Here is a 144,179-nt window from a genome sequence, read left to right as displayed (position 1 = left end):
TCTCCCAAGCCTACATACATTTATTCAACACTGTGACTTATTTAGAGGTAATTTCTATCTGGATTTCTCTTTACTGTATATTTGTAATCCTTTTCTGACCAGAATGGCTTCTTAAAATGCTAAGCACTTCATAAAAAACTAAGCGGCCACCTTGCTAGGGCAAACAAGGCCCTGCCTGCTTGCTCCACCCAGTCCAGCATGGCGGACCTGCTTGCTGCCTCTGAGAGCCATGCTCACAGTCCCATTTTTAGGCACACAACCAGTCTATATTGTCATTAAGCAAGTTGTAGTACTCTGTTCTCAAAACCCATTTAAATGCTCCTAGCCAGACCTCCCAAAAGAGCCAGAGCCATTCATGCTGGCAAACCAGGAAACCACCGTTTTGAAACTATGCATTTTTTTTCTGCTATCACTGAATCAGGAAGACCTCTCTTAAGGGAGCTGCAGCAAACCACCACCTGGAAAAAAATGTGGCTAAATTGTGTGTGTGTGTGTGTGTGTGTGTGTGTGTGTGTGTGTGTGTCTAGGGTTCCTTTCCAAGCTTTCTCAGGTTTAATGTGGATATAGTCAAACACATTGGAGCACCAATTTGTTGTAGGAAGGCTGTTGGTTGTTTCGACCACCTGGCAGCTCAGACCTAAAATAAAATAACCACACAGAAACTGTATTAATTAAATCACTGCTTGGCCTATTAGCTCTAGCTTCTTATTGGCTAGCTCTTACATTATTAATTTAACCCATTTATATTAATCTGTGTATTGTCATGTGACTGTGGTTTATCAGGTAAAATTCTGTCCCAGCATCTCTCTCCAGCAGGGCTATATGGCTTCTCTCTGACTCTGCCTTCTTCCTCCCAGCATTCAGTTTAATTTTTCCCATCTACCTCTATTCTGCTCTGTGCAGGCCCAAGACAGTTTCTTTATTAATCATTGGTATTCACAGCATACAGAGGGGACTCCCACATCAAGCCATCATTTCATTATAATACTATAAAGAAGATGAATAAATGTGGTCTATATTTACACTCATAAGGAAAGAAAAAAATCTGTAAATTCAAGCCAAGTTTCCTTAAATTTAAACAGACTAGATGGATGGGTAGTTGGAAGAAGAAAGAAAAAATTAGAGAAAGAAAGAATCCCAAAATAATTAACAATATTCTTGTATTAGATTTGAGAGTAGGAGACGCATAAGTCTACATAGATGGATATTTTGAAATGCTTTGACTTTTTACTCTTTTCTCAGAGGCTCTGTAATGTTGCCATAATGTACAGGACCAACTGGGAAACACTTAACCAAGCAACACTAATGAAAGCATGTCTAAGAGCATTTGGAACTGAGGTTGCAAAAACACAATTGGGCTATTAAAAAGTCATGACATTGACTGTTCACCCATCCTCTCTGTTCACATCAGTAGCATCCCATGTAGGTTTGACATTTGCCATTCTCTTGCTGGCGATGGAAATGAGACTAAAGACTATGAGCATAAGGTATGTTACAGCTGGGTTGTTTTCTACAGGTAAGCCCTTTCTCCTCTATGAACTCTCCCCACCCTCTCTCATGAATTGGAAACTGGACACACCCATGAACCAGCTCCAACCAGGCCCAGGACAAGTATCCAGAGAATGGGATAGGAAAGAAAACAGATGGAGGAGGCCCAGATGTCAGGATAACTGCATAAAGCAAACCATTCTCAAGGGTCTATGTCTTGGGGTCATTGACAGAGCAGCTCAATCTTCCCTGAAGCTTACCCAAAGTTGGGGTGTGCCCAATCTGCAAATGCCAGTTAAAGAGAGCTGCTAAAGGCAGCAACGATAATAAAAGTCTGCCTGAGAGAGATGGAGACAGCACACTGATGCTGCTGAGTTTTCAGTGCTAGGCCCCATTCCTTCCTGGTGCTCTGGAATTTCATAGATACCCTTTCAACAAATGTTTATTTTTGCTTAAGCCAGTTTGAATTTCTGTTGCTGATAGCTATGGGGACTTCTAGTTCAGGCTGTGGCGGCAGCAGCAGCAATACCTCACAACATGAGAAGGAGCCATGTCTGTGTGGCAGGCAGGTTTCCGTGCCACTCTATGGACTTCATGATCTTTTTAAATTTCACAAACATCCTTAATTTTAAAAAAACTTCTCGCCCCCCTGCTCCGTTCATCCTTTTGTCCCCGGATCATTGGGCTACCTGGAGGCCCTGTTTAGTTGCTGAGGAATCCCATCTGGACGGCTCTAGAAAAAAAAGAAGCAGAGACGCACAGAGGCGCAGCGGCGGTGGCGCCAGACGCACAGAGGCGCAGCGGCGGCGGCGCCAGAGGCACAGAGGCGCAGCAGCGGCGGCAGCACGGCGGCGGCGCCAGACGCGGCGGAGCGGCAGCCAGACCCAAGCGGCTGGGACAGGCGTGCAATAAGGAGAGCAGATCGCCCTACTACAATTGAATCAAAGAGGGAAACCTGATCCGGTTTCTAAAGGATCCATTGGATAGGATCAATAGGAGGAGATGGGCAGGCGCCAAGGCAAGAACTCACCCAATAATCCGAAAAACAACATGAAAACATCAGAACCCAATGATCTTACAACAGAAGTATTTGAACAACCTAACACAGAAGAAGTGGAAAAAATCGACTTTATGAAGATAATAGAGTCCCTTAAACAACATGTAAAAAATGCCCTTATAGAAATGGATGAGAAGTATAACAAAAAGTTTGAAGAAATGAGTAAATACGTACATGATACCCTGGGAAACCAAGAAAAAACCATCAAACAGGTAATGGAAACAGTTCAAGAATTGAAAACTGAAATGAAGGCAAAGAAGAAAATACAAACTGAGGACCAGCTGGATATGGAAAATCTAGGCCAACGAGCAGAGTCTACAGAAACAAGCATAATCAATAGAATACAAGAGCTAGAAGAAAGACTCTCAGATGCTGAGGACACCATAGAGAAAATAAACGAACAGATCAAAGAAAACAGCAAAGCCAACAAATTCTCAACACAAAACATTCAGGAACTATGGGACACAATAAAAAAACCAAACCTAAGAATAATAGGAATAGAAGAAGGAGAAGAGTCACAGCTCAAAGGCTCAGAAAATATTTTCAAAAAATTATGGAAGAAAACTTTCCCAACTTAAAGAAAGATATTCATTTAAATATTCAAGAAGCATACAGAACACCAAACAGACTGGATCAAAGAAAAACATCTCCTCGCCATATAATAATCAAAACACAAAATATACAGGTTAAAGAAAGAATATTAAGAGCTGCAAAAGAAAAAGGGCAAGTAACTTATAAAGGTAAACCGATCAGACTTACACCTGACTTCTCGATGGAAACTATGAAAGCCAGAAGGTCCTGGATAGAGGTTCTGCAGAAGCTAAGAGACCATGGATGCAAACCCAAACTACTATACCCAGCCAAGCTATCGTTCACTATCAACGGAGAAAACAAGACATTCCAGGATAAGAACAAATTTAAACAATACGTAGCCACAAATCCAGCCCTACAGAAAGTAATAGAAGGAAAATCGCAACCCAAGGAATCCAACACTGCCAACACTGCCTACAATAACCCAGGCATCTAATGACCCTTCACGAGCACATCTCAAAGAAAGGAGACACACAATCTCTACTACCAAAAGCAATAAGAGTAACCGGAGTAAACAACCACTGGTCATTAATATCACTTAATATTAATGGGCTCAATTCACCTATAAAAAGGCACAGGCTAAAAGATTGGATACGAAAACAGGATCCAACATTCTGCTGTTTGCAAGAAACGCATCTCAACCACAAAGACAGGCACCTACTCAGAGTAAAGGGTTGGGAAAAGGTGTTTCAAGCAAATGGTCCTAAGAAAAAAGCAGGTGTGGCCATACTAATTTCTAACAAAACTGACTTCAAACTAAAATCAATCAGAAGAGACCGAGACGGTCACTTTATACTCATAACAGGAACAATTCATCAGGAGGACGTCTCAATCCTGAATATATACGCCCCCAATATAAAAGCACCTACTTATGTAAAAGAAATATTACTAGAACTCAAGGCAGACATCAAACCACACACACTAGTAGTAGGAGACTTCAACACACCTCTCTCTCCAAGGGACAGGTCAATCAGACAGAAACCTAATAGAGAATTAAGAGAATTATTGGAGGTAATGAAGCAAATGGACTTAACAGACATCTATAGAACATTCCACCCAAATAGGAAAGAATATACCTTCTTCTCTGCAGCTCATGGAACCTTCTCAAAAATTGACCACATACTCGGAAACAAAGGAAACCTCCACAGATACAAAAAAATATCAGTGTCCACCTGTGTCTTATCAGATCATCACGGATTAAAGTTAGAAGGCAACAACCACGCTGCCCTCAAAAAACCGACAAACTCATGGAAACTGAACAGTCAACTACTGAACCACACCTGGGTCAAGGAAGAAATCAAGAAAGAAATTAAAGTCTTCCTTGAATTTAATGAAAATAAAGGGACAACATACTCAAACCTATGGGACACAATGAAAGCAGTGCTAAGAGGAAAGTTCATAGCACTAAGTGCCCACTTAAAGAAAACGGAGAATGCATACATTGGGGACTTAAAAACACACCTGAAAGCTCTAGAAAAAAAAGAAGCAGACGCGCCCAGGAGAAGTAGAAGACTGGAAATAATCAAACTGAGGGCTGAAATCAACAAAATAGAAACACAGAAAACAGTCCAAAGAATCAATGAAACAAAAAGCTGGTTCTTGGAGAAAATCAACAAGATCGACAAACCCCTATCCAAACTAATTAAACGACAGAGAGAGAACACGCAAATAAATAAGATCAGAAATGAAAAGGGGGACATAACCACAGACACAGAGGAAATTCAGAGAATCATTAGATCTTACTACAAAAACCTGTATGCCACAAAACTGGAAAATACAAAAGAAATGGACATTTTTTTAAATAAGTATCATATACCAAAGCTAAACCAAGACCAGGTGAATGATCTAAATAGACCGGTTTCTCGCGAAGAATTGGAAATGGTTTTCAAAAATCTCCCTTCGAAAAAAAGCCCAGGACCAGATGGTTTCAATGCAGAATTCTACCAGAACTTCCAAGAAGAATTAATACCTATACTCCTTAAGGTATTTCACAATATAGAATCAGAAGAGTCATTGCCAAATTCCTTTTATGAAGCTACAGTTACCTTGATACCAAAACCACAAAAAGACCCAACCAAGAAAGAGAATTACAGACCGATCTCACTCATGAACATCGACGCAAAAATCTTCAATAAAATACTGGCAAACCGAATCCAAGAACACATAAGAAAAATTATCCATTATGATCAAGTAGGCTTCATCCCAGAGATGCAGGGCTGGTTCAACATACGCAAATCTATCAATGTAATCCACCATATAAATAAACTGAAAGAAAAAAACCATATGATCATTTCACTAGATGCGGAAAAAGCATTCGACAAAATTCAACACCCCTTTATGATAAAGGTCTTGGAGAGAATAGGGATACAAGGGTCCTACCTAAATATAATAAAAGCTATTTACAGTAAGCCAACAGCTAACATTAAATTAAACGGAGAAAAACTCAAAGCCATCCCACTAAAATCAGGAACACGACAAGGATGTCCACTCTCGCCATACCTCTTCAATATAGTGCTTGAAATTCTAGCAATAGCAATAAGACAACATAAGGAGATCAAGGGGATTCGTATTGGAAAGGAAGAAGTTAAGCTTTCGTTATTTGCAGATGATATGATAGTGTACATAAGCGACCCCAAAAATTCTACCAAAGAACTCCTACAGCTGATAAACAGCTTTAGTAACGTGGCAGGATACAAGATCAACTCCAAAAAATCAGTTGCCTTCCTATACACCAAGGATAAGGAAGCAGAGAGGGAAATCAGAGAAGCATCACCTTTCACGATAGCCACAAATAGCATAAAATACCTTGGGGTAACCCTGACCAAGGAAGTGAAAGATCTACTTGACAAGAACTATAAGTCTTTGAAGAAAGAAATTGAAGAAGACACCAGAAAATGGAAAGACCTCCCTTGCTCTTGGATTGGGAGGACCAACATAGTAAAAATGGCAATTCTACCAAAAGCAATCTATAGATTCAATGCAATCCCCATCAAAATCCCATCAAAATTCTTCACAGATCTGGAGAAGACAATAATCAACTTTATATGGAAAAACAAAAAACCCAGGATAGCCAAAACAATCTTATACAATAAAGGTTTGTCTGGAGGCATTACCATCCCTGACTTCAAACTCTATTACAGAGCTACAGTATTGAAAACAGCTTGGTATTGGCATAAAAACAGAGAAGTCGACCAATGGAATCGAATAGAAGACCCTGACATTAACCCACAAACCTATGAACACCTGATCTTCGATAAAGGAGCTAAAAGTATACAATGGAAAAAAGAGAGCATCTTCAACAAATGGTGCTGGCAAAACTGGATGTCAATCTGTAGAAGAATGAAAATAGATCCATATCTATCACCATGCACAAAACTCAAATCCAAATGGATTAAAGACCTCAATATCAGTCCGAACACACTGAACCTGATAGAAGAGAAAGTGGGAAGTACTCTACAGCACATGGGCACAGGAGACCACTTCCTATGTATAACCCCAGCAGCACAGACACTAAGGGCATCATTGAATAAATGGGACTCCCTGAGGCTGAGAAGCTTCTGTAAAGCAAAGGACACTGTCACTAAGACAAAAAGACAAGTAGCCGGGCGGTGGTGGCGCACGCCTTTAATCCCAGCACTCGGGAGGCAGAGGCAGGTGGATCTCTGTGAGTTCGAGGCCAGCCTGGTCTACAAGAGCTAGTGCCAGGACAGGCTCCAAAGCTACAGAGAAACCCTGTCTCGAAAAACTAAAAAAAAAAAAAAAAAAGACAACCCACTGACTGGGAGAAGATCTTCACCAACCCTGCAACTGACAAAGGTTTGATCTCCAAAATATATAAAGAACTCAAGAAACTAGACCGTAAAAGGCTAATCAACCCAATTATAAAATGGGGCACTGATCTGAACAGAGAATTCTCAACAGAAGAACTTCAAATGGCCAAAAGACACTTAAGGTCATGCTCAACTTCCTTAGCGTACAGGGAAATGCAAATCAAGACAACTTTAAGATACCACCTTACACCTGTCAGAATGGCTAAAATAAAAAACACCAATGATAGCCTTTGCTGGAGAGGTTGTGGAGAAAGGGGTACACTCACCCATTGCTGGTGGGAATGCAAACTTGTGCAACCACTCTGGAAAGCAGTGTTTCAGTTTCTCAGGAAATTCGGGATCAACCTACCCCTGGATCCAGCAATACCACTCTTGGGAATATACCCAAGAGAGGCCCTATCATACAACAAAAGTATATGCTCAACTATGTTCATGGCAGCATTGTTTGTAATAGCCAGAACCTGGAAACAACCTAGATGCCCTTCAACGGAAGAATGGATGAAGAAAGTATGGAATATATACATATTAGAGTATTACTCAGCAGTAAAAAACAAGGACTTCTTGAATTTTGCATACAAATGGATGGAAATAGAAAACACTATCCTGAGTGAGGTAAGCCAGACCCAAAAAGAGGAACATGGGATGTACTCACTCATATTTGGTTTCTAGCCATAAATAAAGGACATTGAGCCTATAATTCATGTTCCTAGAGAAGCTAAATAAGGTGAATCCAAAGACAAACACATAGGCATCCTCAGGAATATTAACCTTCATCAGGCGATGAAAGGAGACAGAGACAGAGACCCACACGGGAGCACCGGAGAGAAATCTCAAGGTCCAAATCAGGAGCAGAAGGAGACGGAGCACGAGCAAGGAACTCAGGACCACGAGGGGTGCACCCACACACTAAGACAATGGGGATGTTCTATTGGGATCTCACCAAGGCCAGCTGGCCTAGGTCTGAAAAAGCATGGGATAAATCCGGACTAGCTGAACATAGCGGACAATGAGGAATACTGAGAATTCAAGAACAATTGCAGTGGGTTTTTGATCCTACTGCACGTACTGGCTTTGTGGGAGCCTAGGCAGTTTGAATGCTCACCTTACGAGACCTGGATAGAGGTGGGCAGTCCTTGGGCTTCCCACAGGTCAGGGAACCCTGATTGCTCTTCGAGCAGATGAGGGGGGGGGGACTTGATCGGGGGAGGGGGAGGGAAATGGGAAGCGGTTGTGGGGACGAGGCAGAAATCCTTAATAAATAAATAAATTTAAAAAAAAAACTTCTCTAATATGAGAAAGATTATACTGAAAACTTTCTAATGCATGAGGTTGTTCTTGGTTTTGGTTTGGTTTGGGGAGGTGTGTATTTGTTGTTTTTAACTCTTGAAATAGAATTCTTTGTCCCTATGATGTCCCTTTGTATGCTAGACATTAGATGGGAATAAAAGGACTCTCTCCAACACTAACCATGTGAGAGGCACTGGTGGACAATTTCTAATATGTTGTTTTACTTAACCCTTGAACCATACATATGAGTAAATAATATTACCTCCATTTTAGAGATAAGGAAATTGAGGTGCTAACAGATTAGATCTCAGGGACAAGGATCTAATGCCCTGTAGAGTTAGGATTCAGGGGGTGTCAGTGTTTGCTCAAGTCTCTCTTTTCTCTAAAGCCACGAATGCCATTGTGGGAGCCCTGCCCTCGGGATCTCATCCAGTCCTAGTGACTGCTCAGAGGCCTGTGACTTCTGCCAGTAATGATGTGGCCAACTCTAGAGATAAAACAGGTTCAGGCACCATGCTATTAAACTTCCCATCCTGCAGAACAATAAGCCAAATAGCTTAGTTCTTTAATAATTACCTGGAGCCAGGTACTCAGTTACTGCAACATAGTGAACTGAGACAAGGACTAAAGGTGTTTACTCCCTGTAATCCCCGCACTGGAGTAAAGAACCTGAAAATTGGGAAGCTCTCTCACTTATCGCCACAGCCCCAGGCCTATAAAGGCAGCTGTCCAAGAAGAATAAACGACTTCGGGAAATAATGTGATATTTTTCCACTCGCGAAGTTTAATTCTGTGGCTTGTAATTCGGGGACATGCAGATTTATTATTTATCAACCTAACTGTGGCAAGGAGAAAATTGAACGTCAACCTGAATAAACCCAAAGATAGGAAAATAAATGTTTTTTGAAGTAATTAATGAGAATTCTGTAATCTCTAAGGTCATTAAGGAAGAGGAACTCTGTCCTAATAAGTCTTGTGTTCTAAGAATCGTGAGCAGAAAGCAAGGAATTCCCGTCTTACTGGAACTGTTAGTCTTATGCCTAAAGGGGACTGTGAAGAAAGCCTGCAGACCTAATGTGGCCATCCCGAGACTTTCAGGAAATCTTGAGCCACTGTCAATTTCTTCAAAACTCTTCACTTGTGAAAAAGTGCAAGACAAAGAAGAAGCTGTATGATCGATCTAGCTAGAACAGCTATTGTTTTAGATTACTCGGTGCGTAATTTAATATTTTAGGTTATATGGAAAGGGGAACCACAGTCCCTGGCAGAATTAGGCTAAGGATAGGACAAAGCTTTGCTGCTCAGCTGACCTTGAAATGGGCAGCTGTTCCGTAGACACAACACAATCACAAGACTCCTCGGAATGAAAGGGAGAATTGAACAAGTAAGAGAATTGACAAAGCAAGCACCCTCTGAGTGAGGCACTAAAGACAGAAGAAAGGAGCCAGCCCTGCCCGTTCTCCAGTGAAGAGGGAAAGCAAGCAAGCAAACATTCTCCCTTCAAGCTTCTAGCAAGGAAAGCAGCCCTTTCAGCAACTTGAGTTTAGCACAGAGGCACTGGGGTGTCTGACCTCACCGGGACCTTGAGATAATCAAATTCTGTTATTTAAAACCACTGGGTGTGTGGTCATTTGTTGGACCTCACTAGAAAACAATGCCCTGCTGATGCTAACGTGAGAGAAATACTTGTGACCACAGGGAGCCGAGAATACGGAACAGAAAACAAGATGGGGTAAAAGGACATCTGTCCAGCTGAGTGACTGAAGCTGTCCTCTGGGGATCTGGCTAGAGAGAACTAGAGCTAGGAGTTCAAAGGACGGAGCTATGTGATATGTGCCGATGGCCCTGACGGATGCTCAGAAGTGTTAACAACCAGCTCTTTCAACACAGGGAAAGAAACTGGGCTCAGTGAGATAAAACTGCTTGTCCAGCCTAGTTAATGTCACAGCCAATACAGGAACACAGTCCTCCAAATCAAATCTGCTTTTAAAATGCCTGCTTTGCATGGTATGGTTATGTAGCTTGGCATTCTTGTGGGAATCCTACCAGTGGGTGTGGGGCAAAGGGTGTCTCTGACTTTTTTATCTGCTTTTGGGAAGGCTTTTCCTTCTGTTTGGTTACTTCATGCAGTCTTAATATGAGGTTTGTGTCTCGTCTTATTGTAACCTGATACACCGTGTTCAGTTGATATCCCTTGGAGGCCTGCTCTTTTCTAGAGGAAAATAGAGAGAAAGTGGATCTGGGGAGGAACAGAGGTGGGGGAAGGACTGGAAGGAGAGAAGGAAGGGGAACTGCTATTGGGCTGAAATATATGAGAGAAAAGTAAATTTAAAAGAAAAAGAAAAAATGTAAAACACATCCACTCTGGCTGCAACTTCATAGTTAGTACATTTCCTAGTAAACTCTAAAAGGGAACTGTAAGAACAAAATACTTGTCTCTGGATAGTAAGAAAGCACAAAGTAAACTTCCAGGGCTCAGCATTAAATAGCACTCATGTATCCCCCACAGGACCTGGGCTCAGTTCATAGCACCCACGCATGACTCAAAAGCTCATGTAGTTCCAATTCCATAGGCTCCAATGCCCTCTTCTGACTCCCATGGGCAATGCACACATAGTCCAGAGGCACCCTGCAAAGAAAACTCCATATACATTAAATAAAAACAAAATATTTTTTAAAAAAATAAGCCAGTCAAAAAGTGGAATTTTAATTTTGTCTAGGAAAGACATCTAAATCTAAGATGTGCTATGCCATTGGGTGGGAGGAACCGCTTCTGGGGTCCTAGGAGCTAAGCACCATGAAAACCCCAACTGATTGGTCCCAGTGAGCCACTTTAATCTGACCACATTTGAAGAACGTCAGAAAGACCCTCAGCATCCTTGGAATTAGTCTTGTTCCTTCAGTGGGTGTTAGAGCCATCAGTCTGAGCTGAGCCAAACTCAGCAGCAATGACAAGAGCAGATAGCATTACTGGGCATTTGGTAATGTCACCGCGTGTACGGTCATGGACCAGTCTGAATGCCTCCCACGGTTCCTCCATTAATCCTCACAGCTCTTCCAGGAAGCATCAGATGTTCACATTTCTCTTCGCACTGAAACCGAAGCTCAGAGAGGCTGAGCAAGTCACTAGACCGCTATTTCAGTGAGGACTTTGTGGGTCTGGGAAAATGTGCTGGCTAGCTCTAACTGTCAACTGAACTCAGTCTAGAATCACCTAAGAAGAGAATCTTGATGGAGCATGCCTGTGGTATTGTTCGGACTCCTAGCTGAGATGGGACATCCCATCCTGTGCCGTTGATGTTATGGCACGGGTGTGTGGGTTCACCCGGGTCTGTGAAATGAAAACTCAGAGACGCTTGAAAATAAACTTAGCCTTTGCAGCCGCAGGGGTCTCCAGACTCAATGAACTGAAGCACTTTCCCTTAGCCCAGGGCATTTTTATTTTTCCCATATTTACACGTTAACCAGTTGATTTCAATATGCTCAGAACAACCTGAATGAAGCTTCCAAAAAATGCAATGCCAAGTGCAAATACCTGATTCAGGGGGTACTGCAGTTTTCCTGGCTGCTCCCTAATCAAGGTTTGCATAGACTTTGCATCCATGGGAAACTCTCAGACAAGATTCCCATAGGGCAACAAAAGGTATCTGTAAACACAAAAAATGAATTAGCTCTAGGTGCTAATTTCCAGAGTTAGGCCAGGTGTGGCCCAGTGGGGATTGGTGCTGAGTGAAAACTGATGTTCTTCACATACACCATGGTCCTTCAGGGTACCACCCATCCCAAGAAGATAAGAGATGCAGCCATTCCTAATCACGCTTGTTGTAAATAGTAATGTCTCAACAAAAAAAAAAAAAAAAGTCTCCCAAATCACTAAGAGAAGCCTCATTCTGGAAACAGGCTGTTGATAGTTATGGAGTGACTCTTGTCTTCGACAATGGAGTACATAAAACAAGAATAAGGTCTTACCTATGCAGTCCCATGCCTGGCATCTGCTCACCATACAAAGAAATAACCCAAGGTCAGACACTGAGTTTGGAGACAGTCATCAGGTTTCAAAATGTAACTCCAGCACTCAGCAGTGTGACCTTGGGAAAGTTTTATTTAACTTCTCTGAATTTCATATGATTTACTTAAAAGTCAGGGAAGAGCATCATAAGGAACTGTGCCTTTATAAGGTTGTTGTAAAGGTGAACAACACAGCACATTCAAGGGGCTCAGCCTCGCGTGTGTACTTGATAAATAATAAACAACGCAGCTTTGCTTGGAGTGATTTTCATCTTTTCTCTGACTTCCAAAGTGTTTTTGAAAAGCCCCCTAAACTTCAACATTTCCTAAGTACTCTCCCAAGAGTCATAGAAAGTTTACTTAAAGGCACATTTTTAAATTAAAACACCATCAAAAAGAGGTAGGACTCCTTGTAGCTCAAAAGGCTATCATTTGAACCGTGACAATGGCAATGAGAAACAATGGGCAAGGGTGCACATATATTCAGGGCAGCATTAAGGTATATGATCCATGTATTCTCTCGTGGGACCAAAGTCAGTTCTCCTATCTACCCATAGGTAGTCCTTTATGCCCATCTCTTATTCTTTCAAGTATTGGTCATATGACTTGAGTTCCTACAAGCTACTTTATTCTGGTCATCTGGCGAAGAATTATTGGTGAGCATGTCCCCTGCTAAAGCATGACATAACAATCTCCACCCTTGAGGAATACATAGCATACTTGGACAAAGTGTCTCTTCCATAGTAAGCTACTAAAATGGGCACCATGGGTAAAATACAAATGGCTTTACTGGAAGATTCTATTGGGTTTCATCTTTAACTGCTGGTATAGGTTGAATGTTGGTAGCTTTCAGGATGAACTAACAGAAGTTTCTCAAGGGTTAATTGGAGAAGCAGCAGTTTTGTTGTTCTGGTGTCATGTTGGGGAAGTTGGGTGAGTGGGGGTGTGTTTATGTGTGTTTTATGTGTGTATGTGTATATAGATGGATGGATGGACGGACGGACGGACGGATGGATGGATATGCATATAAATACAATGTTGGTGGAGACCAGGGGTATACATCTTACATTTTCCTCAATCTTATTTAAAACATGTAAATCCAGATGCAGGAGAAAGAGTCATCAGGTCCCTCTGGAGCTGGAATTCTGGGTGGTTGTGAGCTCTCTGACATGAGTGCTGGGTATTGAGTTGAGGTCGTCTGTAAGAACACTGAACTCTTAAACACTGAGACCCATCCAGCCACACGACCTTAATCTCTAGAAACAAGGTCTCTCGGTGAATCTGTGCTTTCTCAATCCAGCCAGGCTGGCTGACCACAAAGTTTCAGGGATCTTCCTGTCTCTACTTCCCCAGTGCCAGGGTCACAGGTATGTGCTGGGGATCCAACCTTAGATTCTTAAGTTTGCCTGGCAAGCACTTTACCGATTAAGGGATCTTTCTAGCCCTTCAGAAACTACCCATTTAGCAAAAGACAGATCCGAGCTCAGGAAACCACATGAATCCTTCCTATCGTATTTTGGCTACGATCTTGTTCTGACAGCAGGTGATACAATTATGAGCAGCATCTCTGTCTCCCAGCTACCTTGATCATCAGTTAAGGGAAATGACCACATTTTGGCACCTCTCCCTATTACTTATAGAGGGGCTCAATTAACAGCGGTTGAATGGATGTGGTTCTACAGTTTATGAGCTATAACTGACATTATTGTGTGAAGTTAAAGATTTTTATCATATTTGACTTTCCATAATCATCCCCTTTAGTCTGATAAACCCAGGCCATAGACAGATTCAATTATTGGCTCACAGTGTGTTTTCCTAATTGAGCCACATAATTCTTAAACACAGGCCTCTCTGGGCTGGGGCGGGGGTGGGGTGGGGTAACAGCCTAATGGTAGATCACTGGATAGTGTATGCATAGTCCTGAGTTCCACCCCCAGACTACAAAAAAAAAGTAAGTAAATAAATAACTTTCTTTAATAAAAATAAAAACTGACTTATTTGGGGCTAATATTTTCAGACTATATAGTAAGATGTCAGCACTCAGTTGGAAAGAACGGTGCTGTCCACAGCCCCTCTACCCTTGCCCCCCCAACTTTCCATGTGGCACACACCATCACCTCTTCTCTTCCACCACAGCCAAGTCCATCTGTTTTCTTCACTAGGTCACCGCATCACTGTCCTTGGGTTTCCAGCTTCTACTGAAGCCCTCAGCAAAAGCTTCCCAGTTTGTGAACTGCCAGAACCGGTACCTTTCTTTCTTGCAGTGATTATCATTGACAAACTAACATCTCCTATAATTAGTCTTGAGATTATATCATACATGTCTGATTTCCAGACTGTAAAATGTTAACATGACATGTGCTTCTGCATATTTTGACCTGACATCTAACAGTTGTACATGTTGAGGGGGAGGAGTTAAAATGTGGTGTTTCAGTACATCCATACAGTACATAATAATCAGAATGACGTAATGGGTACCCTATACCTGTCAACTGTCTTCTGACTATATCCTCTGTTCCCAGCTTCTGATGACCGCTTTTCTATCCTCTACTCTATGACCTAAACATTTTTAGCTTCTTTGTATAAGAGAAAAGATAGGCTATTCATCTCTTTGTGTCTGATGAATCTCACTAAACTCAAGTCGTCTGTGTTTACCCAGGTTGTCACGAATAGCAAGGTTTCACTCTTTTCTGTAATCAAATAATAATTTCTCATGTGGGCATATGTGCCACAATGAATGCTTCTGTTAATGCCGTCTGTATATTTAGCTATTTTAAACAGTGCTGTGAAAAACCTAGGTGTGCAGACAGCTCTCAGTGTTCTCGTTTCTCTTCCTTTGGATATGTTCCCAGGAAAGGGGGCCACTGGATCAGACAATTTTATTGAATTTCTTCTCTTTTCTGAGGGAACTTGTTACTACTTTCTAGATTGTCAGAACATAGAAAGAGTTTGAAACACTCAATTTCAAATAATAATATTTAGGACAAACAAGTGAATGGCAAAAGAAAACAAATTACCAGCAAGTGTATGGAAATACCCTTAATATCAGTAGTTATGAAGAAAACTCAGATCAACATTTCAAGACACCATTCCATTACAGGTGGGAACGTAGCATCCAAAACACACAAAGGAGGTATTGACAATGATGTGGAGAAAGGAGAACTGTCTTCTTTTTGTTGCTCACCATTAAGCTTGTACCACAGAGCAATGACAAATACATACAATATATGTAATATATATTATATGTATGATATAATATCATGATACAATATATATATTATGATACACATATTCACATACATAAGACAGTTTTATCTGTGACCTAGATACATGAATGTATAATCAGTGTTCAATGAATCCTAGTACTAAAGGAAATTAGCAAACTTTATCCATGAATCATCAAGAAAAACACAACAGTATGACTGGTTCTTCCCTGGAAGGACACTACAGCTAAAAAGCAGAGGAACATTTTCAGCTGACCAAATGTGACTTTGCAACATCAGGACTTGAAATAGCACTTGGAAGTCCAGACTGCCAGTGAGCACTAAAAGAATCATGGAGTGCATTGTGCAGTTCATCTAGAAGGTAAAGCAAGGGCTTGGGCTTAACTCAGTGTGATAAAATGGTCTCTAGCACACTTGAGAGACTAGTTTTGACCCCAGAATCACAAAACAGGGGTGGGGATAAAAATTGGCCCACATTTTTGTGGTTCTTGCCATTTTTGATCAAATTAGTTCACCTGGAAGCTTCATGTTACCGCTCCCCTACTAGATATGGTCCTTCCTCACTGCCAGACCCAACATCCCCTCCCTACCTCTTCCTCAGTTTCTCTGTGTTTCTTTTTAATAATGCCCTCCTCTCCTAATGATTGCTAAACACATAGAAAGGGTTCTGAAAAGTGGGGAGGAACTGACCCTGTTCAAAATGTAAAGGCCAAACAAACTGTCTAGAGGTTTGTTTACTGCGTTTTCCCTTTTCCTTATACATCTCAAACTATAGATTCTAGTGAGCCATGAACTGAAACATCTCAAAGGTTAAATAAACAAACATGATTGGTCTGGAGAGATGTCTCAGTGGTTAAAAGTACCCACATTGGAAGGCTAGCACATGCCTTCAAATCTAATTCCAAGGGACCCTCCCATTTTGGCCTCTGTGCGAACAGGAGAAACAGCGAGCAGGCACTCCATTCTCAGAAGTAAGACAGGACCTTTTTCATTTCTGTGCCAGTGGAAGCTATGTGACGAATCTAACCTTCTACCCTCACCTGATGGTGCGAGGATGGGCTCCCCGTCCTTGCTGTAGGAGGAAAGTCAGAGGAAACTAATAAAATGAAAAGGCATGGGCTGGAGAGATGGCTCAGAAGTTAAGAGCATTGCCTGCTCTTCCAAAGGTCCTGAGTTCAATTCCCGGCAACCACATGGTGGCTCACAACCATCTGTAATGGGGTCTGGTGCCCTCTTCTGGCCTGCAGGCATACACACAGACAGAATATTGTATACATAATAAATAAATAAATATTTAAAAATATGAAAAGGCATCGAACCCCAGACTCACAAAAACGTAATCCTCAAAGTGAGCAAGTTTCTATCCATCCACTCATCATGTCAGGAGCCCGATAGTGCTCGTCTAGCATGAGAGAAGGCAATGTGAGTCCCTACATCAGTCCCAAAGAGGCTAGGATTATCTGACAAATATTTTAAAGATTCTATCCTTTAAAAGGCTTCAAGAAACAATCGCAAACACCTAAGACGAATGAAGAGTAGAAATTCCCAGCATGGGTATGAAAGACATAAAGAGAAGCCATGAAATTTTTAGAAGTGAAACAATTAAGAAGTAATTAAACAATTAAAAAGACAGCTAATTGGCTCGATAGAGCAAGTGAGACGGGTAAGGAATCAGTGAACCTGAGAGAAAGCAAGGGAAAGTGACCAGTACAAAGAGCGGAGAGAAAACAGACTGGGGGAGTAGGTGGGAAAAACACCCACAGAGACCCATGGAACCATAGCAGATGGCTTAACACCCCTGTACTTAAGTCCTAAAGGGAGACCGAAAAGCAAAGACAACTAACACAAATACACAATAGTGGACACTCCCAAACTGATAAAAGAAATTCAGCTTCTCGGGTGGTTAAGAATCGAGCAATAAATTAAAGTTTTATCCTTTGCTTCTCTAACTGACAAAGTTATTTAAGACCAATAACTTCCAAGCTGGTGAACAGATAAGAAGTAGGAACTCTGAGAAGGTCGGGGGCTCTTTCCATCAGTGGCACACTTAGGAAGGTTTTGTTTTGATGGCTATCGCCATCAAAGTTACAAATGTGCACACTCGCCGATGTTGAAATGCTACTTCCAGAAATGAATTTAGCCCCTGAAATGACCACATGTTATTCGGATAATGGATATTTCAGAAAGGCTATGTCTGACAATAGGTGGGATAAAGAAAGAGTATACATAAAGATGTCTGTGAGATCCAAATGGTTAATGATGCATGGTCAATTGGTACTACCCATATGATCCAGTTGTTTAAGATATATATGAAGCAGACTTATCCACCTTGATACGAAAAATGCTTGCAAAGGCACAATATGAATACGATAGTCCAGTCCCTGCAAACACAATGTGCAAAAAGTGGGCACAACGATTAGAAACCTTTAGCATAACACCCCATTCCAAACTGTGTCTACTTAGAAATCGACACAATTGAAAAACCAGAAAGTGGCACAACATTGGTTAAGGTTCATACACCTATGATAAAATAATTGGACAATAGCAGTTTAAGGGCGAAGGGACTTGTTACGATTCACAGCTTCAAAGGACAACAGTACGTCGTGGTGCAAAAGGCACGGCTGTGGGGGTGACTTCATTTGCAGTGATGGGAATATGCTGTAGAAGAAGGCTCTTCCCTGTCTAGCCCCGTCCTACTAGACTGAGTTCTCTCGACCCACCGGGTCCCTGCAGTCGCTTAGGAGGTGATTTGCTTCTGTCTTTGCAGATCAGGAAGTACAAAGAGTGATAGGAAAGACACAGGGATAAATATGTCCCCCCAAAGCCACCCCCCGTGAGCGACTTGTCACAGTTAGACCCTATCTTCTAAATGCTCTAAACCTCCAAACCAGTACCACCACTTAGGAACCAAGCATTCAAACACACGAGCCTGTAGGGCGTTTCGAACTTCAGTCCTAGCCAGCACTATACAGAATGATTTGTCTGAGCAGAGAGACACTAAGAAGGGACTAGATTTGATGGGGGTGGAGGACGAAAGTGCCATGTTTAGACTTTTTCTCCACTCTTCGCATCTTTGAGTTTTACCTGTTTTTAAGGGTGCATTGATTATTAAGTATATAACAAGAAGATTATGAAGAGATAACTATTTGTCCTTAAAAGGATACTAGAAAAGAACAACAGGAACAGTAAAAGTAACTCGCATTTATTGTCTGCAAAATCAGGTGCCAGACATTGAACCAAATGCTTGCCCCATATTTTTCTATTCAAGAAAATTTGTGAGATAGTATGTGATTGGGGGGGGTGTTGTTTTTTGTTTGCTTAGTTGGTTTTTGGTTTTGTTGTTGTTGTTGTTGTTCAAGACAGGTTTCCTCTGTGTAGCTTTGAAGCCTGTCCTGAAACTCACTCTGTAGACCAAGCTGGCCTCAAATCCACAGAGAGTTTGCCTGCCTCTGCCTCCCAAGTGCTGGGACTAAAAATGTGCACTATCACCACCTGGCGTATGTGCTATTTTAAGTACTGTAACAGTAACATGGGTTTTCTATTTAAAAAAAAAAACATGTTTTTATAGTATTATTTCTAGTTCCCATTTCACAGATAAAGTAGTTAAACCAAATCTTGATTCTTAGTAGCTGATCTAGTGCTCAACTAGGTTATCTGACCCCAATAATTCTATTCCTGCCTCCTCTACGACAGAATGAAGGAGCTCATACTACAGAAGTCACACTTATCACAGAAAAAGCAATTTGCCTCCGTGTACAAATTATTTGCTGTACAAACATGAGGACCTGAGGCAAGGTCCCCCACATACACATAAAAGTCACGGGTGGCGTCACTAGCCTATAACCCCAGCACCTGAGGGCAGTGACAAGTGGATCCCCAGGATACACTGACCAGTGATTCCCAGTGGTGATCACTAGGCTCAATGAGAAGCAATTGCTCAAAAACTGAGTAGGGAGCAACAGAGGAAGACATCTGAAGCCAACACACATGCACACGCACATACACACGCACACATATATGCACAAACACACATGGACACGCACATACATGCACACACACATGCACACACACACATGCACACGCACATGCACGCACACACACATATATGCACACATGTACACACACATGCATACAAACACACGCACAAAGAAAGAAAATATAATAAAACTATAAAATAAACTAAAGGCATTTAATAATCTTGCACCTCTAAAATAACAGGGCAATGTGGTGGTGTTATCTTTGATTACACTTGATATATAGCCATGATACTAAAAATAAAGGAGTGGATGTGGGGGTAGAAGGAAGGTGGGGGGGGGAGAATAAGGGGAGAAAAGGGAAGGAAAAATGTGGTCAGGATCTAAGATAAATAAAAATTAAATAAATTAAATTTGAAAATTAAGTTAATCCTGATGAAACAAGCCAGTTAATACTAGTGTACCTAATATTTCCCGGACTGAGATAGACAATTCTAAATGATGAACAATGATTAGCTAATGCAACATCTTAACCCCTTTAAAAAAAAAAAACTATACTTGACCAGAAAGAGAAGGAATAGCTAAGCATATATCTTCTTTGAACATCATTATTCAAAGCCAGTGTTTTCTGTACAGTTGGAGGCTGCTTCCCTGAAGCTTTGGCGAAGTTAATGAGTATGCTTCTTCCTAAAATTAAAAACAGCACTTGACACTGGATAGACCTCTTAGGTTTCGGCTTCTGCTTTTATTCTCTAAGCTGTGCAGCAGGAACCAGCATATCTACAAGGTCACGATGCCCCCACTACGAGGGTCTTAGAAAAGTCCGAGACAGAAACAGAAAACAGGAGCCAATTTTCCCCACAGTGGGAGCCACGAACCTCCACATGTGTGGCCTCTATCTGTGCAAAGAGGATCTGATCCGCTGTGTCAGCAACGTATCTGGATGGAAACTACACCGCAATAAAATCTGCCTGGCTCTCAAAAGAAAGAATTTATAACCCTCCTGGGGGTGAGGTGGAAACCCTGGTAGGGACATACACTACACTGTACCACACACACACACACACACACACACACACACACACGTATTACTCTATTTTGCTCAGCATTGTGCCAGGCTCAGGTGCCCACAGACACCCCTATAGGGGTGGGGGCTCAGTTCAGCATCCAGCACTCAGGATGCTTCACTTAGAAGGTTTGTCCTCCAGCTTCCAGGATGACACCCCACCCCTATTCCCAGTGCTTCCCCCATGTCTGCCGAAGGACGCTTCTGTCTAGCCTGTATCTGACACACTGCCAGGTACAACACGGTTAAAGAGCATGGAGAGAAAAAGGTAAAATCTGCTCATTAGGGGTTCATTTCACCTATTCAAAAATCAAAAACCTTTTAAAAAACAGAAGGCACTAGCAGACTGTAGGCAGAGTTTTTCTGTCCTGACGGCCTGCTCCCAAATAACCAACACAGAGATTTAAGATTACGTATAAATGCTCAGCCAATAGTTCAGGCTTGTTACTAACTAACTCTTACAACTTAATCCATTTGTATTCGTCTAGGTGCTGCCCCGTGGATCGTGACTTTTTCCATTTTCCCATTTTGTGTGTCCAATTTGTTCTCTGGCTGGTAACTCCTCTGCCTCTGCCCTTCTTCATCCCAGCATTCTCTCTGTCTCAGACTTTCTCGCCAAACCTCTGCCTCCCCAGTTATCAGCCAGTCAGCTTTTTATTAACAATGAGAGCAATACATATGTACGGTGTACAAAAGGGTTATTCCACAGCAGAGGATGTGGAACCAGTCCAGGCGGCACCACCCACATGGGCTGGGCCTTCCCCCATTGATCAGTAGTGGAGAAAACGCCTGCTGCGGATCTCATGACATCACGTCCTCAGCTGAGGCTCCTTCCTCTCTGATGACTCTAACTGTGTCAAGCTGACACACAAAACCAGCCATGACCCCTTGTCAATGTGTGTGACACACAAACCCATCACTATGAAGTCACAGTCCTTCCTTTCTTATTCATCCCCAAGGTCTCATACTAAAATCATAAAAATTTTTAGAAGTTTTAAAAACTTTACAAATTCAAACATATTAACTTTTCAGTCTCCTTTAAAAAGAGATTGGGTAGTTTAAAAGTTCAAGACTTTCATCTGTGAGCGCCTACAAAAACCAAAATTAAAATATCTTCTTCAAGAGGGAAGAACCAGGGCACAGTCACAGTCTGAACCAAGCAAAGCCAAACTCCAACAGTAGAAATAACTCAATGTCCAATTACCTAGGATCCACTCATGATCTTCTGGAATCCTCCAAAGGGCTTGGATCACTTCTCCAGCTCTGCCCTCTGCGACACACACAGCTTGTCTTCTAGGTTCTGGCTGGCTCCACCCACTGCCGCTGCTGTTCTTGGTGGTCTTCCCAGTGCACTGACATCTCCAAAGTGCGGGGTCTTCTGATGCCACTGGGCTGCACTTTCAACAACAGCCACTCACAGGCTCTCCTCATGGTGCCTCAACTCCTTTGCCTGACCCCTTCAGTCCTGGGCCTTCAACTGCCACTGAGACTGCACCTTCACTAATAGCCTTTTCTGACCTCTCACGGTGCCAAACTTCGGCTGCTCTCCATGACCCCTTCACCCCTTCTAAACCAGTACCACCTGGGTGACTCTGACGTATTTCCAAGTCCCTCTGCCAGCATGAGGTACAGTCTTGGCCACCTCTGAAACACAGGTTCTCTGCTCTCAGGAAACACTTTCCAGAAAGTTTTACCTCAGTGATGCTGGTCTCTTCTTAATCACTGCTAATTTCTCAGCTCCAGCTGAGCAACATCAATTGTCCCTGTAACACAAAGGCTTCACTTCAGTAGTTCGGGGATCTTCAGCCCCAACCAACCAGAACCACAGAAGCTTAAATTAAAAGAGCAAACAACCCCAACAGAGTCTTTAATCTTCCCTCTGAAACTCCACAAGCCAGGCCCCCATCTTCTGCACTGCTCTCAACCTTATCTTCCAAGCCCCTACAGAAGATCCTACTGAGGTTTTAACACACAATGGCTTAAAGAGCCCAAAGTTCCAAAAACTCTTCCAATAATCCACCCCCAAAACATGATCAGTCAGGTCTGTAACAGCAATACCCCACTCCGCTGGTACCAACTTGTCTTAGTTCAGTTTCCTATTGCTATAAAAAGAATTACTATGGCTTAAAAGCAAGTTAAGAATGAAAGGATTTATTTGGCTTACATTTATATACTACTATTCATCACCCAAGAAAGTCAGTATAGGACCCGAAACAGGGCAGACCTAGAAGCAGGAGCTGACACAGATGCATTAAGGGTGCTACTTACCGGCTTGCTTCCCATAGCTTGTTCAGCCTGATTTCTTAGAGAAGCCAGAGCCAACCACCATGGGCTGGGCCCTCCCACATTGGTCACAAAGTGAAAAATGCCTGCAGCAGGCTCTCATGGAGGCATTTCCTCAACTGAGGCTCCTTTCTCTGATGACTCTAGCTTGTGTCAAGTTGACACACAAAGCCAGCCCGTACCACCACGTTGCTCCACAACCAGCCTAGCTCTTGGGGTCAAGGCAAGCCACAGGGTAAACGCCTTTGCTAAGAGTAGGTGTTAGGATAAGAGCTCTCTTCAAAGTTTTATGTATAACAGAGACAAAAGGGAGGCAAAAATGAACCTCAAATTAAAACTAAATCCAGTTATTGTTTCCTTCCCCTCTCTGGGTGTTTGCTTTGTTTTGTTTTGTTTTGTTTGTTTTTTCTAAAAGTGAATTGTCCAGAGAAGAGAACATCAGACAGGAAACCCTGGCTGTTTTCAGACAAGCAGGAAATACTCCACATTGCCTTCCCTCAACAGGAAGGCTGATGCAGTCATAGCCGTTCCTCGCATACATTTCAGCCATCCTGTTTGTGCGGTGCAAAGGATGGGCAGCTAATTGCATTATTGCACTACAAAACAGGCAGCTGAATGCAGAGCGGAACTCAGAAATGGAAACCTTGTCAGTGAGTGTTAGAGACTCATCATACGAAACCAATTGTTCAGTTTCTGCTCAGTCCATTAGCTACCAGGATGAAAGAACTGCTCTCCCAACTCATAATATTCCAATTTCCAATTTCACTTAGCACTTCCCTTTCCTATTCGGCAAGTAAAACGCATTTGTATTCTGGGCTTTATCTGTTCTTTCTGACGAGGACTTTATTTTCGTCGGAGACAAGCGTGACTGCTGACTGAAACGAAGCCTCTGGGACACGGTACCTCTGACACAGAGGGGACAAGTTGGGCCTTCGATTTAGTAGACGGTCTGGTGACTGGAACACAACATCCAACAACCACTTAGTCTTCTATTTTCAGTTTTAAACAATTGTAAGATGGCTCTTTTCCAACTTGACACAAATTAAAAAAATTTATGTGTGCAAATTTAATACACATTTATATCCAACATAATGGCACTGCAGTCAATAAAATACAACAACGGCCAATGAAGATTATGATGGAATTAGAAATTTTCTCACACCTAAGGACAGAGCCACCATGATGCCACAGCACCATACATGACTTATGCCTTCATGGTAGCCCAGATGCAAGCAAGCCTACCACATAACTAACCATATAAAAATATAATACATACAATTATGTGCAGTGCATAGCATTTGATAACAGTAAGTGACTGGGCCTCCACTAAATTATGCTTTTTATCATTATTTTAGAAAACTAAGTTTTGTCTCTGTTCCTGTGACAGTTTGAATGAGAAATGGAGCTGTGGACCACATGGTGTGAGAGATGCCAGAATTGTGAGGCATCTGCCAAGGAGATCTGCACACAGAGAGTGGGACCCTCCCAAGAGAGAGAAGGACGTGTCAGGCAGAAAGGCTAGAGGGGTGGAGGCGCCTAAATCCTCTGACACCAGACATGGAAGCTATAAGATTTGGAGTTTGCCCTGTTGGATTTTAGTCTTGCTTTGATACAGTATTTTCTCACTATGCTCCCATTCCTCTCTGTTGAAATGGTAATGTGTGTTCTTCCCCATTCATTAAAGCAGGAACTCAACACCCCCAAAAACTAGGCTGACTGGACAGAGGGTTCCAAGGACCCTCCTTTCTCTGTAAGACTCACCTCTTATGTAAGCTCTAAGGATAGACCTTGGAGTCTCACGCTTAAGGAGAAAACACCTTACCAACTGGACCATCTCTGCAGCACTGGGGAAAAGCTTTTTGCTTTTTGTTTTTAAGACTGTCAATCATAAGGGGAAACTGCAGTAAAAAACTGCAACAATAAAAGATTTACCCTGTTATTAAGCTGTCCCTGTTTAAAAGTTGAGTTACTTCAGTATCTTCTTCCCATTGGACAGATCAACGGCCTACACACTGAATCACAAGTTGCCACCCACAGCCCAGTTAAACACTTCTGTTGAGCAGTTTGGCTGGCCATGTCTTACTGGAAGAAGTCTCATCGTTCTCAGAATTAGAGGAGGAGAAGCAGGCCAGACTGTCCATATTTTGATGGTACAGATCAAGCCAAAAGGACAATAGCACTTTTCAGGGAAGCTCCAATTCCCAGAACCAAGGAGGGAAAAGTGAAGAAAGACTTCTTGCCGCCCACAATGCCCCCATGTCTGTGCTCTGTGCGCTGGCACCCAGTTCACAAGCTTCGGGCATGGGGGCTGGAGGTTAAAATACACAGACATACAGACAGAGAGACAGCGACACGGGTCATCCTTGAATTCCCCAAGAATGTCCCCTTTATTGTATTCAGGGGCAGATTATATAGAGATAGCCACGCCCCAGCCAAACCCACCAGAAACCACTCTCCTGCCATCAGGAACTCCTGAAGGTCTCTGCTCAGAGCAGCTGTAGGCACTCAGATCAGGGGTACAAGAAATTCAGGATCTGGGGTCTCACTGCTCCCAACAAGATCTCAAATCATCTTCTTTGCCTCCCATGTGTTATCCTGTGTGTTAGTACTTCCAGTTGTCAGTAACAGGAGTGAGCAGGAAAAGGAGAGCAAGGGAGAAAGGATTCCCAGGCTTTTAAACTCAGAAAAACAGCCCAAGTCAGTCCATGAACTTGAAAGTATCATTAGAACATTTGTTAATGGCCATCCCCAAAAATGTACATACCAGTAACACTATACAAACCAAGTAAGTTATATTTAGCAACAAATATGTATATACATATGCCATACATGCACGTAATAACAATTATTAATGGCTGTGAATTTTAAAGAGAGCGAGGAGGCATGGATGGGAAAGTCTCTGGGAAGGAAAGAGAAAGGGGAATTTTATAATTATATTATAATCCTTCCCCATAAAAAAATAAAGAAAAAAGACATTCTGGCCTTTTGCTATTTTTTTAATATTTAATTATTTATTATGTATACAATATTCTGTCTGTGTGTATGTCTGCAGGCCAGAAGAGGGCACCAGATCTCATTACAGATGGTTGTGAGCCACCATGTGGTTGCTGGGAATTGAACTCAGGACCTTTGGAAGAGCAGGCAATGCTCTTAACCACTGAGCCATCTCTCCAGCCCCTGGCCTTTTGCTATTGATTCAACTTTCTGTATATAGGTATCATGCAAGATATAGACTTACTCTACCACCCCTTAAGTTACAGGAGAAAGCGTGTCTCTTTCTCAAGGGCTCTAGTTGGCTCAACTCAGGGAATGGCTACCCCTGAACCAGTGATTGTAAGCAGACAGAGCTCCTTAATCACACTCTGGTCAAAGCATAGACTTGAGTGATGACGTCAGCCCCACCTAGGGTGTTAACTGAGTCAGGGGTGGGAATCAGAAGAGGGAAAATACAGAGCCAGACAGACATGGTGACATCATATACCCAGATATGATGACATCATAAACCCAGACATGGTAACACAAACCCAGACATGGTGACATCATAAACCCAGACATGGTGACATCATAAACCCAGACATGGTGACGTAAACCTGCAGGCAGCAGGCTGAGGCAGGGGGTATGCTAGATAGATTTTTGTCAACTTGACACAAGAGAAAGTCACTTGGGAAGAAGGAACTTCAACTGGAGAAGCTGACTCCATCAGATTTTTGTCCGTCAGGTGTTTTCTTGATTACCAATTACATGAGAGGTCCCAGCTCACTGTGGCAAGTGCCACTCCCATGCAGTGCCACCATGGACAAGACTCCCTGGTTGCATAAGAAAGCAAGCTGAGCAAGCAAGCTATGGGAACCTGGCAGCAGTCAGCTCATCTCCATGGCTTCTGTTTCAGTTCCTGACTCCAGGTTCCTGCCTGGAGCTCCTGTCCTGGCTTCCCTGGATAATAGACTGTGTTGAGGGCGTGTAAGCCAAATAAACTCTTTCCTCCCCGAGCAGTCTTTGGTCACGGTGTTTACTGCAGCAACCGTAAGCAAATTAGGACAAGGCTATTGCTATGTGTTCTCAAAAAAAAAAAAAATGGGAAATAGTTATTGGACAAAGAAGGCAAGCAGCTAGATAAACTACAGCTGGGTGGTATAAGCAGAGGGACAACCACCCCAAAAGACGTATTTCCAGCATGGAAAAGGCCTCCGTGGAGGCTAGAAGTCTGCAGGAGTAACAGGAATTTTTTTTCTCTGTCTCCATAGCTCAAGAGGCAAACTCAGGCTGGCAATTAGCTGTCAGCTGATCACCAATTCAAATGTCCTGGCGTGGGCCGGCCTGATGATCTGTACTTGCAGTAATCATTTGGCTGGGTGAATCAAATTATACTTTCCAATGCCACTTCAAATCAGGATGGCTCTGTCTGCGTTCATTTTTGGCAGTGCGCATTACCGCTCAACAACTTATTTTCTTTGATATTGACTCTATGTGGGCAAGAGAGGAATTTAGGTTTCTTTTTACGGTCCTGCTCTACAGGAAAGACCAAAAAGTTTCCAAGATCTGTAAGGAGACTAATTAGGATCTATTCCATTTTAATGGCTAGGCTTTCACACTGAAATGGAGAGGGAAATGTGTTCTGCCCTTGCAAGGTAGAAATTTTTCTTCGGAGTAGCTATCTGATTTGGGAGCCTCGTTCTTTGATAATGCCACGTGCTGTGATCAATCAGATGTAATGATCAAAAGGGAGTTCACCTCAATCAATCCCGATAAACAAATAGCTGTGATAGTGGCAAACCTATTGGGTTCTTCACTTCGAATTCTGTTGCCAATAATTGGCCTCATTAACGTCTGTGAAGTTAGCTGCTCACTAAAGTTGGGCAAGCTGTACATTAGATGTGTTCAGTGGGTTGCAAACCTTTGGGAATAATAGACTCCTGAATCAGCATCTCGCTGGCTCTATGGAAGGGAACAAGCCAAGAAGTGAAGAGACCAAAGGGACACAGAAGTGAACGAGATCAGAATGTTCCCATAACCCATCACCTTTCCGTAAATTAAAATTTTCTTTCTCATGCTAAATAAGAGGGTTAGCTGTGTAGCTTTGCTTTTTTTTTTTTTTAGGCTTGATTTTGACAGAAAATGAACTTGATTTCTTTGTGCCATCTAGCTTTCAAATTACCCTGCCCACATCTGTCAGATGCCTTCGCTGTTCAATTATAAAAACTGTATCCAGGCTGCGTTATGAGAATGCTGTGTGCTGGCGCCACAGCCACAGATGCCCTTGGGTTGAACATCAGGTTCACGGCAGTCTTCCCAAAGAAGGAAATATACTTCCAGCTGTTACCGCAGACTCATCCTTCTTGGAGAGAGGGGGAGCGCAGCAAGCGAGCCCTCGGTAGAGTGTGTAAAATATGCATATGGGGAGACAGGAGGCAGCAGGAAGAGTGGAAATAGATTTGACAAAATCATGTGCACGCCTGTAGGAACAGCCAGGGTAGACGGACTGTGTGTAGCATGCACTTTGCCTGGAGATAAAGAACATTTTGGTCCTGAATTACCCTATATATCAGCAGCATCCATGTTCCTCGAAGATACCCATTTTCCAATTCGTTTTCCTGCCATTGGTGTCTTTGAATTGCACAGGGAACATATCTCTTTTCCTGGCTACCTTTTCTCCCTTAAGTGCTGTCCAGGGAACTTTCAGCACCACGTTGCTTAGTCAACATTTTAATTATTTTTGAGAAAGACAAAGGATCTCATTTGGTGAGTGGTTTTCTGACCAAATGAAAACCAACCCAGGTACCAGTTGTTCCAATTTCACCCACAATCTAAGTTGGGAGCTTAGATCCAGCAAGATACTGGCTTTGCAGAACCCAACACTGCAATGACCTCTTACTTGGTTTTTTTCTGTTTGGATTCTTATTCCCACACCAATTCAATTGCACACAGCAATGCTAGGAAGAAATAGGAAGTGCATCTTGTCACCGTCCTCCTTCCAGCCCTCCAGTGGTGACACTGTCTTAAGAATGTCCCTGACTGCTTGTGGGTCATTCTGCCTTAGCTCACCCTGGTTCCACCCGACCCATCATTTCACTCCAGTCCCCTGACCCCCTTGCTCCCTGTGTTATCTTCCGACATCACACTTCTTGGTCAATGTCATCTACAGGTAAACCCATCATACTTAATACCCCTCCCCATTACTCTTCTTCCCTTTATTTTTGAGATGATAATACAATTGCATCATTTCTCCCTTCCCTTTCCTCCCTTAAAAGCCTTCCATGTACCCCTCCTTGCTCTCTTTCAAATTCATGGCCTCCTTTCTTGTGATTGTTGTTGCACATATGTTGGCTTAGCAAAGTAGTGCTAAATACATATATATTCCCAAATATAACCTGTTCCATCTGTATAATGTTACTTGTATGTTTTCGGGACTGGCCATTCAGTATTGGATATCCAGTAAGCACGCTCTTTCCATTGGAAGACTATTTCTCCTACTCTCAATTATCCCTTGGTTGCCTATAGGTTTTTATAAAGGAATGAGGTCCTGCTGGCTTTCCCCTGTCAACTTTGGCAAGTCTATTGCTGTCATCCTGATTTAGATCCTACTTTGGCAACATATCAGTGAGACTTTATGGGTATGGGTATCTCATAGCAAACTCTCTGGCTCTTACACTCTTCCCCCACATTCCTCCACAATACTCCATAAGCTTTAGATACAGGAGTTGGTTTATCCACTGGGACTGGAATCCACAACTCTGCATTCTGATTGGTCATGATTTTCTGTAACAGCTATGCAAGCTTCCAAAGGAGGGAAGCAACCAACAATCCGACCCCACTATGACACCTATGGACCACAGCAACAACCAGCATGGCAGTCTACGTAGGAATCATTTTTCAAACTAAGGCACTGTCTTTGGAAATTGAAGAAGAAGAAGAAGAAAAAAAATTAGTTGAAGCTCACCAGGAAGCTCTAGGCTGCTTTTTTTTTTTCATTAGAAGTCAACCAAGGCTCAGGAGAGTTAGCCTCCGTGCTCGACTCTTAGAAGTTGAAAATGAGATCAATTGAATTGGAGGACAGCCGCATCTCGTGTTAATGTTTTCCTCCTCGAGTGAAGAAAATGAGATGATGTGAGCCATGACTCCATTTGAAAATGAAACTTTGTATTTCTATTTGCTTCTACATTAAAGCACACTTTTTTTTCCTTCCTTTTAGACTCCTCGTGTTGGGGAATGTTTCAATATTTTACATTTATTAGGATCAGGCTCATTACAATTGTGCGAGTAAGACAGGCACAGATATCGAGTCCCTCTGAAGCGTAATTTCTAAATTACACAGTAAACAAATGAGGCTGGGCTAGAACCCAACTCACCACCCTTCCACTAATGTGGTGAAAAATAATAAAATGCAGGTCAAGGTTTCTTGCTCTTAAGAGGTAAGTTTATAAATAGTCCACTGCATTTTTACTGGTTCAAGTAGACAGTTTACCCAGGAATTTACTAGATACCCTACCTGTCTCACAACATACAAAAATGTTCAAAATTAAGCCCTTCATAGGATTTTTTTGCCTATCTTTTGCAAACAGTCACGCGTAAGAAACTTGATTTTGCTCTGAAATATACGTTGATTTCTGATTAGCTGATTATAGAAGTCAGAAGAAATACCAAAATGAAGTGATGACTCACTCTGAGACGACAGGGAGCAAGTGTCTTTAAATTTATAATTGCCCTTGGAGCTACTTAATTTAGCTTAAAGTCACGAGGCATAATTGAGACAAACGGCTGTGCAGAGCAGGTACCAGACATGACAAGAGGCTGCCTGGGCTCCTTTTTGTTGCACTGTTTCCAGACAACACTTTTCCTAGAATGGCTATAAAATTGTATAGGCTCTCTCTCCCACCATTAGCTGTGGGCATTTCCATGTTAAATGCTTGCAACAAATGAAAAGCGTGGTTCCATGGTTTCATGGGGTGAAAGCCATGATTACGGCTATTCCGCATGGAGAACACATCTCAAAGGCAACATTTCATTTCTCCTCCTTGTGAGGCACCTATGCACGCACTGTGGAAAAGCCTGTCTACTTCACGGCTCTTCTATTTTTTTTTTTTTTTTTTTTTTTTTGCTTTTGCTTGTTTACTTTTTTTTTATTGAGAAAAGGAGAAAAAAAAAGAACAAGTTTCCACCTCCTCCCAGCCTCCCATTTCCCTCCCCCTCCTCCCACCCTTCTCCCCCTCCCCCCATTCCTCTCCCCCTCCCTCTCCAGTCCAAAGAGCAGTCCGGGTTCCCTGCCCTGTGGTAAGTCCTAGGTCCTCCCCCCTCCATCCATATCTAGGAAGGTGAACATCCAAACTGGCTAGGCTCCCACAAAGCCAGCACATTAAGTAGGATCAAAACCCCCTGCCATTGTCCTTGGCGTCTCATCAGCCCTCATTGTTCGCCATGTTCAGAGAGTCCGGTTTTATCCCATGCTTTTTCAGTCACAGTCCAGCTGGCCTTGGTGAGCTCCCAGTAGATCAGCTCCACTGTCTCAGTGGGTGGGGGCACCCCTCGTGGTCCCGACTTCTTTGCTCATGTTCTCCCTCCTTCTGTTCCTCATTGGGACCTTGGGAGCTCAGTCCAGTGCTCCAGTGTGGGTCTCTGTCTCTATCTCTATCCATCACCAGATGAAGGTTCTATGATGATATGCAAGATATTCGTCAGTATTGCTCTAGGATAGGATCATGAAATGGCTCTTCTATTTTTGAAGCAAGATAGATTCTTGCACACAGAAGCTGAAGATCTTACAATCAGCAAAGCAGAAGACACCTCGAATGTTATTTTTGTCTGGGGGAACTTGTTTACAATTAAATATAATTCTCCCTCAAGTGCATCTGACTAAGTAGTTATCTGTCTTTTCACAGGGCTTCAAGCAAACTGCTCACTGGCTACTTATGGCTATGTGTTTGTTTGTCTGTTTTTTTAATGAAAAAGAATGGGACAACACTCTCCAGGACTTGTGTCTGAAGCCATCCTCAATCACAGAAACAGCAGGATGGCAGACATTTCGGATTTCTTAGCCAATTTTCTCCTCCAAGAAAAGTCAGCAACTTACTCTAAACATGTTAGAGTTGATTGTTGCAGATTATTATTCGGGTTATTATCAGAAATATTCAGGGTCATTTGGGTCTAGTAAAACAAGGTGTGAAAAGCTGTGTTAGTGGTTTGGTAAAACTATTAAAATGTACAGCTCCTGGATCATTCTAGAATGTTTTGACTTGATTTCCCACTTCTCTGTTCATCGTTTCTCTGCCACCAATAGCTTTCGAAATCACTGTCCCCTTCACCCTCTCCAGAGTAACAAACAAGCTGAAGGATCTTCACATCCTGTAGACCAAATGTCTTCCCAAGAACTCAGTTGCTCCAAGGATGCTTCTGAACTGACAGGCTTCCTGTAGTTATGAAACCAGTGTTCCAGCTTCTGAAATTCATTCCTTTTGTGCTTTAGCTGTCTGGTGTTTGTCTTGTGCATGTTTATGTGGTTTTGCTTTTTATTTTGAGGTGCTGTCGAGGAACCTAAGCCCTCACACTTTGGTGTGGGAAGTCCATCTGTATAGGTATTGCATTTATTGGTTAATAAAGAAGCTGTTTTTGGCCAATGGCTTAGCAGAATATAGCCAGGCTGAAAGAGATATAGAGAGAAAGTAGGTGGAGTCAGTGAGCAGCCAAGTAGCCCTGCTGGAGACAGATGCCAGACCTGACGCTGGATGGAACTTTACTTGGTGAGCTACAGGCATATGGTGATACACAGATTAATGGGGATGGGTTAGTTTAGGATATAAGAGCTAGCTAAAAATATGTTTAAGCTATTGGCCAAACAGTATTGTAAATAATATAGTTTCTGTGTGTTTATTGAGGGACTAGGTGGGACAGAAACCTCCAACAATAACACTTGGTAAGCACATGCTCTACCTATAAGATAAAAGACATACTCTGAGGCCCTGAATTTTTATCTTAGTTTGACCTTTCACTGAGATGTATTTGAACTATTTCTTATATTCTCTTCTACATATTGACATCTAAGTTATCTGACCAATAGTGGGTCCTACATAAGAATCTGAATTGATTTTAAGTTGTATGTTATGTATTTTTTTTTTTATTTTCGAGACAGGGTTTCTCTGTAGTTTTTTTGGTTCCTGTCCTGGAACTAGCTCTTGTAGACCAGGCTGGCCTGGAACTCACAGAGATCCGCCTGCCTCTGCTTCCCGAGTGCTGGGATTAAAGGCATGCGCCACCACCGCCCGGCTTATGTTATGTATTATTAACAGGACATTCTTATAAATTGCTCAAGGCTCCGTTCCAAGTAGGTTTCTTACTGTATGGTTTGGATGATAATGATCCCCATAGGTTTGTATGTTTGAATATTTGGTGCCCAATTGGTGGAACTCTTTGGGAGGGACTGTGTGACCTTGTTGGAGGAGGCCTGTCATGGAGACAAGCTCTGAAGCTTCAAAAGGCCCCTGTGCACTCTATGCCTCCTGCTTGTGGTTTAAGTTGTGAACTCTCAGCTGCTCAACTTATACCTTACAGTATAAGATGGCTTAAAACAGTGTTTTATCCCAGCATGGAAAAATACCTAATACAGAAACTAGTACCAGGAGTGGGGTGTGAAAAAGAAATACCAAATGTATAGTTTAGAGATGAGAAGAACACTGGTGAACTTACTGCCACAGCTAAGGCTTATTAAAGGTTGAGAGATTGGTTCTGTTAATGAGATTCAAATCTGTATTGGAATAAATGGAAAGATACCCTCGCAACACTGGACCCTGATAAGCTTCCAAATTGTAAAGACTATGGTTTAAGGAATTCTCTGCTTCTGAAAAGGAGCAACAAACCAAAGCTCCTGCCAATGTGATTCAAAGAGGCCAGGCTCCATCCCAGAAGGCAGTCAAACTTGCCAATCTCATCCTTATAGTGCTGGATTTAAAGTCATGGCAGATAAGTAAGTACCTAGATTGTGAAATCCTCCTCCAAGGTTACAGAGGGTCACTAAAGCCAGGAAATGTGTGTGGCAGGGATCTCCTTTCATGGAGGCCTTTCCTTGCATGAAGTTGTGAAAGTTGTATCTGTATGGAGCTGGAGACCCCATGATATTGGAGATGCCAGGACTGTGAGACATTTGCCAAGGGGAGCTGCAGACAAGGAGTGGAACCATCCTAAGAGAGAAGCAGGCTGCAGGCAACGAAGCTGGAAGGCAGAGGGCCAAGCCCTAAGACATTAGAAACGGAGCTACATATAGGACATGGAGTGTGCTCTGCTGGGTGTTGATCTCGCTGGACCAGTATTGGTCCACTGTCCCCCACCCCAAATCTTCCCTCTTGGAATGGTAATATATATTCTGTGCCATTGTATGTTGGAAGTTTGTAATTTCTTTGTTTTTATAGGGAGGGGCAGTTAAGAGACTACCTTGAGTCTCAGAAGAGATTTTTAGATTTTTGGACTTCTGAACTGTGTTGAGACTAAAAGACTATGAGGACTTTTAAAGTTGGGTTAAATGAATTATAATATGACCATGAGATTATGGGGGCCACAGAGTGGAATGGGGTTTATATGGGAAATGGCCCCATAGGTTTATCTGTTTGAATACTTGGTCTCCAGTTGATGGAACTGTTTGGGAAGGATTAAGAACTCTTTTTTTGTGTGTGTGTAGGAGAAGGTGTGTCACTGGGGAGCAGGCACTGAGGTTTCAAAAGGCTCATGCCACTGTCTGCCTCTTGCGTGTGGTTTGAGATGTGAGCTCTCAACTCTTTCTGCCACCGTTCCTTTGTTTCGCCCTCATTTAACTATCGGAACAGTTAGCCCCAATTTCACATTTTTCTTTTCTATGTTGCCTTGGCCATGGTGTTTTATCACCATAATAGAAAAGTAACGAAGACACTGACTTAAAAGTCATTTTTCTATCTCTTCCTTCAATACTACTTCTTGTTCTCCTCCTCTCCCATTCCATCGAATCTCTGTACTCCCTCCCAAAAGAAGCAGGATCAGGGGGATTGTAAGGCGGGGAAACTCATTCGAAGAATAAATTAATTCAGCGGTTCTCCATTTGCTCACTCAGACACTTGTTCTATCTTTTATAGCAAGGACCACTAGGAGTTTGCGGCAAATCACTAGTTTTACCCAGAGTTACCCAGACACTGAGAAAATAAACCACTCCTCCCAGATAGGACCCATTTTCGAGCCATGAGGTGACATAATAGATGTCCTGATGGGGGCAAATTTATGTTTATTGATAAGCATTGGCTTTTCAAACATTAATATTCATTCTGTGCCAACACATAAACACAAATGTACGTTACAGAGGACTTGTCAGAAGTCTAAAATGAAAGCGCAATGGATTGTGACTGCTACACACCTCATTGTACCAAGCTGTAGCAAATCCCTTTGTTTCTCTATAACCCAGCTTCCGGATCTTCGGATTCAGAGATGATACTTACACCCCTGTGGTATTTGGTAATTTCAGCCTAAAGAAATGAGTCAAATGCCTCAAATGATTAATTCCCTTTATTCCAACAATACACATTCAACATTCCGAAGATGTTTTACCCTTGTGTTTAAGCTTTCCAAATAGTCTCGAAGTGTTTCCTTCAGGAAAACACGTCAGGAAGCTTGCCGCAAATCAGTTTCAACAAGGTCAGTGCAACCTATACATCCTGTTCATAAGAAGCTTTCTTTTCTTGCATGGGATGAACACTAGGTCCAGAATCTTTTCAACTACTGTGTTTCATAACAACACTGGAGTCGAATACTAAATCTTTTGTGACTGTGATGAGAAGCTTGGACCAACTCTAGTTTGTCTCAAATAACACTGCTACTATGGAAATTAGACACTAAGTCCCCGGCTATTTTCATTTTACTTAATGAACATAGAGGGAAAGTCCCGGGGTCAAGGAAAAGAAAAAAAATTAACAACTAGAACTGTGAGGAATGTCTGTTGCAAATTTTAAAGACACAGTTTGTTTACATTGAAGTTTACCTGCTAATCAGAAGTGTCAAATCTATTTGAGACATATAACTACATCACAGTCTTTCAAATGACGGATGGTTATCTGCATGGGTTCCTTAGAGTATGTTTGTATATTAACAACGTAAATTGCTCCGAGGCAAAGACATACAGAATTGCATGCTGACTAGTTAACCATGACACAGAAAGTTATTGATGTCAGATAACATCGATTGAGTTGTGGCTAAGCCCCCAAAAGCTCATGCTGACAACAATGCTGGTTCTGGGCATCAAATCCCCAGATACTGGTTCATTTTATTCAGGGCATCGCACACCGTGTTCAAATCACTGCGTAGGTCCTGCACCACATTTTCGATACTTCTGGTGTCTTTCAGAATTTCAATGCTCTGTGTGTAGGGGTTGAAGTATACTGAGAAGGGACGGGCAATTGACTTTGCGAAGTCCCTGGAGAATCAACGAAAACAGAAAGAGACACAGTCAACCACCAGGAGGAAAAGAAACAGAAAGGAAGAACGGCCAGAGAAATTTCAAAGTTATTTTTCTGTAGAAGAAACAAAAGCAAGTTTACCTCATCTTTTCTTTGGCTTCTTCAAAACTTTCTGATACAAAATAGGCTTCCTGGAAGGTGGTGATCAGGCATTCCTGCAAGCAGGTTGTCTTTGGGTCAAAGGCTTTTATGCACGCCTTGTCAGAAAGAGCATGCTGCAAAAACATACCAAAGAATTCATCAAGTCCACAGTGAGGCTTCCAAAATGCTATGGCATCACACATACTAGCCAGTAATCCGCAGACCTGCTCAGTTCCTAGTCTACCATGGAAGCAAAGAACCCTCTCTGTGCAGGGTAAATCGGTTGTTAGGAAAGGGTTTTATTTTGGCTTTTTTAAGTCTCCTGGAAGTTGCAGAAGAAAATGAGCTCATGTTATTATTTTAGATAATATCAGGCAAATTCATGCTGAAGGACAGTTCAGAGCTATCCCCTGACACAAATGGAATTTTAAATGTACACCATGAATAGAAGCAGGTACGGGGGAAAAGAAAATATATGCTCCTAAATTTGCTGCTATAAGCAATGTACTAAAATTTCACTTAAATGGCAGAAGTAATAATTACCTGCGTGGAGAGGTAATTGAGACTCTCACCTAACTATTTATGGACTCGCTGGGAGACGTTTTGAGGCCAGGTACTGTGTGTCAACAGAGATTGGAGTGGGCTCATGCATTGGAGTGTGCTTGCAAAGTAATCATTTACCTTCCATAAAGTACAGCAGAGTAATATACGGCAAATAAATATTGCCAGTTGGGGGGGCAAAGAACCAATATTAATAGTTATACTTAAGCCCAAAGCAGGCATTAGAAAAACAGGAAAGCCAGTATAATTACTCGTTGGGACATCATTGGCTCCAATCACATGCCTGGCACGAAGAACAGCGAGGAATTCTGAATGGCTGGGTCTTCGAGATAAACTCAATGATGTTAAAGGTTAGCGGTCACCTCTTACCACACCCCACCTGCCTACTTCTAGACTCTTAATGGATGGTTCTGAAACAGGGTGCAGAAGAACCATTCACAGGTTGAAAACCACTGTTCTCAAAGAACCATTTTTTGGCTTCTCCCATCATGCTAAAGACAAGGGTATACAACTAGAATCAGAACTCCTGGCTTCTCAATACAGCTGTCTCAAAATCTAGACATATCGAGCCTGCATAGGCACAGAATTAAATATGAAAAAAACTAGGAAAATTGCAGGTGGGCCCCCGAAGCTGTGTTTTTTAAGGGCCCAAATGCCCCTTTGTGATTAAGAATCTTGGGAGCTACAGTTAGGCTTTTCTGGCTATCTCAAAATTAAAGCACCCAGAAAACCTGCCCAGTTGTCATGCTAACAAAGAGAGATGCTGACTTCTACATAATGTCATTTGTATCACAGTTTTGAAACCCCCACCAACTTATAGTCTTCTCAAGATCATGGAAAGAAAACACCTTAGAAGAGATAAATATTCATCAAAGTTTTTTAAGCAATTCCTAACTGTCCATTCGGTTTCTCCCTTTGAGATCTCCTGTTCCAATCTTCCTTTGGAGTATTGACACTGAGCTTTGCTAAATGAGCCTCTGCTTGGCCTGGCTGTTTCTCACCTGAACCTGAATTCTTTCCTTCAAGATGACAAGAAATGAAGAGGAAACTTCAACCAGTAACAGTGTCATTTCAAATGAAGAACTACCTCAGGATGAGCTGCAGTTAACTCAGCGACAAATCTAAAAGTCTAAGAATCTAAGCATCTTCTTGCAGTATTGCTTTATCAAGGCCTGTAAACACATAGCACCCTCCACTTTTCCAGTGTCAATCAAAGCAACCTTTCCTCCTAGACCTGAAGATAGCCTTGTTACCCTTCACATAGGTGCCAAGCACCAATCAGTTGGCTCTAGTAAGGAAATTAAGACTCATTTTCCATTCTAGTTTTTATAAATATCCTTTTGACATCAAAAATTCCCAGGTAGTGGCCGTGGTGCTCTGAAAACCAAATGGCCCTCAAAGGGAGTGGCACTGATGAGAGGTATGACTTTGTTGAAGTAGGGGTGACCTTGTTGGAGGAAGTGCCCCTGTGGGGGAGTGGGCTTTGAGTCTCATATATGTTGAAGATACCTCCCAGTGAGACAGGCCATTCCTCTAGCACCATGTTGGTCTGCATGCCATCATGTCCCACCTTGATAATGGAATGAACTAAACTGTAAGTGAGCCACCCCAATTAAACATTTCCTCTTGTAAGACTCGCTGTAATCATGGTGCCTTTTCATAGCAATAGAAACTCTAAGACACCACTAGATAATAATGCAAGATAATTCAGAGAATATGTCTTAACTATGGAGTTTAAATTTGCTTCCTTCCCTTCCCACGACGTTTGAAGGAACTCATGAACTCTATAACCCAAGGTTGTGGTCAGAATTAAATGGGAAATGTATACAAATGGGTAGCATTGGGAGGTGTTCAACATACATAGTTACCATTCCTAAATCAATCCAGATAGGATTACTATTTATTCACTCGTCCTGCCCAATAACCATTTCCTCCCTCTCCCCCAGGGGTCTAAAACCTGTAGCAAAAAATGGCCCCAGATATGAGACTTGTTAAGACCCAACCTGCTATTTTGTCTGTTCTAGCTCATCAGCCTGGCATCTTCCTTCCTCTCAAACACCCCTTTATGCAATGACACAGAGGTATTATCTCAGCTACTCTAGATGGAAACCCTGTGATCCTCACTCTCTATATTAGGACTGGTTAAAGTTTGAAAAGAAAAAAAAATTGCAAGTGTGAAGTCAGATTCATGGGTCGTTTGGGTCCTAGATTCCAGATAAGGTTTTGCAAAGACTCCTATGTGCACAGCACAGTGCAAACACGCCTATGTTCACTCCACAGTCGTCTGTTCCCACAACAAACAGGTGGATCTGATTACTTATATGTGCAGTATGCATGCATGCAAGGAATAGTCTTTCAGCCTCATTTACATACTCACCAAAGCCTCCAGCAACTGAGGGGCCAACATCAGGTCAACAATTGCAGCAGCAGAAAGAATTTCAGTACAGTAGATAACTTCCTTGGCAACTACAAGGATGCTCACACGGGGATTAGGATAATGCCATTCATTAAAGCCTTCCCTACCGGGGATCAATAGCCCTATTGCCAAGTTCAGCAATGGTTCATCACACTTCATTTTTCTCAGCGTTGCTGGGCTTTCTCGTTTTGAATCAGCTGCAGGGGCAAGGGAGCAGCCTCCCTCTTTAGCAGACGCAGCTGAGGGATTTGCAGCCCTCAGTCCTCCAGCGTCTCTGCCACTACTAACAGTGCCCCCACTTCAAGAAAGGAAGGGAACCGGAAGGGAGGCTTGAGCTGCCCAGTACCGGTGGGGAGCTCAGCTGCTGAGTTCTTTCTCTGGCAGCAACACTGACCTTTCAGGTAAGCTCAGAAAACTTGCAAAGCCCTCGAGGCTCTCCTCCCTAGCCTGGCAGTAATTCTGACCACCTCCCCGCAACAGCTGGATGTGGCAGTAAATACCAATGATCATAATAAATAGAAAGCTGTTTGGAGAATGCTGATTAATAGCTGCATAAGGGTAAAATCAATAATTCACCATGCAAGGACATCCTAAAACTAAAGCTCAAAATGCGCAATCAAATTTTCTTACCCCTGAAACACAAAAGAGACATATTTATATGCAATAGTCCAGCAATTACTGCAGCGTGGATGCTGAGGCCACCTAATTTTTGCCCTGGAGGGAATAAAGAACGAGAACTCACCCTTATCCCTGAAAAGAGCCTTCTGCTTTTGAAGTAGATGAATTTTTTTTTAAAGGCAAGACTCACATTTCACTGTTAGCAGGCATTTCCTCCCACCCCTCATCACTTAAACATGCAGTGTGCCTCCATTGGTTCATGGGTTTCAACATTTGATTTCTAGCGGCGGCGGCACTGTTTGGAGAGTCATGGAGCTTTCCGGAAGTGGAGTCTGGTTGGAGGAAGTGGATCACTGGATAGTAGGGTTTAGAGTTTGTAGCCCAGCTCTGATTCTTGCTTCTAGGTTGGGGTCAAGGGCGGGGGGGATGAGGGGGAGGGGATGAGCAAGGTTCATCACTATCTCCCACCACCATAGTCATCAGCCATTCCTACCAGCATGCCTTCGCTGATGATGTTCCGTTTCCCCTTGAACCTTTCATTGACCCCAACGAAACCTTCCCTTCCTTGAGTTGCTCTAGCCAGGCAATGAGGAAAAATGACTAATACTCCTCCCAAAGTGAACAGATTTTGCTGTTGGACTCCAACATAATAACCCCTGCCTTAGGAAGTCCCTCCAAGACTCTGTCTCACAGCTTGGGCCATCAATTTGGGGCTTATCATAGAAAATGAATAAGGCAAGGGCGTGGTAAATGAACAAATAACAGATTATACCGTTAGGTCAACTGTAGGGCAGAGAGACAAGGTGCGACATGAAAGACACATGCTAGACGGTGGGTAAAAGGGAACCAGTCATCCTCTTTTCAAAGCTGCTCTTCCAAAGCTGACCTTCCAGGTGACCCAGTTCATGGTTAACCATTCTCTGCAATGATGAGAAATGGAGAAAAGCCCCACCTTCTCAGGCTTTTGGAGCTCCAACCAGTATGCCAACCATCATGGTGCGGGTAGTTTTCAATCAAATTTATGCTAACTTTTATAAGATTTTCCACGTTTGCTTTATTTCTGTCTCTGAATGTAAAATCAAGTGCTTTTCTTATGAAGGAGAAAAAAAAACTGAAAGTCGTCCTCCTTTAAACGGCAGACACCACTCTTGGAAACACTTGGCCAGCTCTGAAGAGCAACATCGGTGCCCTCAGGAAAACTACAGCAGGCATCTTAGAAGTTTTATGTTTCAAGACAGAAGGTGGATTGTGTGTACTTATATAAAAGTTATGAAGACTATACCAAAGCCTCCAGAAACTTAGGGACCAGTTGAAGCAGTAGAAAATACTTTACTGCAATAGATCAATTCATGGAAAACTGTAAGGATATTTACAAAAGGATTACGATAATGCTATTAATAAGGTTATGGCTATATTGGGTCTCAAATCATAGTATCTTTCCTCAAATACAAAAGTAAGATGCTCAGGGAGCTAGAGAGACAAATCGGTGGCTCAGAGTGCTTGCTGCTCCTCCAGAGGGTAGCAGAAGAGCCCACAATCACCTGAGGGGTCCAATACCCTCTTCTGGCTTCTGTGAACACCTGTGCTCATGGGCACACACATCCACACACATACAAACACACACAAATATAATTAAGTATTTAAATGAGCTGGTAAACATTCTGGGCTCTTACAGGAATGAGACAGGCAGGAAGAGAGGGGCTGCTAAGGAAGACGCCTCTGCTCTGTATTCTCTGAACAGTTAGAAGGTATTTCTTGCGAAAAGAACATCTAAATTGTAAAAATGCTCCAGCACGACAATCATGGGGATGCTGGCCTGCTGAAATCTGAGAATGGAAGGATGCTAATGACCGGAGGTGATGGACCTGAACAGGATGGTGCACGGCAGACAATGCCCTTTGAGGTACATATTTCTCGCTGATTTCCATTTCTAGATGATTCTGTCTACAACACTGAAAACAAAAACAGTGGATTCACCCCAATGCTGCCTTACGCATGCCTCATTAACCAGACCAGGAGACCCTGTCAAAAGTTGGGGGGCATGAAAGAGATTTGTTTCTTTTGTTTCTTGAATAATTTATATACCATCTGAAGAGAATGTAAATAGATGTGGCTCAGGGAGTTTTGTTTTCTGACTTTCTCGGGAGAAACAAGAAGTAGTCTTAGAGGACATGGTCTTGTAGGGTATGATGTCCTGTTTTTGCTGTGAGCTTAGTGAATGTACTATTACTGATGTTTTTTGGAAAGAACAAAATGGCTCGGCAGATAAAGGGGCTTCCTATGTGTCCCTGCCAGCCTGAGTTTAATCCTCAAAACCACATGGTAGAAGGAAAGAACCAACTCCACAAAGTTGTTTTCTGACTGCACATGTACTGTGAATTCACACACATACACGCGCACACATGCACACACGTGTGCAAATGTGTATGCGCACAAGAGCTTTGACCAGGTGTTATGCAGTTCCTTGGTCCATTGCACATCTGTGCATCTCCTGCTTTCCTAATCCACCTCCCGATTCCTCAAGACTCAGTATGAGCAACACAGGATCCTCCTTCGGAAAGCCTTCTCAAGCCTGGCCTCTCGTGTGCCAGACACAACTGTCAACACTTTTTCTATCTGCTGGGTTGTTTATCCGGCAGTGGGTGTCAAGTCCTGGGTAAGAAAAGCCTCGGGCTGTGGAATCTAGAGCAGCGATTCCCACAGTCTACACTGCCTGCTCTTGGGCCTGGCTCTAGCACGTTAGTTGTGCGGTTTAGGCAAGTGCTGTAATGGCTTTCTGTCCTCAGCTGTCTCATCTCTAACAATACGATCCAGTTCTGACAGAGACTGAGTTAGTGTGCAACAAAATCCTAGACTCCACTTAAGATAACTTCTGGTGTTATTTTCTTTGGATTTATGTTCTTCATCGGTTTCTATCTTTTGATTCCCAGTGTCTGGCACAGTGCGTGCTACCTGTAAGCATCCAGTGAAGGAAGGGTTTTAGGAATGAATAAATTATCTAACTAATAAAGTTATAAAACTAGCAGACTCAATAAAAAGTACAGTGAGAATACATCTCAAAAAATGCATCTTTTGAGAATACAAATTAGCCAAACATTCCGGAAACAATGCATTTCCCAACTGTATCATACAACAACGATCAATGCTGAAGAGAACGCCCTAAGCTAGTCTATAATCCTGATCTTAAGACAGAATAATCAAAGAAAGATTAAGTTATTTTCAGTATAATTTCTAGGTTGCATGTCATATTGCCTCCTAAATGCATCCAAACTTACTAAAATGCTAGAAGTATCGGAATGCTCCAGAGCCTGCCATTTCCAAATAAATGATCATTTACTGTTAAAGGAAAAAAATAATTTCTAAGCATAATAAATATATATTATGTGCTTCTTTGATACTATGCTGATTCAGCTTGTTTTCCAGTAAACTGTTGATACGCACAGTATTTTAATTGCATTAATTTTAGAGAAGATGGAATGTCCTCAGACTCCTCTTTGAGAGATAGAAGGCAAGTCCATGGCGCCATGAAGGTCATGGACATCAGAGTAGACTAGTCAGACTCCCTGATTGACGCGAGTGTCAATCAGAAGTACCCCTGCTAGCTCACTGCCCACTTCTCAGCACTCAGGCTAGGCCAGCCATTTGTTCCCCAGCATTAGAGCTTATGTTAGTCATCCCTGTTGATCTGGGCACACGGCCGCTCATCCATTTGAGTCACACCACAAGCCCAGAAGGGCTTGACCCATTTTCTGAGGTGCAAAAAGTCAGGTCAGCACCCACATCCACGGTGCCAGATCCTCTGTGTTAAATATGTATGGGGAGTTGCGAGTGGAAACGTTCAACAAACAAATCAATAGCTTCCATGACCTTGAACCAGTTTGCTTGGGAAGGATATTTTCATTCACAGCTACGTACCTTCAATTCTCCAATGGAGGAAAGTAGCCCTGCTCCATATGCCCGCAGTTGACCTTCTTGCTTGCAAAGACCAAACTCGATTGTGAAGAAATAACACTAGAAAAAAAAAAAAAAAGATGGACCCATGTTCAGTGAACTGGCCAACAAGTTCCTTCACAGAATAAAATGGCACCCAAAATAAAATGTTGCACTGTACATAATTGCCTTGAATTTTAAAATAAATTTAAATCAGGAGTATTTATTGTAATCCATTTTCTTGATGAATAACCTTGCGCTAAGTTTATATACTTCAATATAATTTTATTTAATTTCAACATGATTTTTTGCACATTTTTATGATTACTGTTTTAATAATCTTACCCTAAGTTGAAAGACTATAGGGAAATTAAACCACGAGGAATCCAGTGATTCCTGTGTACAGAAACTTTATGGATCAAATCATATCTCCTGTAACAATTTTAAAATTATTAATAAATGAGCACATCTTAGCGATGTTCCACAAGAATATGGGACTTGCGCTACCAAATTGTGTTTTAGTGGCATAAATGAGTTCAAGAAGACATGGAAAAATAAGTTGGAATCTAGTCATTGCAAACTTATTTTTTAATCTGTTTATTCATTCTGAAGACATTTATTAAGGTGAGGCGGTGACTCAGAGGATAAAGAGCTTCCTGAACAAACACAATGGCCTGACTTTGTGTCGCCAGCCTTCATATGAAAGCTGGGCAAGACAGCACACGCCTGTAATCCCGGCACTAGGGGAAGACAGTCAGACCCCAGGATCTCACTGGTCAACCAATCTAGGAAAAGGGTGAGCTTCAGATTCAATGAGAGACCCTATCTCAAGAACTAAGATGGACAAGAACACAGGAAAATGTCCAACATCAACTTCTTGCCTTCACACATGAGTAACCACACCCAGGCACATACAAAACACACCAAAGCAATAAAGCACAAACAAATCTTTTTTAAATAGCATTTTCTGAAAACCCACTAGGTGCCAATGCTTGGTAAAAGAATAAAAAAGAGACCAAGAATAAAAATACATACTTACCAATCTATCAAAACTACAGTGTCAACATGTTTTTAGTAACGTCTTAAATGCATACCAATATGTGCATATGTATACACGTGTGTATGCACTGTTTGTCCAAAAAAAAAAAAGGGCACAGATGGGTGGGTTTAGAGGGAGAATCTGGGGGGGGGGCGGTGCTGAAGGGATGAACGTGATTAGAACACCTTGTACAAAACTCTCAAGAAAGTAATAATAAAATCTGCAGTTGCTTCTGTTGGGTTCAAAAAACCAACCTAGACAGAAGAAAAAAAAATATCTGCACAACTTAAAAAAAAAAATCACAGTGCTATTGCAAGGGGCTGAAATCACAATATTTCTGCTCTAATAGAAAAGCGAGAAGCTAGCAACACGTAATAAGAATTGAATCAAATTAGCACTGTCCTGCGTCCGTGGTGCTAGGGCACTGAAGGTGTTGAGAAGGAGAATTTAAACACTCCCGAAACAGGGCAGAAAATAATTATAATGTCTAGCCCACGACAGCTTGCTTTATTTTTATACAAGGGTGAAGATGTCCTTTGCTTCTGGAGGTTTTGTTTGCTTTCTAATGCAGGGATGACCCTGAGGTTGTGTGATCCCATGCTCTGCATACCTGAGCTGCACCCAAAGGACTGGCCACTTCCAAGCCATGGAGCTTCACCTCCAGAAGTAGAGCCTCTTCCCAGACTCAGTTGCCAAAGAGGGCAAAACTATGGTCCATGCCACCAACAGCACATCTGCAATGCCTATCAATACACCTCCTTATGCTGTCCTGATGTAGGAGGGTCGTCTGTCTATGTGTTACTTTCATTGGTTAACAAATAGACTGACTTGGCCTTTTAACAGGGCAGAAAATTAGGTGGGTGGAGTAGACAGAACAGTATGCTGGGAAGAAGGGAAGTGAGTAAGTCTCCATGATTCTCCGACCCGAGACGGACGTGGGCTAGAATTTTTCCTGGTAAGCCACCACCTCGTGGTGCTACACAGATGATTAGAAATGGGTTAAACAAGATGTGAGAATTAGCCAAGAAGAGGCTAGATATAATGGGCAAGGCAGTGTTTAAAAGAATACAGTTTCCGTGTTATTATTTCTGGGGCTAAGCTAGCCATGCGGGAGCCCGGCAGGATGAAAAGCAGGCCTGCTGGCCTCATCACTACACTGTCCTACATTTAATTTGTTTTACAGTCTTCTGCTTTTTGACACCATCTGGGATACTTTGGTGCATGATCTCCACATTGAAGTATGAACTCTATACAGCAGGTATTACTCCCCATTCCTTAGAAGCAATGGAAATTCCAGCATCGTTGACACTTTATACCCTTCTTTGTTTGAGGAGGTTATCCTATGTGTTTTAGGATGCTTAGCACCATTCTAGGTACCAATAAAATCCCCAACCCTCAAACTTTTTAGCAGTTCCACAAAGTGGCTGTTCTGCTTGGTTTGGTCAGCTTGACCCAAACCTTAAACCTGTTTCAGAAGATGGACTTTTAATTGAGAAAAATGCCTCCATAAGATTGGCCTGTAGGCGAGTCTGAGGGGACATTTCTTGATTGATGATTGACTGTGGGTGTGTGTCACTCCTAGGCCCTGCTAGAAGAAAGCCGACTGAGCAAACCAGTTAAACCGCACCCCTCCATGGCCTCTGCATCAGCTCCTGCTTCCAAGTTCCTGCCTCAAGCACCTTACCTGCCTTCCTGAGAAAATAACTACAAACTGCGAGATTAAATAAACCCATTTCTCCCCGAGTTGCTTCTGATCATGGTGTTTTATTGCAGCAATCAAACCTCTGACTAAGTGAGTGGCTTTTCTATTAAACCTTTTTCATAAAGAATTTTCAAATAAAAAACATCACACACTTAAGTTAACCAGATCAAAGCCTGTCATCCCAAGGGACTTGTTTGTATATGGTCACAATAGGTATGGAGCTTTACACCGGAATTGCTCTATCACTGGAGGGTATGTTTTTTAAAAAGATTTATTTACTCATGCATGTTATGTGTATAAGTGTTCTGTCTTCATGCACAACAAATAGGGATTTGGATCCCACTACAGATGGTTGTGAGCCACTGTGCAGTTGCTGGAAATTGAACTCAGGACCTCCGGAAGAGTATTCAAGCACTCTTAACTGCTGAACCATCTCCCGGCCTCTGCTATTGACTGTATTTTTATCCCCAGTTCACCATTTTAAAAGCTATATCTGAACATGTTGTCTTCCAGCCAAAAAAAAATCACAGAATGACATCCTGATGCCCTTGGAAATATAAATGAGACTGTCTTCGGGGCCTTTGTACTTGCTATTCCCCTGGTGTGTACACTCTTCTCCCTAGGTATTTATATAGTAGCTCTTTTCATTTCTCAGTCAAAAGTTGGCTTGTTAAAAGGACTGCAAATTAAATGTCAGTCTAGTCATAGAGGATCTCCCTGACCACGAAAGGAGCCTTGCTTTCTGCTTAGCCTGTCTGACATGTTACATGAAGAACATCCTGTCCCTGACATGATCCTATCCATTGGCTTTTGCGGCTGTTGTTACCTGTGTCGCTCAGTAGCATGCGTGGTGCTCAGATCGGGAGCTTGCTTCCTTCTGCAAACTCTTAGCATTTAGACCAGAGTCTAGCATTAAATCATTGCTAGAGATATCTGCAGAGCAGGTGAATGGGTCCACAGGAGGGAAGAGGTCACGTAGCTAAGAGGTGAATTCTAGGCTGCAACTCGAGTTCCTTAGTGGCTCTGTGTTTCATGGAAGACACACAAATCTAACTTATTCATTTGTTCATCTTCTAGCTGTATATCCACCAATACTCAGCAAGTTCTTACAGTGCTGCAGGAGTTATTATCAATCAACCAGGGATGGCATTGCATCCCTAGAACATTTTGCTTGTTAAAACTTAGCTCTGTCCTCAGCACCATGGTGGGGGGTGGGATACACAGGGTGGGATGTGAGGACTTTAAAAGAAGTCGCTCTCACTGAGGTCTCCTGAAAACAAAAAACGTGAGAGTTGTCAGCGTGCTAACACGTAATAAAACCCTCAAGTCTGTCAACCAAACAACTGTGCACAATCCTAAATATGTGAAGCCATGCGCTCATATATGCACAGAGAAGCCCAGCAGACACGTGGTAGCCCAGCCCTTCTATGTCACAAAGTGGAAAACTTAAGCCGATGAGAGATTTATCCAGGACTCGCCTAAACAGTGACATCCACAAGATCTAGAGCCCCATGTTTTACAGAGCTCGACATCAGCATCTGCCGTCATTTAAGGCTTCTAAATAAAAAAAATCAGTAGGTGTGTGATTCTCCTGTACAACCAAATGATGGGGAGAGTAGGGTACAGAGCAAGGGGCCTGCAAGCTCATGGCATCTTCTCTGAGCGCCTTTGGTCCTTTGCCTCCCTGACTCACCTTGCACTTTTATCTTACGACATAACATCCCTGGAACCCTAATGTTGAATACAGAAACTTTCGTGGGGAAGTGTGCTGTCCTATTCAAAGGCATCCAGAACACACATATGGAGCCAGCGGCGGGAGCATTTAGGTCGGCTATTAAGTGCGTTTTTAATTTCCCTCACATTACATCACTTGCATACCTAATGCATGGCCACCCTTCTCTTCCAAAGCCAAACAGGCCAGAGAGCCTCGGAGAAAAAGCCACTCTACCTACCAGTCACAGCTGCTTCCCCCGGACTTGGCCTTCTGTCTGATTTTACAGCAAGAATTGAAAGGCCTGCTTTGGTTTGACTAAAGATTCAAAAGTTAAGTAACGGGTTAGCCAGTGTTGTCTTTAGCTAATATGTTCCTAGACGCAGAACAGCCTCTAAGAGAAGAGCCTGTGCATCTTCCTGCCCATGGCTCTCATGCTATCTGACCCCTTACCTCATCTGGGAGTCCCTCCAAAAGCCCCGCCCTTACACAGCTCCATCTGGTCCTTCTCTGCCTACCTCTCCCTTTTGACTTCCCTGCCTCCATCAGCAGAGAAAGCCCCTGGATGCAGCTTCTGCAGCCTGCTTTCCTCGGAGAACCAGACCTTTTGCTCTTGAGACCGTTTTTCCATTTTCAGCTCTGCGTGTGGCTGACAGATAATAAGTAATGGTGAATTACATCCCAAACTCAAGTGTTGGCAAAATTTGAATTAGGGACTTGCTCGGGACTCTTTTCTTCTTTCAATAGTGGTAAAACACCTCTGTCAGATCAGTGATTGAAGGAGGGACTGGCCACGCATGTCTACTGCCTGCATAGGGTTGGGCTGGATGACCCCCTGAAAATGTCTTAGAGTTCAAGAGTAACTAATTGCTTCTGGAAATTTTAAGATAATATTTATTTTCCTCATAGAATTCTCCAGATGTGGATCTGTAATATAGTCCCTTGAGATTTTCCAAACAAATAGCCTACCTGTTATCAGAAAATAAATATGCAAAAGGTGAAGAAAAAAGAAAAACACTTCAAGCCTTGTAAAAACACCTGCAAGAGAGAATTGCTGATTCTTGGCCGCTAATGTCTTTTCAACAGAAACAAATAATAATAGTAAGACTTGCACCTCCCAAATTGAAGGGTGCCTTTCATCACCACTGATGTTCATGAATTCTAAATTTTATACGCTCTGCTGATATATAATTATTTGTAAATATTTTATTTGAATATAATTACATATAATCATTAGCTTAAAACCAAAACAGGAATGATAGATGGGACCTTTTCCGCAGAAGAAAAGCAGAGTCATTTACATACGCAGTCATTAAGCGGAAAAAAGAAAGCCAGAGTGACAACTGAAATCCAAAGGGATGCGGAGCACACCTAAGACCGCTCAGCAAAACAGATAGGTCGCACAATGCTGCCATCTTCAGGTCGCTGCCGGTACTACACACCATTCTCTAAACCGGTCTGCCCGCATGGGTACTGACCAAAAGTTTGAAACAAAACAGGTCTGACAAAGTGAAGTCACGCCTACAAAATACAGAATGGTCTCCTGTGGTGACTGAAAAAATGACTGCAACGCTCTCCTTCCGTTTGGTGTCAACGTCCTGAAGGTCCTGCTGTAGTCACAGATAGCAGTTTAAGAGAAGTTCAGCTTCATCAAGGAATACTTGACTTAAGGGTCGTTAATTGGCTAAAATGTTTCCGCTTTGTTTCAGTGCATGCTTTGCAAGGTTGAGAAAAAGGAGCTATCCAAGGCCCCTCCCACATACTTTCCTACCACCTGCCTCACCACCTCTACCTCCACCCCAGCACCCACTCCTGGCTACTAGTCCTCAAACTTTCCCTTCACAAAGGATGCCTGCCTTCTTTCCTACCTTTAGCCAAAATTCCTTAAGCTTGCCTAAAATGCAATTGATAATGGGATTGTGATAAGAACGGAGCCTGATAGCTAAGCAGGAAGCTTTAGGATAGAAATATTAGCATGATAAAATACTGGGAACAAAAGTGAAAATGGGCTGAGTCTCTTAAGCCCTGGAGGTCTCTCTGTGCAGGTGATGCCACATGGGCCCCTCCCCTATCCCCAGCACACATCAGTTTCTGGTGTCATTTCTTAAACCCTTTGAACTCTAAATATCCCTAAGTCATACATAAAACCAAATCACACTACAATGACCATGCAACACTTCCATCTCTGCAGCAGGGGTTCCTGAGGACGACTCTCCCCCCCCACACACATACACACCCCAGGAATCTGGCTGGTTGAAAGAAAGGGGTCTTGCATGATTTGATGCTTGGCTCTGGGTTTCTTGGCTAGGGTGTGTACAATAAGAGTGGAAAGTACTAGAAACAGCATCAGACATGGTCCAGCGTTCTAGGTCCTCATACTACACAGATCTGTAAATAAAAAATGCCACTGCACAAGCAGGTCACAACTTAGTACCAACTTATAATATGGAGAGAGGAAACCTGGGGATGGGCTCGAGGACACCTGAATAAAGGGCATCTCTCCCCCAGATATTAACTGAAGGAGCAGTACAGTAGAATTTAACACACACACACACACACACACACACACACGTGTGCGCACACACACACCCTTATGGAGATTTTTTTGGGTTTTGGCGTAGGAATGGAAGCCAGGGCCTTGTGCATATAAGGTACATGTTCTACCTCCAAGCCAAGGCCCAGGCTCCCTCTGAGTGTGGGTGTGGGGTGTAGAGTGGGATGTAAGGGGTGAGTTGTGGGATGTGTATGTATGGTGGGTGTGCTATGGGATGTGTGTAGGGTATGGTGTGTGTGTGTGTATGAGTGTGTATGATGGGTATAGGGAATGTTGGGTGTGGATGTGGGTTGTGGGGTGTGTGTAGGGTATGGCGTGTGTGTGTGTATGAGTGTGTAAGGTGGGTATGGGGAATGTGGGGTGTGGATGTGGTGTGGTGTGTCTGTGTATCTGTATGTGTCTGTGTATCTGTATGTGTCTGTGTATCTGTGTGTGCGTGGTAGGTATGGTATGAGATGTGTGTGCATAGTGGGTGTGGTGTGGGATATGTGTAGGGTATGGTGTGTGTGTGTGGTGGATTGGTGTGGGTCATGGGATATGTGATTGGGTGTGTGTGTGTGTGTGTGTGTTAAAATCTACGGTACTGCTCTTTCAGTTAATACATGGAGGAAGAGATGTCCTCTGTCTCAAAGAGATGGGGGCAGAGAGAGGAAGAGGAAGAGTAGAAGGGAAAAAAAGAAGTTTTTTCTTTTGCCAGCAGCCCTCCTCCACCCAAAACCCAAAGGAAAGAAAGAGAAGGCCAGGGATTTGCGTACCATACTGTAGCTACCAGCTATGGATGACCCTAAGTTGTAAAAACAACAAACATTGTCTTAGTTGCAAGCACTCGTTGAATGGATTAAAATGCAAAGTCCTGAGCTCTGAGGAGGCATTATGGCAAACCTTGTGGAAAATTGATCATCAAATATAAGAGGCACACTTACAGGGGGGAAAAGCGTCAGCAAAAAGAAAAACAACTTTTATTGAAGAATACGACGACATAAGGGTTTTTCAGCACCCTGCGCGAGGGGAATTTCCATGTTTAAGTAACTGCTTCTCCTCAGAGCTTTTTTTGGTGCTTTTGGAATAAATGCATGATTTTTTTTAAGAGCCCTCTGGTCATTTCAGTTTTACTACCTCATCTTCAGCTTATCTGAGAGAATTTTCCATTTCAAAGAAGGCGGCCTGACTTATTTTCATTTAGAATTGACTTTCTCTGCACCAGAACTTAACAGTGTTTTTTAATGAAAAGAAAGAGGAAGGGAAGGGAGGGAGGGAAGGAGGGAGGAAAGGAGGGAGGGAGGGAGGGAGGGAGTAGAAGAGAGGGGGAAGGAGGAGAAGGGAGGAAGGAAGGGAAGGAGGGGAAGGGAAGGAGGGGAAGGGACGGAGAGAAGGAAAAAAAGAAAGGAAGGGAAGGAGGAAAAGGGAGGAAGGGAGGGAGGGAGGGAAAGAAAGAAAGGGAGGGAGGAGGGAGAGAGTAGAAGAGAGGGGGAAGGAGGAGAAGGGAGGAAGGGAGGGAAGGAGGGGAAGAAAGGGAGGGAGGGAGGGAGGGAGGAAAAGGAAAGAAGGGAGGGAGAAGGGAAGGAAAGAAGGAAGAAAAAGAAAGACAGACAGACAGATCAACTGATCCCTGGCTTCTTTCTCCCATTCAAGCACTAATGGGAATGCCATTTGTAGTACTTAATCAACATCAGAATCACCTAAGCAATGGGTCCATCCTAATACTCAAGACAAGACCCATTTAAGACATCCCCACAACTCAGAGCTCAGTGTTGAAGGCCAGTGCTTTCCATAGGATGCCATGCTAGGAATGCTATGTTGGGAATGTAAGGAGAGGCAACCGACCTGGAGACAAGAAGGAATTTGACAAAGAGCTGTGTGACATCAATGGCAGGGAGTGGCCCCACTACACCTCTTCACCTTACCACTCACCGCCCTGGAGCAAGGGTCAAAACTTACAAGGTAGCCTGGGGAAGGCCCAGCAGTGGCATGGACTCAGATCACGTTGGTTCACAATAGCCCGGAATGGAGTATAACAAAGGTTTGTTTTTCTGGGGGATAAACTCACAGAAAGAGTAGTGATCCACAGTCCTCTGCGAGCACTGGGAACTGGAACCGAATCCAGCAACCAAGCTTTTCATCTGCATTCACAGTACATGAGGCCATGCCTAAACTAGGCCGGTATCTTAAAAAGCTACTGGCTGAAGAAGTTCCCACAGCAGGTAGCAGCAGAGACTCTATATTCCCAAGCCCGTCTTCCCGAGGCACTAGATAATCGCCGTTCTCCTGCCCCTTACCCTTGGACAGTGGCGACTGGCCTTCTTGCTCTGTCTTGATTTTTACACTTGTGGTTTCTCTGCCTGGAAATATCCTTGTCATTACACAGCCCTTTGTCAAATTCCTGCTAGTGTCCAGGTTAGGGGGTTTTCCTTACATCCCCCAACATAGTACGGAGTCCTAATAAAATCGCCGGTCTTTAACCCTGTCCCCTCCCCATCCCCACTAAGCTTCGTAAAGTTCAGAAACAAGATTTATCTATTTTCCTGTGCTGTTTCCGTTTCCCGTCTTGTCCTACCCCCTTCGCTAACACATAGTAGGTACTCAGCAAATATGGCAGCTAAAAAGAGTTTTCCAGTTGGCCATGCCTACAAAGTCAATGCCAGCCAGCCTGGATCAGTAGTCTCTAATCCCAGCCAATTTTTCTAATATTATAGTCTCAGGGAAAAAAATTAGAACATCTCTACAGTAGCCCTCAAATAGATTTTTCACTTGCAGGTTCAGAAATAGATCTGCCCACTGGTGACCTCATTCAACGTTTTTCCCTCTCAGTAGACCCCCTCATGTCAGTGAGGAGGGGAAGAGCCGGCTTCCTTGCCACAGCCAAGCCCTGCGTATTGCAGGCGCTTAGCAGCCTGACTGAATGCTAATTGGCAGGCATTACATACGGAAGCTGGGAAGTAAGGTAGCCTGGTGTTTAAGTGGCTTCTGGCTTCCTCGTTACAAGCGGTGACTGAAAGCTCATTGATTCTGACATCTGGATGCTCATCTGAAACCGTCAGGGGGAAACTTTTTCAGTTTGCTGTTCCTGAAGGTTGTAGCCAGCTGAAGCCTAGCCAGGGAAAATGCTAACGGTCCTTGGTCAGAGTGTGGAGGAGTTTACGATGTGACAGAATCAAGCACTAAAGTGCCTCCTAGCCTAGACTCTTCAGAATTAACAACTGCAAGGAATTTCCAACAGCATCACCACCCAGACCGTCACTCCGTGAATGATAGCACACAAGATCAGACGGATACGATACTATTTTCTCCTGGAGATGAATCTCTAAGATGTCCATCCACCCAATTCTGCTTCCCACAGCATCCGTGGCTCTTTAAAAAGCTTATTATGATTACGGATGGGCTTCTCTTCATGCTCCATGAACTTGCAGGTTATTTTGAGTTTCACAAATCAAACGCTAGTTTTAGATTCACAGCGTTGCTTCCCGGACCCTAGATGCAACGCATGAGCCCCGTGGTAATATCTCTATAACACAGAAACTCTCAGAATATGGCTATGATTTTAAAGCAATCCCAGCATCTTTTTCCAAAAGACTTCACCGAACTCACTACACAACCAGCTACCTTAAAATGACTAAACTTTCCAGTGAACATACACACACACACATGTATGCACGCACACACGTACACACTCACAATACGTGTTCCCATCATTTTCCTACCAGATGCATGGATCAGCATCCCTTCTACAGATGTGCTTACTCTTCCTTGCACAGAAGACCTACTTAAGCATGTGCTACGGGTTTGGAACTACCCAAGAACTGACTCGTAGCTTCAGCAATCTTGTGCTCCTTGAAGGAGAAGAAAACGAATGAGCCTATCCCCGGCCATCCATCCTTAGGCTTGCCCCCAAAATGTTCTGCATCAAATCACACATCCTCCCCAGATGGGATTTTAAAGGTCAGCTCTCCAATGCTCGTATAAAAAATGAGGTTTTTACTGACTTACAAATGAGCTGTGGGCAACCACAGCTACCTTAAGAGGGTCGTTTTATTCTCATCCCTCCATTACTAAAAGCAACACCTTCCCAGACTCTAGGGCTAACAACCTTACACTTAACTCACTGATTTCTTTCCAAGCAAGACCAGGAATTTTAAATATTGTCTATAAACTTGTGGTGGGGGTAAGTATTTTTAACAGGAAAAAGCAGTTCTCAGCTCCCATTGCACTAAGCCTTCCACTTTATGCTTTTATCAATGAGGTCCTGTTTCCTTTCCAGTCACTAACAGCAACACCACCATCACTGTCTCTCAACACTCACAGTTGGCACCAACCATTCGTATGTGGAAAGGGGTTGAAAAGCTGTACCCCATGGGTCTGAGTCCCTGTCACATGAGGAGCTACAGTAATTGAAACTCTAGACAGCCTTCAAGCTCAGTTGAGCTTCCGTCTCTAATAATAATCACCTCCAGTCACTGGCGCCTACACTCCACCGGACACAGCATTGAGCCCTTTACATCAAATCCTCAGCAGCCCTGAGAGGAAGGCACTGTGGACATGGGGGTCTGAGCATACTGACTTTAAAGTGAGAACTACAGTTCAAGGACAGCCTCCATATTAACTCTAGGAAAGTTATTTTACTATTCTTTGCCTTAGGGGCTTTATCTATAAAGAGAAAAAGAGAGGGGGGAAGACAGAGAGGGAGAGAGAGAGAGAGAGAGAGAGAGAGAGAGAGAGAGAGAGAAAGGAAGGGAGACAGAGAGGGAGAGAGGGGGGAAGAGAGAGAGGGAGAGAGGGAGAAAGAAAGGGAGGGAGGGAGATGAAGAGGGGGAGGTGAGAGAGAGAGAGAGAGAGAGAGAGAGAGAGAGAGAGAGCAACATAAAAGAAACCTATAGAACTCTATTTCAATGCTATCGCCCCTCCCCAATTTGATGATAGAGTACCTGGGACTCCAATTTGCAAACTTAGGAGACACTAAAGATGGATTATAAGCAGATGAACCTAATTCTGTATGGTTTGCCTTATCCAGCAATGTTTTCTTTCTGTTCCCAACGTGACTGATCACTGTGGGACACTAGAATTGAGATTCTTGACAGTGGAGTGCACAGCACCAGAACAGATGAAGGTCTTCTAGCCTGCCCCGAGCCATCCTTCTATAGACGGCTCTGGGCTAGGTACCCTCGCCGTCTTTGGGATCCCTAGATCAGCCGGGTATCACAAAACAGACCTGTTGGGAGCCAGTGAAAGGCACACACCATACGCTTGAAAGAAACTAAACCACCCAGGTCTCAGTGACGGGACACAGTGCCACAAAGAGTGTAGCTCAAGAGAGCCAAGACTATGACAAATGAGGTCAGACCAGAAGTATAATGCACCGTTTTTATAGTTCAAAAGTCCTATTGCAATAAAGTAAAGCATAGCATTAAACTATGGCAATATGTGCTTGCATGTGATTTCGATCCATTATTTTACAGCCACAAGATTAATTCCAGATCACTGAGAATTCATGAGACAATAAAGAATATCATGACTTGAGATATTTCTGGTCTTCTAACAAACGATTTTTGCCAGACTCTCTCTGGCTCTAGGGTAGCTGATGTTTTATGGCTGCCTGGAATGACAGTCCCTTCACCAGCCTTGCCTTTGCTCACCAGGTGGAAAAAAGAAAACAGGTGGATAAGCATGACGTGACAATCAGCCTTCCCTAATGGGACAAGAGCATCTCAGTTCTAGCCAATTGTCCCACCACACAAAGGCGATCAGATTGCCATGAAGCCGCTCTTATTGGGAAATCTGGGAATCAAGGCATTTGTGTGATACTTCTGGTGGCTAAATACAATTTGTTAATTTAAACAAGATGCAAGTGTATGCGTATGAGCAAGAATAGCTACATACATACATACCAGAGAGAGAGAGAGATTATACTTTGGGTCTACTACAACGCTTCTATAAAGAATCCAGATCCAGTGCCCTTTGGCCAATTATAGTCTTGACTTTTTCTTGAAAAAATTACGACTTATTAAATTCAAGAGAGGAAAAAGTAAGCAATCAAAAAGATGCTATTGTAACAAATAGCTCAGCATTTAAGCATGTCTAAAGTAAATCATTTAAAGGTAACTCCCCTTAGTTCATTACGAAAGACTTTCTAAACCTTGCCGGCCGGGCATCAACACAGGACCCTTGTGTGCACATATGGAGATGAATCCAAAGCCCATCCAGCACCAGAACAAACAACCTCGTTTGGCTCTCCTCCGGCAGCTTCTTCATCTAGTTTTATATTAAATTCAGTCCTCTTCCAGCCAAGCTGCAAACACCTGGACGGGGTTATCAGAAGCACGAGCTCATGAAGAGGAGCAGACAAGAACGAAGACCCCAAATTTATTGCTGTGTTTGGTTGTGGAGGGAGGATCGCACTGGGCTAGCAGCCTTGCTCCTAATCTGCCTGAGACTTTCCACCAGGAATTCATATTCCACGTGCTCTCTCTGGCACAAACAATATTTCCTCATTTCTTTTCCCCAAGCTGTTTCCTGTGACTTGTCTTTCTCTGTTTGCTCAGGGGAGGTGTGCTATTAAGTCCGAGGCAGCTCCTCCATCTCCAGGGAAAAGCTTGACATCGTTCAGGTGAGGACTTCCTTCTATTATTTATAGATTTAAAAAAAAAAAAAACTTTACATTGTAAAATAGCAGAACACCCCCCCCACACCGCCTTCTAAAACCCTTTTATGAAATAAACTGAACAGTCTGCATGTTCAGAAAGACAAAGCTGGGGTGCTGAAAGTTAGATTGCCCCAAGTTGCCCCAAGGTCACACGCAAAAGTGGAAGCTCTCCAGGGGGCTTCCCCCATGTGTGAGTGCTGATACGGCCACCTGGATGCCTAAGAGCACAGCAGTGTGAAATGGACTAGCTGGCACTATTTTAACACGCACATCTGTGCCAAGCTGCTTCCCGGTGCATTAGCTCATCGATTTTACGGCATCTCTATGACATTAGATAGCCGTATTAGTCTCATTTTAAAGATGATGAAATTGGAACACGGCAGACGTTATGAACATTCTTTCCTTGGCTAGACGCTAGTCGTTGTCAGCCAAGCCCCGACTTGTAGGCTTCCATGTTCGTCGCTACATTATCCAGTTTTAGCAAGAAACTTCTTAGTTCGGGGTAGCCAGATTCCCCCATTTCCAGAATCTAACAGACTCCTCTCGCCCACCATCTCCCAGGCAACCTCAGCAAGAGTCCAACAGTATCAGGAAAACCAGAACCCCTCCTTAGTCCTCAGGATTCTCTTAGAAATTTTCTATATAGTGACCACCACCCTTCTGCTCCTTGGCTATAAATTCCCACTTCCCTGTGTTGTTTTAGAAGTGGGAGCCCAACTAACTCCTACTGCAAAGTCCATCACGGTGCTCCTATACTGGCTAGGATACCAATGAATCAAGTTTGTCTTCCCATTCTGTGATAAGAATCATAAATAATATTTGCTTTGATGATACCCAGCCTGTCACTGACAAAACCTGGATTTGGACACTAATGCCTGCACTCTGAATTGTCTACGACACCACACTGCCTCACTTGCTGGTCCCTAAGATACACGCAGGCTCAGGAAAGACAAAGTGTTCTCTCTGCTGTATGGACCTCAGGTCCTCCCATACCCACTACTAGTATATAAGCATCTTGGGAACAAGCACTATGGAGAAACCTGAGACCTCTAGCTACTGATAGACGCTGATGATTAGACTCAAAAAGAGAATAAGATGGATGAAATCAGACAAAATGTCACTAATGGGAACATGACCGATGAAAGATTGACAAAATAAGTCCAGAAACCAGGTTTTTAAATAAGTATGTATCTGTTCATTTTTGTTTGAAAACAAAAAAAAAAGAGCAAAAATAAAACTCATCAGCCCAGTGTTATGGTCACAAAACCACAGTGCAACTTAGTTGGGTAGAAAGCCACAAGGCCTGGCTTTCCAGAGTTTGCTCAGTTCTTCTGTAGATGTAGAAGCCAGGCTCTCTCTCTGGGCAGCACACATCTTTGATAAATGGATGAACACTTCGTTACTCCTTCCTCCAGAGCCAGGAGTCGCTTCCATTAAGTTCTCATTTGATGTGACAAAATGACTTTTCAGGAAAACGTGAAGGCTATATGCCAAAAATGCTAAGTGTGGCCATTGCCGCTGAGATATTACAAATGACCTGTATTTTCTTTCCTTCCCCCATCCATTTCAAAATTTTCTATAATGAGTGTGTAAGAAGCAGGAGAAACTATGGCTTTTGTAAAGACTTTTCAGGAGAGGAATCGCTAAGACAGCCGGCACCGGCGCCCCCTGCACTGCTGAGAGAAGTGTGTTTTTATGGCCATTGTAAAGGACAGACTCTCGGGCCCTGGGAAGAATAATGGTGCTCCACTTGGTGATTGATTCCTCCCAACCCGAACTGTATTTCTCCCTTACACCTCGTCTGGATTTAAGCTTTCAAATGGCAGTGTTCCCACCTTCGGTAAGACCTGTCCTAAAGTGGCAATCCACCCAGCAGAATTATTTCACAGATGGCCGTCCTCACAGAGACAAGCATGCAAAGCGGCGGGCAAATGGTGGCGTTTCTAAGAAGCAAGCGACAGGAGTTTTAATCGCCGTGGGTCCAGTCTCGCGTCATGTCGTCACGTTTCTTATAGTGCCACCATTCATAGCCGTGTCTCATAACGTACAGTAATACATTTTACATCTCCTAAATGTACTCTTGAGTTTTTATACCACAGCGCAGAAGAATGGCTTTGAAAATCCTTTTGACTTCTTTATTTGAAAACTACATTTGTGGAGCGGGGTAATTAAATTCCTATAGTTTGATATAACATTACCTCCACTATTCTAGCTGATAAAAAGAAAAAAAAAATCCCAACCATCTTCTTTCTGCTTTTGCCGGGAATGGAATTACACCGCAGATATTTCTGTTAATGCACGTTAAGAGCCTGGGAGCCTACGCCATTGTAGTTAAACCAGAAATCTCTCTCCCCACCACATCTTCACGGAAATTAAAGTGACTACGAAAATCCCCTGGACTTGATGAATGCATTCAAAGTTTCTTTGAGAAGAAAAGGTAAGAAATCCTCAGTGTCAAGACTTTTAAACCGCAGTACAATCCAGAGAATTCTTCAACCAACACCATACTTCCTAGCTGAGTTTCCTAGGCAATGATGAGGGAACTGGGGCTGTGCCCAAGCAGGGTACCACTGACATCATGGTCCCCAAGACAAGGGTCAGTTATCTCCTTTGTTCTTTGCCCCACACCAAGTGATGGAACAATATTCCTTAGGAGGCATAAGGAAGTAAGAGAATTTGTGCCTAACCTGAGGATAAACTGCCGCTTGAGCCCACTGCGAAAACCTTAAATGTAGGTCCTCTCCTCACCATTGTGTCTACTGCCCTTAGGGCTCAGAAATCAATATTTCATATTGATCATTTGAATTTCTAAATCTGACCCCAATGCTTATGCGCATTAATAAATTTGTATGACTTCGTCTTGCTAATCTCTGACGGAGAAGACTCCAATATCGAGCCTTCAAAGGGAAAGATGAAGGTGGGGGTAGAAAATTCCATCCTTAGTTAGGGATTTAGCTCGCAGGGGGAGAGCTCTTGCATGACAAGGGCGAAGTCCTAGGTTAAATCCCCAGCACCAGGGGAAAGGAAGTTAGATGGGGTGGATTTCTTCAGGCTACCTGCCAGACATCCCAAATATCCTCTTCAGCAAAGCCTATGGAACACTGAGGGGTGGCGCTGGTGACTGTGGGGTAGTGTGGGGACAATTTGATATTAGTATAGAACAAGTAGATTCGGTGTTCTCTCGGTGCTCCGGGAATAATGTTACCACCGCCGCTTTGTTTTTATGAGTTCCCAAATTTCTAAACTAGGTGTTCTGTGTTTGCTTTCTCTTCTCATCTGTTATATGATAGCTCTCAGAGGCCCCTGGGATACAGTTATAAATGACCAAGACAGATTTGAGTTGCTAAAGTGTACAACTATTTCACGCCACAGACAGATTTGTTCCCGAACAAGGTGGGCAATGCAGGGCTCTCGTAATATGAATCAATGGCAAACGCCTCATAATCGCAACAACACAAAGGGATAGAACAAAACAGCCTTGGCCGTAATATTAAACGTTCTCAGAAGAGAATTAGTCCAAAGAAAGCATGGCCTCGGGCATCTGGACAGAAAGAGTGATGATGAGAGACGGCAATAAAAACCAGGAAGACAAGTTCAAGAATTAAAGCATTGCTCGCAAGATGACTCTCCTTTTCTATCTGCACAGCAGATAGAAAAGTGAGTGTAATGAGTTGGAATAGATATTATTAACTTTTAATTAAGTTCCTTGGTAATAACATACAAACTGATCGTCCACCCAAACATCTCAATTAACGATGTTGAACAGCACGTTCCTCCTTCCAGCTCTCGGCCAGCTTTAGAGTAAATGACTACAACAGCTGAACCGATGAAAAGAGTCTATGCAGAATAAATAAGCCTGGGGCTTATTTGGGCTTTCCATAAAGATACTAAAGCGGTCATTTTTAATGCCATCCATGTTCAGGAAGAACGACCCCTGGACACACGTCTTCTAGCATCGAAAGCATCTCCACCCACAGTCAGGTATATGAAGAAAAGGGAGCTTAAGAAACAAGCCAGCATGCTCGGCAAATAGGAAATAGCAGTAAGACCTTCGTCAATGAAGACCAGCCTTATAATGACACTTCTAATGTGAACTAGGCTTGGTTCGCAGCTTAAGACCAATTATACATTTCAGTGCTGCTCTCAACAGAAGGAAGTACAGGCTAGACACGGAAATTCAGACACAATTTGATGATGGTCATCAAAGCCCCAGACAGCACAAAACGATCTCAGAAACAAACTTTTTGTTTGATAAGTTAAGTACAAACCGAACTCGGTATGACTAATATCAGGTAATTCTACGAGGAAAAAAAAAAAATTTAGTTGGTCAGAATGCTGTGCTTAGAGTGAATTCTGCCATTTCAGAAGATAGTCTGGACTTTCATCTGCTAAAACTGTGCTTCTTAGAATATCAGTAGAGTGGAATGCCAGCGTGCAAAGGGGATTGCTGTTTAATGTCTGTTCTCCATTCTCAAAAGCTCGGTTTTTTTCACACTGACTTTTTCAAAATGGACCCTCATCTGTCAATGTCAAAAAAGTTTGTTAGCTGAAATATCTTCCTAAACTAACAAAACAAAACCCACTGTTAAATTAGCAGTATAAGTTAAAAACAGTTGCACCTCGCAAAGAAGGAAATGTGGCAAACGTAATTAACTTTTTATCACTTGCGGAAGCTCACCTTGCATATTATCTTATCAAAGGTTCTAAAAAGCCCTATAATTTTAAAATATTTATTTATTTATTATGTATACAATATTCTGTCTGTGTGTCTGCCTGCAGGCCAGAAGAGGGCACTAGACCCCATTACAGATGGTTGTGAGCTACCATGTGGTTGCTGGGAATTGAACTCAGGACCTTTGGAAGAGCAGGCAATGCTCTTAAACTCTGAGCCATCTCTCCAGCTCCCAAAAGCCCTATAATTTAAAGCAAAGTTTTCTGTTCACTTAGTGTTTTCCAAGCTCTGCCCATAGATGTTTCTTTTTCACGAGGCTCACACTCCGGGGACATATCCTGGGAAAGACTGTTTATTCCTCCATTGTCCTTGGCTACAACTCTCCTCTCGGCAGCATTATGGGCCCCAGGAATAAAACCCCTTCCATCAGAAAGGGAAGGTAAACACATTTCAGGGTCAGCAGACCTGAATGGATGACCTAAAACCCTCTATAGATGGAAAATGCCAACAGGGCCAGAGGCCAATTCATTCCACTTAGGAAACATCTGTGTTCATATTGATTGTGTCTTCTACAGATGTTGAGCCACTTAGTCCGTCGCAAATGCCTTTATAATGTGAGGAACGAACTGTCAGAAGAAGCCTTCTGTGTCATAGGATGGAGTGCACATTTGCTGACAGATTCCCTCCTGTATACTCTGACTCTGGACGGAAGGGACATCTGTGTACTTCTAGTTCTGGTTCTTAGGTTTCCTTGATCAGTACATTTCTGCTTGCGCATCACTGTGCAGATGAGTAGTAATTGGTCTCACAGACTGAAGAAGAGTGTGGTACTCAACGGAACCAGCGCACGGCTGGGTCCATTTTCACGCTGTGCGGCAGGAAGTTTTATAACAAAGAGGATATCCTATCGTACTGAGGTTTCAATAGAAAGGATTCTAGATACACAAACGAGGCTGAAAGATCACTGTGTGGCTTTGGAAAGTCATGCTGGGGCACTGTCTAACTAACCTACCTTTTCTTCAATGCCACTTGTTTCTTCTGCTGCCAGACTGAAGGCTACTGTCTTCAACTGCACAGGTCTGAAAAACTGGACAGGAAGATAGACCTCTGGGCATACTTGGGAAAGATTATCTAGATTACAGTTAGCATCTGAGAAAGTCTATAAGGGATTGGCTTCTTTACATTAATTGATGTGGGAAGGCCCATCTAAACTATGGGCTGGACTGGTCCTGGGCAGAACAGCCTGAGCTGGAAAAAGACAAGTGGGCATTCGCAGAGATACATGGGCACTGGCGTACATGCGTGGCCACTGGCACACACGCCAGTGTGTGGGACTGGCTGTCTCAGCCTCCTGCGGCTTTGACTTCCCTCCATGAAGGACTGTACCCTTGACTTGTGAACCAAAATAAACACTTTCTCGCTTCCATTTTTTTTTGTCATGGTTTACAACCATTTGAAGTTATAATTCAGGGTCTGTGAGATGACTCTGTAGGTAAATACATTTTCCACTTGAAACGGATCCCCAGCATCCACTTGGTAGAAAGAGAGAAGCAATTCCAATCAATTGTCCTCTCACTTGTACATCTGTAGTAAGGCACACGTGTGTACACACACGTAGGCAAGAAACAAGTAAATAAACAGACACAAGCAACTTTAAGTTATAATTGAAATCAACTTATCTTTCAGCACAAGATACTGTATTGCAGTAGCCATCCCCTCTTAGGGAAAAAAAAAAAAAGATTCTGTTGTCTCCCAACAGGACTGCATAATTGGGGATAAACAGCATATTGTAAAGATGAATCTGACGTGATCCCGCCCCTTAAACATAGTGAAGTCTAGTGTAAAATCTCACTTCCAAAACAAAGACAGGCCACTTTGATTCTACAGCTCTGTTTCTATTTATAGATGTGGTTCATTAACAATGGACATTTAGTTTTAATTTTTCGTCTACAGGCCTTTAGGTATAATATATTTTTCTCCAGTTCTCCACAGACTCTACGGTTTCTTATTAGTTTATATAAGGCTGGTTCATACCTATCTGTTTGCTACCTATCTGGCCACGGACGGCATTTAAGTTTACAAACCCGAGGTGCACACGAATGTATTAAATCCACCATAACCAGCAAGGAGAAGTACTTTATCTCAAAATTATAACACATGCCGTGTAGCCCTTGTTGGAAATATTTTTGCCTATCTGCCGTGCACAGACCCAGGACAGCTATGAGGAGTAGGACTCTAGCGGCCAAAACTAATAGCCTTATTCATCACCGACCGGAGGGCAAGCTATTTACATGTATAACAATGCATCTGAAACCCGTTTTCCAAGCATCATCATCAATTTCTTTCGATACAAAAGAGGTTCATTTAAACGGTTCTCGGGGCATAGAAACCATTGCCCACAGGAAGCCGCAGAGATAGCTTCATTCTCAAAACGGAGCATCATTAACTTGTCAAAATAAATGCCAGGCAGAGACACAGCAAGGGAATACAGTGTCTACAGGCAGTGCAGCCTGAACCCCTCTGTAAAACAGCCCCGCATGTCCAAAAGCTGCCTGAGACTAAACCAAGTTTGGCCGTGGCAATTAGCCTGAGTGGATGTTGCTTTTCCCCTTAGACAGATTTGTTGACAGTGCATCCCATAAAGTTATTAAGTGTCTCCTTTCATGAGTCATAATTGTGTGTTTATATGTGCTTAGATTCACTATAAACAAGGAAAAGCGGGCACTGTATACACAGAAGCATTAATAATATAAACCTCACCTAGAGGACAGGAATAATAATACAGTCTGTCTCGCGGTCTATGTAAACGGCAATGGCGGCAGTTTGCCGTCTGTCCCCTCTGCGATTTTTCTCGTTCGGTCCCTCTTTTTTTTTCTTTTTTTTGGGGGGGGGGGTAGGGACAGGGTTTCTCCGTAGCTTTTTGGTTCCTGTCCTAGAACTAGCTCTTGTAGACCAGACTGGCCTCGAACTCACAGAGATCCGCCTGCCTCTGCCTCCCAAGTGCTGGGATTAAAGGTGTGCGCCACCACCGCCTGACCCTCGTTGGGTCCCTCTTATCCCTCATCTTTACCTACTATTTCTTCAGGATATCTGACGCAAAAGAGTTTGTGAAATGGACTAATAACGGCTCCCTTTCTCATCAGATGTAGCCAGCCACAACTCACCCCAGCCACCGGACTTCTTGCCCCTGCCGGTGAGACTTGAACTCTTAAGCTCTTCCGTCTTTACGAATGAATCAATTTTCCTCCTAGCTTCAGTGTGTGGCCCGGAAAGTCATTAATATGCATGTTAGCCAGCAGGCTGTTTATGCGTTGTGTACTTTGAAACGGTCTGGTTGGATTCCGTGTTGTCTTCCAAGGCCACCTTCCCGTCTTGCCCCACTCAAGTCTGTTTTTCACTGAGAGACGGCCATAGTTCTGGGTGTCAACGGCAACTGTATTACCCAGTTCAGAGAAGTCGCCCACTTTATCACAGTGTGAGCATCCCTCTCCACATTCTCCACGCTACCCAGAAAAGTCTTTCCAGAATGGTCTTTGGCTTGCCACACTTCAAAGTAAGCAATGAATTTAGGAAATTGGAAAGAATTGGAACTGCAAGTCAGAAGGAGTTATGTTGGGAGGTCAGGCAATGTCGATTAAAGAGAATCGAGGAAACCAAGCTGATGGAGGAATGTCATTGGTTAAATAAAAAGAAACTGCTTGGCTCTCATTGGTTAGAAGATAGGTGGGAGGAGTAAACAGAACAGAACGCTGGGAGGAAGAGGAAGTGAGCTCAGACTCCACAGCTCTCCTCTTGGGAGCAGACGCCTGAGAGAGACACCATGCCCCGCTCCCTGGCAGACACACGCCATGAAGCTCTGACCCAGGATGGACTAGGCTAGAATCTTCCCAGTAAGACTGGTTCTCACAGATTATTAGAGATGGGTTGATCGGGATATCAGAATTAGCCAGTAAGGGCTAGAGCTAAAGGGCCAAGCAGTGTTTAAATGAATACAGTTTGTGTGTTGTTATTTCGGGGCATAAGCTAGCCAGGCAGCTGGGGTGCCGGGGACGTAGCCCGCTGCTCATGTTACTACAGATTGGCGCCCAGACGTGTGGACAACTGAATCCACTGAAAGCCTGAGAAAGCTTGGGAAAGAGAAGAGTATGTTTTCCTGGTAGCTGCAATTTAATAGAGGCTTCCTGACTCAGCTTTAGCTGCAAAACCCTGCAGCTCATTAAGAGGTCCTGCCACGAAACACTTAAATGGTGTTAACGAAAAGCTGAACACATGCTTTTCGGTTTTCAGCCGTAGCAGGAAAAAAGCTGCGCCGTTTAAAAATGCCAGCTTTCTGGGCTGTCCTGCCAGGGCAAACTCTGACTCTTTTACGCAGGCGGTTCGTGTGGTTTGCAAGCACAGGCTGCTGAAGCTCACTTGCTGGCAGGGACCTTGAAATGCCATAGAGTTGTGGCAGTAAACATGGCTACAGCCAGTACCTCAGCCATGAGGCTGGAAAGCTAAGGAATGGGCTACATCTAGCCGGCAAAGCCACGGCTTAGTCCTACTGATATTGCTTGGTAAATTAAAGACTCGTGTGGTCAGAAAAAGAGAGATATACAGTAAAGAGAGATTCAAAGATAAAGAAAATTTCTAAATGGTTTACAGTGTGTTAAGAATATATGCAGACTAAAAGTTGAAGTTCTTAAAGTAAAAAACAAAAAAGAAAGGAAGAGAGTTGTTGTGTGTGGTAGTACACACCTTTAATCCCAACACTTGGAAGGCAGAGGGAGACTGACCTCTGTGACTTCAAGTTGTGGTAGCACACGCCTTTAATCCCAGTGCCTAGAAGGCAGGGACAAACAGATCTCTGTGAGTTCAAGGTGTAGTAGCTGTACACCTTTAATCCCAATGCCTGGGAGGCAGAGACAGGTGGATCTCTGAGAGTTCAAGGAAAGCCTGGTCTACAGAGTTATTCCAGGTCAAAGATACAGAGAACCTGTCTCAAAAAACAAAAAATAAAAGTAAAAATAAACGAAATAATTGCTTCGCTCAACTGCCAACTGAGATGAAACTAGCACACAGGTTATACCATGAAAGACCTAATTAACGACGCCCCCATTCAGCAGGAAGCAGTTTGGAGAGAAAAAACTGCGCCCATGTTCCCAAATATGGTTTATAAATGTTCTTTTACATTTAAAGGGGAATATGATATAGATATGAATAATTTGCATTAGTATAGATTTTGCTTTATTGATAGAGATTTAAGGTCAGTTTTGTTATATGTATTTCTGATCTTTATTAAGGTATTGTGATTGTGTAGTTCATTTAAAAATGTAATGTATATAGGTAGTTAATAGATAATCATAATAGTCAAGTTTGTAGTCATGTTAGTTAAGATTTTCTAGATGTGCATAGATATATTTTAGATAGGCATTTTTCATATTTTCAAAGATTATAGAATATGGCATTTTAAAAGTTTTAATAACTTAGGGTTTTTCATGACAATGAGACACTCTGCTCCTGGCAGCACCAATCTACTTCAGGAAGAAGATGGGCATCAAAGAGGATCTTTATGGAGTTTGATAGCCATTTGGGCAAGAAACTGCTCTTGCCTGGACTATTGCATAAACTGGACACAGAGAACCCACAGAGAGAGGACTACTGAACTTGCCTAAGGTAAGATGATCTTTCGGGGTTCCTGATTCATGAAAGAGTCTGCGAGACATTCTGCAGGACACAACAGATAGTGACTGAACTGACTTTGAATTTTCCTGCTTTATGGAAATGTGTGCTGGATAGCATGGGCCTGAAGGCTGAAGATGGATGCCCCAACGGTACAGAGGAACTTTGGGTGACTGTCCAGGCAGCGAGATGTCTCTGTCATTTCTAGAGTTTTAAAAGTTGCTTTTTTCTTGTTTGCTTAGGTAGTATTGTATCTTTCTGGAGTCTTTGATGAAGTTAAGAATAGTTAGTTATAGTTATAGTTTTCCTCAGTTATGATAAAGATTATTGTAACTTTTACTTGATAACTGTTTCGTTATATGTAATTTTGCTATGTTAAAGTTAAAGCCTTTTTTCTTTTTTGTTTAAACCGAAAAAGGGGAAATGATGGAGGAAGGTCATTGGTTAAATAAAAAGAAACTGCTTGGCTCTCATTGGTTAGAAGATAGGTGGGAGGAGTAAACAGAACAGAACGCTGGGAGGAAGAGGAAGTGAGCTCAGACTCCACAGCTCTCCTCTCGGGAGCAGACACCTGAGAGAGACGCCATGCCCCGCTCCCGGGCAGACACACGCCATGAAGCTCCGACCCAGGATGGACTAGGCTAGAATCTTCCCGGTAAGACCGGTTCTCACAGATTATTAGAGATGGGTTGATCGGGATATCAGAATTAGCCAGTAAGGATTAGAGCTAAAGGGCCAAGCAGTGTTTAAATGAATACAGTTTGTGTGTTGTTATTTCGGGGCATAAGCTAGCCAGGCGGCTGGGGTGCCGGGGACGTAGCTCACCGCTCATATTACTACACCAAGCAAAGCAGGGGGATCACTGCACACACTCATACACACACTCGAACACACGCACACACTCGCACATGCACACATACACACATGTCTCTACTATACTGACAGAAATACAAAACGTTTTGCATTCAAGTCTTTTGTAAACTTACATTCTGCTTTTAACAGGTCAAAACTACTGCAAGATTGCAAGCAGGCTGCCCTTCTCGGTGGGCGGTTAATCCCCCTTCATCTGGCACGAGTTATTCCATAGTTGGAAAACACTGTCTTTTCTAGATTCTGCCCTCATTTACAAATCCTAGTCTCAAACACCATACTGGTTCATTTTGTGTCAAAAAACTAGAGTCCCCTGGGAAGAAGAAAGCTCAGTTAAGGAACTGCTTCCATGACGCTGGCGCCTGGGCATGTTCAGGGGATATTTTCTTGATTGATGATTGATGCGGGCGGCCCAGCCCATTGTGAAAGGGTGCTATTCCTGGGCAGGTGGTCCTGGTAGTATAGGCAAACTGACAAGCCCGTGGGAAGTCAGCCAGCGAGCAACATTTCTCTACAGTTCCTGCCCTGACTTCCCTCAACAATGGACTATGACAAGGAAATGCAAGGCAAGGAAAACCTTTCTGCTTTTGCTCAGTATGGTTTATCACAGAAACCTAGCTGCAAACTAGGTGCAGTTCAGGGAAAAGACAACGAAGGGGAAGGGGGCTAAAAAAGAGGGAGCAAGAAAAAGACAGAGGAATATGAAAAATGGCCTAATAAACTCTATCAGTTGCAAGTGTTTTAACGTATAGAGCAAAGACAGCCAAGGATATTAGGAACATAATAAGAAATTTTCTTATCAAAAAAATTCTTCCTGCCCTTGTAACAAAGGGCATTATAGATATTATATATTCCCCCTAAAAAATAGAAAAGTAGAAGCAAAGAATAATGCCCCCCGAAGCTACCCATACCCTAATCTGATCCTCAGAACCTGGGAACATGTGCCTCTTCTAGATGTTATTAGATGTACAGGCCTTTTTAAAAACAGGGTAGTCCTGGCTGCCCTAAAACTCGTTCTATAGACCAGGCTGGCCTTGAACTCAGAGATCTGCCTGCCTCTGCTTCCTAGGTGCTGAGATTAAAAGTCTTAGTCCTGGTCTTGAGATGGAAAGATTATCACAAATGAAAAAGCAAACCTACTTCTACTTTTTCATATATTTCATGGTTCCTACCTCTCTAATGCAAAGAAAGAGAAGATACACTGAAAGAACTTGCTGGGGTTTTGTTTTGTTTTGTTTTCAAAAAAAATTAAGAGAAGGTTGGGGAAGACATCTCAATCAGTGGAGTGCTTCTCTTAGAAGCACAATGATCTGAGTTCATTTCCAGAACCTATGTTTAAAGAAAAATAAAGAGAGAATAAATAGTTAATAAAAATAAATTTAAAATAGAGGAATAAATAAAGTAATAAAAATAGATTAAAGTAATAAATAAAAATTAAAATAATTTTTTAAAATAAGTACTAAAACGTCTGGGCGTGGTAGTACTTGCTTGTAATCCCATTGCTAGGAAGGCAGAAATGGGCAGACCCTGGCTAACTACTTGCCGAGAGATCAGGCCAGTGAGAAGAGAGCCTGTTTCAGAAAAGATGGGCAATGCCTGAGGCACAAGACTTGAGGCTGTACTCTGGGTCTCTGCTCACACATACAGACATGTGAATGCATGCGTACACATGTGCACACACACATACATATACACAAGAAAACGTATTTCCACTTTTTATCTGTATATGTGTGTATGCGTACTGTATGCATATGTGTGGGTAAGTGCACCTACTTGGAGGTCAGTGGCCAACAGTAAGCATTTTCCTCTATTGCTTTCTACCTTAGTTTTTGGGACAAGGGCCCTCACTGAACCCAGACCTCACTGACTGGCTAGGTTTGCTGGCCAGCAAGATTCAAGGATCTGCTTCCCACGATGACCACCGCCACCAAGCCGGGATTACGGCACATGCCATCATACCTAATAGCTGGGTGCTGAGGATTTGAACTCGGGTCCTCAAGCTTGCACATCAAGCACTTTACCCAATGAGCCATTTCCCAGGCGAGAAAAATTATTTCTTGTTGGGAGTAAAGAGCATTCTTTCAATATATAACTGTGGCAAACACACTCAATTGAAGGCTGCCTCTCCATACCAGGAAGCTATACTCATTTAAGCTTTCTGTCCCTGCAGGCTGGTGAGCCTCTAAGCATCTTTCTACTCCTAGACTCTGAACTCATGAAAAAGTAAGGTGTGTAAGCTTTGTAGATTTGACTCTTTAACATCTTAAACACAACATCCAACCCTCCCTTTCCTCCTGCATCACTTGTCTGGGGAAAACCCTCCCTGATATCATAACATCGAGTTAGTCTTTTCTGGGTTTCTACTTAGAATAACTGCTGAGCCTGAGTTTCTTAATGCTGTCTCAAATCATATCTGATTATAACCATATCAACTTGCCAAAGAAATAACTCTAGCTGCAGTTTCTACTCTGCCACAAATGCACACCTTTTACTATGACAAATATTTCCACAGGATTCAGTAAACTACAGCTATAGGTCAAATCTAGCCCAGTTCTAGCTTTTATGAATAAAGTTTTATTGGAATACACACATAAGCATTCATTCATATATTCTCTATGGCTATTTTTGTTTCAGAGCAGCTGAACTAATTTTGTCACAGCTCTCAACCCTAAAATACTGTCTAACCCTTTATATCGCATCTAGCCGACCTCTATATAGGAAGATTAAAATACATATTTTAGTAGTTAACAAACCAAGAGTTCATTATCTTTTGCAAAACAAGAACATAGCTAGAGTGAAATTACGCTCTCCGCAGAACATTTGCCTAGGGTTCCCAGTTACTGGCCATGGGCTTTATTTCACCATACAATTAACCACCGAGCAGACTTTGCAGTTGAAAATGAACTCACCGTGGCTAGCTTCTGCACGTCCTCATCGGATGCTCCCAGGGACGCTAAGCCTATTTCTTGGGAAAACTGAGCAAATTTCGGATCTGCAAGCAGTGGAACGTGTCCCAAGAGTTCGTGGCATGTATCTCTGTAAGGGGAAAAAAAAAAATCTTGAAGTCATGTCACACAAGAAGCTTTAAACTACCGTAACCTGTAGAACAAGACTTGAAATCCTAAACAGAATCGTAGTCTATAAATGATTACCATTAATCATACTTGAAAGGCAGACGCGGGGTATGATTAATGACACTGACGTTGGATGATAAATCATACATTCATTCGTAGTGAGGGCCTGAGAGTGTGGAGGGAGGACACGTGCCTGTGAGAGCAGGTGCTTGTGCGCCTATGGAGGCCAGCGACCATCCCAGGTGTCATTCCTTAGGTGCCAGGTACCATTTTTTTTCTCTCTTCTGAGACAGAGTCTTCTGTTGGCCTGGAACTCACCTAGTAGACTCTCTGCCTAGACAGTGAGCCCCGGATCCAGCTGTCTCCGCCTCCTTTCCTCTGGAATTTGACTTTTTTCTTACATGGATTCTCAGCTCAAACTTAGGTTCTCAGGCTTGAGAGCCAAACGTTTTACCAACTGAGCCATTTCTTCAGGCTGAGGTATAATCATTTTAATGAAGCACAATAAAAGCCCTTACTTTGGGGGAGATGGCCCTGCCATGTGGCCAGTGGAGGCCTGGAACCCGTACTCTTCCCAGATCTGCTTTCCCAGGTGAGAAGCCTACCCAAACAGGCGTGAGCTACCACTTTGGGAAGCCATTTCTGTTCCTGAGACCATGGTGTTTGTTTTACATTTGATACTCCAGACAGCCTTAGCAAACAGAACTTCTCAGTGCAAGATCCTGCAGGTCACGATGGACAAGCTCCTAAGATCACTCGCCATTTGGCCACCACATTATAAACAAAGTTTGACTGAAACGCAGCTGGGCCCGTTTATACACGTATTGTCCGCAGCTGTCATTGTTGTCAACAACGGCAGAATCAAATAGCTGTAACTGAGATCCCAGTTCCGCGAATCCTAAAATAATTTCGAGCTGACCCCTTGATAGAGAAAGCTTGCTGGTTTTCGGCATAGGTAGCAATAAACTAAATGAAATTGAGGCCAAAGGATGCCTTTGAAATTAAGTCCTTGTGTGACCACAGCAGCCTAACTTGGTAGAGAGTGACCGAAAGCCTCATTTGGGAGTAGAGTCTTGTAACAAATAGCAGAGTCTTAGCCAATTCCAGCAGCTCAGCTTCAATCACAGGTGGCTAGCTGATTCAAATAAGGCAATCACCCAGGTATCATCAGTTAAACTGTCCCTGCGGGTCACTTTCATTTTGTGCCCACAATTGGTCTCTGACCACCTTGCAGCCTTGGCTTGCAGCCTTGGCCTCACTGGGGCTTTAAGGCCCAATTCAGAAATCACAAATAAAAGCCAACTAAGCACGTGTGTGAGAGAGAGGATGTGTGTGCTGCTTGTAATTGAACTAATTGTAGTTTTTAGACTAAATCTGTTGTCTTTTGACTATAGTGCTAAAGCCAAAATTTGGGTTCGACTTGTTAGGATTTTGAAAGCCTTGTGCTCATCCTTAAATTCTTGTGTGCCCTTGTGAGCCTTCACGGGGTACTAAGAAAGACCAGAGGCTGTCATCAAAGTCACTGTCCAGGGAGACTTGATCTGTGGGCTTGTGCTCAGTTCCTTTGAGAAAGAGCCTTAGAAGACCCTCCCAGTTTCCAGAGCTGGACATAAACCTGGAAATAGCAAAAGCCTGCCGTATTCTCATTTGCTTGAGCTTCCCATTTGGAGCTGGATAAGAGGGCAAGGGATGGGTATGTGTCATAACTGAATAAGGCAGTTACCCTCCTAAGTCATTGTCATGAATTATAAACTGTGTTTGAGAGCAGGGTACACTGAAATTAGCTTTCCCATGACTCTCTCAGCATGGCTTGAGAGGCAGAAAGAGTTATGCTCATGATAAAAAAAAATAGAGTGCCTATATAGTAACTGAACAATATTTCTGAATTCACCTATGCCGAAATGTATCACTTCATAGATGCTCTGAAACCAAAGTCTGGTGCTACTGCCATTATTACAGGAACAGAGTCGGGGGAATACAATGGATCGTGGTAAATGGTATGAGTTTGATACCCACGTAAAACAGATGATATCACTCAAGCAACTTTGAGCTCACAACTCAAATCACATGGCCAAGACCGCCATAGACAGACCAGGTTGAGTGTCTATATGTATGTAGTAACCCTGCCCCTTTGTTCAGCGGGATGCGATGCACGACCTGTCTGTCCAGCTAAACACACTGGGCTTCAGAGGTGCTGTAACTTCTCCAGCTTTTGTGTGTCCTTGGGTCTGTTTTTTCTTCATTCCCTTGATGCCACAATCCCCGGAGCTATGCAAGGATGAGGCAGGAAAGAATACACTGAGAAGGCTTGGGATGTAGGCCAGTGGTTAAGGCCCTTGCTAAACAAGCATAAGGACTTGAGTTTGGATCCCCAGTGCCCGGGTAAAAAGCATGGCATTTGTAACCCCAGAGCCCGAGGGATGGAGACAAGCTAGCCAGAACAGTAAGCTCTACAAGTTCAATAAGAGACCCTGTCCCCAAAAGTCAGGGGGAGAGTGACAGAAGAAAACACCCTACATCAACTCCTGACCTCCAACACACGTGCACACACTCACACACATGTGCATACGCACATGTACACATACATGCATGTACACAAGAAAGTGTACTGAAACTTTATGAACTGGATACAGTGCTTAAAGTTTCGTGTCATGTGAACGATTTAATCTTCCCTCGCAATGAAGCTTCATTATGATGACCTTTTGATCAGTGGGAAAACTAAAATTGTGTAAACTTAATATTCTCCATGGTTCTGCCTTTAGTAAAAGACTTTGGACGAGACTTGAAATTCTTCTGGTTCAAAGTTGCATTCTTTCTGCTCTCTGCTTGTTTAATTTACAGATACAGTATAAATGAGGAGGAAGCCATGTCTCAGAGCATACGCCAGCGTAACCAACATAGTTAGCATAAGGAAAGCCGTAGTTAGCAGGAACTGCATCTCCTTTTCCTCCACTTCTAGCCCCATGCTTCCAAATCACTTGAGAGGCCTTTTTAAAATACCAAGCATCTAGACTCCACTCATGACCAGTTCAATCAGGCTTCCTGGGATTGACCGGGAAATCATTTTTTAAAGCTCCCCAGGTAAAATGAGCCACAGCCAGAGCCGAGACCCATTCTCACGGCTAATGGCACCGGACTCTCTCCCCAGCGGGCTGACAAAGAAATAGTGCTGAAATTTTAAGCTGAAGGTGCTTCTATGATCGGAGAAAACTAAGCGGCTGTCCACTGAAGTTGCATCGTAATCCTGGCGAATAATGAAAAAGCCATGACTGAAGAACAGGAAGCTAATTCCGCCTCCACCCGCTGTCAACTGGGGCGCACGCCTCACATTTCCATGCTGGGAGAACTCTGATCTCATTCCTGGGGTCTCCATCAAGGCTAGAATTAAGGTCAAGTGGCCTGCCCTGGAAAACTCTGGGCACTCCCATAGTAGCCTTTGCGATAAATACTAAAGCTCCCCTTTTGGTCTTGGAAGGAATGCAGCAACAAGAACTCCACATCAGACCAGATATCTATCAAAAAAATATTGAGACTGGTATTAGCCTAGTATCAGTAAAATCATGGGAGCAGAAAGAAGACTAAAAATTCGTGAATGCTGTACGGAGCCAGGCATGTTGCTGGGGGCCTTACACTGTAACAGAATAAGTCGTAACTACAGTAGCGGTTGATTCTTAGAATAATGTCAAATAAACCTAAAAGCCTGATTTATTGTAACTTATTGGAAATTTAAAAGCCTTACATAGAAGGACAGTCTCTCATGTAAGACTGTAAGAACAGAGACCTAACAGTCGCTTCAAAGTCAGCAGCTACAAAGGGGGGGAAAAAAGCACAAGATGGCCAAGAACACAAAGGAATCAATTCTCAGTGGAAAGAGCTGTGGCTTGTATTTTAAATTAAGGTGTCATTATCAGAAGCCAGTAATACACTAACCAACTTAAAAATCTCCACGATCCTCACAACAGCATGATAGGCACACTATACATAGGGTAAAAGAACTTATGAATCTGGAAGAAGCAAGTCATACAGTGTAACAGAGGGAGTTATATTGTCCCATTAAAGATGAACGCCTGAAGCAAGATGTCTAACAGAATCCTTAGCGGAACGTTAGGGATGGCCTTCGCTCTGTTATGGGTAGAGATGATTGTGCCATAGGTCACTACTTTGTGCTCTCTGCTCAATTTTGACTCCATGCAGGAGCCCTGAGAGAGATTCCTGAAGAAAATCTGGATGCAGAATACATAACAGCCTTACTTCTCATGGACCAATGCTACCAGGTCCCGTATTTCAAGGCCAAGAGTGAGGTTATTCTCCTTTGGGGCTGGTGGGACATTGAAATAAACACTACTCTTCTGTCTCCCCATGCCTTTGAGAGAGGAAGATAAAGAAGGAAGTACCCATAAACACAGAAACCAATGAGCAAAGAAAGATTTTCAACATTTCTGATAAACATACACACACACACACACACACACACACACACACACACACACACATTATAGGCTGGAGAGACGGCTCTGCATATAGAGCATTTGTTACTCTTGCGGAGGAGCTCGGTTCAATTCCCAGCATCCAGACGGCAACTCATAGCCATCTGTAACGCCACTTCGAGGGCATCTTCTCGCCTCTGTGAGCACCAGAAATGCACGCTGTGCCCATGTAGACGACAGGCATGCTGCACACATGTAGACATGCGGAAAAAACTCTCAAACACAGGAAATAAACAAATCTGAAACCATTTCTAAAGAACCCATGAACTATGAAACGGCACATTCCCCTTTGTTTCTCTCCGACGGACACGGAGCTGAAGCTGAGCGCCCGCAGTTTGAGGGAGTCTGAGAGGTGCCGGGGTGCAGCCCACGAGAGGAGCCTCCTCGCCAGCCTTTCTGCCAGCCGAGGCCCGTGGGACCGAAGCCGGGCCTCTTCACCCTGTTTTGCTGCTGCTATTCCCTGCCTGTAAGCCAGACCATGGCCCCTGTGGCCGTTGACTTCTCCAGAGCTGGACTCTGTGGTAACTAATGAACGGGCTCCCATTGGGAGCCGACAACTACTGCTTCATCTCATCTTATCTCTCTTCAAAGATCCAATTATTTGGTCATAATTGTGCCTGCCAGCACAGGCTGCCTCCAATCTCCACATCAGCAAACTTTCCTTTTTTTTTTTTTTTCCTCTATTCCTTTTGATGCATTTTCTCCTGAATAATGCTTTTCAGAGTCCTTCACACAAAAGTGCTCTGTCCCCGGCAAGCGTAGGACCTTTTCAAAACTGTTAGCACTGTAAAACATCATGTCTCTTTTAAAAAAAAAAAAAAAAAAAAGGCCGGCACTGCTATCAGACACTAGACTTTTACTGCTCTAAATTGGAATCTTCTCTGATAAGCCCAGTGAAGAGGATTCTAAGGCACTGAGATAGGCCCACAAAAGGGCCCGGGCGAAGTGTCTCCCGGGGAATTCTTAAATCATCCTAAGAAAGCTGTGATCATGTTGCCGCAGGGAAATAAGGGTCCTGGTTGTTAAGTTCAAATTCAAAATGAGTCTGGCATTTTTCTCCTCTTATCGGTTCCCAAAGCTGACTCCTCTTGTTCAGTGTTGAACAACCGCCTTTTATTTTCGCCATAAATTAAAGCCTTTGAGAGGTGGTTGAGTGAGCGTGTGGCATTTGCTCCCCAACGCGAATCAGCGTGTCCCGTCTTTTGTGGCGTTTTCTCCACAGGTTTTGTTTGTTCTGTTTGACAGAAGCCAACACAGTCACTGAATCATAAAAAAAGAAGATAAGGGGGTGGCGTGGAAGTCGGCCTTGATGAAAAGAAGCAGAGAGTAAGCCAGGAGCCAGAATCGAGTATTTCTTCAGCTTCCACACGACATTTGGTGGGGCAAGCAAGTACCATGGCAGAACATATCGGGTGCCGAACAGACAGACGGCAAGCCAGTTGCTTTGTTTTCATGGCACTAGGATGATAACGGGAACTAATTTGGTACTGAGGCAATTTGTTCTCGGGGCTTGCTTGGGAGCCATAGAGTTTCTTTAGTTTAGAGTTAGAACAGCAGACCGTAAGTCAGATTTGGTGGCACACTCCTAGAGCCCAGCACTTGGGAAATAGAAAATAGACCAGCCTCTGCTAGAAAGCAAGTTCAAGACTAGCTTTGGGCTACATGTGACTGTCCTAAGAAGCCAAAAAATAAGATAAAATAAGCCCCACGTGAGCTTTTTGGCAGCTCTTATGATCTTCTCCTCTGTATCCCCATCACAGCATATATACACAAAAACACAGCCCTCATTCTGCAAAGTCGCCCACTCACATGCCGCCTGGGAAGAAATCTCTACTTCCTTCCTCAAGGAATCATACAGGAGTCTAATAATCCTATTCTTCATGATATTCTTTTGAAGCAGAGGATATTATAGGTGTGGGGGGGCGTCTCTGTGCTTGCACACATGCATAGGTCTGTGTGTGTGCACACACGTGCATGTGTGTGCATGCATGCATGCATGCATATGTAGATCTGTATGTGCGTCTGTGTGTAGGTCTCTCCGAGTGCATACACGTAGGTCTCTATACATGTGTGCGTCTGTGCGCACATGCGCGTGTCCATCTCTGTCTGTCTCTGTGTCTGTCTCTGTGTGTCTGTGTGTTTTGTGTGTGTGCATACCCATCTTTATGTGCCTGTCTGTGTGCCCGTGTGTGTGCTGCATCTGTGTGCACATCTGTGCAAGTGTGTACCTGTCTGTCTATCTGTCTCTCTCTCTCTCTCTCTCTCTCTCTCTCTCTCTCTCTGTTGTGTCTGTCTGTGTCTGTGTGTGTGTCTGTGCAAGTGTGTGCTTGTCTGTGTGTCTCTCTCTGTTGTGTCTGTGTCTGTGTGTGCATCTGTATCTATCATCTGTGTGTATCATCTCTGTGTGTGTCTATGCGTGTGTGTGTCTGTCTGTCTGTTTGTGTATCTGTGTGTATCATGTGTTTGGGTGGTGCATATGTTCATGCACATGCGCAGAGGCCCAAGGGACATCTGTTCCCATGCTCTGTCACCCTCCACCACCTGTTTCCTCAGGACAGGGTCTTTCACTAAACCTTACTGACCACCAGCAAGCCTCAGTGACCCCCTCTCCACCCCTCACAGTCCTGGGTTGATACGCAGTCATGCCTTACTTTTAAATAGTTGATGGAGATTTGAACTCGCGTTCAAATCTTACGTACCAAGTCCTCTTACCTGCTGAGCCATCATCCTCCAGCTCTTTCTTAAAACTTAAAATTTCTATTCCAGACACGCTTGCTGTGTGTTTTACATATACTAGGTACTATTTTAGGAATCAAAATCTAAAAGTAAATAAAGCACAATCTTAGCAGAAGACCTTGCAGAGGTTACCTTATGAGGACTATCCAAGAAGGACAATGACCAAAAGTACTAGTTCTCTTCCAACAGAAGAAATCGCTTCTGGTTCTTCTGAAGACTATGGGACTGTAATAAAAATTCATCTATGCCACTAATCCCCCTCTATTTCTAGAATATTTCATGTTCCTCATAAAAGTAAGAGATTTAAAGTCCCCTCTCACCTTACTAAAATTAAGGCAGTAATAAAAACACCGTAAAAGCATGAACTCTGAGGATTGAACATGGTAGAGTACTTGCCCAGCATGAATAAGACCATGAGCCTGAGCTACCACAAAACAAATGCTGTCCTAGCTACTTCTGTGTTGCCATAACAAAGTACCATGATAAGGGCAACTTATACTAGAAAGCATTTAACTTGGGAGCTCATGATTTCATGATCATCTTAACAAGGGACATGGTGGCAGGCAGGCATGGTGCTGGAGCAGTAGTGTGTGTGTGTGTGTGTGTGTGTGTGTGTGTGTGTGTGTGTGTAAGAGAGCGAGAGAGAGAGAGAGAGAGAGAGAGAGAGAGAGAGAATTAACTAGAAATGAGATAGACTTTTGAAACCTCCAAGCCCACCCCCAGTGACACACCTCCTTCAACTAGACCACACCTCCTAATCCTTCCCAAACAGCAGTTCCACCAACTGGAGAGCAAGTATTCAAACATGAGTCTAAATGGCTATTGTCAGTCTAACCACCACATTGTTGGTGGTGGATAATTGAAATAGATTTTTAAAAGCATGTAGTCTGCTGTCATCTCATATGTCAAGTCCCCACATTCCCACGAAGGCAAATGATTTAGACAGCCCTATCCAATAGGACACTCTGCAGTGATTAAATGGGTTCTCTATGCAGTTCAACGAAATGGCCACTTGGCACTATAGCCACAGAACATTTGAAATGTGGCTAATATAACTGAATATTTGACTCATAACCTTAATTAATTTCATTTAAGTATCAGTAATCACATTTTATCATATTGGTCAACAGAAACCTAATAATTACTCATCTGGAAAAATGGAGGTTTTGAGTCATTTTCACCCTACATCTTTTAAAAACGTAGAAATGTAATGCATTGGAAACCTAAGTTTCCATAAGTTAAATATTATTGCTCATATTGCATTAAATTGAGTTTATGTCTCAGCTTTCATACTCGAACGAGTTTTGCTCTCTCGGTCCTTCATCACTAACGAACTGCAGGCACATCCAGAAAAGAGGCCATGCCACATTCCTTTTGAGCTGCTAGCACTTGGAAAAATCTGGCCCAACTCGATGGAACACGGCAGCTGTCGAAGAGACTCCTCTGCTCCGCACCAGGATGAATCCAAGTGAAACCCGCCCGCGCGCACGCCGTTCCTAATTTCCAGTCACATTAGGGCTCCGGACCAAATCGTGGTTCTGATCTTTCCTAACTGAACGACCTTAGGGAAATTACCTGGTTGCTGTGAACCTTAGAATCGCCATCTGTAAAACGGCGAAGGTCCTGCAGACCTCTCCAAAGCAAGCCAACTGAAGCCAGACAGATAGAATGAGGGAGGGAGGGTGAGGGGGTATCAACTTCCGTTATTTTCTCTCTAGTGGCGGTGTCTGTGACGGGATTACCCATGGATGTCATTCTTCACACCGCAATGAAGAGGCTGGAGTGGTAATTACCTCTTTTTTCCTGGAATTCAATCATTTTGAATTTCTTCTTCTGAACTTTCAATTTAAAAATGCAAATATTTCTGAAAAAAAAAATTGCTCCCTGATCATCACTATCTTCCACACCTGAAGATGCGTAATGAACTTCTTCCCTGACTCCAGCTTGCTGGGGGGAATATGAATTTTTGTTCAGATGTGGTTGTCTGTGAGTATTCTTACTTTGGGTCATGGGCACCAGGCACATGCCAATCCCAGGTGTTGGGGGCATGGGACACGGAGGACTATTGCTTCAAATCAGCTTGAAAAGGAGTAAAAGAGCAGCTGAGACTAGAGTTTTTATCCCAAGTCATTGCAGATATTTTCAAAGAGGAAAATCCAGGTTCCAGGGAGCCTATAAGGCACAAGTTTGGTTGCACAATGCCCAGGCTTTAAGTCATATAGAGGACTTTTAAAATATAACCAAGTACCTTGAAGTAACGCTCGATGCTCCCAATAAGTTCTGTAGGGGAAAGTCTTGGAGGGATGCTTGGCTTTTAGGGACTCCACAAAACAAGGCCTAATAGTGTGATTGAAAGCAAGGAGGTTCTTGTCTAGGACTGTCGTCCTGTCACTAAAAATGTTCTGGAATTTTTTGAGAAACATCTGTCTCCGCATGCGTCTAAGAGGATGAGTGGACCTGCTTGGTATTTATGTCAAGCTTCCTTCCCTCCAAAGATCAAAGACTTATTTCATCAGCCTGCACGCAGGGAGGTTAAATGGCTTGCCAGCCTCACACTGGGAGCTGGTGGTAGGACTTGGATGCCAGGGCATGGAGTCCTGCATGCTGCTGTCCCGAGGACAGAGCACAGCGGTCTCCTCTGGCCTGAGTGTGCTGTCCTGAGGTGCTGTGCCCTTCTTTTTCCCAGTGACATGGGAGATTTGCCTCCTCATGATAAATGAGAGTTAAGCAGCTTCAACCCCATGAAGATCAAAGGGAAGAGCCAGCTTAGAGCAAACCTGGTAATTGGGTCAAGGATGGGACAGAAAAACATAGACCTAGTCTTTCCGATAGGCACAGCGTATTCACACGAGTCCCCCCCCCCAAAAAAAGTCATTTCTGAGCTCTTTTCAAACTTTATAATTAAAATTTGAGACAACTGTTCAATTTTAACATATGTGGAAGTTTTGAGGTTTGTGTCTATGTACCAAAAAGCAGTGTTTAAATCCACAAATGCTGGCATCATTATCCCAGTTCAGATCCTGGCTTCGCTACTTACGTTACCATAGAAAAACTTAACAGTTCTGTGCCTCATTTCCCCATACATAAATTTAGAACAGCTCAGGTAGTTTTGAGTTTCCAATGGGTTTCTTCACATTCAATACTGAGAGTTCCTGGCACTCGAGTTACAAACACAATAATAGGCACACAAACTGCACGTGTTTGCTACTACTAAAGGAAGCGTCACGACTGATGCCATCGGTGGTGTTGGTGGCTGTTTACATCACTCAGAGGCAAGGGTAGAAGGGATGACAATGTTTTCAAGGCTCTACCATCTTCGCTGGCCCTGGGTATATCCCAAAGCAAATTTCTCCTAAGAGAGAAGACGGTAAGGAATGCACCTATGAGCTCTGGATTACAAAGCAACAAGAAAGGCTAGATGAGTCGGGCTTTCTGGAAACACACCATCGTCTCAGAATCACTGTCGCCACCTTGAACAGCAGGGGTGACAACAGCATAAAGAAGAAAACCAGATGGCTGGGCAGGCTTGGTGCCGAGCTCGTGTGTCCTCCAGGGCAGAGGAAGCAGAAACAAGGGCTTGTCTATGCAACTCTTCCATTGAGATCAGACCCAGACTTGAACTCAGGAAGAACCTGTCCTGAAAACAGTCACAGTGATTGGGGTTCCATGCTGGACCAGTGTGAAGACCCAGAGCCCCCCAACAGAGAAAGATGGGAAAGGTGAGCTCATATCTGTGGTATTGTTACAGGCCTAGCAGGAGGCATCTGTCTGTCAAACGGGAGCAGCCAACCTCTGTAAATGTGAAAGCTGACATCCTTGCCGGCTGCTATTCTCACTTAAACAAGGATTCACGGCTGAGCCCCCAAAGAAAGGAAACAGACCACATCTTTTGCTAGCCCTGGGAGGATTCTGTCATAATAAGCAACGGGTAAGCTTAAAACGCACTCACTTCCCCAAGGCACAATGAATAATATGGTCTTAGGTCATTCGCTTTTATTTTTCCTGTAAAGTAGAAACACAGCAGTGATTACAAAGAGGGGGGAAAAGATATTTCAAACCAGCATTAATTGTACCTAAACTGTTCAACTGTGAGCAAGAAAGATTGTACTTAGCACACACATGCATTTAGGTGTACCATGGCAATAAACGCTGCAGGGTCCATCTACAGTGTCGTGACTTACTCCTAATGGTCAGAGGCTGCTTTTGATTTGACAAGCGATGGCACCAGGGCAGAAACTATGCCCCACGAGTATATGCTGGAGGAGCAATCATCCCCACTCAGCAAGAAGCACAGCTCCGAGATCTAATGAGCAAACGCTACGCTGTATCCAGTGTATCTGTATTGCCAATAAGCTAAACCCAGCATCTAAGATGTAATAGAAAATATCTCCTTTCTAATGCTTCCATTAAGACTATGTAAAGGGAATTTCTGGTGCAACTATGCTTTTCTTTTTTTACATTCCAGCATCGGCTCTTGTCCTGGTTAAGTTTTTGTCAAATTGACATGAGCTAGTGTTGTCTAAGAAGGACCTTGTGTTTGAAAAAAAAAAAGTCTCTGTCATATTGCCTGCAGGCAAGTTTGTAAGACATGCCCTGAACAAATGATTGATGTGGAAAAGCCAAGTTCACTGGGGGCAGTTTCATCCCTGGGCTGGTATTCCTGTGCTATAAGAAATCAAAGTGAGCAAGCCATGAAGATCACTCCTCCATGGCCTCTGCCTCAGTTCCTGTCTCTAAGTTCCTGCTTTGAGTTCCTGCCCCCGAATTCCCTTAGATAATAAAGTGTGACCCTCAAGCCAAAAAAAAAAAAAGCCTTTCCTCCTCTCCTGGTGGGGATTTTATCGTACAATAGAAAGCAAACTAAGACACCACCTATGGAAAACTCACTGCTCAGGTTCGACCTCAAAGAACAATGTTGAACAATGTTGAAAGTGTTTACATATTAGATTCTGGCTGCCCCCCTCTCAAAAATGGAAATGGCTTAAGGAAGTCATGGTGTGGGTGTGATTTCCACTCTGTTCAGAGTAATGTTTATGTCCTAGAGGGCACAAGGCACTGAACGCTGAGACCCTTGGACTCCTCTAATTCCAACCAGAAATCCAGGCAGGGCAGGCTTGAATGGGCCCAATTATACAGGCCCATATTCCTACACTGTCTGGCAGTCAGAGAATTCTGAGCGACCTACAAGGCACAATTTGCACCTGCCACACAGAGGGTGGTCGCCTAGCCTTTTGACAGTGAAACAACCTGAGCCATCCTAGACAAGTGGTCAGAATGCTAATGTCCCTCTACTTCTTCTATTGTAATTTAGGAGGTCGCCTGGGGAAGAAGTGTTTCTCAGTCTATATGACAAAATGGGAATGGGCATGGAGAAGACAAAAAACATAGCTATGGACATGGCCTATGAAGTAGTAAGGGCGGCGGGGCTGCGTCCCCAGCACCCCGGCTGCCTGCTCAGCTAGCTTATGCCCCGAAATAACAACACACAAACTGTATTCATTTAATCACTGCTTGGCCCTTTAGCCCTAGCCCTTACTGGCTAATTCTCACATCCCGATCAACCCATCTCTAATAATCTGTGAGAACCGGTCTTACCGGGAAGATTCTAGCCTAGTCCATCCTGGGTCGGAGCTTCATGCCAGGAGCGGGGCATGGCGTCTCTCTCAGGCGTCTGCTCCTGAGAGGAAAGCTGTTGAGACTGAGCTCACTTCCTCTTCCTCCCAGCGTCCTGTTCTGCCTACTCCTCCCACCTATCCTCTAACCAATAAAATGGGCCAGGGCAGTTCCTTTATTAGCCAATGACCTTCCTCCATCAGGCCTAAGTCATCACACACACACACACACACACACACACACACACACACCAGACCTAGGAAACAATGCTAATGAATTTCCCCCTCAGTTTATGTTTTGATATAAAAGCTGTTTGGATAATAGACACGGGTGATCTTCAGGATCTGAATGAACCCTGAGACTCCCTCCCAGTATTGTCTTGTGAACTGCGCCTCATTTATTTCCACACAGGTACAAGAAATGGTTTATGTCCGGGCTGGTCTCCGACAGAGGCTCAGCCTATATTGAAGAGAATGAGACTATATTATATTAAATAGTTCTGTAGCAATAATTTGGAAGGAAAGACCTTCTTGCCCTGACTTTCTCTATTTACTAATCCTCAGTCAATTCATGCAGAATATCAAGGGTGTTGTAGTGATTTGAACAATAATTGTCTCCCACACTCTTGCGCATTTGAACACTTGGTCGCCAGTTTGTGGCACTGTTTCGGGAGGTTTAGGTGGTATAAGCCTCGTTGGAGATTGAAGGTCTATCTTAAGTGACAGACTGAATCTAGATACTCACACCATTTCCAGCTTTCTCTCTTCTTCATGCTTACGGTAAAGTCTGTGAGCCCTCAGGATTCTGCTCTCGCCACCATTGCCTACTGTTGCTGCCCTGACTCCCCACCATGAAAGAATTATCCCCCTGGGACCATACGCTAAAATAAATTTTCCTCGATGTTGCCACACGAACACAAAAGTAACTAAAGCAAGCATGAGTTATGAGTCCAGGAAGAGATGTTTCCTTGAACCGTATTTCTTGCTGATGAACTCTGCATTATCGCCAGTCTCATTGGCCACAGTAACCACTAAGAGAATTACAAACCACATAGACATGTAACAGACACATACAAATGGAATGGCCAGTATTCAACAACTACCTAGCATAGGATACATTAAATAACACTACGGGAACTCCAAGGAATCAAGATCGCAATAAGAGAATTACAAACCGCACAGACATGTAACAGACACATACAAATGGAATGACCACTATTCAACAACTACCTAGCATAGGATACATTAAATAACACTACGGGAACTCCAAGGAATCAAGATCACAATAAGAGAATTACAAACCACATAAACATGTAACAGACACATACAAATGGAATGGCCAGTATTCAACAACTACCTAGCATAGGATACATTCACTACAGGAACTCCAAGGAATCAAGATCGCAATAAGAGAATTACAAACCACATAAACATGTAACAGACACATACAAATGGAATGGCCACTATTCAACAACTACCTAGCATAGGATACATTAAATAACACTACAGGAACTCCAAGGAATCAAGATCGCAATAAGAGAATTACAAACCACATAAACATGTAACAGACACATACAAATGGAATGGCCAGTATTCAACAACTACCTAGCATAGGATACATTAAATAACACTACGGGAACTCCAAGGAATCAAGATCGCAATAAGAGAATTACAAACCACATAAACATGTAACAGACACATACAAATGGAATGGCCAGTATTCAACAACTACCTAGCATAGGATACATTCACTACAGGAACTCCAAGGAATCAAGATCGCAATAAGAGAATTACAAACCACATAAACATATAACAGACACATACAAATGGAATGACCACTATTCAACAACTACCTAGCATAGGATACATTAAATAACACTACAGGAACTCCAAGGAATCAAGATCGCAATCCCACCAGAAGAGCTTACCCTGGAAAGGAAAGTCAAAATGAATTGAAATAGATACTAGGGAGTAGACTCAGTAGAGTAACTGAAAAGTTAAATATCTAAGACCCAGAAACCTGATAACAGAAACCAGACCCAACTAAGATGCTTGGGCAAAAGGGAAAGGGAAAGACTCTTCCCAACAACTTTTATTTTTGCACAGGCAAGAATTTCCTCAACTAAATCAATTCCGGAATTGTCCCTACCTCCCTAGTTCAGTCTTCTCCCTGGGGAAGGAGCTCCCACCTACTTCATTATCATCCACTATGGTGGTTTGAATGAGAATCGTCTCCATGGGCTCATTTGTTTGAATTCTTGGCCCCCAGTTAGCAGAACTGTTTGAGAAGGATTAGGAGGTGTGGCCTTGTTGGAGGAAGTTTGTCAGTCAGGGTGGGCTTTGAGGTTTCAAAAACCCATGCCAGGCCTAATCTTTCTTCTTTGTCTCTGCCTCCCTCCCTACTCTGGGTGTCTGACTATCTGTGTGATGACTCTTTTTCATCTGACAACTCTGCCTCTCTGTCTAAATTTCTATCTTAATATTTAACATAGCTCAGATATAATTTTAAACATAGCACAAAGTGAATTATTTGTAAGGCAGGCAAAACTTTTTTCTGCCTTCTAGGTACAACAATAAAGTTAATTACCCAAAGACTAAAACAAATACACTTTTAATACTTGATTATACATGGTTATATCCCCCTCTGCCTACCCTGCCTCCCTGTCTTTTTCTTTAAGCGTAAATAGAAGCAACCTTCACATCTTTAGTTCTTCTTTGTCAGCTCCACAATAGCTACCTTTTCTTCTAAGGCATACAAGTAAAGTCACAGGACATAATGGGTTGTTCCTTAGTAGGTGTGATTTAAAGAAAAGGATATGCTGATTCAAAGGACCTACCTCTGGAACTTCTATTGGTATTGGAAAACCCTGCCATAAAAGTTTCATGAGTTTTCCTGGTGATACGCATAAGTGAAAATTTCTGATTCATGGAAGAATGGTCAGCATCAGATCCTGGAATCAGCAAAGCTGTGGGGGTGAGTGGAAGACCCATTGGTGTAGGACTGCAGCCATTCAGAAAGAGGGCCTGCTACTGCAGAGTGCCTGAGATTCATCTGGCCCTACAACCTTGGATTCTCCACAGAGTTGGCCCTGAAATCTTGGATTCTCTACAGAGCTAAACCTGCAACCTTGGATTCTCTTGGACCGGGTCTGAGACTCTGGGTGTATCTCAAAATCTGACATCTCCTAGAGGCACTACCACATGACTTCGAACACTCTCCACTCAGTTTTTCCTTCATATGTCATGTTTAGAGATCCACTCCACAGAAATACTGACTCTTCCCACCTCTGAAGTTACCTGTGCCAACTGGTCTAAGTCTTGCCGAACAAATGGCACATGACCAAATAATTATCAGGCAGCATTGTAAAGGCTGACATAGAAGTAAGGCGGAGTGCCGTAGACGCATCTAACTGACTGCAAAAGTCTTCAAAAGAAGGCTAGAACTGAGCTGAATCCAAAAGAATTTCCACAGATTTACTCCAAGGAAGAATGAACCACCTGGCATGCCTTTCAAGGAAGATCGAGACTCTTTCTCTGTGTCACTTTCTGTACGTTTCTTAGATGTGACTATATGTCTCTGTCTCTCTCTGTCTGCCTGTCTCCCTCTTTCCCTTTCCTTCTCCCTGCCCCACCACTGATGTGGAAAATCTCATAGGGACTAAGTAATGGTTTGATAAGATCACACTTTCTTATCTACACGGAAGAGCAACTAACAAATGTCAAATGAAGGAATGCTGGTGTTTTTATGTCAGGAAGAAGACAAGGATCTACAGGTGGCTTCTGAAGGAAGGCTCAGTCATTGGCAGAAGCCAGGATTTCTTACTCCCTTGCAGTGTTTAACTCAAGTTAACGTTGTCCTCTGGGGAACAACTTGTGATTCTGTAAATGGGATGGGTCTCCAATAAGGATGCTCTTGACAGCTAATAGGTGGTGACTACCAATTCTCTTAAGTGCATTAAAATGCACAAGACATTTCCCTACACACAATAACAGCCGCTACAAAGTGCCAAGAAAGTCTGTCCTGAAAGAAGGTAAGGTGGCCATGGGAATGACATGGCAAAGCCCACAGACAAAAATCAAACCAAGAAGCTTTAAGGATGGCACTTGGAGCCCTTCTTCACTCATTCCACTGTGTGAGATGAATGATCTTATTAAAATAATTTAGAATTGGCCAATTGATATTCTGTTGGAAAATCGTTTGTTGGAATTGATACTTGATTAACCGCAGCATTATTTGGGATCACAGTGAATCAAAGTATTCGACTAGCCAACACTGAGGTGCAGAATCACAACCTCAGGCACTGCCCCAGGAGAAAATAGCAAGCATCTTCTACTTTTTGTGTATCAGTGACCTTCAATCCAGATGTATATCAGTGACCTTCAATCCAGATGTGTATCAGTGACCTTCAATCAGACATAAACACATGGAAAAGTATCTCCTGCAATCAGAAAAGTCAGGAGTCACCAACTTACAAGACTTCTCTACAGTGCTACAGGCTACAAAGATTTCTCCCAAGGAAGCAATCCAATATGTCATCACTTTTTTAATTCAAGTCTTACTGTCTGCCCGAGTTCAAAGAATTCAGAGTCTTTAAAATGCAAAATCTGGGAGTGAAAATATAGCTCATTTGGTAGAGTGCTGGACTAGCATACATGAGGCACTGGGTTTGATCCCTAGCCAAACTAATGCATGTCTGTGATTCCAGCACTTGACAGGTGAAAACAGGAATATTGGATGTTCAAGGTCACTCTGAGTTATATAATGAGTTTAAGGGCAGCAAGCTAGGTTACATGAGACCCTGTCTCAAATAAATAAATGACTCAGCCTTGGGTGGGGAGCAGGAGGATTGGGAGTTCAAGGCCATCTTCTGCTACATAAGAAGTTCAAAACCAGCCTGGGTTATACGAAGACCAGTCTCAAGTGTGCTACAATGCATCTAATCACATTAGATACCCAGCAAGGGACTATGGTAAAAGAGAGGTCCTACCAAGGAAGGGGAAATAGAATACCATATTGTTATGGAGAGACAGAGGCTTGAGGAGAGTAGAGTAAGAGGGTTAAATGAGGAAGAGGTTGAAAGAGAGTTATAAGCAAAGAAATATGGAAAGGGAGAACCTGTACAGAAACCCATTACTGAAACCAAACCCAAACTATTACTGAAGACACTTCCTAAAATATATATATACATGTATGATAGGAATCTGACTAAAGTTCACCAAACAACAGTGGAACAATGCCCCAACTAGACATCTTAAGCCAACAAACAAAACTCTGAGTGCCAGGAATGAGTTATATATAGTTGAGTCTTTGGCCAAAGGGGCCCCATGGAAACCCCCAAACATCTTAGGCTATTGTCAAAGGTATTGGTTGCTCTCCACAAACTGATGTGAAATCCCTATTACTGAAGATAATCCTTACATATCTCATTGAACACAGAGAAGTCATTCCTAACTAGAGGTTCACCCCTATTGATGGTCCTGGAATGCTACCAGAGGGGAACTATAATCATCAGCTCAGCCACAAACTTCATAATCTACAATGGTGGCCTGCCTGTGAGATACACTCAATGACGCAATGGTGGCACAAACGTTTTGGGGATGACTGGTCACTCTCTGATGGGGTTTAAGACCTACTCCATGAGATGGATCTTATGCTTGATATTGCCAGTGTTGCGGAGAGCATGAGACTCAATAGGGCATGGTCCTAGAAAAAAATCTGCTATTATTATCCTGCTAAAGAAATTTATCAACAAAAGGACTCATAATGACATTCAGCTATACCCATAAAGCAGGGCCTGACTCAACCATCAGAAAGGCTTCTTGCAAAAGACTGGAAGTATCACACAACAGTACTGAACAATGTGAAGAGATTAAGAGATGTTAAAGTATTCAGTATTAGGTGGAATTTCTTCATCAAACTCTCCCCTTGGGACCAAAGGAGCTATGAGGAAGAGGAGTTGGAAAGATTGTAAGAGCCAGGGGAGGTGAATGGCTCCAAAGAAAGTGTCCTCCAGACATAATAGAACTGCTTCACATATAAATTCACGAGGGCTACACAAGTTCAAGCCAGAGAGGTTCCCAGTGTTTGAGAGGAAGAAGCTGATAGGGCTCCCAGCCCTAACCAAGAAGCAATCTACAATTGGTACCCATTTAAAGGAAAATGTAGTCCTCTGCAGCTGAGTCTCATTGGCCATATTAACCACACTTCAGGGCAGGTTCCATGCCCAGGAGTAGACAGCCAACATAAAATAAACTCAGAAGTACTTTTGCAAACTTTGTCTCACATAGCTTTGCCTGGCCTATTTTTTTTCTCTTATTGGTGTTTTACTTGTAAACTCTGATTTCATGTTGTGTGTGTTTCTTGGTTTTTTTATATTTTACTTATTATTTACGTTTTAAGGAGAGAGAAAGAGGAAGGGCATGGAACTGGGTGAGTAGTGAGGCTTTAGGAGGAACTGAGAAGGAGAAAAAGTGCAATCGGAATATATTTTATGAAAACAATTTTTCAATAAAATAAAAATAAAAGCTGAGAAAAGGGTAGAGAAGGACTAATATGCTCGGTGGTTAAGAGCACTTGTTACTCTTGCAGAGGACAGGGTTAGATTCTCTGCACCCACGTGGTTGCTCTCAACCATCTATAACTCCAAGTCCAAAGGGACTGGTGCCCTCTTCTGGCCTCTGTGGGCACCAGGAACACAAGTGGTATATAGACATGTGTAGGCAAAACGCCCATACACATAAAATAATAATATTCCAAAAATTAATAAGGTAAAAGCATTTTAAAGAGGAAAACATATAAGCAAACCAAAAACGTGTGTTAGAAAATCAGACATAAATGCAGGCAAAAATGGCAATGTACATAAAAACAGATGAATTTAAGAAACCACACAGTACTATTTGCACATCAGTTAATATACTGAAAAAAAAAGTCATTATATGTAGAAATCTGTGATAGCAAACTGTACTCTTGGACTGGCAGAGAGAAAATAGTCCCTTTTTCAGATAACGCCTTTTTGTGGCTTTCATTCCCATTTCTACCCAAGTCTTCACCACTCACCTTTGTCTCATTAGGGCCACCTCCACCACCATAGTTCAACACCTGAGGGGCTGCAATTTAGAGGGAACGAACGGGCACCAAACACAGCAGCCAAGCTGAACCTCACAAATTGGAAACTCTGCCCTTCTTGATGGCATGCAATTGAGCAAGCGGGATTTCATTTTAAAGACAATGTCTGTGAAAGCTGTTGGGCAGGAAAGGGCACTTCTAAGTACAGTATTTTATGGGTCCAAACCATGTCACTAAAAAGAGACTGGACTTTGTGATCCACAGGATGAAAAGGATCTCTATAGAGAATTTATTCTGCATAGCATATTTCTGGAAGGCTATAATAGAAACCAGTATCAAGGGGAAGAAAAGGAACTTGTTGTGTACAGTATACCCTTTGAATTCTGGGCCCTATATGTGCATCAGTTGTTACAAAATCATCATTTTAAACAAATAAATATTATGAAAATTAAGGCTAAGGAAACTAATCCCTAATGTCTTGCCACACAAGCACTAGAGCCCCAAGGTAGATGACACCAGAGGAGGAATGAGACTCGAGGTCATCCTTTGCACATACACATCTACAAACACACACACACACATAAACACACATATACACATATATAGACTACACAATACACAATCGTATGAATTAGTTGATAAACAAGACAACACAAAATTGGTGAATTCCCAGGTTCTCCTCTTGTCTGTGCATCCACAGGACTCCTACAATTTGAAAGGACCATTCCCCAGAAGTTGGGGCACAGACATGAAGCAGTCTCTTCTGGACATTGGCAGAACTGCAGACCTCATGAGCTCATGGTACCTGTGGTCACATGCACAAAGTCAAGCCAATCAACGTTCTCACACGGAGTGGGGAGGAGTTCAGGAATCATCTTCAATTATGTGTGGAGATCTTTGGATAGCCGATGGCTTCCAGGGAAGAGAGCATCAGTTTTCTTTATGACTATGACCTCTGGTACATCAGTCATGTGCTGGTGAATAGCCCTCAGACCTAGAAATAGCTAGGCAGCACAGATTGGATTCAGGTCATTATATATACAGAGAAAGAGGTAGAGGGATGGGAGTGGATTTAAGAAGAGTTATAGGCATGAATTGGGTGAATACACTCAAAATACATTGTCTTAAATACTCAAAATAATAAAAAAAATTCAAGTTCTCAATTCTTTTTAGTACAATCTTCAAGTTCACTTCTGAACTCCAGAACTAAGGTCTTCTTTATCAGGAAATCCCAACCCCGATTATCTCAAAGACAGCATATTCCAATCCAAATCCTTCTCTTCATTTCCTCATCTTCTTCTTCCAGTAATCTTAACAATTACTAGAAATAACAAGTCATTTACTTCCTCAATAAAAACTTTACCATTACCTTAGGGGACTTCCCTCTCCTTGTCTTTAACTACAGTCCGAAAACTTTATTAAGTCCTTTCCTATGGGGTTAAGAGAACATGAAAGAGACACCCCACTGCTTCATTGCCTCCCCTTAACTCAACACCTGATATGGAACCTTTCAGCACCCTAACCAACTTTCCATTATGATTATTCTCCACACTACAGCAGTGCCCAGTCATCTTTCTCAAACATAAATACCGGATCATGCTTCAGAACCTTGGACAGTTCCCTAGCCCCTTCAATGAAAACCAAATCCCATTTGTCCTAGGTTGACAAATGAGTTTGAATTGCTCAGATGACTTCCACCTCTGATATAAGCTGTACCGTAGCCACTCTATGCTCTATGAAAGCTGCTACTGATACCTTCTGCGTGCCTCCATGACTTCGTGTTTGCTTGTCCCTTGGGTTTGCTTGTCCCTTGGGTTTGCTTGTCCCTTCACTTGGAGCTCTCTGCTCGCCATTTCCAACTTCTATTCTTGTTCAATTCTCTCTGGATAGTTCTGTCCTCTGGGACTCTCTAATGCAATACCCCTAAAGAAACTCTTTTCTGATTATTTGTGATTCTACCTCCCCTGCCAGATGTCAACTGCTTTAAGGAAAGAAAAAAAAGCAAAGCAAACTATATTTTATTCATCTCTAAATCGGCTGTACCTCCCTGCTAACACTGCACATAAATATTGCTGAATGAATTGGCTGCAAGTACTTGGGTAAAAATGTAATACATTATCCCAAAATTTTATAGACTTCTGTGGCTAAAATCTCATTTCTTGGCCATCTCTTTCTGCATACCTATTGGCACGCTATCACGGGTCTCAGGAGGGCCAGTTGCTCAAAAAGAGCTAACAAAGTGCCTGATATTTGTAAACAGGGCCATTTGTAAACCCTCTGGGCTAGATTTAGAGATTGCCTTTCTAACTCTGACAATGCTCCTTTGAGTACTTCACTCTAAGAGGCATTGCTTTTCCAAATGTCTGGAGTCCTATAAGTAACCTTTGTTTACCCTGAAACGCTTTCAGAGAAGCTGAATGGAGCTAAAAAAAACAACATAGTGACCCTACAGGGACTCACCTGGCCAGTGGTTCGTGCCAACCTAGGAGGGGGAGGGAGGCTCCAGAATCTCAGCTCTAATCCCTGCCCACCTCCGCAGTTATCAGCCACTTAACTGCTTGGACCTCGAGGGCTCTCTGCTCCCCTGTGAAGACCTTGGCAGCCCATTAATCATGTGCTTATTCAAGGAAAACAGCATCATAAGCAAAGTGATAACTTGAGTGCCTTGAAGAACAGTGAGCAAGAAATTAGCCTAAAATTGGGGTGAGGCATTCATCTGAATGAAACCCAGGGAGGCAGACAACCATGGCAGGGCCCAGCCTCGGGGTCTTTCTTTTCCTTGCTCTTCTGACTTAGAATATTTGCACTCAGATCTCTGCTCCAATGTCCTCTGCCATTGGGCACCTGGGGGACCCATAGCAATAGGTAAAACAATTGATTCTCCATCTCTTCCCCCTGCTCCATTTGCCTTCACAGGACCTACCAGCAGTCACTGGTGCAACTAACACCTAATGTCATAAGACCGGTCTACTTATATACTAACCATTGCTCTCCATCCTGTCAGCCCAGGGCAACAAGGGGTTGTCTCTTTCCCAAATGACCCAAGCACATAGGTACTTCCTAATAAGTATTACTTTTTGAAGTATGGTAAGTAGAATATAGGATATCTGGCACTTGTAGACTGTATAATCCCATTTATGGGAAGGCTAACTGTTCAACAGTTAGGGGGTCACAGTTCACCAGCACCCCCACCACCCTACTGCTCACCCACAACGTCGTTAGATGACCCAATCTTATGGCTTCTCTCTCTGATCTTAATTTCCCATTGGCAAGGAAGGAATGGACGTAAGGGCCACGGACGAGTCTTTTGAGGAAAACTGACAGGCAAAAAAGAATCAAATGCTTTGTTGTTATCTAGATATGATGAGAAGAATGGAAGAACATTCAAGAAGCTAAGAATGCCCGGCGGTGGTAGCGCACACCTTTAATCCCAGCACTCAGGAGGCAGAGGCAGGTGGATCTCTGAGTTCGAGACCAGCCTGGATTACAGAGTGAGTTCCAAGACAGCCAGGGCAACACAGAGAAACCATATCTTGAAAAACAGAAGAGGAGGAGGAGAAAGCTAAGAAGGAAAAAAAAAACAGAGTTTGGCTCAATCAGAACATCCACTATTGCAGTAAAGTAAGAGAGATGACTCAGCTAGAATATCAGAGGCCCAAGGTACCAACTGAAGATGCTGATCTTCCAGACTGTTCTCCTTTCTCCAAACAAGTGCTGTGGTTCTCAGTGCTGAAAATGAGAAATCAAGTCAAGCAAGCTTACACAGCAGTGACCTTCATGCAGTTTCCCTCTGAATACAGTACTCACGGTTCTGGGGTGTAGAGGGGGTCAGAGCCATGCCGCACATACTGAGTACAATGGAATACTCGGTAGGCCAGGCCAGCCAGGAAGTCTCTCGGGCTCAGGTAGCCAGCCACCGGTCTCACTGTGAAGCCAGACCGCTCTAAAGAGACAAGAGGAGGAAACTTGTTTTTTTGTTTATGTTTTTTTTTCTTCTTTTCGCAATAAAAAAAAAAAAGAGAGACAAGAGGAAGAATCAACTAAACTCAGACCTTGGGACCTGAGGGCCTATATATTTTTTCTTAATAATCTTTTAAGAACTAAAAGTTCATTTACTATTTTGGACACTTGTTATACATGCTTTCACCCTTTGGAAAAAAGTCTTTGGCAATGACAGTCATTAAATAATACATTCATATGTGATAATGCATTCATTAAATAATATTCATTAATTAATACATTCTTACATGATGAAGTCTTAGGGTCTCTGTTATTTGCAAAATCATCCAGGTTTTAAAACTCCTGAGGAAGGAATGACGCATGCTGTTAACAGACATCATGCTTGTGGACTCCGGTGACTAAAATATGCTTTTGCTCACGAGTGATGGTTTCCAGGGGAACAAGATGTTCATTAAAAAAGAAGGTTAAAAGTATTTTTAGGGACCTAAATTCAGAAGCTGAATGCGGATAAGAAAACTCAAGGATGTAGGAGGAGATTATAACCTAGCATGGTGCCTACTACACACCTACACACTCTCGGTTTCCTCCCCTGGGTATCCGCTCTGTGTGCCAATGTTGAGCAACACGCAGCGGAGGCTCTCCCTCAATCAGCATCTTGGAACTATTTCTTCTCTAGCTTTTTGTGCAAGTCCCTCCAAACATCATTGTGTTGTGCTGCCCTTTGTCCTATGGCACAGAGAATCACCGTGATCTGAGGTGTCCCCGAAGCAGCACGTACTAGATCGTTTTATGAGCGTGAGAATGAATGAAAATAAGAATACGATTAAAATCTGAAGTTACCATTCGCAAAAGAAACCTACGGCTCATCATTGATCTCAATCTTACAAAAAATAATATAAGCTGTTTTACTGAAATATTGTGTTTTAAAATGGCTATTTTATATTGATTGTTCTCTTTTAGGAGTATGGTTGTTTCTAGTAAAAAAAACTATGTATTTAAAATGTCAAACACATTTTTATAAATATACAGTCAAATGATTGCAAAGTCAGCCTAATATACCTATTCTACATAGATCCATGTGTATGGTTAAAAGCACCATAAAAATCTACTCTCAAGAAAAATGCCATTAGGTAACATAGTGTGCCCAGCCAGAGTCATTGTGCAAGTTAGGTCTCTAGACTCACTGTGCATAAGGGCAACTTTGTAGCCTTTAACTGACATCTCCCGTTTCTCTTACTCTCTGACCTCAGTAACTACTGCTCTATTGTCTGGTTGTTTTAGATGGTTTTCGGCTCCATGGACAACAGGCCCATCTGTTCTTTGTCTTCGTGGCTTTTGGCTTATCTCTCTTAGTGTCGTGTCCAGGAGGACTTTACCGGGATGCGAGCACTACACAAGCCCTCATTCTGAAAACAACTTATTAGAGGGGACCTCAGGATGGCTGGAAACAGCAATAAAAGGCAAAGCCAACAAAGTTTGTAAAGCAAGCCCATTTGGGGATTTCTGGTACCAGCATATAAATAACACCGTTCTCAGGCCTCCCTGGAGCCGTAATTCTAGCAGCATTATGTTTATGCCAAGAATTTCCTACTTAGATTGTTCTCCTGAGTATCAAAAGGATACGTGTATGTTCTTCCTTTCCTATATTATATCAGTTATGGCAATATATCTCATAGGTGGGGCATAAGTTAGTACTTTTTTATTTTAATAGTTTTATGTTTTATTTCATGAAAGTTAGAAAAATGTAAAATTTTGTCATCGAGAACCTTGGCTCTGTATATACTACTGGCTTAGAAGTTTCTGCTTCATTTCAATAAGGCAACTTTTCTAAATGAGTCAATTAAAAGAAGCTCGAACCCGCACACTTGAACTTGTGTCTGCTGTGTGCCAGTGAGTGACTCAAACCGAACGCTAGGCCGACGTGAGAGAAAATAGCAACTTGGGAGAAAGAGACGGCCAAAGCTGTGGGATATTATTCTAATGACTAAGGCTGAGAAACAACAGAGCAAAATATAAATCCTATGTATGAAAAATGAATCCCATTATAAAGATGCAGGTTGCAGGCCTCCCTGTGAGCTGCCAGGTTGCCAGAATGGTCTAGCTCCAACCACAGCAAAAGTCACTATGGAACTAGGTGCTAGTTAGATGAGGCTGATCAGTGGCTTTCTGTCTCTCCTAAGCCACAAATGCAGTGTAGTGGACAACGTTCACACGTCCAGACTTCTCCTCCACGGTCAGGGCTAGCGGTAGCTCTCAGAGGCACAGCTATAAGACTAACTATCGTGCATTCTGATCCACTTATGACATAGGACAAAAGCAGGGGACAGGGAGTCCTAATCGCTGTGACCACCAGGGATCACAGAGGAGACAGGACATTGCCTGAACCTTGAAGAATTGAAGGATGGCATTTGAACACAAGTTTGAGCACCCCACAGCCAGAACAGATCATATGCGTCGGACGATGCAACAGGACGTGCTTGGAGAGCTGGGTCGGGGCCTTACATTGAGGCTGAGCAATTCAGGCTCCTCCAAATTCAGCCCTGGTCTATGTCTGTCTGTCTGTCCTGGTGTTCAGCAGACAGGGAGATATCAGTAAGCTTGGGAGATCTGAGGATCAGGCACCTTCTATAAACCAAGAACTCGGGCATCAGGAGTCTAATTTCACATCACAGGAATGAGATTTGAATCATGTCACTGTTCCTGGGAGAAGATATAAAGATCCTAAACACCTGCGAAGGCCCTTAATAGACAACTGCCTAACCCGGCTGCGGGAGGTCACAACCGAGTCAGGTCCCTCTGGAGCAGGCGGTATTCTTTACAGAACGAAGACACACACCAATGTCCCCACCTATAAGAGTCTATCCAAACGGGCCTGTCCATCACCTAGATAGGACAAAGTCCCACAGGAGAAGTTGCTTGTTCTAAGGAATTTGGAAATAGTATAAAACCTACCTAAGGCATAGATTGAAGCAAAGGTCCCTTTGGCTATTACCTACTCTCACCCCTTGAGGGTGTACTTGGCTTTACTATATAATAAATTCTGTTTTCTACACTGGTCTCTCTGTGTCTCATTATAGGAGTTCTTTTGATGGTTATCACAATCACCAGAGCGAAGGGGGAGTCTAGGCTGAGATCCTGATAATGATAGGAGAATGGCTTTGTACTTTTCAATGTTCACATCAAAATGACTATATAAGTGCCCGCATAAATAACTTGGCTTTTTTTTTTTATCTTAGACCACAAAACTCAAAATGTCGATCAATCTAGCCCTACCCTTAACAATTGTCAATTCCAGTTGTTTTTATCTATTTATTTATTTTACGTACTGGCCACAGTTTCCCCTCCTTCTTCTCCTCTTGCTCCCTCCCTCCACCTCTCCTCTACCCACCCCCATTAGCTCCTCCTTTGTCTCAAAGTAGAAGGAGCCTCTGAGAGCTTCTAAGCCAATCTGTGAGGGGGGAAGTTATGTTTGTGTGAAAGCAATGGACAGGGTAGTAAAGGGGGGAGGGGGAGCTTAAGAATGGAGATGGCCAAATGGTGGGTAGAAGGGTACCCTTAATGTGGGTAGAAGAAGTGGAATGAAGGAAACGTCCCAAAGCAGCAAGTGGCAGCCTGGCGGATTCCAGGGAGAAGCAGGAGTGAAAAGTTAAGTAGCGACCCTCCAAAATGCGCACGGCCCAATCGCCTTGAGTCTGCAAATGTCTAACTTGGACCAGTCACCGTTAGAGAGGTGATCTAATAATGCTTCCAAGATGAGGATATTATCCAAGTGGAGGATTTAAAATCATAAAGGTCTTTACAAGAAGGAAGCAGGGACCAGGCAGTAGAGGCACACACCTTTGATCCCAGCACTCGGGAGAGAAGCAGGAGGATCTCTGTGAGTTCGAGGCGAGCCTGGTCTATGAAGCGAGTTCCAGGCAGTCAGAGCTACTGCACAGAGAAAGCCTGTCTGGGGGCAAAGGAGCAGAAGACTTAGAAATGACATGGAGACAATGGAAGTCTAAGGCCGGAGTGATGAAAAGCAGTAGCCATGGGCCAGGCAGTGCAGGTGGACTCCAACAACTGAAAAAGGCAAGGGAACAGAAGCCCCCCGAAAGGAATGCCACCCCTTCAACTCCTTGATCATAGACGTATGATCTCCGGTAATAAGTATAAGTAATAATTTGTGTTTAGAAGAGGCTCAAAGCTGGGGTTTTTGTCAGGTCTCCTTTCCAGCTTACCATTTATAACAGCATGCCTCAGAGAAAGACCCGAACAAGCTCATAGCTGTACAAATAGCCAAATCCATTTCTCCAGTCAAGAGGTCATTGCTAGCTGATTCGGTGCTCCTCTTTCTAGGCCTCTACTTTCTCCTTTTAGAAAAGGGGCTCATGGTGTACTGTCATGCCCTTGAAAAGCAAATGGGGACGGGAATCAAGAAGGACAGCCTGCAGAGTCTTACCTTTCAGGAACACAGAGACATCCTCCAGTTGAGGCACATTGTCTTCACGATAGCCACAGTACTTGGTCAGCAGGGGGAAGTTCTTCAGGTACTCTCGGCAAGCATGGGTGGGGTAGAGTTTGGAGAGCTCCCGGAACACAACGCCCCAAGTTTTAGTTTCTTCTTCTGTATACTCCACTCTAGGAATGGGCTGGCCACTAGGCAGGCAGGAAGAGAGACAGTCAGTGAATCTAGTTTTATACCACTAGGTCAAAGAGTCTGATATTAATGCAAGCTAATTTTCACAAACACACACACACACACACACACACACAACTAAGTGCCCAAAGGGATTCCATTAAGTGCTAAAATAAATGCCAATCTTCAATTCCACATTCCTATCTGGATCCTTGTAAGATAGGCTGGGCGATGGTGGTATACACCTTTAATCCCAGCACTTGGGAGGCAGAGGCAGTCAGATCTCTGTGAGTTTGAGCTCAGCCTGGTTTACAGAGCGAGTTCCAGGACAGGCTCCAAAGCAGAGAAACCCTGTCTTGAAAAAAGAGTTTTTCCATTGTTACATCTTCACGTATCCTCCTAGAAACTAGACAAGACAAATGGTTTTTGGTGTGTGTGTCTGTCTTTGGATAGTAGGGGGTGTGTGGATGTGCATGTACATGTGGAGCTGTGTGCACTGTGGAGTGCTGTGCACTGTGGAGCGGTGTGCACTGTGGAGTGCTGTGCACTGTGGAGTTGTATGCACATGTGCAGTGCTGTGCACTGTGGAGTGCTGTGCACGGTGGAGTGCTGTGCACGGTGGAGTGCTGTGCACTGTGGAGTGCTGTGCACTGTGGAGTGCTGTGCACGGTGGAGTGCTGTGCACTGTGGAGTGCTGTGCACGGTGGAGTGCTGTGCACGGTGGAGTGCTGTGCACGGTGGAGTGCTGTGACGGTGGAGTGCTGTGCACGGTGGAGTTGCATGCACATGTGGAGTGCTGTGCACGGTGGAGTTGTATGCACATGTGGAGTGGTGTGCACTGTGGAGCGGTGTGCACTGTGGAGTGGTGTGCACTGTGGAGTGCCGTGCACTGTGAAGTGCTGTGCACTGTGGAGTGCTGTGCACATGCAGGCTGAGATCAGAAGAGGACCTAAGTATCCTCTGCTCTACCATGCTCCACCTTCTTCCCAGGCAGGATCTCTCACTGAACCTGGAACTCAGTATTTCAGCTCGCCTGGCTGATCACCCATCCCCACGAATCTTCCTCTCTCGCCGCAACACACTAAGTACTGAGGTTAAAGGCATACAGTCCCACCCAACTTTCCCCTGGTGCTGGAGATCCAAACCCAGGTCTTAGTGTTTGTCCAGTAGGTGCTCTCACCCACTGAACCATCTCCCCGGTTTCAAGATTTATGCTCTTAAGCTGAGATGGGTAACAAGTAATAGTCCTATGTTGGAAGGGGGTGGTTTAGGTGCAAGACTCCTAGGAGGGGCTTTTCTGCAGCTACAAGACAACAATAATAAATGGATTATTCGGTTGAAAATAAAATTGCTTCCTGAGTTTTCTTTGTTCCTTGCCCAGACTCACCCCAATTTCCAAGTGTAATTTTGTGATTATTTGTTCAGAGCCCAAAATGTCTGGCAAACACTAAAAGTCTGTGCTGAATTTAGAAGAGTTTTTGTAAACTGACAAATAAGAAACATTTATTGCAGGTCATACTGAAAGGCAGACATGTGAAGTCCTCTTAGTTCTAGACGAGTGTTAATAAACTTCTCCCGAAAAGGGGCCAGAAAGCAAATACTGTGAGCTTTGGGATCACGTGATCGCTGCCACAATTCTGCTACAGTACCCTCAAAACAGCCATAGAGAAAATGGATAAAGAAAATCTACCTATGTCCTAATAAATGCCTCTTTATGGGCCCATAAGCAGCAGTGTGAGGGTGGCTGGATTTGACTAGTAACAGGTCATCTTGGATCAGGGCAGTCATGAAAGGCTCCCTGGGGGAGGCAAGCTTGAGCTGGCCATGAAGACTACAGAGTACCCAGAGTTCCCTGATAAAACGGTAACAAGAGGAGCTGATTTAACAGTAGATAGTGGCCACAAGCCAAAAACACGGCTCCCAGTGTCAATTGAGACCTGTGAGATAATGGGACCATTGCTGGGTACCTTTGCAAGCTGTTAAGTAAGGAACTTAAATGTGAATTTAGCATCTGACTATGATATCTATTCCAATATCATAGTCATCCATGTACTCAAAGATAAGTACATCTGTAATCCCAGTACTTGGGAAGTTGAGGCAGGGAAAGTTCAAGGATAGCCTGGGTGCATAGCAACTTTTAGGCTAGCCTGGGTTACAATGCTATGTATTTTTAATTAAGTTTGAGAAATCTATTGTAGTGTGCTTTTAACAGCTTGTCCCAGTAGCTACCCTGTCTCTTAAACAGAAATTCTGTTCCTATAAATAGTAAACACACGCATGCACACACACACACACACACACACACACACACACACATACACACACACACACCTGGCAGTTCAAATGCAAACTATTACTGCAGGCGGTCACCAGAGGTGCCCACCCTCAGACAGAACAATCCTTGCCACCCACTCAGCTCATTGCAGCAACAGGGCACTATCAAAGAACCAGATCATTCTGGAACATCCCAGAGGTCGTAACAAAGATGAACAGGACAAGAAGAAGAGGCTCCCAAAGAAATCTCCTCACTGGCTCCCAAACCCAGCCCTCTACATATTTTTCTGTTCCTGTCAAAATACATTCTGTTTAACACTGAAGTCCAAATGCAGTTCCTGCTGCCCCCAAATTGTTTGTATTTTTAATTAAAATGCATGAGAAATGGAGGAATAACGCATAGCAGAGAAAGAACTAGAAATTAACATTTGCTTCTGCTAAGTACCAAAAGGAGGGATTATGCAGAGCAAATTAAAATAAGATTGTCCCTGTTTAAATTTGGCCATTGATAAAAAATTAAATTACAACCTGGCAAATATTTGCTGGGGAGAGCAAGAGTGCTGAGTCCTAACACCCTTGGTGAATTTAGAACAAAAGCTTGATATGAGAAAAAAGAGAAAAGATGCAAGAAATAAATGTATAAGTGGGCCGCCTCTGGATCCAGAAACCCATCTAAATCAATCTCAGCAAGGAAAGCCAATAAACCTACTAAGAGCCGCGCATGATCTGAAGGGGGAAAAGCGATGGGGCCGAAACAATAAATGAAACGCTGAAAAGCCATCTGAGAAGAATCGTTAGGTCAACCTCTCCTTTCGGTATCAATCCGCAGACACCCAGCAGTTCAAAGGCACACTGGATGGAGCCAACAAAGCCTAAAAGAAGGGTAAGTATGAATTAGGGCAGGAAGAGAGAATTGTGCAGGTCTCTCACTTGATGAATTTCCCATGGCTCAGTCTTGGGAATATGGACGGCTGCAGATATTCTCATCCCCGCCATGGGAGCTCATTCACCTGCTCGCTGAAATGATGGCTAAAATCCTGCTGGTACCCAGAGTCCAGGTGAGGCACCGCTCTCCTGGAGCAGTGATTTCTCACGCCACTTGGACCCCTGCTCTGGACAATTCTTTAAATAGTTTTAAACTTCATCAAAAAGAAAAGGCTGTGTTATTCCATTTCATATCAATTGAAAAATATCCAAAGAACAGGAAACGTAAGAAGTTCCTATTTTCTATGTAGTTTCAACAAGTATATAAAAATATCAACTATTGGTGAGATGACTACATGCCACACTCTTTTAAGGTTAAGTGCTTGTCCGTAAATTAACCCATTTGATTCTCACAGCTCCATAAATAGATACTATTATTTTCCATATTTCATACATAAAGAAAGTGAAACTCCAAGACATTGCCTAAAACCTCAGAGCTAGGCTTATTTTGTGGCATAAAACAGTGGTCTTCCCTGATTTGCTTATACTAGTGAGATCAAAAGTGCATTTCTGACATTGGCTCATGTCACATGCCAAACTAAGGGGTTCGGGTGCGGGTGTGCATGCATGTGTGTGTGTGTGTGCGTGCGTGCGTGTGTGTGTGTGAGAGTGTGTGTGTGTATTGTGTGTGTATTGTGTGTGTGTGCGTGTGTGTGTATGTGTGCGTGTGTGTGTATGTGTGCGTGTGTGTGTATGTGTGCATGCGTGTGTGTGTATGTGTGCATGCGTGTGTGTGTGCGTGTGTGTGTGCATGTGTGTGTATGTGTGCATGCGTGTGTGTGTGCGTGTGTGTGTGCGTGTGTGTGAGTGTGAAAATATTGCCTATATTCATGCCTGCAATATTAGCATTTGTATTCATATAGATCACAAAAGGCATTTTCACAATTTTTTTTTTTAAGTTTCTTGATGAGACATGAGGTCGGACCGGGTTCCTCGACAGAATAAAGATATAGTTGGGGCACCAGGAATATAAAGCCATCCAGATGTTTTAAATTATATCATTACTTTAATAGCACGTTAAATTTATTATTTATCATCATAATGCATGTTAATGTGGATGTTTTGCCTAAATGTATGCCTGTGCACCTCTTGCACTGAAGAGGCCAGAGAAGGGCAGCAGATGCCCTGGAGCTGAATTTACAGGTGGTTGTGAGCTATCAAGGGGGTACTGGAACTCAAACCTAGGTTCTCCAGAAGAGCCAACAGTGCTCTCAGTCTCTGGCCTATGTCTGCTGCCCCGTGTTTCAACAGCTCGAACCTGACAATGAGAAAAATAAAAACAGTCGTGAGGAAAATCCAAGTATGCTGCATTTCTTTGCATTTGCTGTGGGTTAGCGGGCAGCTATTGGTTTGGGCTGGTTTGGATTTGTTTAATAATTCCACCTAAGAAGAGTGCCCAAAAATGTGCCCTGATTTTTGGAGGTCTGGAATATTACATATGATATATGTATATGTGTGTGTGTGTATATATATACACGTATATGTGTGTGTATATATACACATATATATCATTATTGTTCTCAGTGGGTACATGTTAAAATGAGGGCATAACAGGCTCCTATCTCAGCATCCTGAGCTCTGCTATAGACTAGCAATAAAGTGACTTCAACATTCCGCGTTCTAGAGAGAACCCCCAGCATTTGAGGTCAATCCTGTCTTACAGGTCCTCTCTGCCAACCAACTCTCCCCCATACCTTCCTTTTTGTCAGATCACAGAAGTCACCGGCCAGGGCTATGGGGAGTTAGAGATGGTTAGGATTGTGGTCGATGTTTGATTTCTTTAATGGAAAAATCAGGTTCTTTCCTCTTCCCTCTGTCAGAATGTTAGAGCCCCTTCACGTGACCATTTCTAGAGACTGTACACACTCCTGGTGAGTTCACTTTCCCAGGTGAAACTCCTTACAACAGTAAGTCCACACCCACCGCGGTACTGTCATCTGAAGAGAACTGTCCCGGGGGCATCATTTGGAAGCCCTCTTGAGATGTACCCTCTGAGATGTAAGGTTAAAACGAATTTATAGCCTAATGCTCAGCAAGATGCAGAGATTTCCGGGCGATCCAGTGTGCTGTGCGTGGGAGGAAGCTTAGAGAGCCTGCCCTATCCAGCGCTCTTCCCTTCTCTGCAGGCAGAAGACCCTGCTGGGTGCTTTCACCTCATGTGAAGAGGCACCGCAGGGTCCCAAGCAACAGTGTGCCCAATCCTGAAGAAGGATCAGGAACGTGAAGGCTGAAAAGGCCCGGGGAGCAAGCAGATCATGTTTCTGCATACAAAGCAATGAAAAGGAGGACAGTACCTTCAGAAAACAACGTACAGCACAGTGCAGAGACCAGCACTTTACAGAGAACGCCTTGTCAGAGAGAAGTTGCCTGAACCAGGGTGAACATGGCCTAGGACCCACCCTGGGCATTCTAACAACTTTATGAAAAAAAAAAATATGTTCTCTTCCTCTGTCCTACCTGACAGACAATAATTCCTCCACAGAATCTAGAGTCAGAAGGAAAAGAGGTTATTTCAGGCTCAAAGACGCCTCCAAACCAATAAAAAAATCGCACACATATTTAATCCAAATAACTGTGGGGGAGAGAGGATGCTCTTTGAATCAAGTTTGAGATTAATCTTTTCTAAAGGAACGGGACCTGGTCTTAAATACCCAAATGAGACTTCCCTAATAATTGGAAATGACAGGAAATTAGATGTTGCTAAGGAACTCGCTTCTCTGCAGGTAAGTGGGAATCAACACCATACAGTTGAAAGCAATGAGTAAGAAAACAAAAGTATTTTGTGTTGCTATAAATCCCAACAATACGATCCTCCTCAACAGGCTAACCACACATAAATATTTCACTGGCTACCCAGGGAGTTTCCTCCACTTTTATAAAATTAGCTGGGATTGTGGAATTCTCAACAACAACCACCGAAGTTATTATTCAGTGAAAGCGTCCAGCAGGCTCTTCTGCCTGCAGAACAGCTGATGTGAATTTGGGTAGATGTTAGTCACTGCCGATTCTACACTCTTGTCACAGAATGACAAGCTATGGATTTTTCAACTTTGAGGGGACAGGACAAGAAAAGATCTGATGGCCATTGCGGAGATTTAGGTTTGACAGTGGGGAAAAGATAAACCCTGACAGATTACTCAGGTGACAGCCTCTCTCTGGGAATACCGAAAGCTGGGAGAGGGATCTTTCTTCTTGTGTGTTTAAACCCCTAGGTGCGCTAAAGAGATGCTTAGTCAATCAAGAGGCTGCCATGCATTCTTGAGGACCTGAGCCGAAATCTCAAGAACCCAGGTGAAAACCAGGCACAGTGGAAAGTATCTGCAGCCTCAGTTCTGAGGGAAGCAGGGACAGAGACAAGCATGTCCCTGGAGCTCACTGGCCAGCCAGTCCAGATAATGAGAGGGTCAGTGCAAGAACGAGCCTCAGAAAACTAAAGCAAATAGTAACGAAGACATCTGACATCAATATCTGTCCTCCACATGCGTGCATTCCATTCACACACACACACACACACACACACACACACTTAAGTACAGCCATGAAACACACCTGCACAAGCACACACACACACTCAAAATGTCCAAATACACGTGTTCACACATGCGCACACACACAGAAAACACAGACATGTTCACACAAGCACACACCCACACAAACACATACATGCATACACGACATACCTCACACACACACACTCATTCACACATGCACACACCCAAACACGCATGCATACACAAAACATTCATACACACTCACACATGCATACACACACACGCGCACACACGTGTTCACAGGTGCACTCATATGCACATGAAAAATGGGTGTCTGGGGATGAGGACTTGCCTAGTATGCACAAGGCCCTGGTCTCAGTATCATAGAAAAGACTGGGAGGGAAGGATGGAGGAAGAAAAAAGAAAGTCCATTCTTCTAGGAAACCAGGAAATGATCCTGAAAGTCTTACCTGTCTGCAGAAAGGAGATTCAAAGGGGCACAGACAAACCTAGGTGTGGGCAAGTGCAGACAGAAGCTGTATAAGTTCTGAGCTTGTTAGAGCAAAGGTGTTGACCAAAGATATTTTGACACAGACATCTAAGGAACCACGCCCCACAGAGACTAGAACTGAAGGGAATTCTTTCTACAGCCAGATCAATAAGCAACAAGGTTTTCATTTCTCTTAACTGTTCACTTGATCTTCTCCAGCGTTACAAAAAGCAATGTATTTTTCTTACGCTTTTTTTTTTAAATTTGGATAACTGGAAAAACTGTTTGAGTGCGGCATATTTCCAGGCCACCTCCTGCTAGAATTTCCAACACAAGATGATGTTTCTCTGCCTGTGTTATCTTAGAGGAGCCCCAGTGTGGAGAAGCAATTCAGTTATTCAGTGGTGGAAGACACGGCAGGCTGCAACTGATGATGTTTAACAATGAGATGGCAAGACTGGATGAAACAGAGCCCCTATCACATTCTTTGAAACGGTTGGGTTTTCTCAGGAGCAAGGACCAAACAGGGCAAAAGGGAAATGGAGAATTACTTAAGGAGATGGGTGAATCTGATTTAAAAAGAAAATAAAGGTACACAGCAAAGAATTCATTTTTCTATTTCATCCCAGGACACACTCCTCAGGGCAGAAGGCATCTTACATAGTCGAGAGCTGTTAATCTCCCTGGAATAGACTCTGCCTCTTAACTTTTCCTCATCTTTTTCTCTCTCCCCAGCTTAGCATGTCTCTGTTGATTGACACTTCTACATGGGGTCATGGAAGGGAAATGAGAAGAGATGAATGGAAAATTCATCAGCTCTGCAGCTCATTAGCAATTAGGCATCCTCCAAGGGTTTGGCGGGGCCTGCAGAGAAAGTTTACAGGAACTTCGAGGCTAGTAGTCTCCATCTTCGTTCTCCAGCCTTGAGAGGCATTTTCTCCACAGTCTGCTGCGTCGTCCTCCGGGAGCCATCTCTAGTGCAGGCCTTTCCTTCCTAGCCCAACAAGCACATGACAACACACAACAACAAAACCACCATTTCCCAATCTTAATAGCCTGCCTTTGACCAAATATAATGTTTAATTTGATGCTACTTACATCCACTTTTAATTGTTATTAAGCATTTATTATACTTCTCAGAATTGAGGCAATGCCCGTATCCAGGAATTTCAGCAGCACAGGAGGGTCCTTCCTGACAGTCAGTGATCAATCGTAACGTTCTGTGACATCAAGTCACCTGTCCCCAGGCAACGTAGAAAAGTATGGTTGTGCAGTAATGGTTTATGCAAGCGAGATTAGGAAAAAATGCTGGCAGGCAAAAACCACCCCACCCCAAGTGGGTTGGATGAAATCCATTAAGGTTTAGCAAAACAAAAAATGTTATTTGTCATACTGATTTCCAAGGATGTAGAAGAAATGCCCACAGTTCTTTTGTTTGGTAAAATTATACTTCCAGAATTCAGGAGGATGGAGAGATGGCTCAGCCATTAAAAGAACTTGGGCTCTTGCAGAGAACCCAGGTTCAATTCCCAGGACCCACATGGTAGCTCACAACTATCCATAGATCCAATCCAAGGAGATCCAACACCCTGTTCTGACCTCTACAGATGCTGCATGCCTATACGTATATGCAAACAAAGTATTCACACATATAAAAGAGAGTACGGGAATGTAAGAAAAAAACTGGAGGACAGAATATGAAATGAAATAAGCCAAACACGGAGAAGTGAAAATCGTATGTTCTCTGTCATATATGGAAATTTTTTAAAAAGTCAACCTGGAAGGAGAGAAGCCTGGAAAAAGAGACCATGGGTTTTTATTAGGACCCACAGTGGACATGTTTGAAAAAAAAATCACACTGAATGCAACTGATGTGTACAACCAATACATAATCAATAATCTTAAAATAATCACAGTAGTATATATCAGTATTCTAAATCTGTCACTCATGAGAATATATGCTTCAATGTAAGAATCTTTATTTGCTTTGTTCATTTTTAATTTAATTTTTTGATTTTATAATTTCATACACAAATACTGTATACACTTTATTTCTACCCCTTCCTCTCCCTGCTCCAACATCAACAATATGTATTTATAAACACACACACACACATAGAACATAATTCCATTTAGTGTTTCTTGTGTGCGTGTGTGCATGTGTGTGTGTGTGTGTGTGTGTGTGTAAGGCTGACCGCTTAGTTTGTTGATTTGTTCATTTTTATATCTGACACCTAGAGGGAAAGCTGCAATATACTGATGTTCAATAAACAATATTTGATGAACGAGTAAATCAACCAATGAGCATAAAGCGGGCTGTAATCATAAGTGTTGAGAAAAACGACATTTGTGCTCCAGGAAGTCGGCACACAAGTCTTTGTCTTACCTCATCCTTGCCTCGTGTATTCTGAGCTATGGGAAATGCAACTACAGATCCTGCGATCCCAATGAGCTTTCTCGTCACTCTTTTCTTGTCGTGCAATGTCTCTTTTTCCTCATTTCCTCAACACTTTCCCATCCCGTCTAGACACTCCCAGTACCATACGCATCATACTGGTACGCATCATTTTCACCAAGGAAGAAAACATATGTAAAACTTGGCTAAATGCGGAGGGATGCCTCTCGGGCTAGGTAACCTAAAGAAGGAATGTGCCAAAACACTTTCAAGGACACAGGGCGTGAGAATGTGCCGACGTCTCCCACGAATGGAAACTGAAGCGTTTGCAGCAGCTCACCCTCCAGTGAGTTATGCCAGGGTCCCTAGAGGTCCAAGTGATCTGGTACTTGTATGGGGAGGGGGCGTGGCTGCAAAGCCACACCGGAGGACAAACATAAAGGCACAGACATTTTCAACTACCCCCTTAGGCCTGCCAGGTAAAGACCATTTGAGATCACGCATTTTATTTGCTTTTGCAAATGGGTTTTGCGCACATGAATTTTCGTAAACGAGGCTCTGGGCCCTAAGGAACACTTATATGACTGCAAACAGAATCATCAGTTTTGTTCGGTTCACGGTGTTAATATCGGTGCTTCCTTTGCAAAACACAGAATTAAAATAAAATCCCAGCACCTAAGGAACCTGGGGAGAGGGAAGATTTTAAGTCCTGGAAATTGGGCGGGTTTTTTGTTTCGTTTTGTTCCTATGCACCTTAGGATGGGGTTTCCCGACATGTTCTTACCCTGACAAAAGTCCTTTTCACAGGGCAGAGATTTTCATCTACAAAAATCTACCATGAGATTAAATATTAACAGCAACAACTGAGACCTTATCAGTCATCAACATGCTCGTGTTCAACATACACACAGAGGCTAAGCTCAAAGATCCTGACACAGGACTAACAGGTCTATTTAGATCGTTCAGGGATGTTCTATTGGGAGCTCACCAAGGCCAGCTGGCCTGGGTCTGAAAAAGCCTGGGATAAAACCGGACTTGCTGAACATAGTGGACAATGAGGACTACTGAGAACTCAAGAGCAATGGCAATGGATTTTTGATCCTACTGCACGTACTGGCTTTGTGGGAGCCTAGGCAGTTTGGATGCTCACCTTACTAGACCTGGATGGAGGTGGGTGGTCCTTGGACTTCCCACAGGTCAGGGAACCCTGAATGCTCTTCGGGCTGATGAGGGAGGGGGACTTGACCGGGGGAGGGGGAGGGAAATGGGAGGCGGTGGCGGGGAGGAGGAAGAAATCTTTAATAAAAAAATAAAATAAAATAAAAAAAATAAAATTAAAAAAAAAAAGATCCTGACACAGGAAAGAACTAAAATTTCCAAGTCACCAATGGCAGGCAACCACCCCAGATGACTAAAATGAAGGTACCCACAGGTAGATTTGCTCAGAACTCCAAATTCAATCTGGTTTGTCTTGTAACTTGGCTAGCAAAAACAAATAAATGTTGCCGACTTGTGGCCCTGGCCCTTTTATTGGTAGTCTGGTTAATTTGACAGCTCACAGCCTTAATCACGTTCATAATAGCAACCATCCATGATCTGCCCATCTAACCAAAACAGTAACAATAATATGGCCACTCATTACATAAACTATTCTCAATTTGTAGAAAACAATTAATATCCCCAATATATGCTTGAAAAAACTGAGCCAAACAGCTCATAAGGAGCACAGCAAGGACTCAGAATTGGCTAATCCAGCTCTGTAGACCCCGTCCTCTCTCACATACTCTCCCCCCTTCTCCCTCCTCATCTGCCTTCCCCTCTACCTATGTCTCTCCCTCCTCCTCTAGGGTCTCATGTAATCCAGGCCAGCATCAAGCCCCTCTATAACCAAGGATAAACTTTAACTTCTAATCCTCCTTCCTCCTCCTCCCCCTATGTGCAATTTACGTGGTACTGGGGCTCAAACCCAGGAGCTTTGTACATAGTAGGCAAGCACCCCACTAACTGAGCTACACCACCAGCCCCAAGACTCACTTTTCTAAGTATTTATTATGTTACATATGTGTGTGTCACTGAGTACACGGATATGCACCATATGTATACAATACCTGGCAAGACCAGAAGAGGGCATCAGACCCCCTGGAACTGGAGTTGCAGGCGGCTGTGAGCTGCCCAGTGTTGCTGTTAGGCACTGAACCCAAAGACCCCTCTTAATCGACAGAAGTTGGTGCAAGGTATGCATGTATCCAGTAGGAACCCAGAACTGGGGCGAGACTTTGTTTCCACAGTTGCAAAACTGAAGCCTGAACAGGATGCCGTTTGAAATGCACAGGGAGCACTGCCTAGTACCTAACAGCTACTCAGTGTAGCTGACTCCCTCCCTCGGGGTGTATAAGATGAATAAAATTCCATCACTTCCCTGCAGGGTTGGGAATAGGTCTGGGGCTGACAAAAGCAGCCCCATTCCGTATAAATCTTTTCAACTCTAGGACAGGACTGTGGAAGTAATTTGAATCCTTCGTGTTCACAGAAATCATTTTAAAGTAAAAAATATCCCTGCCTCTTTCTCTGTGAAACACGTTAGGATCCGGCGCACCCTCTGTCCCTGTCAGTGAGTGACACAGGGCCACACTGAGTTAATGTTTTCCACAGTTGTGAGAGCCATGCTATAATCAGACAACACCCCACCACGGCATTCACACACACCTCAAAACCCACCGAGCCCCACAAAATAGAAAAGCAAAACCTTTCTCCAAATCAATCTCCCCTTTTGTCTTCCCTTGCAGTTCTTGGGCTCCCTTTCTTGTAGTCATTTAGCTAAACTTCAGGTAGTGGGAAACATTTGGCATGAAAATGATTCTCCCATAGAGCCTCGCGTCGTTTAAATACTTGCAGGAACTGTGCGTTTGAAATAGGCTGAGACGTCCGTCCGTAAAGAACAGACGTTTTACTCTGCACCTTAGAGAGTTTAAAAGCCCGGGTCATTGAGTTCCACTGCTCCGCTCAGCCTGCATGAGGTACCACCTGAGTCAAATGGAAGTCACGAGGCGGTTTGAAAAGAAAAAGGGAAAAAAAAAAAAAGAAGAGGAGTGGCCTTGTAGGCAAGGACATTGAGATGCTGTGAAAGAGGAATTCTTGAGCCGCTAATGTGACCCTCCCTCAGAAATGAGCCTTGTCGTCAGGGAAATGACCCCAGAACTACAAATATTTGGGTTTGTTCTACTTTTCAATTTACCGCTCCATTTCAGAGAAATTAAAGCATCAACAACTAGTGTTTATGCAGGAGGCAGAAGGACCCAAACAGCCACATATATCTCGGTTTCATTCAAAACCTGGGAAAGCAAATCAATGAAGGATAATGGAAAAAGGATAAAATTAGCCCAGGCAGGGAGGAAGCGCATATTTGCTCCTAAGGTGACTCTCCTCAAAAAGAAAAAGGAAAGAAATAAAAGTTAAAACTTTCCCTCACATCAAAGGAGAGCCCACTGTTCATCAAGGTGACCGCCTGCCAGAAAAACTGACAAAGAAAGCCTCATTATTTATTTAAAGATGAAAACTTGCAACCCCTAAATCAAGTTGGTCCCTGTTGAGAAGACTTAACCCTCCCTTCCAATTAAGATTCGCCGGTCTAAAAACAGGCCAAGTGGCACCCGTGACTCCAGTTAGGAAGGCATCCCTTTAAGCTGCATTCCGAAACGAAGAAGGATCCATAAATCATGCCTCCTCTGGCATGAAACAAGAGATGCTAGGGTCAACTGAAATTTCTAGAAAAGGTGGAGAGGCGAAGCCACCCCAGTCACTTTCCTGCAGGTTGCAGTAATCACAGATGCCTCTTAGGAAAGGCATCAGGAGGTCTCCGGTACAAACACAAAGCTCCCCAGGAGAAACCCCGGTATGCAGTTCTCAGTCCCTGAGCAGACTCTGCTGCTCCAGGCCTATAAACTAACCTTCCTTTGGCTCTGATCCATCTTTCCTTTAGAAACCGCTGACTGCCCCCTGCTGAACTGTGTAGTCAATGAGAGGATTTCAGAGACCAGAGAAGGGAAAGGAAACGCTCGCTTGGAAGTCTGGACGGTTCCTTCCAGAACACAGCCCTACTGGATTCATGCACCCGTTCCAACACTCACAACTGCCTGCACATTGTTAAGCTTCATTTTGACATCCCTTAGTATGTCGATGGGGTGGGTAAGGAAGAGGGGGTAGTTAAAGATTTCCCCTCTGCTTTGCTGCGTATGGAAAAGTAGCATCAACACGCCCCATGTTAAAAAGAGAAACCCTTCCCTCGCTCTCCCCAGCTGAGCTGCGTGCCACACGCACGGGCTCACCCAAACTGAATGTGCCCGCTGGGTTGGCGATTGCATGTCTCAAATACGCTAGTCTCCCTTTGGGGCTGTTTCATTTTAGGGCCTGTCTTTGACTAAGTATTAAGATGCAGAGCCAATCACAGAGGGTATCATTTTATAAATAAAAAATAATCATGAAATAAATAGGATAGCAACTAATCAAGAAAATAGCAACAAGTAACAAATCCCCGGCAATTGTTTCTGAAGACTCGGCCCAGCTGTGTTTGTTTGAATTCATTCTCGATTGCAGGACCGTAGACGTTGGTGGGAGGAGAGATTCTCACATCTAAGATAGCTAAGGGAAAGCATTACACAGAGCTGACTAGTAGCCTAGAGCCAGACGGATGTCCTTCAGCCACACCTACAAAAGGCAGTGTAGCCTTGAAGTCACACAGGGCTGATTGGAATACCGACTACAAAAAGGTTCGAGGGAATTAAGTTCTGACGAGAACTGCGCGTTTCAGCTAGGCTGAGACTTTTGTAAAGACATGAGCAATTTCTTTTAAATACCAGATCTCTTGGTTCTGTTGATGTTATTTTCAACATGGTCTAAGTCAGGCCTAAGTGCCAGAGACACTTCAAAACAAAATGAAAGAAAAGTAAAAACTGTGACCTTCTGGGCAAAGATAGACTTTTAAATTCTACAAATTGGCTCCCCAAGAAGGTTGATCCTTTTTTGAAGTCATTCCAGACAGCCAGGGAATCACTCCAGTGTTGCAAGTGCCTGCTTTAAGGTCTCCTGTTCAATTTAGCGCTCCATTTCTGAGGAATTAAAACATGACTGACCGGGCTTGGTCAGGTGATAGGATCCGTCATCTCGAGTTTCTTGGTATCTCAGAACTCGAGTCCCCTCATCTTCAAAGAAAGTATAATGACGACATCTACCTCAAAAGTTGCTGGAGAGGTTAATGACAGAATGACAGAATGTCAATCTGGCTTGACAGACCGCCCAGCTCTTGGTGGAAACTGAATAAAAGGGAGTTGGTCCCTGAACATGTGAGCTGAGAAACCAACCTACAATCTGTGCATCATTAGCCCGTCAGTAATGAGGACAATATGGTCCAGCCCCAAGCCAAACCCTCCAGCCTAAGCCTAGCTTCAACTGACAGCCTAAGACGGAAGAGAGCCTTCTTCAGACTAAAGAAACAAATTGTGGGTTTATTTAAAAGAAGCTAAAAGCTGCTCCCATGTGCAAATACTTTCTAACAACCTCCAGTAATCTAAGAGAGCGAGAGACAGACTCAACCACTTCGGAAAGGTCACTTGTTCATTTAGATGAGCCTTAAAATTGATGGCATAGAATCAAGGAATCGTTAGCAATTTAACCTGTGATGATAATATCTATCAGAGAACAATATTCCTTGAAGTTGGCTAACAATTGATAGCTCTCTCAAATATACAAGATGGAGATCATGCCCGGTTTCTAAGAGCACTGGGACTTAAGATCATGGCTACAGTACTTGTAAGTGTTTGGTGGGAATTCAAACCCAGTTCCAAAGAACTCTGAAGCCTACATGATCTGACAGACTCTGTGACACTGTTCTACCTCGGCTAATAATACTATAGCATTCACCATGCCAGAGCAACTAGAGAGGGTCCTGAAGAAATGAATTATAAACTAAATGTATGTGGTACCAAACCCCAAAATGGTCCCCCAAAACCCTGACACCTGACCATTTTTGTTGCTTGTTTGTTTGTTTGTTTTTGTTATTCAAGACAGAGTTTCTCTGTGTAGCTTTGGAACCTGTCCTGGCACTCACTCTGTAGACCAGGCTGGCCTGGAACTCCCTGAGATCCACCTGCCTCTGCCTCCCAAGGACTGGGATTAAAGGCGTGTGCCACCACCGCCCAGCATCTATCCCACTTTCAAAGTTGATCTGCGAAGCCAAAAGAGTCTTGCCAGAATGACAATATGTCACTCTCGAGACTAGATTATAAAAGGCAACACGGAACCTGGGTGTGGTTCAGCCAGTGCAGGTTTACCTAGCAGCCCACGCTCCCAAATTCTATCCCCAGGAAGCATGTTGGCATGTACCCATAATCCCAGGGAGGTGGCAGCAGGAGGCCCAAAACTTCAAGGCCAAGTTAAGGCACTGGCTACCAAGCTAGACAACCTAAATTTGATCCCTGAGATCCACATGGTAGAAGGGGGGAAATAATTTCTATGAGTTGTCCTCTGACCTCCACACATACTATAGCGCACCTATGCCATATATAATAATCACACATGTATAGCACAGGTACACACAATATAAATGTAATATAGTGAGTTCAAGGCTAAACCTGGGCTTCATGAGACCCTGCCAATCTAAAGAAAAACAATAATAATAATTTTTTTTTTTTGGTTTTTCGAGACAGGGTTTCTCTGTAGCTTTGGTGCCTGTCCTGGAACTCGCTCTTATAGACCAGGCTGGCCTCGAACTCCCAGAGATCCGCCTGCCTCTGCCTCCCGAGTGCTCGGATTAAAGGCGTGCGCCACCACCGCCCGGCGATAATAATAATTTTTAAAGGACATTGCACATTCTGGCTTTGCTCTCTCAGTTGGAACACTTGATTTGGAGGCTGTCAACTGAAATAGCCTGAAGATATCTAGGCAGCCCAGTGGACAGCTCCTATTGCAAGAAAATGAGGCCACATTCCAACTGCCCTTTGGTAACCAGAGTGAAGCGGCATCTCCAACCCCCGCAGGGCTATGAAGACTGCCATTCTAACTCTGTTAGAACTCCTGAGCCAGAGCCACCCAAGATAAGCTGCTTCCAGCTTCTCAGCAGTACATACAGTGTGGAAGAAGAAACGTCTGCTGTCTTAAGCTGCTAAATCTGGGGAGAGTTTGTCATGCAGAAAGGAGTAATACGGTATAAAGATCAAACAGACGTCAAGACAAAGAAAACCTTAGTCAAGGGAAAGAGAGCAAACAAAGGGTACTACTAAAGGGTTTGGCACACTGAGTCTGACAAAAGGCAGACAGCTATCGGCAAACCCTTGCGCAGGCTTCCACAGGGCCATTCTACGTGTTGATTCTACGTTCACTTGTCAAAGCAGCCTAACCGTCCTGTAAGGTAGCGCCAGAATTATCTCCATTTTGCCGAAAGGAAATTGAGGCAGAAAAATCCTAAACAATGTGTCCGGACCAGTCAATAGATGAACAGTAAAGTTGCGATTCCCACTTAGATCAAAAAAGAAGTAAGGAGACACAGTCAGGACCCCCAGAGTGGTGTGCACATCTGTGTAAACCCCAAGACTTCAGTTGGGTTCGCAGATTATTATCATGATGAGATACATTATACAGCAATGGCCCAATTGTTTCATTTAATCATCAGCATAATCCCAGAAGAGAAGCACTAGAGATTTTTTTTAATCTCCATTTTACAGAGAAAATTTAAGCTAAGAAAGGGAAGAAATTGGGTGGTGGCGGCATATGCACGCCTTTAATCCCAGCAGTCAGAAGACAGAGGCAGGTGGGTCTCTGTGAGTTTGAGACCAGCCTGGTATACAGAGTGAGTTCCAGGACAGCCAGGATGAAAGAAAGAGAGAAAGAAAGAAAGAAAGAAAGAAAGAAAGAAAGAGGAAGGGAAGGGAAGGGAGGGGAGTGGAGGGAAGGAAAGGGAATAGAGAAAAGAGAAAAGAGAAAGGAAGGAGGGAAAGAAACAAAGAAACAAAGAGAGAAAAGAAATGTAAAAATGTAAGAAATCGCATGGATACCTGAATTTGCTACCAAGAGTCTCATGGGGAAATGGGGCAGGGGTTCCAACCCTTAATTAGGTCTGGAACTCTGAACCCCTCCTGCTAGCCTACCTGGGGACATCAGCTGTCTATCAACTTACTTCACAGATTTCTGGGGCGTGCATGGGAGAAGTTGCTAGAAACGGAACAGTGCCAGTGTGTCACCTTAATTTCATCCAGGAAAATCACATTTCTGTCCAGGCAGGATCACACTACCGCTGGAGATAAAGTTAAGCAAACAACAGCGGCATAATGAAAGTCGGAGCTTGAGGCCTCCTCCCAAGAGAATAAAACGGAAATAACCACCACTACCCCCACCAAAAAATATGATTTAATTAAATATACATACACACTGTTGAAGAGGAATCATTAAACCAGACTCCAAGGGGAGAAAATTTATTTGCTGGTTAATTTAAGAACAAAATAAAATAAAAACTGTATGACTGATTTCTTCCTCAATCTCGCTCCCCAGCAATTCAGTGGAGACATTCACATGGATTAAAACATGAAGGTTGCCATTTACAGAAAACCTAGAGGTTCCCACTCGCCTGGGAGCTGCACCACCAAAGCCACCCTCTTCTTCTTCCTTTATATGCCCTACACACACACACACACACACACACACACACACACTTGCATTTCCTTGGAACTGCAAGTCTACAATCCCATCACATCAGTGAGGGGCATCTTCCCCTCTCTTATCCTAGGTTTCTTTGCGCAGGACAGGGTGTGAGCTGCATGTCAGAGGTTCGTACAGTGCCCTCCCTGGGCTGGGTGTTCATTCTCAGGTCTGCCATGAGGCATAAAGCTTGCACTAATGACTGTTTCCCGGGCTATTATTGGTGAGACAATTAAGCCCTTGCAGACACTGAGCGGAGGGGCCTGTCTGCGGGCGGCTGCGGGCCTCTGGGTAATCAATCAAATTTCTCAGCTGCGCTGTCAATCAGACCTGTGCCTGAGCGGCGTCTATTGACAATTCTCAGCATGCAGGCGCTTTTCCGCTCCCTCACCTCTTTGGAGTTCACGGTCATATGGACTCTGAGCCTGCTGTTTTTTCATCACACATTGGAATTTTTTCATTTTTCTCTGCTTGTGTTGATTCTCCCCCCTGTTTTATCCTTTCAAGACTATCATAAAAAAAATATATAGTATTCAACACAAGTCCCCTGGAGGGCTTCTTGGCCGTGTTCTCAATATATATTATTCTGTATCTCATTTCTCTTTCTCCTTCTTACCCGAGACACCCCTCAGACTACAACCTGTGATCCCTTCAAAACCTCAAAACACCTGTACTCCATCGCTTTCAGTGTTTCTGACCATGTACCTACCACCGCTCCCCAGAGTCCAGGATGCCCTGCGTAATCACGGAGGTCAAATTGTTCTCCCCATGCCAGGCAGTACCTATTTTTATGTATTGAATATTGACAAATTATAATTGTGTTTAGGCGGTCTAAAGTAAAGGCTCTAAATAATATCTGGGTACTTTTCCTTTATTCCTTCAGTCAATCAGAAACAGCACCCCCCTTGACCAGTATTTCCCCATCTCCACCCCACCCCCAAAGATCCTAATTGTGTCATCAAACAATTGGCGGGTCCCTCGCATGCTATTTTTTCAATACTACGCTAATTTCAAATAATCTGGTCCTCAGACCAGTACTACCAGTTCGGGCTTGCAAAATCTGGTCAAAGTACACTAGAAGGACCTTCTTTTAAGTCATTGGAGTAGTAGTTAATTTTCAACATTGTACACTCAGCCGTCAGCACTAGAAACCACCTAGCTCAGTGAGAAACCCCATCATTTTCTATAAACAAAAAACAGGAGTCTTAGGTCCATTTGGAATTTCTTAGTATCTGTGCCCCTCCTCCACCTGACTACAGCAGGCGTGGGAGCCCAAACGCATGAGCTTGTAAACACAGATGTGTACTTGTGCGCGCGCACACACACACACACACACGTGCTTGACTGTGCACATTGAGTGAGCTATCCTCTACTCATCCTCAAACCTGGGTAAACCTTGGCTACACAAGTTGGAGGAAATGCAGCATTGAGGTGAAATCTTTTGCTCTTTGCACTGCACAAGCCCCCGGGTCATGTTCTCCTGGCTTTAACAACTCATAAGTAACTTCTCCACTCAACCCGTTGCCCAAGCAGCACCCGCGACAACTGCCAGTTTGTTACCAGTATCTTGACAGCTTCTTTCACACGTGAAAAATGGGAGTATAATCTCTCTTTATGAAATCCCTCCATGAAAAGGACTGTTGTCAGCACAGAAATAATCAGTTTACCCGGCGGTATCTTAATGAGCAAGCAAAAGCATAGCAGGAAGACACTAATAGCAGCTGACGCGCTGAGCCCCGATCGGGGTCCAGGCATGGTGCCAGGCACAGTGCATGCGTCGTCTTTCTACATCCCTGCTATACCCTGTCAGACGGGGTCTGCTGATAGACACACCACACAGATGAAGGGGCTTAAGGAGCCAGAGCAGCCAGCTCTCCATTCAACCCAGACAGTCCAACTCCAGCTTCAAAGTGCTTTGTTAGTCTGCCTGCAGAGTCTAGCCTCAGCACACTATCCGAGGGGTAGGTTTTGATGATGCTGGATTACAAAGTCTCTGGGGTGAGCACTCCTTGATTGACTCTCTATTCTACCAAATGGCACTCAGATACAACACACCCTCTCCTGCCGTGGGACCAAAGAGCTCCTCTTGTTCCCCAGGATAGCAGAGAGGGTTCTGTGAGGCTGGTTTCTGAGAAGCAGGTGAGTTGGCAGCTTCACGCCTAGCTCAGTCTCCTGAGCACTCAGTTGTAAGTATCGAGTCCTTCAGCTCTTTAACTATGGAGGTGCGCCCCCCCCCCACAACCCTTGTCTGGTATGGGAGAATGGTCTGTATTCTGTCAATTATATTTTAAATAAACGCTGATTGGCCAGTAGCCAGGCAGGAAGTATAGGTGGGACAACCAGACAAGAAGTAGAGGCAGGTCAATGAGGATAGGAGAATTCTGGGAAGGAGGAAGCCCATTCCTCTGCAGTCCTGGACCAGCCACAGAAGAAGCAAGATGTGACTGCCTCGCTGAAAAAAAGGTACTGAGCCATGTGGCTAACATATACAAGAATAACAGGCCAATCAGTTTAGAGTTAATGTAGACCTCTGTGTGATTTCTTTGGGTCGAAACGACTGTGGGAACCTGGCAGGACAGAAACCCCCACAACACTTGGCCCCTCTTCCCCATATAAATGCACTTCCTTCAGGCCAATGCCTTTGTTATGAGTGGTCCTTGGGACATACCACCACCAGATCAGCTTGTCTTGGCCCAGTGTCTGGAGCTTCCTCTGAACAGTGACCTCAGTCCACCAGGGTCCTCTCCCGGCTAGCTGCCTGGGATACTTTGGCACACAGGGATAGAGAGCAAGGGCAGGGCAACAGGAGGCGTGAGACTAGGCGTGGGCCATGGCAAGTCACGTGTGCTGAGGTAGAAAGTCACAGCACGGGGAAGACACTGCCTGGAACAGAATAGATACTGTGGAAAAGCTTGTGCCATACAGTTCTCGTTTTTATAAGCACAATGGTAAAAGGATGAAGGTTGCCTGGGCCTTAGGAGTAGGGAGGGACACATTTTAGAGAGCGAAGGGAAGCTAGGAATGAGCAGATTACTTGCCCGATGAGAGAAAGGAGGGAAGGGGGGTAAAGAGTAGAAGAAATAGGAAGAGAGAGAGAAAAAAAAGAAAGCAAGCAGGCAACACCGATGCCCTCTATAGTACGCATGGCATCCTAAATCCTCATCAATGATACATTTGCCTCTGAAATCAAGCAAACCCCTTAATTAGTCTCAACTAAAGTAAGAAAAAAAATCTTTCCCCTACCAGGCATGCATTTACATTTTGTCCTGAAGACAAACGTCATATTGTTGGTCCTAGACCAGGAAAAGGAAAGCCTGAAAGCTGTACCAGCGAGGAGAGCACGAACAAGGGCCTGACGCTCACTCTGTTCTTCCAAGCAGAGCCTATCATAAGCACACACATCCCTGCCAGCTACACGCTCAGCTGTCACTACCGTTGATCACCGTCGACAGTGTACACGCTCAGCCATCACTACCATTGATCACCGCGTACAGTGCACACGCTCAGCCATCACTACCATTGATCACCGCGTACAGTGCACACGCTCAGCCGTCAATACCATTGATCACCGCGTACAGTGCACACACGCTCAGCCGTCAATACCATTGATCACCGCGTACAGTGCACACGCTCAGCCGTCACTACCATTGATCATCGTCTACAGTGCACACGCTCAGCCGTCACTACCGTTGATCACCGTCTACAGTGCACACGCTCAGCTGTCAATACCATTGATCACTGTCCACAGTGCACACGCTCAGCCGTCAATACCATTGATCACCATCTACAGTGCACATGCTCAGCCGTCACTACCATTGATCACCGTCTACAGTGCACACACCCAGAAATCAATACCATTGATCACCGTCTACAGTGCACACACCCAGAAATCAATACCATTGATCACCGTCTACAGTGCACACACCCAGCAATCAATACCATTGATCACTGTCTACAGTGCACACACCCAGCAATCAATACCGTTGATCACCGTCGACAATGTACACACTCAGTCATCACTACCATTGATCACCATCTACAGTGCACACACCCAGCAATCAATACCATTGATCACCATCTACAGTGTACACGCCCAGCTGTCAGTACCATTGACCACCCTCTAGAGTGCACACGCCCAGCTGTCACTGCCTCTGATCACCATCTACAATACAGTCCTCACTCCAACATCACCCCAGCCTTGTTGTCCCCACAGTGTGATTATTAAACTCTCCCGTAATCCATCCGATTTGCAGGATAGTTTCCTGTCCATGGAAAGCAAGCACATTTTAGCTCTAGGCTGGTTGCTTACAGGATTCCTTTGCCCACTTTTGCCTAATTCTCTCCTTTCATTGGGGAAGCTGGACGCTGAAGTGAGTTATTGAAAAGTCAAAGGAAAATGGGAGCAGAGTCTTCAAGCCTGGCGGAGTGAGCGGAAATGGCTCCTTGCCTTAATGGAGCTGCAAATGCAGGGGTTGTCGTCCATGTAGCACTTGGCATGCGGCCCACAGGTCTCATTATGCCACAATTACACCCAGATGTCAGACATCAGAGTTAGCATTGAAAGCCAGGGGAGTGGGAGAGTGTTTAAAGCAGTCCGTGCCCGTCTTCCGCAAGAGCTAAAGTGAAGGCAGCGCTGTTTTAACACAGCACACGCTTTTCCCAACTAGCCATTGACAAGAAAGAGTTACGTAGGTACTTACTATTTATAACCCATGGCCACATCCACAAAGTACTTCCTCCTCTGTCGATAGACATTGTCCTTAAATCCCTTAAACAGAAAAAAGATTAAGTTACTTAACAAAGTGCCGAAAAATTAGCCACCGAAGGCCTAAAAGAAAATCACTGTGGTGTTTATTGAGTGTTCAGTTCAAATGTAAATCTTATCCTCAGGGGACCGACTTGATGACATGGGCAAAGGCGAATTGTGCTTACAGTAAAACCTCTTTCCATCTGGGTCTGCTAATTTGGGATGTGTGGGAATTTGGGCCAAAGTTTACCTTCCCACTGGGCAAGCAGCGGGGCTTAGTTAAGTAAACTACTATTTTCCCCAGTTTCTTTAGGTTTTCAAGTATCATTTACGAGTCATTGATCTTAATAACTGGTTAATCTTAGCCTATTCATTAAAACAGGTTTGACGCGTTTAACCAAATTTTAATTGCTGTGTGTAAATAACTAATAAATGAAACATCTATTAAAGACTCGGTCGCTCCGAGTAATTATCAAATCCCCAAATTAGCGCGAATTAAAGAGGCTTTGCTGTACTTTCCCATCACACCATGCAACACGAGGACAAGCTTCACGCACAAGGGCAGGCTAGCTCCATTCATCCCACTGAGGGACTCTCCGTCATTAATGTGTCTTCGCCAACTGCCCGATTTTTATCTAAATTTTCCAATTATAATTTAAAAATATTTTTACTTAACCTCGTCCTTTTGGGAAATTAAATACTGAGTCTGTCATTTTTTGCTCCCATGAACTCCTGACAAGTTTCCCTGTTCTACTTCCTGGTCTACCCAACCATCTCTCCTCACGTCAATGGGCTTCTCATTTTTTCCTTTTCTTTTCATACTAAGACAACCAATTCTTTCTGGATTTGTTTCTTCAAGGTGTCAAAAGTCCTGGAGGAACTGTGTCTACTTCTTACTTGTATAAGCATATACCACCATGAGCAGCCAGGAGATAGAAAGCCATGAACCACATAGGACAAGCCAGAGTGTAGTCTACAGGGTCTATAAGATTCAACGGTAGGTAAAGGAGGTACCTACAGGGTCTAGCTGCCAAAGTAACAATACAGTCATTGCTGCAAGGTAGGATGTTCAATAGGAACACCAACTCACTATTTCAAGTTTTCACAACTTGATTCTCTTGTCTAGCTGAAAGAGAATGGGGCTCAAGGCCAAAATCCTCATGGAGCTGTGTGCTGGACATGACTGAAGGGTTACCTTTCTTTTTGGAATAGCCAGAGTTAGCAATGGAGGAGGGAGGAAAATACCGCCTCAGATCACACTAAGACTCTGTAAAAATGAGGAAACCCACACACAGTAACCAGCATTTTCCCCCTCTTTGGGCCTGGAATTCAGATTGTTTAAACAAAGGCTGGTAGGCAGGCTTGTAAAACCCTAAAATGCTTATAGACAAAGCTTGTGACTATAGTTACCACATTTACAAATAGGTCTTTGGCCTAAATAAAAGGTCTCCTGCTGTAGAGGGTAGACAGAATCATGCTGGCAAGTGGGTTCCTCGCTCACGAGTAAAACAGGCTACCTGGGGTGGGAAAGCTGAAGAATTCCAAGCACATTCATGATTCGAAATGAAAGTAGGCCAGGAAAAAGGGAAAAAAGAGTCCCATGAAAAGCATAGCATCTGTCCCCCGGTTCCTGCCAGGCTGGACACCATGGCAACCGCATCAAAATCTGCTGGTTTCCAGAAGATTCTCAACCCTCGCCTCAGCAAACACCTGCACCTTTTCCAGGGACACAAGAGAGAGATTTGCTCATCACGCCTCATTAGCCCAGAGTGGCAGTGATTACAAAATGCGCGGGGCATCCAGAGCGTCCTGAATTCATCCGCGGACTGGCATAGTAAGAGGCGCTAGCTAACGGAATCAGCCATTCCAGACACGCGCCAGTTTTGGCTACCCATTCTGAACTGGAGCCAGGGGTAGGGTACCAGCTAAAAATACAAGATGCCCAGTTCCAGTTTCAATTTCCGATAAATGATAAATTTTTTCCAATTCTACTGGGCAACCTTATATATTTATTTGTAAAACTCTGGTGACTCTGGGACCCAGAGAGAGCCTCCTGTACAACCCCAACCCCAAATTAAATCAAAGTGAACTGAAGACTCAGCCTGAGCCCTAATGTGCCCAGTTCAATTTATGAGGCAACTCAAGCAGGCATCTCAAACAGCTCAAGCCTGGTGCGATATTAGAACCACTTGGGGCGATTTTAATAATACTTCAAACCTGGCCCTTCCTCCCGGAGATTCTGATTTAAGCTCTGAAAAGCGAGGACATACTTTTTTTTTTTTTTAGTTCCCCACAGATGATTGAAGTGGGTCACTTTAGCTGAGCCTCGCTGAGCTAGGATGCTAATTCTCACACCTGGACCCCATGGAATCTGCTACAGACCCTTTTCCACACAGACCCCCCTACCCAGTCTGCTGGTGGAAAGCCTCCTTGCCTGAGCTTCTGGGGAGCGTCTTGAGGTTTCTTTTTTTAATACATAAATATATATATATATATATATATATATATATATATATATATATATATCAGAAGAGTGAATCTTGGACCACACCTTGGAAGACCCTCCAAGTCTAGGCCCTGGCAAGTCAAAATCCTGGATCCATATCCCCCAGTGTGAGCTTCACCTGGGAGCTCTCAAGACATGCAGACTCTTAGCCCTCCTTAGTGATTCACTGTATTTCAAAGTATTTCCCAGTCAATTTCTTTGTCTATTAAGATTTGAGAGCCGCGGGCCCATGTATTTAACACTTTCTCAAAGCAGCACAGTACCAGGTGTTTCTTTGGGGCCACCAACAAGCTCCCAAATCACGACACAGACTTACCATTAGTTTTGGATGCCTGGCCTAACTTATGCACATTTCTGGCTAGCTCTTTTAACTTAAATTAACCTCTTTCTCTTTCTCTGCCTTTTGCCTTTGGGTTTATTACCTTTTTTCTGTATATCTTACTTTTATTGCTCCTCTATGTCTGCTGACTGGCACCTGCCTAGCTTCTTGCCCTGGGCATGTCCCTCAATCTCTCCTTCTCTCTCATTTTGTTTTGTTTATCCTCTCTGTCCTTTTTTTTATTTTTCCGTTCAAAAATTTACACTTCCTCCCCTCCTCCCATTCCTCTCCCGCTCCCCAACTAACCCTCCTCCCTCCCCTCCCTCCTTAAGAGAGGGCAGGGTACCCTGCCCTGTGGGAAGTCCAAGACCCTCCCCCCGCCCCCCCGCCATCCAGGCCTAGGAAGGTGTGCATCCAAATAGACTAGGGTCCCAAAAAGCCAGAGAATTTATTTATTTATTTATTTACATATATAGTGTTCCGCCTGCATGTTTGCCTGCGGGCCACAAGAGGGCACGAGATCTCATTACAGATGGTTGTGAGCCACCATGTGGTTGCTGGGACTTGAACTCAAGACCTCTGGAAGAGCAGCCAGTGCTCTTAACCTCTCAGCCATCTCACCAGCCCTTGTTTATCTTTTTGAGCCTAGATTCCTCCTCCTATTTATTCTCTCTGCCTGCTGACCCCGCCTATCCTTTCTCTGCCTATTTATTGGCTGTTCAACTCTTTCTTAGGGCAACTGATTGGTCTGATAAAGATGAAACAGATGCAACACATCTTTTCATAATTAAACACACATCCTCACATCATTGAACAAATGCAGCACAAACAAAAGTAACCTTTACACAGTAAAAATAATATTCTGCAGTATAAACAAATGTAACACATCTTTGTCTGGTTAAAAAAAAATATCCCACAACACAGCATGATTTATGTTCCAAGCCCTCCCTGGACTATCCCACAGCAAGAGTCCCTCTGTCATTCCTAGAACTTTAATCATTCTCAGATGTAAGAAGTGCTTAGACAACCCCCCCCATCCACATCAAATAAAAACTCACAAAAGCACCAGCTTACCAATATCAGATTTTGCATAATGAACATTTGGTGTGCTTATAACAATGGCAAGAGACATAGGGGATGGCTAAGTACTTGCAATAATTTCAAGTGGCTGCACAGGAAATAAGTGGAGATATTATAAAGCAGGTGTGACTGGGAGTAATGGAATAAAATTAAGCACAGAAAAAAATGTACTCCTGGTGTTGGAATACCTCTTGTTCACAGCAAGGTCAGTGGCTCCTGCGGTGGCTTCATCCAAATGGCTATACTCCTTCCTCCGGGGTAAGTGATTTTTAAAACTCCACTAAGGGAGCCTTTAGACATGGGAGGTCCTCAAAAGCACCTCTACTGTCTCCATATTGATCTGGATGGCTTAATACGACAGTTCCCTCACTGAATTTAGGCATTTCCTGTTGCCAAATTGCCTTCTGGTTGCTTTCTTAAGTAGGCTTTTCAAACACCCTTTTGAGGTCCATAAGAATTTCTATTTCCGCTTTTTACATTCAAGAACCCCAAGGTTCAGAGGTACATGGACCTCAGCAAGGTCTTTCTGCAAGTTAGCAGCTGGTATCCATGTAGTCTCCATCCTCCAAATCATGTGAACCAGCGTGCACTAATTCCAGTTCCACCGAGACTGGGTGAGAGAGGGGAAATAATTAAAAGCTTTAGTAAAGATGACTAAAGCCACTGTTTGGTTTTTTTTTTTTTTAAGTTTTTTGAGACAGGGTTTCTCTGTAGCTTTGGAGCCTGTCCTGGCACTAGCTCTTGTAGACCAGGCTGGCCTAGAACTCACAGAGATCCGCCTGCCTCTGCCTCCTGAGTGCTAAAGCCACTGTTTTAATGGGTTTTCCGTGGCTGCTGTGTGAAGTACTGTGGATTTCTATGCTATGCTGCGAACACAACACACTATGTATGCATTATTTCAGCTTTTTACATATAATGCAACAATTAGGTTGCTGAACCATTTATTTGAAAGGAATGCTTGAATTGGTTTGATATTGCACCAAATGACTACTTTGCATGATAGTTGGTTACTGTTGAACTTGTCCGTGGATCCCGAACTGAAGAAGTGTGCAGTGGTTAAAGCAAGGTCCCAGATGCTGGTGCTACTGCCGATCCTACGCCCACACTTAGGTACCATTATTCAGGGTACAATGATACAGTTGCACTCTCAAATTTTCTCCGTCTTCAATAGTGTGAGCTTCTGCGAGCCGTTACCCTCGTAACACAAAGGCTTCCTTCCACTAAGCATGACAGAGCCATTTAGATTTCACTGTTCTATCCGCCCACTGCTAGATGCCGGGGTAGGGAAGGACGCTCATAATGAATGTGTATATTGCTTACTTCGCTGTACTTCATTCTGGCCATAAAGAAGTTCAGGGTCTCTTGTGTTAAATAAAAACTGATATAAAATGGGGCGGGGGAGAAAGATGGGAAATGCTCACCCAAGTGTCATATTTCTCTAACGGTGGTCACTTTTATTGGAGTAGAGGAGGAAATGGTGGATAGATTCGGAGTGGCTGTGGGAAGGATGTCTCTTCCATCACGGCCTTACTCTAAAGCCCTTCTTCTGCCTTTCCGTCGAGACTGAAGTCAAGCATATAACTCAGCTCCTAACTACCTCCAGTCAAGGAAAATGGCAAGAATTTTACTCTCTCACCGAGCCCCATCACGTCCGGTCTTCCCTAGTTCCCCAAAGGTGTGATCAATTTTTCAGTTCATCGTTCTTCCAAGGGTCACCATCTGCACGTATATTTTAGGCTGTCTAATTCCACAGAAATATCCTCCAAGGCATACAATCTCCTCCCCTACCCAACTATTTTATAAATAAACCGTATGTGAAAATGCCATCTTTCTGACCTCCTTCCAGCCAACACATGTACAGGGGAAGCTTAATCATCTCAAAGTCTGCTCTCAGTTGCGGGGGGATAAATAGGAAATTACAGCACAGAATACAGTACACACAGCATCTGGCATAGGGCAGAGCCGGCCGGGAGAGGACCCTGAAAGGGATCCAGCGAGACACTTACTGGGTGGTCCGCATCAAGCTCGGTTCCGTACATGAGAACTCTGCGCGAGCACCTGTCTAACTCGGAGATCTTCCGAGGAAACCACAGCACATCCGCCAGTTCTGTTGGGAACAGCGCAGGTTCGACAGTATTAGCTCGCGGGGCCGTGCCTTTCCCTCTGCGTCATGCGTCAGACTGCAAAAGCACACAACAAGCAAGAAAAGCGAAAATCCCCCTTGCCTTCTTCCTCGGTCCAAATGCTCTCAGGCGGATCCAGGGTCACGATGGTGGTCTGAAATTTCAGCAGCTGGATGAGCTCGTTGAACTCGGTTTTGCCACATTCGCAGTCCACAAAGATTTCAACTTCAGAGCTTCTTCGCCGGGATCTCCTGGATTCAATGTGAACCATGTTGACATGTTTTTCCTGTGGAAACATGCGTGATATATCTGAATCACACTCCGGTCACGGTGAATAAGTGTGTATGTAGTCATGTGTGGCTATCAAGGAGTGAAGTGTCAAGTACCTACAGGAGAGGACTGGGTACGCTTTAGTGAGAACTTTCCCAGCTACTACTTTGATTAATAAGGAAGACTAATTGCCATGCCTCCATATAGGTTGTCCTGTCTTATAATAAAAAGAGGAAGGCATTGAAGACTTATAAAAGAAAGGCACTATAAAATATATCTTGATCGTAAGCATCATTTCTCAGAGGAGTCCACATCCCACAGCTACTGAGTGAGGATTAGCAAGGACATTAGCCTGCCTATTACATTACCATAATGTAGTATCCTAAACTTTGTGTTTTCATACTCTAGAAAAATACAAAGCTCCACATCTCCATCTTACAATAATAAAAGGCTTCCTTTTAAAATGAAGTTTAAAAATAAAGCAATCATATAGAGTCAGGCATGATAACGCATGCCTAAAATCCCAACAGCCAGAGGAAAGAGGCAAGGGAATTGCAAATTCTTCTAGGCCACATAGCAAAATGCTTTCTACATATAACGATAACTTAAAAATAAAAAATAAAGCAACCCTTTTTTAGAAAAATTGTGACTAATAAAAATGCCAAGCAGAGCCGGGCGGTGGTGGCGCACGCCTTTAATCCCAGCACATGGGAGGCAGAGGCAGGTGGATCTCTGTGAGTTCGAGACCAACCTGGTCTACAAGAGCTAGTTCCAGGACAGGCTCCAAAAGCCACAGAGAAACCCTGTCTTGAAAAACCAAAAAAATAAAAATAAAAATGCCAAGCAGAAGAGAGAGGGTGTGTAAAATAACCTATGATTTGGAAAATATTGATCAAAGCGTAGCCCAAACTTTAGGAAAATAAACAGGAAAAGGATGGAAGAGAGGCTGTCCCAGGCAAAAGAAAAACAGGCCAAGTGCAGGGAAGAGGCAGAACACAGGAATAATACCCCTAAACAGGAGCACATAGCGACTCTCTGGCATCTGCCGGGCTAGCTTCACTGGGCTATATTCTGCAGCTGTCATCTTATGAGTCTTCTTACAACAAGTTATTCCATGAAGAATCGTGACTTTAATGCTTAAAAATGTGGTTGAAGTTTCCCATTGGCACGCCTTTCTCCTTTGTCGATTGTCGGCTCAGGTCTCCTCGCCATGCCCTGCCCCACAAGCACACGCCTCCCTGTCACACTGGATTTCAGCGCAGCTTCAGAGACATGCCTAGATGTTCTCATTCTCTTTTTTATTAAGCTTTGCAATAATGCTATATCTTATAAATTAGCTAATATAATCAAAGTGGGGTTAATATTAAGTTCAAGGCCCAAAAGACTCCACGTTCTTTGTGTCACTTTGGGCTTTTAACGTATGCTTGGGTCAGAGTGGATATTTGTAGACCAGGGCACTGAGGTCCCAGGGGGTTGAGGGCTTTATCTAAGGCCCGGTGACTAGCTGAGGGCAGTGTGCAAATTCAAAGTGCAAACCCCTTCTATGGGGATTTTTTTTTCCACAGCACCCAGCTGTCTAATTGAATTGGCTTTGCCTTTGGGCCTTGTGTGGACACAGGCCTACATGGCATAATTCTGTGTAAAATACTACTCCAGATTTCCATTAACACTGTTTATGGTCCCTCATCTTTTCCTCAAGGCCAGAAGGGAACGAGGAAACGTTTTCTGAATCAGGTTAATCCCCATCTATGGTCATCTAGGGACATCACAAATAATGCCTCCTGTCTGCACTTAACAAAACACCCTCATATTCTTTCATCCCAACAACCCAGTTAGGTAGGAATTATCATTATTGCCATTTTACAAATGAGGAAATTGAACTGAGGAGCAGGTAATGATTGACCAACAAAGCCAGCACAGGTCCAAATCCCCGAACTATGTGTCTACTATTCCACAGCCTAAGGCACAGGAAGAGCCGAACTCTTCAACTTACATCCCTGGCAACCAGCCATTGGCATCCAACAAGACACATTTGTGAGGGTTTCTACTTAAGGTGGTGGAAACAGCAGGTGTACAAGGCATTCCCCTTCACCCAAGTTCTTTATTTAGGACACAAAACAGGGATTTATGCCGGAGATAAATACCTTTCTAGAAGTCATTCCTTCAAAATATATGTGTGTATACATACATATAGATAGATAGATAGATAGATAGATAGATAGATAGATAGATATACAGCTTTACATAACACACATTATTAAGGAAGTGTCTGTATTCATGTATCTCACTTTATGCAATAAATATGCTTTCATTACATAAGCACAGTTCAAATTTAGTAAATCAAAGCAGGGTATAGAATCTTGATATTTGGAAGCACCGTGTGTGTGTGTGTGTGTGTGTGTGTGTGTGTGTGTGTTTGCATTTTCAACTGCAAAGTTCCCACTTTTGAATTACAGACTTTCTTACCTGGCAACAGTGTACAGGATTCCTAATAGGCTAACTCTGAGCTAATAAATTACAGTTCCCATGAAGTTAGGCAGAGCCAGCTTCCCTTGTAAAATCCTCATGATAATCGGTTCCGTCCAAGTTTTTTCTGATGTTAACCAGAAATGGATTCAGGAATGGCTTTAGATCAGGCGACAGGTCTGCAGCCAGGCACATGGCCGCCGTAAAGTTGCAAACGGGCACCTTGCATTTACCTGGAAGAGTCTCAGTGCTTTCACCAGCCCTCCGACCTCATTCTTCAAGGAGAACACAACTGCCGTCTTGCCGCTCTCCGCGGTGTCACTTCTGCCGCTCCCTTTGCTTCCCCTCTTGTCCTCATTCTTGCCAGCAATAGCTTTATTTAGCTTCAAGAAATAGAAGCACAAATATCAGCCAGATTCCAGAGGTCTCCATAATTTAATTTGTCTAGAGATCCCACTTGAATGCCGGACGCCCTATCCATCACACTAGCTCACAGTGGAGTCCTCATGGCGCTCAGCTGTCTGAAATTCTAGTCTCCTCTATGCTGCGGTACTCTTTGCACTGTTTCAAGGTAGTGTCTAGAGGATTAATTTAAAGGAAGGCTAGGTTTCCTTTAGTTTGATGGTGATGAAAACCTAATTATCAGTAAGAACAGTGGGTCTCAACCTTTCTAATGCTATGACCCTTTAATACAGTTCTTCATGTTGTGGTGACCCCCAACCATAAAATTACTTTCATTGCCGCTTGATAACTGTAATTTTGCTACTGTTATGAATTGTGATGTAAATATCTTATATTTCTGATGATCTTAACAACCCCTGTGAAAGGGATATTCGACCCCAAACTGCAGAGGGAGTCACAACCCACAGGTTGAGAACCACTGCAATAGTATAAAATAATATATGTAGATAATCTCTGCCTTTCTTTTTCTCTTTTTTATTAAATTCTTTCATTTATTTTACATGCCCACCACAGTTTCCCCACCCTCCTCTTTCCCCGTTCCCTCCCCCTCACCCCAATCTATCCCCCCATCCACTCCTCCTCCTTTCAAAAAGGAATTCCTGCCTTTGTTTTCAGGCAATTTTGCAGCATAAAATCCGGTTATTTATCTTCATTGGTCCATCTGTAAACTTTATTAATTAGTAAAAATACCAAACATAAGACCAAACATACTTTTAGCAGAGCAAAGGTAGCTTCAATGAAGTCTCTTAAAACAGAAGTATTTATTGCATTCTGAAACAAGTCAGGACATGGGTGAAAAAGGATAATTTCTTCATCCGAGACCCACATTGCCATCCCAAACCATCAGTCTAAAGCTTCCTGCCCACTGAGGAAGTCCACGACAGAACAGTGTGTCCAACCAAGCCTGCTGTGGGAAACTGGTCCTGGACAGTGACTAGTACATTTCCATCACAAATAAAACAGGCAGTCGGAAAAGCAGAAGAGAGAAAGAACCACCTAGCTAATCACTAGGAACAACCAAGAGAATCTGAGCAATAACTAAGTTCTTTTAGCTAAAGATAAAAATAACAGGTTCGAGCAATTCAAGGCACATTGCAGAATTTGAGAAACAAAGCTGGGAACTTTTCATTTGACAGACAATATGAGATTATGACAGTCTATTTTGTACTCATTGCATATGAAAGCAGAGTTGGGCAAACAGAGATCTCTCTCTCTCCCTAGCTAATAGTAGGATAACATAATCACACCGGTCCACGACATCCTCATAGAACCGAGACCCACACGTTTATAAGGACCCCAGTGAAAAGTGATTTGCCGCTGTCTTCCTTCAATTTCTCTCCTAGCTTTATTTTCATGCATTAAGATTGTCTCACTCGCTGAATTTATATTTAATAGGAAAGGATATTTTATTATTTATGGCTTGAGGGAGAGAAGTTTATGCCAGCACTGGCATTTGACAGTGGGTTTAGTCATTTAAAAGCTCAGATTTCTTCATAGTCTCAACATCTGCTTCAGCCTCTCCACATCATCCCCAGATCTCCTATGTCTAAGGAGCATTTTTCTGTAAAAGGGTCATACATTACCCATAACTGATGTTTTTTTTCTGTGTTTCCCTCCTGGCATTCTGTTCTGACTCCAGAATTCCTCAATGTAACTTCTTATCCAAATATTCATGATATTTGAGCGTTAGAAAATTCTATTTTACATTTTGGCCTCATTTTCACAAATTGATTTAAATAGTGCTAAGAAAGTTACTGGGGCTATTTTTCAACATTTGTGAGGTAATAAGCAGAACGCACATATATGGAATTAAAGCATTCAACATGATTTTTTTTTCTCTGACAAGCTGAATTAGGAATCTGTTGACAAACAGGAAAGACAACAGTGAAGCAGCCCCTAAAATTTTAATAATGACAGAAGCCTGGATATATTTTGTTAGTAAAACAAAAGTACTGTTTTTATTAAATCTCATAACTATTGCTCAAATTAGGATCTAAACCTTTGCAAGAACTGTAGCTTTACAAATACCATTCTTTAATGTCAATATTTTAAATGCAAAAATATCTTGCAAATATTGACACAAGGAGTATTTCATTATTTCATCCATTAACCTATACAAAGGGGAATAAAGTAGCATGCAGGAAAACCTCTGGATGACAATGGCTCCTCTTTTTATTTCAAAACCTGTGCTTCAAATCAAGAATACACATTCTGTGTTCAAAGACAAGTTAAGGTGGGGAGGGATATAGGAGACATACTGTCTTGTAGAAACCATAAGAATATATTTAATTCTGTTTCCCAAATCTTCCTATAGGCCTTTCAATGTTCTATCCTTTGAGGGAGGAGTGAATTTAGGAGATTGATTCGCATAACCTTCCACTCTTCACCATAAGGAATTTGACTATTTGAGAAAAGTGTGTCTCTTCACAATTAGCCCCCTGCTTTATTTTGTGAAGAGCTCAGGTAGACAGAAGGGAGGTGATGAGACAAGACTACAGAGGAGGAGGGAGTTGAAGTGCATGCTTCCTCTACAGCAGGTGTCCATATGGTGCGGTTAAAACAATTGCTGCCCTCCAGAACACCGGAGAGTGCCAAGTACTCACTGTTAAGCTGCCAACTAGCTGATGCTCTTCAGGCACTGCTGAATCCAGGGACAACCCTCTCCTGGCCCAGTATTTACTGGAAAACATCATCATTGCGGGCTGCATGGATCCCGATGTAATTTTCTTTCTCAGCAGCAGGGGGGACCAGAGGGGCAACCCTGGCAGAGATGAAGGAGGAAGAGGCCAGTGACAGCAGCCTGCTCGGGGCGCTGTCCAGAAACCCTGGTGCTGAAGAGCAGTGTGCTTGCCTCCCTCCCTGTGTTCTTTTATATGAGTGACTGGTCACTGATGGAAAGCTGATTAGAAAAAACTCATTTCTGGTTGCTGATGGCCACAGTCAGATTACAGATCTGAAGCCTGGGGTTATCTGAGCTCATGATGAGATTTGCTTGTTTCCTAGGTCGAGTAGCTCTTTGGGGGGAGATGATGGAGAACAATAGCATCGGGGTGATTTTTCTCTTCTTGCAACAAAACACAAGTCCTCTAAGATTAGCTCTCAAGCCTGCTACTGGAAAGTTACCCACAGTCTTTAAGCAGCTATGAATTTAAGGGCTTTGTGCTTTCTAAAAGTAATAAAAAAAAATCTAAAAAGTTTTTCTGAGAGCTGACATGTTACGATGTGCAAACTTTACATGTGTGCCTGTGTGTGATGGTTTTCATAAAAGGTCTGTTTGCAAAACCTGTAGCATCTCTATGTAGAGGGACACTCAGGCTCTTGTTCTGAAAAAGAAATGCAAGGCTTGGACTTAGACACTAACCTTCTAAAATGCTCTTCACTAAATAAAAAACGCATGGGAACCAAAACAGACCCAGCACTTCTTTGATATTTCCAGTGAATGTTTCCTTCCATCTGTGACATGATCAGATCCAGCAATTTGACAGGCATAGATAAAATTATATTCTTACTTTTCCAACTTTGGAGAGCTTGCCAATCCTTTGGAGATAGAAAATTCTTCACCAAGTGTATTTGTTTAACTGAAGAACTAAATAAAATCTGGGACTTGAACAGTTTGTTTATCTAGAAAACAAAATGAAGACTATTCAAAACAAAAGTATATGTGTTGACACTGGTTGGGTTTTATTTGTTTCTGGATAGTTGAGGGTTTTTATAATTATTTGATCCAACTCTGGAAATAATCATTCAGCTTATATTTCCACCAAAGATCAATGCTTAAAAACTAATAGGAAAGCAAATACTAATAAATTAACTGAAGTAATTCTAAAAATCATAGTTGACATTGAGAAATGCCTAATTTTGCTAATTTCTATTCTAAACACTTTCTATGTACTTTTATAGGCCAAAACATGATCAGTTATCATGACAGCATTAAGAGAGAGTTACTGACATCCATATGTATGCATGTATGTGTGGGATTTAAATTCAGGTGATTTGACTCCAGGATCCATGTTCTCTATTGTGATATTGTACAGTCTCGAATACTGCAAAAAAGAAGAATATAAACAAAAGCAGGCTCAACAGACCATAGCTTATAGGGCTATACATAGAACAGATGTCTAACTCAACAAAAATTTGTTGAGCCCTGAGTTTGTATTGAGCAATGTAACTAAATCCTGTGGGTGCAAAGAATATACAATTCAACACTGACCCACAAGGGGTCCAGCTGAGAGAAGCAAGTGAAACAAAGGAGATTGACCTCTCTTCAGAAGACATCGAAAGCACAAGTCACAGAGTAGTCAGCAATACATTATGGAATCCTGAGACTCTTTGGGGAGTTGTCCAGGCTGAATCTTTAAAAGTTAATTTGGCCATGTCATAGGCAACGGGAAACAGCAAAGAGATGGTTTGAGGTAGAGGGAAAAATTTCTTCTTGCAGTGGATGGTAATTAAGCCAGAATCAAAACTGGACAATGTGCAGAAAATGAAGAAACTAGGAGCGCTCAAGACTAAACAGAATGTCTTTATCAAACCCTTCCCCTCTAGGTATCAATGCAGAAGAAACAGCAGGAAGCATGTATGAGCTAGAGGTGATGGATGTCTCCATGGAAAGTGTCATCCAGATGCCACAAAACTGATGCCCATATGAACCCACAGAGACTATGATGGCATGCACAAGACCTGTACAAATCCAAGCCAGACAAAAGTCCCATCCCAGTGAATGGAAGTGGTCACAAAGTCCCATCCATAGACAAAGAAGCCATTTGCAACTGATACTTGCTAGGAAAGGGAAACTCTCTTTTCCCCAGTCAAATGTCATTGGGTACAACAATCCCACTCCAGCTGGAACTCAACAACTCAACTCTTAGGTATATATATCCCCCAAAAGTAAAAACATAGCCAAAGAAAGACTGTACAAGATTGTTCATGATAACATTAATCATAAAAGGAAAGGCAATTAAAAATCACCAGCTGATGAGAAGGCAAGCAAAATATTGTGTATTCTAAGTTGACTATCACTTGGTGATGCAAAGGAATGAAAAATGCAATCCCTAAAATTGATGCAAGACCACACTAAGAGTGAATTCTGAAAATATTGTGCTATGAAAAAAAAAAAGCACCAAACACAAAGAACCATGAGTTTGCATGGTTTTGTTTATATGGAATGCCTAGATGTGAAAATAAACAATAAAAAAGAGGGAAAAAATCAGGGCAGATTTATGATAGCCAGGGGATACGAGGGTGGAAGTGAAGAATTGCCACAGGGATTCTTTAGGGAGTTAAAGCAATCTAACACATACAATCTAACAGTTGGTTATAATTGCTGTCTTAAGGCAACTTAAAGAGTGTAAGAGTTTGGTCTACCTGACTTTTCACAGGTATAGTCCGTGACGGGTAGTAAGGCAGTCAAGGTAGTGCAGCCGCAGACGGGCACATTTCATTCACAATCAGAAAACAGATGAGATAAATGCAGGTAGATGAGCAGTTGGCTTGCTTTCTCTGTTTTATACAGTTCTGGATCCACCGCCCAGGACCATAAGTGACCATGGTAGTGATTGGCTGAGATATGGAAGGGTCTAAAATCTTTATGTTAAGTATGCTAGTGCCTTTCAACATAGGTATCCTTGTCAATAAAGATAATAATGAAAGTAAGAGAAATACTATCAACCAGCCCTTAAATCATTGTAAAATAGAAATGGATCTTGGCAGCAGCAGACTATGGGAATAAAGGCACAAAAATGTATTTGTAAATACTAAAGGTTGTTGCAAGGAGGCCACTTGTTTGTTCCCGGCCACTTAGACCCAAAATAATCACACAGAAACCATATTAATTAAAACACTGTTTGGCCCGTTAGCACTAGCTTCTTATTGGCTAACTCTAATAAATTAATTTAACCCATTTCTATTAATCTGTGTATCACCACATGGCAGTGGCTTACCCAGTAATATTCCCAGTGTCTGTCTCAGGCAGAGGATCCACAGCTTCTCTCTGACTCTGCCTTCTTCATTAACCAATAAAAGCAGCATGTAGACAGAAGGACCTCCCACACCAAAAGGTAAATTTATTAACTGAGAGAAGCAAGAAGATGTAGAAGTGCCTATGGTACACAACAGGAATCTTCCCATATTATTAATTTCTGTGTGTATGTAAAATATGAGAAATAAGGGCTACACATCCTTCTTCTATACAGCACTCACCTTTCTGACTAAATAAGAAACTGATTAGAAACACAAGATCACCAAGAGAAAGATAGGCTGGGTGTGTAAGCCACTAGAAGATAAATTGCCTAGCATGCATGAGGACCTGAGCGTGGCCACCAGGATAATGACTTAAACAGAAATTTACCTGGCAATTCCCCAAGAAGAAGAGAGAGCAGCCATGAGGTTACTTGAGGTAGAGATGGAGTGGGAAGCAGTCTGAGTGTAAGAGAGAAGCAGTAGTGGCAGTTTGGAGGCCAAGATGCCTGCCACACAAAGTCTGGTCATTTTTCTTTGGATAACTTGTCATATTGATTTTAAAACATCATGTCCCCATTATTTCATATTTGTATCTCTTAACTCCACATTGAACAAGGCAATAGAAAGGGTTGGATTTTCTAATACACAACAACTCAATCATCAGTGTGTCTGGATGTTTTCCATTGGCATCTGACTCCTGGATCCCACAGGGTATGTACTTCAGGTTCTTTGGCAATTACAGCTTGATACTCATACCATCCGCTCCTAACTTCTCCAACCACTTATTATACTAAAGCAACTTTCTAGCCTATTTCACATGATTTAGTAAGAGCTTATTAACAATAGGAAATGAAGTAAACCTGTAATGATTTCCTTTAAGAAACCCATACAAGCTTCTATACAGCACCATTTTCTTTGCCAGACAGTTCCAGCCCACACACGTATAGTTCATGAAGTATGTACCTGAGATTGGTTTGAACATAGTAGCTTAGCAGTAATTAAGTACCTGCATTCATGCACATAGACAATAAGAACGGATGGTTGGCACATATAGCTTAAAATGGCTGTCTACCTATACCAACAAACACATGCTCGAAATGCAACTGGGTACAGCCAATCCTCATGATACCTGCATTTCCAATCCACATTCTGCCCTTTTCTTCTACTTCCTTAATTCTCTCCTTTGAGAAGTCCTTGCTGACCCTAGGAAGACAGGCTTTTCATTCACTCTTGTGAATAATCACAGCCCTTATTTCTCTCAACTTTGCTAGCCTACCACGTGGCCAACAGCTAAACCTGGGCTTGGAAGTACAGTGCTTGTGATGGCTGTTTTCTTGGTTGTCAACTCAACTACATCTGGAATTAAAACCTAAGCATCTGGGTACACCTGTGAGGGACTTTTCCTGATTGGATCATTCCAAGTCAGAAGATCCACACTAAATCTGGGCCACACCTTCAGGACAAGGGAGAAAGCAGTTTTGCCTTTTGCCTGCTTGCCCTCACCCCTATATCCTGATGCTAAGGTATTTCTTCACTGATATCAGAGCCTACTTCTCCAGGATTCCCACATAAAAGATGACCAGCTGAGACATCCAGCCTCATAGACTGAACAACGATTGGATTCTTGGATTTTCCATCAGGGGACAGCCACTGTTGGGTTAGCCTGACCATAACAGCCTTGGGTGCACTCATTGCTGTATGTGGTGGAAATAGGCTCCGCTGACTTCCAGGAGTATGGCTTTCCCATCTTGGAACTCAAAGAATAAATCCAGCGTGTCACCAACGTACTCTCTAACCCTGAACGTGAAAAACTATTGACGATGAAGTGGAAATATTTGGCAAAAGTTCACCTTTGTGATCATGTAGAAAAGCCAATCTCCACAGGAGAATATTTACGTGCTGTGGGACCATGGTCTTTTATTCTATCACTTGTATTATTTTTAATAAAATGCTGATTGGTCAGTAGCCAGGCAGGAAATGTAGGTGGGTGATGGTGACCAGGCAGGAAATAGAGGCGTGGTAATGAGAATTATAGGAAAAGTTTCAGTCTGCAGTCATGACTCAACCACAGAGGAAGCAAGATGTGACTGCCTTGCCAAAAAAGGTACCAAGTCATATGGCTAACATAGACAAGAATTATGGGCTAATATAAGTTATAAGAGTTAATAAGAAGCCTGAGCTAATAAGCCAACCATTTTATAACTAATGTAGACCCCTGTGTGATTCTTTGGGACTTAACAACTGCAGGACCAGGCAGGACAGAAACCTCTGTCAACACTTATATCTACTAAGACGTAAGCTATACCATTTTAAAAATGTCAATAGGTGAGTTCAGTAACTTTCTCTTCATTTGCTTGACATTGGTTTCAGCACACTCAGAGGCCCGCAATTCCCATTTCCTGGATTAGCCAGAGTACCAGATATTTCTCAGAAAACCAGGTAGAATGTGAGCAAACCAGGTGAAACCTCTTACCTGCAGCTGCAAGTGGGAACCAACTGATTAAGCTGTCCAGAATCCCTGTGGGAGGCTCTGCTCTTGTTCACATTTTATTCAATAATAAATGGAGACAAATGAAGTAATGAAGTCTTAAAGAGTACACATCTCATTGGTTCTGAAACAGTCTTTATGTGACTGGAGAGAAACACAAAAGACATATACCCTATCCTGGAGGAGGGAATGAAAAACCAGGCAGGGCAAAAAGTTGTCATGGGCTATTGGGAAAAAAAAAAAAACACAACAGCTGGCCAATAATCACTAAAAAAAAGATAACAAGAGTTGCCAATGGCAGATAGGAGACATCCAAAGGGAAACAATCTGTGAAGGATAGAGCCACAAAGGGCCAGAAGGATGCCTTCTGTGTGGTTCCAGTTGAGGAATTTTCAGGCTAAGGCAGGCTGTAAGCAAGCTCTCTACAACCAACGTATGTGTTAATTCCATGTTCATGGGGATGAATAAACAGGCTGTGGTCCAACAAGTAGCTGACATTTGGAAGCCAATAAGTCTTGTCAAGATCCCAGAAACCCAGGCCATGTAAGCTGAAATCATAGATATGTTAGGCCATGTTTGTTGACTGATGTTTCTGTCCCACCAGGTCCTACAGCTGTTTAGTCCCAAAGAGGTCTACATTAGTTATAAACTGGTCCGTTAGCTCAGGCTTCTTGTTAACTAATTCTTATTACTTAGATTAACCCATAATTCTTATCTGAGTTAATCATGTGGCTCGGTACCTTTTTCGGCCAGGCAGTCACATCTTGCTTCCACTGGCTGGGTAACGACTGCAGACTGCAGTAATCTTTGAAATTTCCAGGAAGATGGGGTCCCACAGCAACAACTCTGCCTGGTTAAGATGACATTGTGATGCTTATAGTGCTACTATAAGACCAGTATTTTGGGTACCAGATGCTGAAATGGTGCACCTTCTCATGACGTTCTGGCCAGAACTCCAAATAAGAATCTTGGAAAACCCTATTGTTTGTAACTATACTAGACAGTAATTTTGAAACTTAACCATCACTTTACTTTTCCCAGATCTTATTAAGAGAACATCGCCCCCATGACAGCAAGAAGCAATTCCAGAGGATGATGCAACCTATCCCAAAAACGTTTGTCCTTAGGGTTGGGAACACTATTTAGGGGCTGATTATTACTTGAACTAGATAGAGGGTTAGGGTGAAAACTATGTTTGTTCTAAAAAAAAAAATAAATAATAATGTGTAACAGAGTGAATACTTGTGAGCTATTATTTCTGGATAATTTACATTGGTATAATTTTGTATAATGATACAAGTTCAAATTATATTTGTTATTTTTATTTACATTATTTGTACACCTATGCAAAGTTATTCTGTCCGATTGTATATATGTATGTTTCTACCTCTGTTTAGGACATTTTGTATATTGATACAACTTTTAGGATATATTTTCATATGGCACTATATATTACTCCTATCTCTGATAGATACTTATAGATTGTTTACATTTTGAAGTCATTGTCCTCATTTGTTGCACATTTGTATACAGATTATTTAATATTTTGACATGAAGTTCTAGTCTTTAAGTTATATAGGTATTAAATATTATAGGTCAATAGTTGTTCATGTTTGTTGTACATACAGTCAGATCAATTAGGTTCTTTAGATACATAGAGACTGTATTCTGTCTAGATAGGTAGACCTATCTACCTATCAACCACTTCAAGGATCTGTTGACATGAGACATGATTGCTCCTGACAGCACCAATCTACTCCCAAGAGAATGTTGAGCACCAAAGACACTCCACTTGGAGTTTATTTTCTTCTTGGCACAATTGACCTTTGGGCAAGGAACTGCCCATACCTCAAACTCTGAAGTACATGATATCCGGAAATGGATAAGCAAGACACAAGGAAAAAGACTGTCAAATCTTGCCAAGACAGGGTAAGATGGTTCTGAAAAATCTCCTACCTCGGAAAATAGTCTGTCAGTTACACTAGGCCTTAGCCAAAGTTGGTTGCTTCAACATTGCAAAATAAGACTTTGGGTGATTGTTCAGTTAGCCAATTGTCTCCATCATATATTGCTCACTTTGGAAGCTGCTTGATTGTACTTCCTGCCTGTTCAAGTAATATTGTCTCCCTTTTCAGGCCTTCAATGGGGTTGAAGATTAGATGTAGTTACTATATTCTTATGATCTAGCCAAGACTTAGACTCCTTAGGATAGAATACATTCTTTGCTTAATATTGTTTATGCTGCTTGTAATTCTACTTGATATCTGTTCCTATTGTTTATAGTTTTGTATTGGGTCTGGAACTCTTATTTAAACAAAAAGGGGAGCTGCTGTGGGAGCACATTCTGCCTCTTCAGCCAATAGCCTTTAAGATACCAGCCCACTTGGGTGTGGTCTCTGATACTGTAAAAAGCAGCTGTAAAGTGTGTGCTCTCTCTCTCTCTGCTTGTCTCCCTCTTCCAGTTGCTAGACTCTGTTTCTGTTCACGCAGAGGACAGTTATCTAGGACAGTGATCTGTAAGTTTTCCTTTAAATAAATAACCCTTTTATTATTCATAATTCTGAACTGGTGTGGAATTATTTTGTGACTTCCATCATTAAATGTTTGAAAGCATGGATGACAAGGAAGAAATGGAAGCAGAGGCAGAACTGGAAATTGACAGAATTATTTGAAATCACAACCAACAGGGGCTTTGGGCAAAACAGCAAAATGACTGATACCTCCTTTATCTTAACCTGCAGGAGTGACGGCTACCAGAGGAGGAGGAAGATTAGGGAGCAATCCAGTCCCCAGTGGCCCCACTCCAGAGACAGGGGCCCCTAGGTAGGCCCTCGGGCTCTCCCACAGTCCTCCGAGGAGCTGACTTTTCATATCTCCCTTGCACGTTGAAGAATGTCCTATTCTACTGTTTCTTCACTATTGCAAAGATTTGGGGAACACAAAGAGTATTCTTATGTAATTAGATGCACCATTTTCAGATCTATAAACTTAAATTATCTTTCCACTTTTTCATGAAGCATTCTTAAGAGTTGACTGATTGTTGAAGACTCTATATATGAGAGTAAAAGGAAGTATAGATGAACACTCAATATTTTAATTGAGGTTCAGCACATAAAATTAGCATGAATCATAAATTTTATATTATTAAATAATTTACAATGCTTCTCAACCTTA

The 144,179-nt window shown here is 43.1% G+C and overlaps 1 protein-coding gene across 1 annotated transcript; it reads right to left on the bottom strand.

The window, feature by feature from the left end:
• Nucleotides 1–35,303: 35,303 nt before the first annotated feature.
• On the bottom strand, nucleotides 35,304–135,387 carry Tph2 (tryptophan hydroxylase 2). The gene is made up of 11 exons (XM_041670759.1): nucleotides 135,163–135,387; nucleotides 132,331–132,480; nucleotides 129,464–129,647; nucleotides 129,245–129,345; nucleotides 123,287–123,354; nucleotides 100,091–100,287; nucleotides 95,497–95,632; nucleotides 71,624–71,750; nucleotides 43,857–43,952; nucleotides 36,347–36,480; nucleotides 35,304–36,222 (listed from the first exon to the last, which is right to left on the bottom strand). The coding sequence occupies exons 1-11, from the start codon at nucleotides 135,265–135,267 to the stop codon at nucleotides 36,048–36,050; spliced, it is 1,473 nt and encodes a 490-aa protein (XP_041526693.1). The 5' UTR covers nucleotides 135,268–135,387; the 3' UTR covers nucleotides 35,304–36,047.
• Between the last annotated feature and the right edge of the window lie 8,792 nt (nucleotides 135,388–144,179).

Source organism: Microtus oregoni, unplaced genomic scaffold (assembly GCF_018167655.1).
Source record: "Microtus oregoni isolate MIOR12 unplaced genomic scaffold, Mior012 000001F_ref0000356, whole genome shotgun sequence".
Lineage (NCBI taxonomy): Eukaryota > Metazoa > Chordata > Mammalia > Rodentia > Cricetidae > Microtus > Microtus oregoni.
The sequence above is the reverse complement of the archived record's forward strand: the minus strand, read 5'-3'. Positions and strand labels throughout refer to the sequence as shown.

Excerpts from the sequence above, each read along its gene's own strand:
- Tph2 (XM_041670759.1), bottom strand. The coding sequence starts at position 135,267 with ATGCAGCCCGCAATGATGATGTTTTCCAGTAAATACTGGGCCAGGAGA. Across the intron at positions 123,355-129,244 it reads AGCTTGATGCGGACCACCCA|GGATTTAAGGACAATGTCTA; the intron begins GTAAGTGTCTCG and ends TTTCTGTTTAAG. Across the intron at positions 95,633-100,090 it reads TGTCTCTGTGTTCCTGAAAG|AGCGGTCTGGCTTCACAGTG; the intron begins GTAAGACTCTGC and ends TTGTCTCTTTAG.